The sequence below is a fragment of the Danio rerio genome, chromosome 15 (genome assembly GCF_049306965.1).
Source record: "Danio rerio strain Tuebingen ecotype United States chromosome 15, GRCz12tu, whole genome shotgun sequence".
In the NCBI taxonomy this organism is placed as follows: Eukaryota; Metazoa; Chordata; class Actinopteri; order Cypriniformes; family Danionidae; genus Danio; species Danio rerio.
In genome coordinates, this window is record NC_133190.1 from 19,365,824 (window position 1) to 19,504,083 (window position 138,260).

General features: G+C 34.8%; 3 protein-coding genes across 17 annotated transcripts; 1 reads left to right on the plus strand and 2 right to left on the minus strand.

The window, feature by feature from the left end:
* Positions 1-418: 418 nt before the first annotated feature.
* hip1 (huntingtin interacting protein 1) lies at positions 419-89,999 on the minus strand. 5 transcript variants are annotated; one of them, XM_005157432.6, is made up of 31 exons: positions 89,617-89,973; positions 48,992-49,055; positions 46,941-47,083; positions 45,459-45,515; positions 43,225-43,305; positions 38,476-38,552; positions 38,285-38,346; positions 33,546-33,686; positions 33,087-33,144; positions 32,896-32,971; positions 31,842-31,985; positions 31,655-31,752; positions 31,475-31,547; positions 30,404-30,587; positions 29,260-29,348; positions 27,697-27,813; positions 27,484-27,585; positions 22,431-22,625; positions 19,605-19,752; positions 19,418-19,504; positions 16,263-16,370; positions 13,489-13,625; positions 11,529-11,639; positions 11,376-11,434; positions 11,091-11,184; positions 10,907-11,007; positions 9,367-9,472; positions 9,156-9,279; positions 6,164-6,225; positions 4,548-4,665; positions 419-4,334 (listed from the first exon to the last, which is right to left on the minus strand). In XM_005157432.6, exons 1-31 carry the CDS (start codon positions 89,734-89,736, stop codon positions 4,324-4,326), a joined length of 3,147 nt encoding a protein of 1,048 aa, XP_005157489.1. In that variant the 5' UTR covers positions 89,737-89,973; the 3' UTR covers positions 419-4,323.
* On the plus strand, positions 75,084-115,413 carry plin2 (perilipin 2). 10 transcript variants are annotated; one of them, XM_073923346.1, is made up of 9 exons: positions 75,084-75,233; positions 77,507-77,619; positions 96,474-96,516; positions 97,977-98,172; positions 98,263-98,345; positions 105,762-106,047; positions 108,824-109,008; positions 109,095-109,223; positions 113,556-115,413. In XM_073923346.1, the coding sequence occupies exons 3-9, from the start codon at positions 96,487-96,489 to the stop codon at positions 113,931-113,933; spliced, it is 1,287 nt and encodes a 428-aa protein (XP_073779447.1). In that variant the 5' UTR covers positions 75,084-75,233; positions 77,507-77,619; positions 96,474-96,486; the 3' UTR covers positions 113,934-115,413.
* Positions 115,414-124,727: 9,314 nt separating this feature from the next.
* Positions 124,728-136,882, minus strand: igldcp (Ig-like domain-containing protein). 2 transcript variants are annotated; one of them, NM_001386214.1, is made up of 6 exons: positions 136,775-136,882; positions 130,886-130,926; positions 128,367-128,720; positions 126,926-127,195; positions 125,645-125,695; positions 124,981-125,268 (listed from the first exon to the last, which is right to left on the minus strand). In NM_001386214.1, exons 1-6 carry the CDS (start codon positions 136,789-136,791, stop codon positions 125,186-125,188), a joined length of 816 nt encoding a protein of 271 aa, NP_001373143.1. In that variant the 5' UTR covers positions 136,792-136,882; the 3' UTR covers positions 124,981-125,185. The 2 variants fall into 2 exon arrangements, with proteins under 2 accessions (XP_073779446.1, NP_001373143.1); XM_073923345.1 differs by lacking the exons at positions 130,886-130,926; positions 136,775-136,882 and adding an exon at positions 129,824-130,134 and having other exon boundaries at positions 124,728-125,268; positions 128,367-128,748.
* Between the last annotated feature and the right edge of the window lie 1,378 nt (positions 136,883-138,260).

Genomic DNA, 138,260 nt, shown 5'->3' on the forward strand with positions numbered 1-138,260 from the left:
GAAAGTTATAAAAGCTATTTTCCGAACACACTGTATAACCAATTTCTTTATATACTGTGTGGTTTTAACGCAAGCTATTTTTACATTTTATTTACACTTGTGATTTGGTAAAGTTAACCATCCAAGTCCTATAATGTCTCTTTCTTCAGTCTTAACAGCGCGATTAGCTTCTCTGACCTGTGTGAATGAACTCTGCTGTAGTATTTAGTGACACCTGGTGGGGTATCTGCAACATGTCAACAGATTCGGGCTCGAACGAATCATTTTACATAATTGAATAACTCACCGGCTGTTTACTCTAGATAACTGCACAAGCTTGCATCGACAACTTTTCCCCTCAGGCCTCAAAATCCTCAACGCCTGTAATTTCAAGCATAATGACACAACACACAAGCACCACACTGACAAAACAACCGGCTATTATATCAATGAGTGAAATATTTATTTAAAAACTGAAAAATAAAACAAACCCACACATAGTTTTAGTGTATATATATATATATATATATCATACAAAGATATTCTCCAAAATGTTATTGAGCGGTTTTGTTTTGTTTTCATTAACAAAAGTGAGAGGCAGTTTAGAGGCTGGCTGAGCTGGTAAGACTAGACAACCGAGTCTAAATGGTGAAATAAACCAAAACTTGAAGTGATGATCAAACTCCAACAAAACGGAAATTAAATACCCAGTGTAGCAACTTAGCATAACAGCTGAAGCAGTGCAACGAGTGAAACAATATGATGGTATTAAGACACAACATAAGGGATATACAGTATATATCATATCGCAATCACACGGCATCCACCCAAACATTATATTAGAATTAAACAACACATGCACACACACACACACACGCACTCACACACACACTCACTCATGGTTTACTCAACTGTTCAACTTGAGTCTACAGGAGGACTCTAAACTCAGTCATGTCCTAGTGTGTAGTTTCTGACTGGTAGTTTGTGGAGAAGTTGAGGTAACCATGGTTTGTAGATGATGTCCCTGTGTCCGGCTGAGCCCTGCTGAGAGAGAGCTGTGCTGCTGGCAGACAGTGATGGTCTAAAGGCTGTGTGGTCTACATTGCTTTGACGGAGGTGGCCTCTTGAACCCAACATACTTCATCATTTTCATGTATCTTCATTCTGGGTGAATCTCATGAAAACAGTCAAAAGTGTCTTATTTATAACACACAGAAAAAAATTATTATATTTTGCATAATGAAAATTAAGCCTGCATTTAGATGCTTACAAAAATGAACATTTCACCCATAATTTATGACTATAAATGAAATAACACTTCATAATTGTAAGGTACACTGATACATTTATATTCTGGTAGTAGTTGCACTGTAATAAGAAATAATGACTTTTTTATGCAAAATAAATAAAAGTTAAACAGAGACCCTCAAGGGAATGCAAATGAGGAAAAAACTATTGAAGGAAAATAAATTAAGCACTCAAGAAAATGTTCTCTCATACTAACGACGACTGCACTTGTTAAACTTTGACTTTTAGGGCAGGGAATTTGGCATTTGTTTGTAAAGCATTTTTTTTGCATTCACTCACAAAATGGGTGCAAAACGTCTGCAATAACTCGCAAAACGTTTTATGCAGACTGAAATAAAAGTCTGCCAACAAACTCACAAATACTCTCACTTTTTCTCTCAAATATTCTCAAATATTTCTCCTTTTTTTTTAAGGAGAAATGTCTTTGATAGGAAAACTTCTGCAAGTTCAAACTCTGCATTCATCAAAAAAATGCTTCCTTCCCGGAGAAACTTCCAAGATTTGTGCTAAAAAATGACAAAAAAAAAAGTGAAAAAGTTTGCGTTTCCTTGATAAACTGGATTTCACTCGATTTCACACACAAAAACATCACATTCTTTGCCAAAAATTCAGCTTATCCTAGAGAAAACAGCATTCTGCAAATGTTTGCATTTCCTAGAGAAACTTTTCATACATTCACAAAATCTCTCAGCAAACTTTTACTTTTCCCTCAAGTTAGCATTTCCCCACAAAATCAGTTTCCCTAGAGAACCCCTGCATTCATTCACAGAATGATGGACCTATTGCTTCAAGATAGTCTAAATGCACACACAACCTTTGTATTCTCCAGAGAGAAAACCCTTTTTGTATCTAGAAAAGAGAAACACATTTTCTCACAAACCTCCTACATATCCTACAGCAGTGTATCTCAACCACGTTCCTAGAAGACCACCAGCACTGCATGTTTTGGATGTCTCCTTTGTCTGTCTCACCCATTACAACTTTTTCAGTCTCTGCTTATGAACTGATGATGTAAATCAGGTGTGTTTGATTAAGGAGACATGGAAATTATGCAGAGCTGGTGGTCCTCTAGCAACATGGTTGAGAAACACTGTCCTAAAGCACAGGTCTCAAACTTAATTCCTGGAGGGCCGCAGCTCTACACGGTTTTGCTCCAAGCCTAATCAAACACAGCTGATCCAAATAATTGAGGTGTTCAAATGAGTCTTAAACACAGCTGATGACACTAATCAAGGGGTTTAATTAGGGTTGGAGCAAAACTGTGCAGAGCTGCGGCCATCCAGGAATTGAGTTTGAGACCCATGTCCTAGAGAATACGTCTCAAATTCAATTCCTGAAGGGCCCAAGCCCTGCACAGTTTTGCTCAGACCCTAATCAAACACAGCTGATCAAACTAATCAAGCTGTTCAAGACTCTTTGAACACCTCAATTATTTGGATCAGCTGTGTTTAATTAGGGTTGGAGCAGCAGCCCTCCAGGAATTGAGTTGGAGACCTATGTCCAAGAGTGAACGCACTTGCTCGCAATACTTTTGCATTCCTGCAAGAATCGCATTGAGTCGCAACATTTTTTGGGATGAAAACAATGTGGAGAGAAAATGCTGTGAATGCAGTTCCTTAGGTGAGCATAATACTTCTGTGAGACAACCCTGAAAATCTGAGAGCAAAGTTTCCCAGAGGAATGCAGCTTTTTGCTAGAAAACACTGCAACTTTACCTCCAATCATACATTTTTCCACATCACCGTATTCCCTTAAGGGCTCTGTACAGCTTCTTCTTTCTTTAGATATCCACCAAGCTGGAAAAGGGAAGCTCACGATACCAAACGAACACAGCAGACTTGAACAAACACAGGGATAGGCTACATCTGTTCTCACACCACACACGCTTCTACTGATTTCATGATCTCACTTCTCAATACCAAACGACAACTGTAAAACACGGTCCTAACGCTACTCAGATCACAATTTTAAAGGTCTTTTTGAGGGAATGTGATCCTTGACCCTTTTCCCTTTTGGAAGGCACGGATGTCTCTCCTCGCCTCGGTGTGAAGGGGTGCGCTGATGAGGAGCTGGAAGAAGACAACAGGAATTAACAGATATTGTCCTATTAACAGCGTGTAAACCGTACGAGACCATTGTATAGACCCTTACTAATACAATATGGTGCCTCATCTACCTGTGCTGAAGAAACTATTACCATAGAAAACCATCAGCTCTAGCCCGATGTGAGGTCTCACATAAACAGTCAGTTCATATTCAGTCATGGACTTGAAGTTGGTGAAACGCGTCGTTAGATGAGCTATTGAGGAGTTTTGTCCCTAAAAGTGAAAACAGTGAAACAGTTCAAAGCCTGTGGATTAAGTCTATGTAGGGTTTCTTATAAAATTAATGCCTAATCAAGGGAAAAGTGAACATAAAAAAATACTGAATCCAGAAAAACTCTGTTGAGTTTGCTAGTGTTTTCAGGTTAGTCCATAGTGGGTCATCAAATACTCCATCCAGCGCTCGCTTTTTAGTCCAAAAACCCAGACGAGGATGATCCTACATGGCATTAAGGAATGCGTTTGAGAGCTGGAAGTCGCACACCGCTGCTGTTTGTGAAAGGGTGACAGCGCAGTGTCACTTCCTGCAAAATGGGGTGACTCACCCTTGTGCAGTGCATCATGGGATGTTTCATGATGAGACAGGATTGTTCTAAACAGTCACGGATGGGGAAGATACTCCATTTCCATAAAAGGCGGAAGAGGAAATGAAACACTCGGACAGTTCAGCGAGCCTGTACTTCCCTCTTTGTCCACTAGATGGTGCCATCCACTTCCTTCTTCATTTGTGGCACACTATCCTCACACTCCTCGCGTCTCCACAAGCAGGGGAGGGAGCAGGTTAGAAAAAAAGCACCTTTTATTTGGCTTTAATGTACAATAAAGTAAATCAAAAGAGTTAAAAAGTACAATAAAAAGGGAGAAGGGAAAGAGTGTGTATATAAAGACTTCAAGCGCCCAATCTGCAGGGCCGCGGTTCAGAACGGGACGAGTCTCAACCCGTTCCTGCAGACAAACAAAAAAGAGAAACAATTACCTAAAAGCAAACTACCATACACCCTTCAGCTTAACCCATTAGCCAACAAAACCAGTTAACTTAACCCTTTAGCATTAGGCCTGAAATCTCCACCCACCCTCCCTGTATATCCCAGGATGTTTTTTTTATTTGTTTGTTTGAGGATTAAGCAGATTTGTTGACAGAGAGCTCGGGCGTCTAACCTTCCTCCTCGCCTCCCCATCCTTCCGCGACGCCCGCAAGCTCGTAATGCTTCTTCCTCAGTTCACCCAGTCGCTCTCTCTCTTTCTGCAGCCGCGTCTCTAGCTCCAACACCAACACCTGACACACATGAAATGGTCAAAATATGTTCACAGAGACACCATTTACACTTAAGATGCATTTCATCGACTAACAGATAAATGGACAGCAGATCCTCTGATAGACACAGATTTCAAACACTCCAGGGTCCATGTATCAGTGTTCACACTTAGTGTTCACGATTAGTGGTGCAGTCTAATAGTGGAAGATGAGGAAGTTTTGACATCCCCGCAGGAAACACATTTGATCATTTTACTTTTCTAGTGTAAACACTCATGCCATCGACTCTCCATTTTTCTGGATGTGTTGTGGGAGAACACATTTAAATAAGGTATTTTTAGTTTGCTGACTGTGTTGTACCAAAATAACTGGATTATCATTCAAATCCCAATTACATTCCAACAACTCACCTACTGTATGAGCCACAACAAGGGTTCATTCATTTAACAGTACTTGTGCACTTAACCGAGCACTCGTGTGATGTAGAGTGTGATTAAATAAGCGGGAAGGGTCCTGACAATATCACATAAAAGACCCATCTGTACATCCATGCCTTCAACGCATAGTGAGAACAGTTGAGAAGATCATTGGTGTCTCTCTCCCCTCCCTTCAGGACATTTACAGCACACGTCTTACCCGTAAAGCCCTCTGCATAACAGCAGATGCCACCCACCCAATGCACAGCTTCTTCAGTCTGCTGCCATCAGGGAGGAGACTGCGCAGTCTCCAGGCCAGGACCAACAGACTGAAAGACTCCTCCCCTCGCACCTCTGGACTGACTGACTGACTGACTGACTGACTGACTGACTGACTGTGTGTGTGTGACTGACTGACTGACTGACTGAGTGTGTGACTGACTGACTGACTGACTGACTGACTGACTGACTGACTGACTGACTGACAGACAGACTGACTGACTGACTGACTGACTGACAGACTGACACACACACACACACACACACACACACACACACACACACACACACACACACACACACACACTCAACTACACTACACTAGTCACTTTATGCAGACACACCATACTACCTCCCAATATGTCACTGTCACTTTATCACAATTATCATGTTTACAAGTTCTTTTTGCACTATACTGTTCTTTATCTGCACAACTCTGGTTTACTTTGCATTCATTAGCTATATGCCCTTAATGTCACTGTATTGTTTACAATTTTTATTACCTATGTGTATCTTTCAGACCACATTTATGTGCACTGTATACACTGTAAATTTTCTTTTTCTTAAACTCTACTTTTTTTATATATATATATTTTATATTAATGTTAAGCACCTGGGGTCTGAGAGTAACGCAAGTTCGATTCTCTGTATGTCTGGTACATGTGGCTGAATTGACAATAAAGCTGACTTTGACTTTTGACTTTGACTATGTAGACCAGGTGGAAACAGTGATGCATTTTGGCTGACAACTTGTAGTCACATAACATAAAATGCATTTGAATGACATATAAGCACAAACATAGAAATCAAGTCATCACACTCACCTGTGCATCCATCTCTTGCCTCTTGATCTGGGTGAGCGTCATTGCAGAAAAGTCCATTGTTTCTGAAAAACAAGACAGAGCTCTGCATTAAGTACCTACAGTATGTGAACAGATTTTTGTGCTTTTAACGCATGTCTAAACATTTTCTTGTATAAATGTAGTTTTGGTTCAGTAAAATTATCTATTGATTAAGAGTATGAATAATACCCTAATCCTGTTTTGTTGTGATGTGAATTAGGCTACTGGCTTTTTGAAAAGCATAATAAATAATATTTATTATAGAGGTAATGTAGACAAAAATGACATTTTTTTCCCCAAAATGAAGTAGTCGCAACTTTTTTAAATTCACTATTCTTTATATTAACTGTAATGAATATTTACAGATATATTATAATATTACCTACAATAACTGAATTTAATTGTCATTTAAATCAAAATTTAATAAAAATAAAATAAAAAAAATATACACCAACATTTTCATAACATTGAACATAGGTTAAATAACATATCGCCAACATGTTCAGTAAAATATAGTAAAGTATAACCAATGTGCATGCTATTATAATATAAAAAATATATATTTTTCTTTTCTTGTAAATAAACTATGCAGAATGACGTGCCTGAAGTAAATAAACGCAATGCAACATTTTATTATGTGCCGTTTATTATTTTTCTCTACAGCAGCTATGGTGGAATCTACATTGTATAAAATCACTACAGGGAAAAAAAAGAGTTCCTAGACTTTTTTTTTTACAAGCTGTTTTATTGATGTGTTTGTTTGTTCAAACACTGATTGAGCAATTTCATTAAATCTTTATTAGGTTTGTTTAAGTTCTATATGTAGTACTAAGTCACGTTACTGCACACAAATGAAAGAGCAGCATATTCAAAACAGTATTTGAATTTAATAAACTTTAATTTGAAAGATGATACTTTGTTTCTCATCAAAAGGAACCAAACTACAGGTGCACTATGTTGCAATAATGTCAAGTGAAGTTTTATTGACACATTAAAAGAATCAACAGAGATTAAAATATTGATTTGGAGGTTTAAGAACTGATTTTAATTTGTTAAAATAATAATAATAGATGATTCTAAAGTTTCTTATTATAAAGATTATAAAGAAGTGTTTATAAAAAGTGTTATAAAAATATAAGAAATAGAGTGCATTATAAAATATTATATATATATATATATATATATATATATATATATATATATATATATATATATATATATATATATATATATATATATATATATATAATTGAAAAAAAATAATAATAATATATATTATACACATTTTGAACAAAAATACCTATCCAGAATGCGATACAAGTACCATAATAATTTAGTAAATATGAATATTTAATTCTATGATATTTTCATTTTATAAATCCTGTAAAAATGTTGGGTTCCACACAATCATGGAATTTGTGTTGGGAAAACATGAAGGAATTAAGATAACTTGTTATTCATTCATTCATTTTCTTGCGGCTTAGTCCCTTTATTAATCCGGGGTTGCCACAGCGGAATGAACCACCAACTTATAAAGCAAGTTTTTACACAGCGGATGCCATTCCTGCCGCAACCCATCTCTGGGACACATCTACACAAACATTCACACACACACTCATGCACTACGGACAATTTAGCCTACCCAATTCACCTGTACCGCATGTCTTTGGACTGTGGGGGAAACCGGAGCACCCGGAGGAAACCCACGCGAAGGCAGGGAGAACATGCAAACTCAACACAGAAACGCCAACTGAGCCGAGGTTCGAATCAGCGAACACCTTCTTGCTGTGAGGTGACAGCACTACTTACTGCGCCACTGCCTCGCCCTGATAACTTGTTAGTTTTTACAAATTTAAGTTGATTGAGCATAAAACAATTAAGTTGTCCCAAAAACCTCAAGAAAATTATTGTTTCAGGTTAACTGAAATAAGTAGTTTGAATTTGGGCTGCACAATATATAGTTCATACATGCAATGTTGAGCAAAATTTCATTTGACTATATTTTAGTGGTATACTTATCTTGTTTCTAGTCCAAATATCTACATTTCAAAGCGAAAAAGGAGATTATTTTACTCCCCCCATGGTAGATAATTTTACTTGTTTTAATAAAAAAAAAACTCTTATTTTTCAAATTAAATTTTTTTTTACTTGATCTAAGAATTTTTTGATATTTGGGCTAGAAATAAGACAAAATAGTAGTAAGAACAGTATTGTGATTAATTAATTTCTGTACCAGAATACTGTTAGACAAAAAACATCAAACAGTGCTACTACAGTTCAAACTATCTTGTAAAACTGAATTAATATTGCAAAATCATCACAGAAAAATAAAATGTTTACAAAATCAATTTTTTTCAATATCGTGCAGCCCTAGTTTGAATAAACAGCAAACATAATTTTATTGAGTGTACATTACATTTGAATTAATTCCTGTGTTGCCACAGCAAAATCTTTAGACAGTTGCATACAGCACATTTAAGCAAATACATTAGATCATTAATGTAATTCATGCAAACTGACTATTCGCATACCGTCCATTGATCGGTTTGCCATTTTGAACATCAAGATCAAAGAATCTAAATATTTACTAGCTGAGTCTAAAACATCAACAAATCGACTACTGATTTGCATATGAAAGGACACACACAATGTCACTGAATCTATGTGACTGGTCAATGTTGTTTAAATCAGAGAAGAGCCAGTGCGGAGGAGGAGAGCCTGACTGTGCGCAGCTTTTTCCTGCATCTCTGGAGGGCACCATAAACCAGTTTCCTTGGCTATAGTTAAATATGAAATAGGGCAATGTGACTGTGGAGGTCATTGAGAGCAAAATGAGGCTGCTTTTACTTTTACTATATTCATTTAGCCCTTATTTATTTATCTTCAGGATATTCTGCGAGCCATAATCGAATCTAAATTTCCCACATGAGCAGCATAACTCAATGTGTCTGGGAATGAGGATGGATGTGCTCACCTGTATCCTCGATCTGAGACTTGCCGGACTTGGTTGATGCTACGACTCCCGCGGTGGCCTGGGTGACCCCTTTAGAGGCCTGCTGGAGACGAGAAAGGTTTGAACTGCCCTTTTCCGCTTTAACCTGAAGGAATGCAATAGATCATATATCATTATTAGCATCATGTGGTGTCATTACTTTGCTTTAATGTTAATTAAATCTGTGCTGTACCTTAGATGCTGCTACCAGTTGAGCTGTGCTGGCGGCTATTTCATGCGAACACACCATTAGCTCTTCAAACTTGCCCTTTCCTTGCACCACCTGATCAGCAGCATCACTGCAGGAAAACATAACGTCATTATGGTGATGGTTCATAGATCAGTCGGTGTAGGGTTTAAACCTCTTTTATGTCCACAATGCAGAAAACGAGAAAAGAATCCCAAAAACCAATCCTTTAATATTCAGACAATAACTGGATGGATGAATAAATGAAATGTGGAGTGGTAAAATAATCAAATTTTGAATTGAAAAAAGCAAAAAATATATATAAAGTCAACATTTTCTGCAAATATGAAAGAATATTTGTGAGGTTGATGTTATTAATTATGTATAGGCTGCACGATATTGAAAAACACGTACAGTTGAGGTCAGAATTATTAGCCCCCCTGTTTATTTTTTTCCCTAATTTCTGTTTAACAGAGAGAAGATTTTTTTCAGCACATTTCTAAACATAATAGTTTTAATAATTCTAATTCTAATTTCTAATAACCTTCTGATTTTATCTGTCATGATGACAGTAAATAATATTTTACTAGATATTTTTCAGCTTAAAGTGACATTTAAAGGTTTAACTAGCTTAATTAGGTTAACTAGGCAGGTTAGGGTAATTAGGCAAGTTATTGTATAATGATGTTTTGTTCTGCAGACTATTGAAAAAATATAGCTTAAAGGGGCTAATAATTTTGACCTTAAAATGGTGTTTAAAAAAATAATAACTGCTTTTATTCTATCTGAAACAAGTAAGACTTTCTTCAGAAGAAAAAATATTTTTATACATACTGTAAAAATTTCCTTGCTCTGTTAAACATCATTTGGAAAATATTTTAAAAAGAAAAAAAAAATGAAAGGTGGCTAATAATTCTGACTTCAACTGTATTAATAAATAATCGCAACAAAACAAAATATCGCAATGTAAGATTTTTTCAATATCATGCAGCCCTACTTTGAATGTCAAAGCACTCTGTGTTGCAAGCATTAGCATCCAGGAACCTGGCTTCCACTTGTACGGTGGCTCTGTATTGTCAAAATACCACTCAAAATGTTTGCTACGAATGGAAATTAACGAATCAAAAAAAAAAAAAAATCAAACCTATTGTACAATTTTTTATGACACAAAAGTTTTAGAGGCAGTGTGTAAATATACAGTAATTGACACAAGGTGAAGTGAAATGCATCTTTTAATTTGCAAAAATTTTAATAAATTTGATTCATGTTTATTCATTAATTTCCTTTTATGAGCCTAAACTCCTAAATGAAATGTACTCTGCACAGTTATTGTCATCTCATACAATTGTGATTATATGAAATATCTACAATTAAATGTTGTTGTTTTTGTTAAATTGTTACAGATTGGCGTATCGTAACATTTCTCAAAAACAATTTTCAGTTTGTTTGTTTGTTTGTTTGTTTGTTTGTTTATTGCCACATCAGTACCTTGTGGCTATTCCATGTCAAGCTCAACATACATCCCCTCAATTTCTGAAATACTCACACCAACATGGTTGCGCCCCAGCCCACAGCTTTCGAGGCAGAAATGAGACCCTCGGTCCATCTGGAATTTTTGGCGTAAAACTCCTTCATAGATGCAGCTCCCTGTAAGCACGCAAGAAACTTCAGAAACATGTTTTAAACTCAACACTAGCATGTGTTTTGCTCAAAGTGTTCGGTTTCCTCACCCTGCCGCTCTCCACAATGTCCCTCTGCAGGTCTTTGGAGGACAGAACTAATACTCTGATGGCCTGCATAAGATCTGTACAGGACGCCAAAATCCTGCAGGGGGCGACAGAAAGCAACAAATAAAGCCTGTTTAGCATGCGTCAGGGTGGGTCGGCTAATGCGTCTGGGGTGACAGTAAACACGCAGCACTATCCAAGTGAAAAAAAAGTGACATTTTCACAAATCCACTGAGAATTAACACTGTATTTGTATTCATAACACACATGTGGCTCGGTCAGTCTGACCTTTCATTGACTTCCATTTTGATTCCAGTGTCAACCGCCCTGGACTTATTGAGCATTTCCTGTGAGAGAGCAAAGGGGAAAAGCATTAGATGAGTGGACCGGAGCGCTTCATGTTTTATTAAGCGTCGGTCTGAATGGGAGCCGTCTGATTACCTCAATCCTGGCGGCAGCAGACTCTACAGCTGCAGATGTGGCTGCCATCTCCTGCTCCACCAGATCTCCCAGCTCCCCCTGCTGCAGCTCCAAACCCCGAGGACGCAACTTCTGCTCACACAAAACACAAGAGGATACGAGCAAGAAATGGTTAGCATGTTTTGTTTACTGTCTACTATATATGCTAAAATTATAAATATTTAGCCAGAGCAAACTGTGTGGAGTACAGTAATGCAATATGCTTGTTCCCACATTTACAGTTAGTGACTTCTAGCTTTTTCTTGTTTTTTATTTATCGGAGCATACTAATGATTAATGACTTACAAATTATTATTAAAATAATTATTCAATTTAAAATCTTATATTTAAACATTTGAATTTGCAAATAATATATTTTGAAATTCAGTATTACGGAAAGATTGCCCCAAAAGATATGACTTCACAGGAGTTTATTTTTCATTTTCACTTTAAGCATATCATGGTCTTCATGATGTGTAATACTATATACAGATAATACCGTTTCACAATATAAAATCAATTACTGGTATTAATAGTGTTGTTTTCATTCACTAAAATAGTACAAATTATTTACATTAAGTAAATGTGACATCAATTTAAATGGAAATATCAGATGTAAAACTAAAGCGAAAATGAATTTAGATGACACCTTTGCACCTGAGTGAACAATTAAATTATAAAAACAATTAAAAACAGTTTATTAACAAGTAGAAATCAAATTTAATTGAAAAATTAGATGTGAAACAGTCTTAGAAAAAATAATGTTTAAGCTAAAATGACAATCGAAATTTAAACATACATTTTAAAAAATTAAAATGACAATTTAAAAAAACCTTCAAATTATGAAAATCAACAGTAAATTGAATGAAGAGGAGGAAAAGTATTACAATATTTTTATTTTCAATTTAGAGCTTAATTAACCTATTAATTATCTAATTTGATGCAACTACAACATAACACAAAGTAACTTGATGTACAATTGCATCTGCTGAAAATTCATTATGATGGTAATAACTGTATGAATATATATTTTTTTATCTTGATATATTTATTACTATTGTTTGCTTGTTGTTGTTTTTTTTTTGTTTGTTTGTTTTTTTACAATTCCCTCATCTGTAAAGAGCTCATTTGTTGGGGAATAAGTAGGCCCACATGGAATCTGCATTCGCAGATTTCCGCAGATTCATTTATTTGGGTAAATGTGTGTAAATTTTAATTTATTCAATTTTTATTAATTTTAGTAATATTATTGACTATTAGTAGTATTTACTGTCTTTTAGTAGATGTATTATATGAGAGACTTGTTTAGTTTATCAATTTAGTGGATCTAATTGGATTTGCATTTTAAATATTAAAGATAAAAAAGTATAAATTTTTATTACATATATTAAGTTTTTAGCAACAACACTCCAAAAACATCATTCAACATAAATCCAAAGTTTGTTTTTACAAAATTCTCAGCAGAAATAACTAAGAATGTAGGTAAGATTTTGTCTGAACCTAGAAATCCTGAATAAAATGTTACGAAAAAAAGTAGTTAAAACCCGAAATATACAAATAAAAAGCCATTCAAAATATTAAAAGAAAAAAACACTGGACGATATACAGTATATGCTGTATAATATGCAGTAAAAAAAACAGTAATACTTTATACCGGTTTTGGCAGATTATAAATCATTCAGGAAAAGTGTGCTAAAATGGTTCTTTCTGCTAATTACATTCTAACATTTCTTTTTAATCTATCGAAGATTTATTTTCATTACTTTGTGCCTTTATTTAGACTGAGCAAGACAGACTGGCAAAAAGTGAGCGGAAAAAAATGGGGCTGAAATGAGGAAAGACCCCCAAGCAGATACTCAAATGCCCAAAACATATCAGAGCCCTGCCAACATTGCTGTTCAATCAACTGTTTTCTTAAACTAAAACCCAGACTGACTCTCACCTCGCCCAAGGCCTTGACAGAATCTAGTGCCGTCCTCAGCCGACTACAGTCTGCCGCCCCCATAGACTCCTGCTCCTTGAGCTGGCAGAGCAGCGTCAGGGCCTCTGCGCCACACGCCTTCACGCTGTCTGCCAATGCTGCCCACAGACAAAAAGCAGAAAGCAGTCAGACTAGCCATCTGTCACCTGCAGACACTCCACATACGCTCCAACAGACACATTTGCTGCAATGAATGACATGATTGCATTGTGCACGTGGGCACAGCACATTAGTCGCTTTGAGTTATGCCATGCTCTTTAAAAGCAACTTGAAACCAAACCCCCAGACCCCCGGCGGCCAGTTATTAACAGAACCACAATGATTGGAATGACCCTTGTGATGTATGGAGAGCAACTTAAACAAAGTCAGTTTCTTGGACGTCTCTACGTGATAATACAGTGCGGTTTTAAAATATTTAGCATTTTAATTTTAGTGAGTGCAATTATGCTACTTATATCAAAAGGGTAGTTGACATAGCTCAAATGTGCTACAAGTATCATTTTGATAATAGACCTACACAAATTCTCACAACACATGCAAATACAGAAACATGCTGCAAATAGTACAGACCACAATAGAAATGTGTTGGGAGACCCCAAAAACTGACAAACTCAGCAGTTTTGTCATGAGTGTTGTCTTTAGATCTGAGAGGTGAGTTAATTCGTCAGATTACTAGAGCAAGCCAATAGACCTTTTTCTTAGAACGCAAAATTTCCCATTATGCTTTGCGTGTATGCGTAAGGAGGATGCTTGATGCGTAATGATCGCTTTGAAACGATAGTTTTAATCTACTTTACTTGCTTTGAACACTTTTGAACTGATACTGCTGTTGATCGGCGCCACCTCCTGGACTGATTATTTAAAAAATGAGATCCAATGGGATGGAAAACTGCTGCTAATCATTTACCCTTACCGCCAGATGGCATCTTGAGCTATTGAAATGGAGCCTTGTCATCGCAAAAGTGATCATTTTCAAATTTATAACAAACTCAAACAAATGTAATTCACCAAAATGTTGGACACACACACACACATACTTTCCCATTAACATATTGATTAAAAGACTATCACAAAGTAAAAATAAATTTTGAAATGACAGAAAAATACATACCATGGTAAATACTTGGGGTGTCAAAATAATTGTGTCTTTGGTGTGATGCAGATAAGGACAATTTGGTATGGTTCAGTAATGATCATAACTGGTTATTATGTACATCATTTATGAACATCATTTATCTCATATGCGCCATGTCGCCGTAGCTTACTATGGCGAGGGAGGCAAGCGCGAGTATTTAAAATGCTCCAACTTCTTAAAAACGCAGAAACTGTGCACAATTTCACTGCATGTGTGTTTGCTGGACATTCTTCCACTGACACTTACAGCAGAAGCCCCTATTTCACTGTGAATGAGAGAATGAAAGTAAACTCCATTTTACCTAGGTAACCTAACAAACCTACTTAAGCCTTTAAATGTTCCTTTAAGCTGTATCGAAGTGTCTTGAAAAATATATAGTAAAATAATATGTACAGTCAGTCATCATGGTAAAGATAAAATAAATCAGTTATTAGTAATGTTATAATAAAATAAATCAGTTATTAGAAAGATAAAATAAATCAGTTATTAGAGATAGTTATTAAAACTATTATGTGTTTAGAAAAGTGTTGACGACACTTTTCAGTACTTTAGACACTTAACAGCAAATTACACAGTTTTTCTAGCTTGAATGGATTCTGAGCTTATTTTTTAATAGCAGATGCTGCTGTATGCTTTACGAACAACCATACTCAGCTTGCATTCAGTTCCTTACAAATACCACTTAAACCTTTGCTAACTTAATGAATAATTATTTTTGGTTCAAGTGAATTACAAGTGTGTTTGAAGTTAGCTGTTTACGTTAACACCTGACATAAAAAAACAACTTTCTGAGAGCTTTTCATGAGAATTTCAGTGTATGATTAATGTTATAATTAAAAAACTAGCCTAGAAAGCCATCTGCTGTTAAAAACTAAGTACAGGTCCAAAAAAAAAATCGCTAAGTTTTTACCATTACTATGATATAGAATAGGGGAGATTTCAGACAGGAAAGCATTGGGAGCAGAGAGGGGAAGGATCGGCAAAGGACCTTGAGCTGGGAATCAAACTAGGGTCACCGGCATGAGCACTCTGCTATATACTGTATGTCAGAACACAGTACCTCTAAGCTATTGGCGCCAACCCAAATTCGATTTCTCAAAACTATTTTTCACCACAGCTTTATAAACAACACAAACATACTGTAAAGTTGACCAAACGTTACTCAGGCATAATCCCACGATGTGTGTTTAAATATTTTTGTTTAGCTGACCACCAAATGTTTACTACTTAAATTGACATTGCACTGGACTACCCACATGTAGATGTTTTACAATGGACAAATGCAGAAAAATATACGATGACATCATGAAAGGAGACTTCGTCGTTTACGACCAAGCAAATGATTACAGTAAATCCCACATAGACATGTGATGCTGTAATTTTTGCAAATATTGCTCAATGAAAGACTCGTCAAAGATATGAATGATGCAGTTCTACTCTATAGGTACTCGAGATTAACATGAGCTAGGCAGATACTGCCCTTTATATATTTTCGATAAAGCATTTGCATATAAATATGCATTCGTTTTGCATTTTGATGTGATTACATGATGTAAACCTGAATAGGAAGGTGTTGAAATGATAAATGTGTCATGCTCACCGTCAGCTTGCTCCACTGGCACCATGTGGGAGGTGGCGCTGCCCTGCACGATGACATCGCCCACCAGGTGAGCAAACTGAGTCACTGCCCGCACCAGTCCAGACACATCTGTTACACACAGACAGGAAAATCAGTGTTACAACAGGATCATATGAGCGTTTCTCATCTCAATTGAGGAATTAAGTGTCAACAAAAGTGATGAAACGAAGTCTGAATGCATTCATGGTGCTCAGGGCTTTACTGGTAAAGGATTTAGTTGTATATTTTTGAGCTAAATACAAAGCAAAAACAGGGAGTAGGAAAGTTTTCAGTAGTTGATGATAGCATGGCTGTTTTCAAAACTGTGTGGATTGTTCAATTTTTCAGATGTGTTAACTATTTTTCCCAACAGTCAGTGGCGTAACATTGCAAAATAACACATCATATATGTGTCACTATATGTATTGCACACCCTTACCAGCATAGGAGCTCAGACAACAGCCAGACTGTTTAGGACCACTTACTGATTCAGAACGTTTGTTTCATGATACACTTTGCTCAGACTGAGTGTAAAATTATCATTTAAACAATACTAAGGCCTAAAATGCTTTGGTTAGCAGTTTACAGCTTTTTTCTTTTTTTACAAAAATTGTCTGTGTTTTGGTAAAGTGTCTTTTACTGGGAAAAAAAAGCTTTTAAGCTATTATTAAATGACACCACCTTAAATTAGATTACTTTTTGTGCCATATCCTTTATATTTAAATCATTACCATGGTATGTATGAGTATGTTTATGTGTATATATATATATATATATATATATATATATATATATATACACATATATACATATATACATATATATATATATATATATTTATATACACACACACACACACACACACACACACACACACACACACACACACACACACACACACACACACACACATTATTTATATATATATTATATATACATATATTACTTATATTATATTATTAATATTATTTATATATATATATATATATCTACTTATAAACTAATTATTATTATTATTATTATTATTATTATTAATTTATTATTTATTCTGACATGGTGGTGCTTGATATATTCACAAATAACAAGAATGACACACTTAACACAAAACACCAACACTTAACATCAAGTACACAAACAACAAAAAAATAATAATAATAACAATAAAGAAAAAATCATTAACAATAATAATGCAAATAAAAAAAATAGAATTAATATTAAGAAATTATAATCCAAGATTAACTGCATTTACTACATAATCGAATTACTTCAGGTTATAAAAAAAGTACATTTATAACGGTTTGTGGAACATCTTATTGTACTTAGATGTCACCATAGGGGCATCCACTCAAAATATTTGTTTAATGGGTGTGTGCTGTCTCCTAGTATTTTATGTGCCATCCTCCACACCTGCTGTTCATGATAGGATGCAAGACTTAGCAGAGCAAGTCATAAACTTTTTGAGCACAAATTAAGAAAGCCTTGAAGACGTTTCTTGTTTTTTATAGACAGTGAGGAAAACAAACAAAAAGGAAAAGGACAAAACACTTTCAATAAATGAATTTTAAAGAACAGGGTTTTTGCAGATTTCATCAAGTTAAATATAAGACATTTTAAGACCATTTTAAGACCATTAAAAATTAAATTTTAGACTTATACAGGGTTAAACACGAATTTTTTCCTAATGGCTCTGTATTATCATCAGAAATCGTGCAATTGTTTTTAGTTTTCCTACCCTGACTAGGGAAATTAATGGGGAATTTGCTGTACAAATGTCTAACAGCTGTTGTGAATTGCATCTCTTTGCAATAAAAAACTTAAAAAAAAACTTTAAAAATAAGGCTTTATTGAGATGCATTGATGGTCATTGGATGGATGTTGGCCCAACTGAGAAGATTTACTCGGACAAAGTAAAAATTTAGACCAGTTTAAAATTATTTAGGACCCACAACCATTTATACTTTAAAGCCTAAAATTTCGTTTTTGAAATTTAAGACATTTAAAGATTTACTTTTTAAGACGCAGCGGACACCCTGTAAGAAAAACTCTCTCTACATTAAAAGAGTTATATTATTCTTTCTACAGTTCAAATATTCATGTATTTAAAAAATAATAATAATAATAATTTTTGACAAAAAAAAAAAGTTGATAAAAAGTGAATGTAAAAACATTTATGCCATCTAAGATTTGTACTTATTTGTACTATTTTTTTCTCTGATCTTTACGTGTTTCTTTTTGACAAAAAATTGTCAACATGTTTGTATTGGTAAAGTGTCCTTCTACTTAAAAAAAAAAAAAGTTATTAAGCTATTATTAAATGCTACTGTCTTAGATTAGACGATTAGATCAGATTAGCTTTCCTGCCATATTATTTTTGTTTAAATCATTATACTTTCTAAAATGTAAAGATTATAGAACTTTAAATGTATTTATTTGCTAAAAAGGTAAAGTATAAACATTTATGCCATATAAGATTTATACTTAAGTGCTCTTCTTTTTAATTTCACTGTATGTTAATCTAAGATTCTGCTACAAAATATAGCACAGTTTCCATTGAATTATTAAAGAGCTAGAAAAAAAATAAGTTTGGTCATCAATTACACACTCTCCACACTTTATTTCTTCTGTTGAACACAAAAGAGGATATTCACAAAAGTCCATTTCCATGATATGTTTTGGTTTCTACTATGGATGTTGATGGCTGCTTTTCCCACAACATTCTTCAGAATATCTTGTTTTTTGTTTAAATGAAAATTGAAACTTGCACCTCAGAAAAATACACTTCAGTATGAGTAGTTCAGTATGAGTGAACAGGTGTGTCTAATTAGGTTTGGAACTAAACTTTGCAGGACACCGGCCCTCCAGGACCAAGTATAAGCACCTCTGCTTTAAGCAGTACAACTGTCAATAACTAAAATACATTTGTCTCCTTCCGCATCTTCAACATAGTTAATTACTCTACAAAGTTTTTAATTACCTAGTAAATTTACAGTTCTTTAACTACTTTAAATGATGTGCAAGTTGTGTAATCTTGGCAGGCTCCAGTTTCAGTTTAACTTTCCCGGTACTGCTGAAGTGAACGCTGCATTAATGAATGTTAACTGAGAAGGGAAATGAGAGTGTGTGTTCATGTAATTCACCTGTGTTATCTGATACAAAGCCGTCTCTGGACGAACGCAGCCTCTCCACGCAGTCCAGAGCCACCTGGCACCTGGACACCAGGTAATCTACACACACAAGAAGCTCTTTTAATATTTATTACACTCTCTTAGGGCAGTTCCTGCAGTATGGTGTAAGAAGCGTGGTGCATCTGAGCTGGGTTCTGACCGGCTGAACTGGTGCAGCTGATGTGTGCAGGGTCCTCCAGCTGATTCAAGCTGTCCTGAACGATCTTTCCCGCCTCCTCCAGAGCCGCTCGCAGAGACGCCCAGCGCAGAGAGACCAACTCGCTTTCCAGAGCCTGCTCACGACTTTCCTGCAAACACAAAGACAATGAAGACTTTGTATGAGCTTTGAGGTGAACAGTCCACATGCTAATAAAGCTAACCTTTAGCTAGATGTGCGCCGACTGACTGGACAGAAATTAGAATCAGACGAGAAATTAGAATTCAGCCGATCTCTTTTCTGGACTTACATTAAAGGAAAACTTCACTTTTTTGGAAATAGGCTATTTGTACAAGTGACCTAGAGTTAAACAGCGGAGTTTTACAATTTTAGCCATGATACGGCAGCAAAGTTCCTTGACTATGACGCTGAAATGAAATATAGTTCTTAGCCATATCAACCTACAAAAATAGCAACTTTTAGTCAGTCTTTGTACCCAATGTAACTACAGAAAACTATATCTTGAAGTAGAAAATAATTGAAAAAAGTTTTTTGAAATATTTTTTTCAAGCAAAATGCTAATGGTCTAATGTCTGAATCACTGATCTATGCTAAGCTAAGCTAAAAGTGCTCCTGCCAGACTTGGAGATTGACTGAATGGATTAAAAAATAGTTAAACTCAACTGTTAGAAAAATGGGCTTGTATACAGGGTGTGACTTACACATTGATGATCAGGGGGTCAACTTTTTGGTAATGTTAGTCTTTGCAATACATGTTTCAGTGAATGAAATTTACTGTATGCATTTATTTTAATGACATCCAATTCATTAATAAAATATATTTATGTTTTTGATATTTTATGTTTTCTGACCTAATGTATCCGATTAGCTACTACACTATACATGCTACTAAACGATGCATCTAATTTGACTTGACTTTTAGGCTATATGTAGAAAAAAAACAGCTATTTATGAGAAAACAGTCTTGTGAACAGTTACGTTGTCTATTAGTGCTCAATATATGCCTTTCTGAATGAGTTTTTTCTAGCATAGTCTGATTGACGCGATTATGCATTACGGTGGTATGAACCCTAATAAGGATGGTCAAATGGATGTTTATGTTGTTGATTTGATTATCTTTTAATTATTAGTATTACTATTTAAAACACAAAGCAGAGAAAATTATTTCTTAGCATTATAGAGCTGACCCCCTATAAATGTTGTTTTGATGTCCTTCAAGGGGATCAAGCATTAATTAGAAGTAATTCACAAAAAGGTGGAGTGTTCTTTTAAAACTCCATAGCAAAGATTTTGTATTTTTGAGTATGTAAATAGAGACTAAATATTGTATCAGCAGTACAGACACCATACAGAAATGACAAAACATGAACATAAAACATCAGATATTAAGCATTAACAAATACTGTCCTCTGATCATTTCATACTTCGGCAATTATATGATGTTTTCAGCATTAAATTAAAAAAAGGACAAATAAGTATTCTGTGATTGGGCAGTTTTCATCATAAATCATATTTAGGTGATGACTTTTAGGTTTTAAAAAGCTGCAAACTAATATTCATTTAAATTTCATCTGTAAAAACTCTTATCTAAAGATTAAGTAAATATGTATACTTAATGTACTATACATAGGCTACATTCAATATATTTGTGCATCTGCTGGTTTGATCTTATTTGTGAATTATGGTTGTTTTTGGAAAACCGCTTTTGGCATATGCTCACTGTTGCTGATGCTGGAAATATTAACATTAATAAAATCATATTTTATTAATGTTAAAATGCATGTTAAAAATTAAAAAAAAAAATAATAATAATAATATATATATATATATATATATATATATATATATATATATATATATATATATAAATCACCCCTAAAAATGAATAAACATTTTTCTAACATACAAACTAGACTATTCAAATACTGTTTTAATTATTTTTCTTCTTTTTTTCCATTAAATTTTTAATTTAATTTTATATCTTTTAAAAAAGTATATGTTACACACAGACAGGAAAATCAGTGTTACAACAGGATCCCATGAGCGTTTCTCATCTCAATTGAGGAATTAAGTGTCAACAAAAGTGATGAAACGAAGTCTGAATGCATTCATGGTGCTCAGGGCTTTACTGGTAAAAGATTTAGTTATAGCTTTCTTCTTTTTGACAGAAATTGTCTGTCAATTGTCTATGTTTTGGTAAAATGTCATTTTACTGGGAAAAAAAGCTATTAAGCTATTATTAAATGACACCACCTTAAATTAGATTACTTTTTGTGCCATATCATTTATATTTAAATCATTACTAATATATATATACATATATATATATACACACACACATATATATATATATATATATATATATATATATACACACACACACACACACACACACACACACACACATATACACATATACATATATACATACACACACACAAGAAAAATAATAATAATTAAGAAAAAAATCTATGACAATAATAATGCAAATTTAAAAAATTATAATAATAAGAAATTATAATCCATCGATGCAGGGGAACTCATAAACTTTTTGAGTACAAATTACCAATGTCTTGAAGACAATTCTTGCTTTTTAAAGACAGTAAGTAAACCAACAAATGGAAAAAGGAAAAGGACAAAACACTATATTATTTCAAAATATACATATGAATCAAATGGGCTAGCTAATCAAAACCGGGTCCATAATTACTTTTAGCCAATATAAAGCCTTTTTCCTGTGGTAAAATGCTGAATAATGCATACAACACTACTAGTCAAATAATACAGAGCAAATGTATAACATCCCACCTTCTCATTGAGCTGGTTTTGCAGAGCCTCAGCAGCTTTCACACCGCTCTCCCTCTCATTGGTCAGACTGCTCTGCAAACGCTCTAACTCCGCCCCCAAACCAGACAGCTCCACCTCTTTTCGAGAAACGGTCTCCACAAGCCCCGCCTTCTCAGCCACTAAAGCAGACAGCTGAGTGCCGAGCTGCTCATTTGACTATATGAACAGAGAATCATGTTGAGTTAGCACTGTCTCCCACTATCTAGAATACAAGACCTGAAGAGACTTTACAGAGAGAACAAGAAACAGAGTTAATTAAAACTTCTCTGTTAAAAGAAACCTGTTACTATTTATTCTCTTTTTAACGAAAACCGTCATTAATTGAAAAGGCTGAAATGAAAAGATGAAAAACTTAAAAATTAGAAACAAAGGAAAAAAAGGAGAAACATTTCAATTTAATTTCTTTAAAAAAAATCTAAATAGCTAATATAAATATTAAAAAAAAATTTTTTTCTTTTTTCTATTTGCAGTACTATGTATTTTTTTCTTTTTTTTCTTTTGGTCTACGTTACAAAATGAAAAGGTACAAATGGAATCAAACATATTATTTGTCATTTGTTATAAGATACCAAAAGGATCAAAAATGTTTCATGTAAAAAGAAGAGATAGGTAAAAGAATAAATAAGTTTAAGTGATAAACGAATTATATATGTGGTAATGGGATGGGAGAATAATAGGCTTATGCTTCATCCCGCTCCATTTTCGATCATGTTGAAATGTATTTCTTTTTGTTAATTATATTTCAAGTATGATTTTTTTGTTCAAAAATAATTAAATCAAATTAAAATCAAATCAAAATACTATAATACTGAAATAAGACTGATGAGAGAGAATGAAGGTTAGAAATGGAGAAAATAAACTGAAACATTGTATACAGAAGAAACAAAGCATTATTTCCTTAATTTCTAACTATGCTTTGTTATTAATATTATTATTTATTCCAGCAAAGAAAAAGCCAGCTGTCAGATGGCATGTCGCATAACTTCTCTTCGCTGTCAAATCAAAACGTACTCTAAAAACTACACTTATCACTGATTATTAATGTAATTGTAAACAGTGAAGGAATAAATTGCATGTGTATCAGTATATTAGATCTGTGAAACAGCATCTCTTTTGACTTAGTGACAGAACTACTAATACAACTCCTGTCCCCTTGGATGTAAAAAGGATTTCAATTTAAGATATTAGTGCGCGTGTGCGCTACTAAAAAAAACAGTAAGGAGTATGAGTGAGTTCAGAAACAGCACTTACAGATATGGATAATAGGAACAGAATAATTATAGTATATTGGTGTGATTAAAGTCTGAGGATCACAATTAGTATAGTCATTCATTTCACACTAAACATTAATCTCTTACGGCCCAAGGAGTTTTTTTACATGCATTTTTTATTTCTCTTTGCTATTTGGGCTTATTGCAACCTAATTAGAACAAAACCTAAGTATCATCTTTTGATATAATGTACTTTTAGAGAATAATGATGTCCATATATGGGAAATCGTGTTTCGAATTTCTATAAAACACTTTTTCCTGACTGTTTTTTAATGCATTAATAACACACACATATTCTTTGAACATGATTTGACTTTTAGAGTAAAAACAACATTTTTTGCCCATTCTGGACAGTTAAAAATAGTTTTTGAGACATTTCATATGCTGCAAAACAGTTTCTGGATGACACTGTATGTCTGTAACAAAATATACAAATTTTAAAGTATTTTAAATAGCCACTTAAGAGCCAAAATGTGCTGTCCATGTATGTGGCCACTAAGCCCTAAGAAAGAGGTTTTCAAACCTTTGTCATCAAGTACCACCTCAGAAACTAATTGTCTCTATAAGTATCACCATAATAAGCAGTACTGAAATACAGTAGCATAGTGTAGTAGGCCGACAAAGCTGCAACAGCACTGCACAGTTCACAAACAATGCAGACTAATTCCTATTAATAAAAATATTAATTATTGTCAGCCACTTTAAACATTATAAATAGTTTGAACATTAACACTATACTGTGCTTATTTGCAAAAAAACAAACAAACAAACAAAAAAAAAATGTATCGTCAATGTTTAAATTAAAATATGCTTTTAAAAGTTAAAAATAAAATGGCACTGTTCTTAAAAAGTAAAAAAAACTGCTGTACCTAAATGTAAAGTATTAACATTAAGTAGCTAATTTATCAACACCTGTAAATGTTGCCTGGGCCTCATAAATATAGGCTATATGTCATTATATTCATATACAAATCATTTTTGATACATTTTGAAATATATGTAGCATGTACATATGACATTTGATTCCTCTGGAAGCCCACGTACCACTAGTGGTACATGTACCACAGTTTGACAACCACTGCCCTAGGACGTTAATTTAACACTATTAGCTTTTACATTCACATGAAACCTCCTTATATTATACAAGGGTTATTTATTCCTGCTCGGTAAACAAATAATATAGCCCTAAATAATAATAAAAACAAATAAAAGTCAAATTTTCTCTTTGGAATTAAAGGAAAGTAAATGAAAGTAATACTTTACCAATAAAACTAAATTTAATCAAAAATACTCTTAGTCTATTTACACCGCTGGCTTAACTTTTCTTGACATAGTTTTCATTTTGCACATATTGCAATAGTTCCGTTCCATGCAACAGAAACAAAGTGTTAGAGGGACTTTACGATTGATCAACCGAGACAAATTAAAGCACGGTGGACTTTACGCTTTATTACTTAGCAGGTCTTTTTCATGCTCAAACAGCAGTTTAACTCAAATAAGCACAAATACTTCAATTGTAATAGTGCCCCTTTAAAATGTTTTCTGTCAAACGGTTTAATATTTAAATGAAGCATTCGACCACCTTTAAGCTATTTGCCAAGCCATTAAAGCATTAAACTGCAGCGAAGGTGTAGTTGTTGACTCAGTGTTTTGAGCACAGGTGTGTTCAGCTGCTTCAGGCAGTGAGGCAGCAGGTGCGCAGGTTTCAGTAGGAAGTAAGATGGAGGAGGAAGCAGGGTGACGCATTAGATCCTACAAGCAATCTGGACACATCGACCCCACGCACTAACACAGAATCAACGTGTCCACCTGCTCTGGACTCTAACCTCAGAAACAGAGACACGTGGATCCTGTGGTGGGTCGAGAGCTGAAGAGGGATGGAGGGAAAAGCATTGTCAAGTACTGACCTTATGACAATGGCTAATTAACCATGCACACTATGCTCCATCTATATCTGTCAATCAAAACGATGACTGGAGTCATCTTACTGATAAAATAAAGATTTAGGAATTAATGATTTTAGATGCAGTTTAGTGTAGTTAATCAATGGCACAATCTGAAAGAACAAGATTTTGTACCTGGTTGTATTACACACTAGGTTTGGGCGACATGACAAATGTCAATACAATTATAGAATTATAGTATTTAATATATAATATTAGTATATATTATTATATATATTACGCGCGCGCACACACACACAGAATTTTTTTTCTGTATGTGTGATTATTTTTCTCCTTTTATATAATCAAGGCAAATGTTTTTTTTAACAGTATAGAAATATAAAAAAATAATAATAAAAAATATAACTTAAAAAAAAAAAAGTTAAAATGTACACATAGTACTTTCAAACTTGCAATTTTCCTACTATGCGCTGCATTCTGCATGCTCATGGTGGCATAAAAGATTGTGGTTATCCAAATTATGAAATGCTATAACTGTAAAACAGACCTGGGTGTTTTACGGCCCCCGGGCCACATGCCGGACTTCTTTAAAAAAGCCCGCGTGAAGTATTTATTTAATTTAAATTAAGCCACAATGCAGCCTTGCAACGCGCAAGTCTGATATTAAAGTCAACAAAAGGGGACTTTCACATTTAGCATTTTTGCACACTCCATTTCATTATTTCAAATGGAGAATCAGTGCACAAATAGGAAGAGATGCACATGTAGTACTGTATGTCATGCTCACGTTTTTCAGGCGCAGCGAGTTGATAAAATTTAAACATTTAAGAGTGTTGAGAACGAACCACGAGTCATGTGGCAGGAACCAACCAGGCAGCTTCATACTTTGTATGGAATTACACCGTAACAAAGGTAGACTAATTACATCAGAGCAATGATTAAACAAATGCAGATACAGATAATCTGTCATTGATAATCATTACATCACACATGTAACATATGTCTTCAGTGCACTTGTTCAGCCCAACACAGGATAGAATTCCCTCACTCAACATAAAAAAATAATGAATGAATGAATGAATGACTAAATAAATAAAAACTAACTAAGGTGAAGCGATCAAACATACACACCTGTGGTATTTATATTATAGTGATATAGTTGATATTGTGATGCTGGTCTTTAAATACTTTAAAATACTTTTTTTTGTGTAAAACTGATCCTTCTAAACTTGAGTTTTTATGGATGTTTATTGAATAGTTTCACTTTTTTTCCCAAAACAAATCAACTGTATTAATCTGGCCCTCTAAAACCGCCCTAAGAGTCTAATGTGGCCCTTTGCTACTCCTGTCGTAAAAGGTGTATTTTGCAACACCACAAATTAAACGATAGAGAATAAAATAAAACTATAAACTTTTAAAAGTAAATTATTTCTTCCATAGGATATACAGTATATATATTCCACGTCATATTCGTCAAATTACACATCCCTACAGCAGATGAGCAAATCATGGAAAAAAGTTCGAACAGCTCCATCTATCCAATTCAGGCATGATATATTCGAAATAGGATGCTTTGATATTTTTAAATCAACAACAATGAGTGTAATAATAATTTTACCCTGAATAGTTTGCCATTATGGACACCAACCAAAGCCAAATCTGGTATTATCATTGTGATTTTTGCAATCTGATTGGCTGACTTGGCTGTTATTGGTCAGTTATTTATCTATCATAAGGTCAGTTGCTTGACATTGTATAGATTCTTTCTATTGGGACAAAGAATGAAGATGGAATTGAGATAGAGTTAGAGAGGGTGATGGATAGAGGGTGAGGTCCCACCTGTTGGGAGGAGGTGACGGTGCTCTTCAGGGTCTCTAGTTCTGTTCTGCTGGACATGAGCTCGGCTTGTAGAGCTTGAAGCTGCTCTAACTGAGCCTTTTCCTACTCGTGCACATACATGAGGATAGGGAAGTGTAAGACAGGCATACTACGGATACAACAGGCAGAGGGAGTGTGTGTGTGATTGTAAAGTGTGTGTGGTTTGTGTCCAACCTGCTGACTGGCAGAGTCCTGGGCGACTTTTAATCTGTCCTGCATCTCTTTCTTCACATTCTCCACCTCATCCTGTGCGGCACGAGCTACTGTCATTTGGCGCGTCACCTCTGCGTTCTGTGAAACACACAGACATGTACAGTTTAGCACAGAGCCAAGACTCTTGGCTGACCCCATTCCCTTCCCAAGGACATGGCACGAACTGGCAGATGCCTCTGTGGCGGGATTGGATTATGTTGCAGTATGACAGCGAGTGTGATGACAGACTTGAAGCGTGGCAGAGCAACACGGTGCCAGGTTTCATCTGTGTAAGAAATGGAGCAGAGTCTGCTGGGGGAAAAATGAGGTAGAAAATGAGGGAAAAATGATAGAAGCTAAACCACCCGCAGGTTTACTGAAAGGCCTGAGAATGGAGCTCAAGTATGCAGTGTGCGTCAGCATCCACATAAAAAAAATTACATTTGCAAAAAGAAGAAAGCGCAGTTAGATACTGTATCCCACAGCACAATGTGGGTTGACCTTCCATTTTCAGTGATGAATGTGGTGGAAGTCGTCATTATTTAATAGAGAATTCCTTTTGCAAATATCTAAAATTATTTTTTTTTAAGTATATCATGGCAATAATCGTTAGTACAGACCTTTCAAAACATGTGTACTGAACAAATTGTGCGTGTAAAGTTTTATCTAAAACTTCTAGCTATAATTTATGTAAATATACTTTAAATAAATCTATATTGATTCCTAAATGCCTTTTATTAGCCTAACCCGTTTCCATCAATACATGAATAAATCTTCACTAGACGTTATCCAATAATAACAAATAGGTTTGGTTGGCGCTTGGTTCATTTTGAAAAGGAATTTAGCCTGATGTGTAAAATTCCTAGCATTTGTTTAGGAAATTCAAAGATGAATTGCTGTATACTTGTATGCTATAAACTCTTTACATTTTATTATAGCACCAAATGTACATAAACGACCATCTAACAACTTATTTAATTACTCAGTGTTTTAACTGCAGATAATCATCAGCAAGCTTGTAAAAAAAAATTACTTTTGCCTTAAATCATATTGTACACAGCTCAGTTCTCTACATATATGCTCTAAGTTGACCTATATATTCATTATATTTTACTTAAAGACATTTCATTTGTCATCACTGGAATAAACAATACTTTAAAATACTTTCAAATAGAAAAAACACATATCAAAGTAAAAGTTTTTGAAGTTATTTATGAAAAACCCATAGAGAACAAACTTCTGAACAGAAGTTTATATATATTAAACAGCAATAAGCATTAGTAAATGTGTTAATTGCAAGTATTAATGTGAACAATGTGCTAAAAAGGTGTGTATACATCTTTATTCAGTCCCTCCAGAATATTGCAGACTTTATATTTGAGACCTAAAATGACCGAATTTGTGGCAACTTCTCTCAAAACTTTAGACTTTATTTTTCTTGTATTTTGCTGTAAAAAAAATAAATAATTTTTTTTTTTTCACAAATTCCTGGAAGGACTGATTATACTGTGTGTCCAGAATGAAGATGTAAGGATGTCAATTCACCTTTCTAAGTAGGTCAGCATGGCTCTGGACCAGCTCTGTGTATTTCTCCTTTAGTTTGGTGTAGCGTTGTTCATTTGCTTGTGCTTTTCCTAGAATAAAAAACAAAATACATATTTAGCATCTAAAACACAAGCCATCTAAGACACACATCTCAGACATTGCTCTCTGTATCACTGAACAGTCAGCACTACTAAGGCCTGATGTGTGTTTGTCTGCTGGTGAATTGCACTGTGGACTATAATGTTTATTAGTGTTTGATTGGTGGCTGCCGTGACTGGGGTCCCTTCTGGCTGGTTTCCTCAGCTCCAGAAAGAGTAAACAGACTGTCTAATCCACATCCATCTCCGTCCTGCATTGGTACTGGCTGTCTGCTGTCTTTAATATCTTGTAATAGAGTGCTCAGTAGTGCTGCGGGGTTTAGGTCCATAAAATTGTGTGCTGCTTTTGCAACTGACCATAAAACAACAACTGACATTCCGAAATACTTAAGAAACAGGTTAAGAAATACCTTGAGGTGCAAGTCTTGAAAAAGCTTAAGAGTTCTCAAATTTGTTTTAAGATGTTTTTTTTTTTTTCTTAAAAAGATTTCTCAGGAAGACAAAATATTCTTCTTTGACTTTTTCAAAAGTTGGTAAATAAGAAGAAAATGGCAGAAAATTTGCAATTTCTTAAGAATGTTTTGTGAATCTGGCTTCAGGGATTTGAGGTAAATAAGTGAGCATAAATAAACCAAAAAGGAAGAAATAATGGTTTTTGCTTTTATGAAAGAGGAACATAAATGTTTTGTGCTGAAGAACTTAATTAAATTATAATGACCTTTGAAAAAAAGACAAACACTACAATTTAATTTTATAGTAAAAATAAAATTATAATACATATTTATTATGCTATTATTTATTCATTTATTATTTACAATGCAATAGTGTGTTGGTATTGCAGAAAATTTTTAAACTATTCACAATAAAATCATAATTACCTTTTTTAAATTAATTAATTAATTAATTAATAAATAAGTTTGACTCATAAACTGCTAGCAATATTAACAAATAGCACTTGACACATTAGATGATAATTGATATTCTGAAGTAGATGACTAAATTTGTATTTTATAATAAAACTATACACACAATATAAAAGAACATACTCTCGATTTCGCTCAGACTGCGCTGCTCTTTTTCGGTGTCCTCTTTGACCCTCCGCAGGTCGTCGAGCTCCGCCCTCAGGAACTCACTCTCACCCAATGCCTGCTGCTTTAGGTGCGTCTGTTCTGCAAGTTCCGCCTCCAGCTCATTGACCCGCCCCCGTAGTGCTTGACAAAGACGACCACTCTGAGAAAGAATGATTAGTGATTGCTTTTATTTTCACTTCTCATCCACTGTACACTACATACAGTTAAATATTTTTGCTTTTAGTGTCACATAATCTTTCCAAAATAATAGATTTATCATTGATAATCAATTTTGTGGCCAAAACGTTTTTTTATTCATTTTGATTAATGTAATGGACTTTTGGTAGTTTAATAAATTTAGGACTGCGATATTGACAAAGCACACAATGTTTTGCTGAGTGTGTCTTTATGTTGGACATTGACTAATAAACTTATTAGTAAACAGAGGCAAGTTGCCGTCTGGATGATTGATTTAGTGAATTATTAATTCAACTGATTCATTCAAAATGGCTAATTCCTTAAGAAACGAAAAAAGTCACAGTCAGTTATGAATGAATCATTGAATCAGATCATTTCGTTAAAAACAGATTTATTTAGAAACAACACACAGCAGTGTTCCGCACAAAATATTCTGCTCTGGCTTTGTTTGGAACTATTTGGGATGGTGAAAATAGAAAAACAAAATCACTGGTAAATATAAAACGAAGCACACTCAACATTAACTTTTCTTGTTAAATTGCTTTAAATAATCAGTTTTAGATTTTCAATCAGACTTTATATATTCAAATATTTAAGAAAATTCCACTTAATGTGTGTGATTTTACTTTAACTATATCAGGTTTGACTAATATGATTTTTGCTTTGCTTTTTTAACTTGAATTACAGGGTAATTCTTACTCATAATAACTTTGAGCTGAAATGTCTTTGAACACTGAAAATATCAATTTTGATAGATTTCACATAAAAAAAGAAATTAGCATAGATGGCAAATATCACATATTCGATTATAACATTTGACCTGTTCTCCTCCACCATCTTTTAATTTACCTCCAATCTAAAGGACTCCAGCTCCTCTTTCAGGGCCTGTAGCTCTGCTGTGAGCTGCTCAATCAAACGATCTCTGAAATGACAGATAAATACATATTAAGATTCACGTCGTCATCATCATTTGCATTCTTAAACTCAAAGACCTTCTTATAATGCATTAATTATATCCCAGAGTCTTACTTGTCATCTTTGCGCATTCCATTCTGGCTGTTGAAGTTGAACGGGTCTGTGGCGGCTGAGGTGCCGAAGAGGTCATCAAACTTGCTGTCCCCGGTGCCCTAATGGTGATCAATGCCTGATTTTAGATACTCAAGCTTAATGAAAGAACCCAGCAGAGTTGTGGATAGCGAGAGAGTGTGTGTAGTACTGTTAAAGGTGGGATGTCTGTGTCCACCAGGTCCTCTGTCTCTACTACGTGTTCACTCTCAGGGGATGAAGCCTCCGCTGGAATCACCACCACCGGACTGATGTGCTCAGAGAGGGCTGATGCCCGCAGGAAGTTTGGCGGATTCTGAAGAGAAACCAAGAGATTTTAAGAAAAGTCATGCAAACGTACAAATATTTTTCTTGTTCCGCTTTGGCCAAAAACCGAAAACCAAAAAAATTGTGTAATTATTATTTTTTTTATTTAATACATAAACATTTTAAATTTAAAGGCTCCATGAAATTAAAATAATATTGTTTTTTGTTTGTTTTTGGGTATATAAAAGCTAATGAGTACCAAAACAATGACAAAATTCCCATTTAGAAGATATAAAACCGATATTAGCATGTACTTTGTCATTTTTGCTAAATTAACATTTTTTACATCACCTCATACTTCAGTTTCTCATTAAATCATGACCAATCAAATGCTTTCAAGTTTCTTACATGCCCCGCCCCCTTCATGGCCCTTTACATTTGATTATAAAACTTAAAAATTATAAATTTTTTAAAGGGAAGGAGCTACACTATGTCCCACCCTCTCTTAGTGTTTAAGTTGAGATTACGGCAAACATCAAATAAAACTGCCCATTTCAAAGGACTTCACAGGACCTTTAACTCAATAGGTGTATCCCAAATCACATACTTATGCACTATTCTACGCCATTTTGTAGTATAAATAGTGTAAGTAGTGCGTTTACACTGAAAACTCTAAAAATAGTAAGCCCACATGCTGGATAACATCATTTTTGTTTATGTTGACACAGCTACATTACACATCAACTAAAGTTTCAAATATGATATTGTAGTGGACCATCCCTTTAAATTAACAGATAACCCTCTATTTTAGTTTGACAGTAAAGCCTGCAGTATTTTCCTAATGCTACAAAACCAAGCAGGCAGATATGTAAATGAGTTACATAATTTTTTTTCTTTCCACTAGCTGTATTTTTGGACTCCGGTCAGGCAGGAATCTGTTTGGTATGCAGGAGTCTCACCTCAGGAAGTTGTGGGATCTGAATCAGTCTCTTGAAATACTGCAGGTTACTGGAGCGATAGAACAGACTCTTCAGTCTGGAGAGAGAAAGAGTTGGAGTGAAAGATGGTGAGAAATGACAAAAGAATAAAACAGTAGCTTCAGTGTGGGTCATGGCAGCTGTTGTGTCTGAATGGTGACTGACAGACTCACTTCTTAAACTGCTCCTGGAAGCGATCCCGATGGCCCTGCAGAGTATCTGCTGGCAGACCTGGAGGACACAAGAATAAGACCAGTGAGGATGCCTGAATTCAAGCTAGCGTTCTTTCTTCAGTATATATTTTTCATTATTTTTACAATTCATATATTTAATTTGCTTTAATATTCAAAATATATACACAAAATTAGAGAAAACAAGAGTTAAAATAGATTAAATTAGTGAGAAAACTACAGCAATTAAAATAATTAATGCAAAAATACACAATAAAATACAAATTTATCAATACAAATCAATAAAATCCATTCGTTTTTTGTAGTAAACAAATATCAAAACAGCTATCAATACTGATAAATACTAATTGTTTCATGAATAATATAAATATATACTGTTTCTCCTCAGCTAAGTGCATAAGTAGCAGGTCAGTTTGGTACAGGTTTGATTTGTAGACTCACAGGAGTGGAGTTTGAAGAGCAGTTTGACGGTGTAGTCGTATAGATGACTCGAGTCCAGTATGACCTGAATAAGAGGAGCCAGACGACACTGACCTGCTGCAGTCACAGACACTGAACGAGACATATCCAATGAGCTGAACACTGGGAAAAACGAGAAAACAAAAAATAAATATATATATATATATATATATATATATATATATATATATATATATATATATATATATATATATATTTATTTATTTTTTTTTTTTTTAAATGCCATGATTTTATAAATACTACATAGAATAAATATTTTTAACTCTAACATAAAAATTCTAAAATGTTACTATAGACCATTTCAATGTGGTGATGTCATTTGCCCATGATTATTACCTGCTTGTTATCAAATAATTTAATAACTGTGATAAGAGGCAATTCAATCATAACCTAATGTTAAAACGGATATTGTAACATTATCAATATGTGGCTCTTTCTGGCTTCTCGGAAGCTATAGAAAGTAAAAATATAAAACAGAAAAAGCACTGGGACCATTGTTTTTGTTTGCATCCCTCAAATGGTCAATATATTATTATAATTAATTGTTAGAATGTATATTAACAATGTAAGTTAGATACTGTCACTTTAGATCAACTAAATGTGTGCTTGATTAACAAAAGTACTCCGAAAAGTTTCTTAATCCTTAAATCAACATATTAGATCGATTTCTGAAGTATCATATGACAAAACTAGTGTAATGATGCTGGAAATTCACCTTTGGATCCCAGGAATAAACAATATTTTAAAATATATATGTAATATATACAGACACATATATACTCACACCTGCATATGTACACATTTATACATATTATACACACACACTGACATATATTCACATACTCTCTGGGGCAGCACAATATATATTATTTCAGCATGGATATCGCAAATGTGTACATTCACAATAAAAATATTGCAGGATCTGCAGTCTGGATTAAAGTCTTAGGTCACACTACAAAAAAATATTTTCTTATTTAGAAATTTTGTCTGGTTTCCAGTCCAAATATCTAAAAATTCTTAAATCAAGAAGCATTTTCTAGACAAGTAAAAAATATTGTCTTGATTTCAGATAAAATAAATCAAAATTAAGGGATGTTGTCCTTAAAACAAGCTAAATTATCTGCCAGTGAGATAGGTAAAATTTTCTTATTTTAAGCTTAAAATAAGTTTATTTATTTATTATTACTATCACTATTTTACTTAAAAAAAAATTTTTAGAAGAGAAAAAAAATTAAAACAAAGAACTAAGTGGTTGTCATATGAGTTACAAAATCAAGTCATAATACATTTGACATTATTACAAATTGTTTACAATGACATACTCAGACCATTTTTGCGAGTACTCTACTTACACATTTATCAAATCTTAGTTAAAGTCAGTCTCTCCATACAGTGCATACCCTTTACAATTCCTATCCATTGAGCCCTTGTTGGAGGATCAGCCTGAAAACATTTTCAAGTTATGGCTTTTCTGCTAATTACAAAAAAGATTTGAATTAAGAATTTGTCAATAGTTGGAAAACCAAAAACAGGTTTATTTTGTTTATCTTACTATTTTTAGCTTGTTTTAAGAAACAAAAACTTAATTTTGACACATTTCTGAAAATGAAGCAATATATTTTACTTGTCCTGATAATAAACACACCTTGATTTAAGAAGTTTTACACATTTGAACTACAAACCAGACAAAAACTACAAGTATTTTTCAATAGATTTGTAGATATTTATAGATTTATAAAAAGTGAAAGTTCATCATTTGCATGTGTTTATAAGCCCTCTTACTATGTATGCATTTAAAATTATCCGGGCAATACAAAGTACAAATAAACTGCTTTTAATTATTTATACAATGAAGACCGTATAGTGTTTTTTTTTTTATTTGATTATTGAATTTCGGTCCCTGAATACTGTTGGAAAAACATAAAGCAGAGCTATTCAAGCCATTTGGTGAAATTATATTCAGTGTTTCCTCTAGGATTTTTTCCAGCTGTGGCGGCAGGCCTCTTTTTTTATACCGATCTACAAATTACCTATGGTGTTATAATTTCAATGATAAATGTCCTGAGCACAGTATTACAAGTCGGGATCGCATTTATGTAATAGCTTACGAGCATGCGAATCTCTTTGCTTGCGTGCCGATTTTCTCTGCTCGTGCACAAAACTTCTTCCACGCCCCTTCAAATATAAGCCGTTTCAAGAGTGCACAGATCTTCTTGTGCGCTCTTAAATAAACCCTGCTGGGTGCAATTTAGTGCGTATATGTAACGTGTATGTCTTCAGCATTTATCAAATTTGCTACGAAAAATAATGAATGTCTCCAATAGACCTACGGAGTAGCATTAATGCGTCCTGAAGTAAAGTGAAACGGGTATACGTCGTGTTTGCTGGCCTCCCGCATCACGCACCTGTCAGTCAGCCAGTCATTACGTCACCTTAAAGGTTAAACATATGACGCACAGCACTACTACGGTTACAAAAAGGTTTGCGCTATTATAATTCACTTACCCTTTAATATGTTTTGGTGCAATTATTACCTGCTATTAAAAAACTAAATGTTTTGAAAGAGAAGCTGTAATGTAGCCGTGGCGGGATGAATTTTGCGTGGCGCTCCGCCATGGAAGAATGAATGTAGCGGAAACCATGGTATTAATATCGCATTATTCATTCACTTTCTTTTTGGCTTAGTCCCTTTATTCACCAGGGGTCACCACAGCGAAATGAAACCGATACTTTATCCAGCATATGCTTTACATAGTGGATGCCCTTCCAGCTGCAGCCCATAACTGGGAAACACCCGCACAATCTCAAGATTCACACACATACATTAAGGCCAATTGATTTTAGTCAAATCACATATAGCGCATGTGTTTGGACTGTGGGGGAAACCGGAGCACCCGGAGGAAACCCATGCCAACACCAGCAGAATATGCAAACTCCACACAAAAATACCAACTGACCTGACTCAAACCAGTAATGTTCTTGCTGTGAGGCAACAGTACTAACCACTGAGCCACCATGGCGCCAATATTGCAATATATATTGCAGAAAAACTAAATATCCCAATATCAGAATTTTCCAATATGGTGCAGACCTAATACACACTCACATTTTTTATTCTGCAAAATATCCTCCTTTTTTGCTTTACAGAAATGGCCATCTTAACCAATGCAGTGTGTTAGCACACCATAATGCTGCATCAAAGCTCTGAAACTAATCTCACCCTTTTTCATTCATCTGCTTTGCAACACTCCATCGCAATTTCATAAGGCATATACCATACTACCCTAAAAAACAGCTTCAATTCTTGATCATGAAGTTGTACTCGTTGATTTCACAAATTTCCCTTTTGCTCCGTTCCCTTCAAAATGCTGTTTTCCTCCATCTCCATGTCCCGTTTCCTCATTGACATTCATGTCCATGTCTCTGTGGTGATCAGTGATGCAGGCTCCTGTGAGACTCAGTCTTCTCAGCACACAGAGGTGTGGTTTCCTGTGCCAGCGAGCTGTGCTCCAGCCAACAATACTCGCATTAACTTCTTCCTAATGCTTCCAGCACAAGCACAGCCAAATCTAGCAGTGTTCTAACAACATTTTTACAGCATTTCAGCGGACATATCCATCTCGACAGAGATTTGACCTCATTTTTTCACTTTAAGACAGACATTAAATCAATTTAAAATATAAAAAGACAACACATTTAATGGCTGATATGACATTTTAATATGTAATCTTGACAGAGATTCTAGTCTTCTTCTATTCAAGTAGATTGACACTAATTCTCTGTGTACTACTTTCTGGAAGGTCCTCTGAAATGTGCAGCTTTGTTTTATTTTGTGATGTAGTTTGAACATACTCAGACAGGGTGCAACATATTAATCATTGTTGTTGAGCTTACAACTTGCAGACAAGGGAGATCTGGAACAGCATAGTAAATCATGTGGCATACAAACCTTGCACACAGAATTATTGTTGGTTAGACACGCTAGTTTGCGAAGTGCACTAATTTGTATTTTTTAGTTGTACTGAAGACTATCTTTTCACATTGTTATTTTCTTATTTAGAGGATTGGGAGGAGATTAAGGGGATGTTTTTGTTATATTTCTTTCTTTGATCTTCTAGTGCAAGTTTCAGTTCCCTCTGCTGTTTGTCTTGATTTTTCAAATGTATTGTTTTATTAATATTGTTTGTACGTATTGTAAATATGTGGTTTGTGGAAGTGATGACTCTGTGTTTCTCTTGCCACCTTTACCATTAATTTATTCTTATGGTCATCTCAATGTTACTCCTTTGAATTTCCTAAATATATTTCCATCAAAGGTCGTAACACCCCCTTAGGGGTTGGTTTTTTTTGGTTGTCTACAGAACAAACCATTGATAAACAATGACTTGTCTAATTACCCCAACTTGCCTAACTAACATAGTTAAGCCTTTAAACTGCTCTTTAGGCTGAATACTAACATCTTTAAAAATATCAGGTAAAATATTGTGTACTGACATCATGGCAAAGATAAAATAAATCAATTATTAAAATTTTTTAATATTTTTATTTAACAGAAAATAGGGAAAATAAGTATACAGGAGACTAATAATTCAGGAGGGCTAATAATTCTGACTTGAGCTGTACATAACCAAATATGGCCACCAAATTATGCAACTTCAAGGGAATTTACTGATGCTAAAATAGCCGGATATTAAACTTACCTCCTAAGAAAAGGTTCAGCTCACACTCCAGATAATCAAACATCTCCACCGTCAACTGGAAGCTAAATGTGTTAAAAGGAGTGAAAATGTGCTTAAGGTTCATCTCACAAACACACTCCAGAGCACTTGAGAAGCTTTTAGCACACAGGCAGAGAAACACAATGCCTGTTGAAAAACAAAACAATACTCACAAATTATTGACGTCGTTCTCACCCGCTTCATCAAGCTGTCTGTTTGACATCTGAAGGTTGCCAGGGAAACGAGGATTCTGGGAAAAGCAAGTGGAGTAAATGTAATATTTGTGAGCTTCTGACAGCATTAGCCTTTTTAAAATGCTTGACGAGTGCAATTTTCTCTGCTTTATTGACATGTTTTATATTGACAGAAAGCGGAGGCAAAAATTTTCAAAAAACATGTCTGGTCTTTAAATACTGAATTTTAACAAATAACAATATGATATGTAGTTATTATTTTAAAATGTGTTACCAATAACATATAAAGTATATGCAATCATACATTAATAATTCATTATTTTGTGAATAGAATGCATGAATATATTTTTTAAAATTTCATATACACAAATATATGTTCAAAAAGAATTATGATCTAATTTATATGAATAAATGATTATATTGAATATTGTATATGCAGATATTATTAAAATTATTAGCACCTTTGTGAAATTCTTTATCTTTTTCAAATATTTCCCAAGTGATGTTTAACAGCAAGAAAGGAAATTATTAATGTTACTCCTGATATTTTTTTTCTCCTGGAGAAATTCTTATTTCTTTCAAATTGGCTGGAATAAACACACTTTTAAAAGTCAACACTGTTAGAATCCTTTTCAATTGGCTACAGAACAAATCACTGTTGTTCCGTGACTTGCCTAATTAACCTAATGTGCCCAGTTAATCTAACTAGCCCAGTTAAGCCCTTAAACGGCACTTCAAGCTCAATACTGGTACAGTATCTTGCAAATATCTAGTAAAGGATCATGTACTGTCACTATGACAAAGACAAAAGTAATTAGAAATTAGTTATTAAACAAATTATGTTTAAAAATGTGTAAAAAAGATATTCTCTCCATTACACATAAATTTGGAAATATTTGAGAAAGATAAAAATTGATGTGAACACTGATGTGGTCGTGTGGTGAAGCCAAAGACAAATTTCAACATATGGAAGATAAAGAAAGTAAAGTAAATTTCATATGAGAGCTAATAATTTGTATATGTTTGCTATTTAATAATAAAAAACATTTTCAAATTTAAATATTCAATTCATTATTAACAAACATTTTTCTTATTTGATTAATTTAATAGCTAGAAATAGAACGATAGATGAAACAAATGACACAATCGACTACATGTAGGGCTGGGCGATTTAGCAAAAAAAAATATCTAGGTTTTTTTATAAAGTTTTTATTGTGTTACTAGTCTTATCAAAACATTACAACAGCATGACTGAAGTAACGTTGTCTTTAAAAGTAACTTGAAAAACCATCTTGTTAAGGAACATTGTATTTTTAATGCCATTTTTAATTGGTAAGTTTTGCTGAGCCTATGAAAGATTGGCTGTCAGCTCGGCTTTAACTTTGTCTTCTGATTAAATGACAGGTTGTAATGCTGCTGCCTTTTTCTTAAAAAGATACAGTGTAAGAAAAGGACTGAACATGGAAACTGTAAAGCCTAATTTAACCCAATGTGTGAAGTTGTGAACGTATAGCAGGAGCAAATACAAGTACCAGATGTGTGTCTGATATAAAATAATATATTAAATCTATTTTTCTTTTCCCCTTTTAAATATCGATCATTTTATGTGCTTTGCTCCACTCTCTGTATTATGCTGGCTGATCTGTCTGGTTTTCAACTAGGTCCGCTAAATGACGTCATGGGGGCAGGTACTTTCATTTTCACTGCTACAGTCCCTCACCTCGTGTTCAAACCAAAAGATCGGCACGGTTTTTCAAATGGCAGGCTTTTACGTCCTTCATACATGTTGAAATCGAGTTTATCGACTTGATGAGGGAATGTCTTGACAATCCACACAGACGTGCAACAAGTAAAATCCTATATGACTTAACGCTTAACAGGCAGTCAAGCAGGTCGCACACCAGAACCGCCGCAACACAGCGCGGACATGACAGTTTAAACTATCACACACCAAACGCACACATTCGCATGATATTTAACATGAAACTAATCAGATGGCGCTCTGTGGGCCGGCTGAAATATAAACTGCTTCGTGAATTGTGGCTGGGCGGTGCCGGTGTGTGTATAGAAACCTGTTTAGAATTCTAAAATCCATACCGCTGCATGGTGCTGCGCATCGCCAAGAGGCACTTCTGGTGTGCTTCTTGCTTCATATAGAGAGTGAACCAAACCGCATTGATGCCATTATAATGAATTAAATATAGATATTTTTTTAAAAATCGCGATTTCTTGATTTGATTCAAAATTAAATAGTCTAAAAACGTAAATTCAAATTAATCGAAAAAAAATCGCCCAGCCCTAAATACATGCAATAATTAATCCATAATAAAAATAAATGTAGGCTATTCTTTTATTGATACTAATTTATTTATTATTCAAATACAGATTTACAGATTCAAAACCAGAAGTTTAAACAAAAATTGCAACCAATAATGTCAAATGTTTTCAAAATGATATGCAATTACACTTATGTAAAAAAAAAACTGCCAAAATGTTGTATTACAAATGCAGGGCCAGTATACGATGCGGTCACATTCTTAGTAAAGCAGTACCTGTGGCGAAGTGATGACATGCAATGTCTTTGTATCATTTGCTGTGTGTGCAAAACTGATTTATACTTCTGCGTCGAGTGATTGCCGTGACCTACAGTGTCTGCCTTGTGCGTAGCTGTGCAATTATACTTCTGCGCGATTTTTGTGTTGCTCTGCAATAACACCTCTGAAACGCTAGCTGGCAGTAGGTGTTTATGTTCCTCTGTGTCGAGTTTCCTCACAGGTGTTTTGTTTTTTCTGAACGCTACCTTTATGTACAAGTAGCCAAAATTCACTCATTCAGAGGTGATAACCAGGCAGACATGCAACAACTTTAATTATAAGGTAAACACAAAGCAAAAATTTACATCTGGAGCTTCTTAATGGCATTCGACACCTGTAACAGTGTTTCCACAGGTTTAATTTAAGACTTTTTAAGACCCTTCTGAATTAAATTTTAGACTCAAAGGAAAAAAGGCTAATGAATTTTTAAAATGGCCTAGATGAAAAAGATTTTTATTTGACCTATCAAAAAAATATTATTATTTAATACATTTAATAATACAATAATACTTTAATAATAAACAATTCAAATATTTTAGATTCTATATCTTAGCTAAATATTTTAAATATTGTGTAAAAACAAGCAAGCTCTACTTTTATCCATTCACTTTTTTCCAACATAAACTTTCTTTAAAATAAAAAAATGAACAAATGTTTAAAGCTTTAAAAACTATAATAAACTAAATCTATGCACAACAATCTGTCCAGGTCAGTGTCCTCATCAGTGTTCTCATTGAGATCTTTTAATCAAATGTTACTGTAAGGAAAATAATTAAACCATTATGATAAATAGAGTTAAAAATGACCTTTTTAATAAAAAGTTGAAAGTTTTATAGAGATGGATTGTTGGTGATTGTATGGGTTTGGGCCAGATTCAATAACAATACATGAACAAAGGAAAATTAAGACCTTACAAAAATTTCAAAATTACATTTTTTGAAAGGTACATGTCAGTGTCGGTAATAATTTATTAAATATTATTAAATCATTTATGAAATATGAATCACCCTTTATTAAAATTGTGTTTCTACTGTTGGTTGTAATGTAAAGTAAATCCACACTTCACTGTAAAAAAAAATGCTGGGTTTCACACAATTCCTTCATGTTGTCCCAGCACAAATCTAATAAGTTAGCTTAATCGTTTTTACAAATTTAAGTGGTTTGAACATATAATAATTAAGTTGCCCCCACAAAAAAATTACAACCGTGTTGTTTAACTCATTTTAAATAACTGGTTTGAACAAGCAGCAAAAGTTATTTTTTGAGAGTTGACATATAGGGACAGAAAATAGTGGCACTACCATGTATTCCACTGTTGTTGTGTGTTTGTTTGAGCTCGTCTTTAAACACGGACTATGCACATGCATGACATCTTTTTCAAAGACTTCTGTTTTCAAGTGTTTACATAAACTCAACAAAAGCAGTGTTTTAAATAACCTCTAAGTTTTAACATGTTTGCAGAATTATGCTGTTTTTGGTTGCAAAAACGTTGCTGTCGTGCTTTAAAACACTGTGCACCCTTAAAGGCTTAGTACACCCAAAAATGTAAAATCTGCTGTCACTCACCCCTCATTTTTTCAAAATCCATTTGGATTTCCTTCTATTAAACACTAAAGTAGTAGTGCTTGGCTAAGATTAATCGTGATTAATCACATCCAAAATAAAAGTTTGTTTTGACATCATAATACATATGTATATTTATTTGTGTGTATTGTATACATTTATTTATTGAGTATATGTGATAGAAACAAAAAAAAATTTTTTGCATAGATATTTAAATGTTGGTCTAATTTGTATCCTATACAATACCTATATTATGTTGTGTCTAAATATAAATATTTTCTTAAATATAAGCATCTATGTGTGTGTTTATATATACATAATTAATATACACATTACAAATGCCAATATTATGTCAAAATATACAACAAGTGGCAGAAAGCAATCTTCAAAAGATCTCCTTTTGGGTTCAACAGAAGAAAGAAACTCACTAAAGTTCAGAACCACGGGGAGGAGAATAAATGAGGTCATTTTTATTTTTTGGGTGAACTATGCCTTTAAGAGCTCAGATCAGAGGAGAACAGTAATAAGACTGATGTTCTGCTGAATCTCCTTCAAGGCCTCCGTCACTCACTTTGATGTGAAACTCCATTTTGGTGATGAGCAGTTTGAGGTAGATGCTGCACAGCTTCCCATAGCCTTCACTCAGATGACCCTAAAATAGGTTATACAAAAAACACTGATTACTTCAAAAGGAAATGATGTCGCAGGAGCAGCTAATGAGTCTCCGCTCATCAGCTCACTTCAGCATTCAGAGTGTGAGTCAGTCGGGCCAGATTAAGGTCAGCTTTGGTGTTTGTTAACTTGTTTGGTTTAAAAACACACACACACACACACAATACAACCAGCTGCGAGTCAACTTAATGAGCTCATTCTTTCACTTCCTGTTCTCAGAAAAGTGTTCACAGGAAATGTTTCTTATGAGTCCTGCAGTGTGTTATCAGCAAATAAGCTGAAGAGGTTTCCAGTAAGCAAAAGATGAAACTCAGCGAGTTCCTTCAGACTCTTCCTGTTGGCTAGTGATGCACAACTGATCATAAATTGACATTAGAATTGCTTTTACATTGTTGACAATGATGAGTCGATATGAAACCATGTTAATATAGTAAAAAGTCATTCATTCATTTTTTTTTTTTTTGGCTTAGTCTCTTTATTCATCAGCTGTCACACCACAGTGGAATGAACCACCAACTTATCCAACATGTTTTACACAGCGGATGCCCTTCCAGCTGCAACCCAGTACTGGGAAACACACATTCACTCTCTCTCTATCTCTCTCTCTCACACACACACACACACACACACACACACACACACACACATTCATACACTACAGCCAATTTAGTTTATTCAATTCACTTTTAGTGCATGTCTTTGGACTGTGGGGGAAACCGGAGCACCCGGTGGAAACCCACATAAACATGGGGAAAACATGCTAACTCCACATACAAATGCCCACAGACCCGCCCAGGGACTCGAACCAGTGACCTTCTTGCTGTGAGGCGACAGTGCTAACCACTGAGCCACAGTGTCGTCATAGTAATAAATATTGTATTACTTTGAAAATATGCTTTTAACCTTATTTTTTTACCCATCAGCATGATAACACATTTGTAAATAATTATCTTTTAGGATTATTTAATTCATATTATTAACACATAAGTTACGTTTTTTTTTTTTATTAATTTGTATTTATTTATTTTAAAAATTCATTTATAAATGTATAGATATTAAATCACTAGTAGTGCATTATTAAATGCTTATGATATATCATTTATAACATAAATAAATAAACAAATATACATTAGGATAAATCATTGACTAGCCTGCATTTTAATCAGATTTTTTTTCAATCTGAAAGGAAAACAAAGATTTATCAGATTCATTATCATATTCGCTGTAATTATAAAAAGTTTCTTATGTTTGTCTTTTCTATTTTACAGTGAGACATTAAATTACCAGTGCAGTATGAAATGCTTATGATATATAATTTATAAATATAAATAAATGAACAAATAAACAAATCAATGACTATAAAAATTAGAGACAATTTGTGCATTCATTATCATATTTACTGTAATTATATATATTTTTCTTTTCAACTTTACTGTGAATTATTATAATAAAAGTACACTATAAAATACTTATATATAGAAATCAATCAATCAATGTCTATCTATTTATCAGTATAAATCTGCTTTTCAATCAGATTTCTTTTTTTAATCAGGTAGAAAAACAACGTTTTATCTAATTCATGATCATATTTTCTGTCATTGTGATGTTTCTCATTTTCTTTTCTTTTTTTTCAGGTGAAATCCTACATATGTCATAATATAAATAAAAACAAACATAAATCAGCATAAACCACTATGAATTAGGATTATCTGTATATCAGTAAGATACACAATTGCACATATTCAGTCCCTTCTATGCAATGGCAAAAGAATAATCTATAAAAATGTAATACTGTATGCATAAACATGAATAGCACTCCTCAGAATATGAGGGCTGTTTGACTGATATACTCATAACAAGCAAAGCCTCGAGAGTGACAAACACACACACACACACTCACGTCATCGTTGGCTAATTACAGATCATCTCTAGCGAGTCTGACTCATACTCGCAACGCCAAGCTATTCAGCCGTCAATCAGTAGGAGCTAAATGCCTCACTGACTGACACACTGACAGCTTCCATGATCAATGGAAACTCAGGGAAACTCGACAAGGCCATATTCAATAACCAGATATATTGATCTAGTCCTCGTTTAAGTGGTAAATCGTTAAAACCACCAACCACTACTTACCCACATCCTGCTCATGTCATTTAGGTCCGCCTTGTGCCGCATAGAGTCCTTAATGACCTGAAGTGACAGAGAGGGAGACTTTTTTGACTCTTAAAACACGTTTTACTCAAACATATAACAATTCCTAAAATTGCCACTTCATAGCCATTACCACTTAAAACATAATTCTCCAGACTCTCTCGCCACAAGAGCATTTTATTCACACCACTTCATATCAAAGAAAAACAAGTTGTTTGTTAGTTTACAAAATACATATTCTAAAGTAACCCGGTACTTCACTAAAGATTTAAACATTCCCGGTAAATCCTCGTTTTCTCCATCATTTTGACAGTGATGAGATTTTAAAATGGCCAATTTTGCTTGTCCTACAAGAAATTGCTAAGTGTACATTGTGCTTTCCATTTCCGTTTTTTTTTTTTTTTTTGTACTTTACTCCCATAATAAAGGTGTTTTTTGTAAACATAAAACCTAATTTGGCAAATAGTTGCATTAATAACTCAAATAAGGGAGCTCAACGAAAACAATCACAGTGAGAGAGAGAGAGAGAGAGAGAGAGAGAGAGAGAGAGTGCATTATTAAATTCAATTCTAAAATACCTTGCATTGCCTTTAGATTAGATCACTTCCAAATATATAAAAGTGAATAAATTTAATAAATAAATAAATTTAAATAATATATAATAATATTTTTAATACTAATATATAATAATAATTTAAATAATAAAATAATAAAAGATCACCATAACACTGTAGTATGAGGCATCAAATTTTTTTTATTGTAACCCACCAGTCCTACTGCACCCAAACCGGTCTGAGCTGTGATCGAACTGGCGATTCTTTAAATGGGAGTTGGTTGCTTTAACAAGAGAGCTAAAAACCATGGTCTCTAGCGTCTGTCACTAGAGCACGTTTTAGAGGTCAGTGGAGTGAGGTTTACCTGCACTTCACTAGCTGGCTTCTGTTACACTATTGATTTTTAAATAAATAAAATTTTAACATTTTAAAAACAGTAATAAAAAGGATATCATAAAGGAATTAAGTCAATTATGGAAACAATTGGATTGGAAAGTAAAAATGAGGCATTTTAATACTCCTTTTGTAATTTCTACATATGTAAAAGGAACAACTGTTGCTTTGTGTAGGAGAAAATATGGTAAAATTGGAGATCATACCCACATTTTTTGGGACTGGCCAAAGATTCAAGAACTTTGGAATAAATGTTTAAAATGAAATAGATGTGTGCTTATTAGGAGCCATACTGAACTAAAAGTGCAGTACTGTACAGTGGAAAAGTGCATTATGTATTCAGCCAATCAGATTTTTGGTACTAGTCTGTTTAAAACTGCTCAATATAGACTAAATGCAAAACACTGATGCACGCTGCGTTCACTATAATCATTTGAGGAAAATAAATCAGGGAGATATCAGGGTACTAAGAGATATGGAGTGTACTGTCAGAGATGATATGGCTGTATATACTCACGTTGGGATGGCCGTCTCGCAGCAGCTTATGGAAGACGTGGCAAAACTTCCAGCAGAGCACGGCATTGCTGGACAGGGGCAGACGGTTGACGGCCAGCCAGAATGTGTGAGCCCCTTTCTCATGATGAGTGCCCAATATACATGGTAAAGACAACCGTCAAGGACAACATGCTGAAGAAGCTTAATCAAGATACTACAGTAACCTGAACCAGGACTTGGGGAAATGAACTAACGAAAACAGTTCAAAGAATAAAAGAGCAGCCAGAGTTACACAATATAATTCATGAACCATCTGATAAACTAATGTGATAGCCAGTATACAGTAAACGTTATGCAAGCATGGATATTATATGATGATGGTAACCCCCCAAAATGACAAATGGGTCAGTTTGGTATAAAGTTCAAAGTATCTGAATCATCTGAAAATTTGGGGTATATTGGCAATATGGGGTATAATTTCAGCCAGCCAACCTCAGTCTTTGCATCATAAAATTTCTTTAAAAATCTGTGATTTTCACTACCTGATAGATATACGATATGAAGTGGGTCTCAGACAGGACAAGAATCACTGTGCTAAATTTCATTTTCCCCCACCATGTCTTTGAAATATGACAGTTTATTTTACCCCTGAGTTTCTGCACTCGCCTGCTGATCCTGACGGCTCAAGCGCTTACTGTCTTTCATCTCGTTTTACGCTTGAACAACTATGAATGCTTAAGTCTGTTTTACTGAATGTATTATAATTTCATTACAACATCGATGCTGTAAAAGCAACCTTATGAAATTGAAAAGAGTCACATTAATTTTTCACAGGAAGTGTATCATTTGCTGAAAAACACTAGCTGCGCATATACCCAATTCAATGGACAAAAAAAAAACAAATATAAAATAAAAAATTAAATAGAATTAAAAATTTAAAATATTGGAAAACTATAACACTTTTCTATAATTTAACTAACTTAACTATAATGCTTTTCATGTTAATAAAATTAAATATCGGCAGAAAAACTGTAACAAAGAATCTTAGCATTAAGTATATGAAAAAAATATAAAATTAAAAATATATATATTTAATTAAATTAAAAAATAAATTATAGAAAAAAAATTAAAACAAAACAACAAAAACACAACAATAAAAACTTACAATTACACACAATTTCAGTGTTAAATATTAGCAGAAAAACTTAGTATAGTTTAGTATACTGAAACAAAGTATCTTAGCATTAAGTAAATAAAAAACATAAAAAATATTTTAAAAAAATAAAAATGAATTAAAATTATATAAAAATATGAATATTAAAAATTAAAATTAAATAAAATAAAAACACAAAACAATAAAAACATACAATTACATTTAATTTTAGTGTTAAATATTGGCAAAAATCTGACAGTTCAGTATACTGAAACAAAGTAAAAAAAATAATAAATCTAATCAAATAAAAAAATTATTATAATTTAATAAAAAATAAAATAAGACAAAATAAAATTAATCAATTGGCCCGTCTGAGTGTCTTAACTTAAGGTGTAAAAAATGTCCAAGAAAAGGGAAATGGTCACATTTTACAATAAGGTTCATTAGTAAATGTTAATTAATCCATTTACTAATGGGAACAAACAATGAACAATACATTTACTACTGTATTTGTTCATGTTCGTTAACGTTAGTTAACGAAAATACAGTAGTTCATGTTAACTCATGGTGCATTAACTAATGTTGACAAGCACGGACTTAGATGTTAATAATGCATTAGTTATTGTTCAATTATGATTAATAAAATCTGTACATGTGTTGTTCATGATTAGTTCATGTTAGTAAATACATTAACTAATGAACCGTATTGTAAAGTGTTACCAGTGAAATTAACTCTTGTGTCTGTTATATTGATCTTTATTTACTTTTCTTAATGCATTTAAAAAAGGCCAAAAGAAAACAAATCTATGATCATGACTTGAACTGATTTGACTTGAATTTTCCTCATAAAAAGTCCTAATTCTCTTCCTCATCCATTCCTTCATATTTCTCTTTCAGATTTTCACAAACAAGAAGGATATTCCTGGCATGCTTCTCTTTGACAGCAACCTCCTGTGTGTTGATGGCTTTATTGATGCTCACCGCCTGTGGAAGAAGAAAGAAAAGAGAAAGAAAATGAATATTTGAACCCTTGGTTCAGCCTTTCTAGCGAGAGTAAAAGATTAAAACCCAGCTCATGGCAGAAGAGTCTTCCTGTGTGATGAGGGAAACACTGAGTTTTAGTGTTTCACTGCAGCCTTATTGAGCAACACTAACCACCGCCACACAGCCGCCAATGAATACTAATGCAGCTCTGACCGACTGCGTTACATCCTACAAATCATTTATGACCCATCTCTCCACTAAATACACTACTAGTGGTGATTGAGTGCCAAATACAAATATTTAGTGACCGTTACAGACCAGCTAATTAGCATATTAGTATGATTTCTATAGGTGTAACAACGTACCAATGCCTCAGTTAGGTTCAGTTCACAGTATTAGGCCCATGGTATGGTTTGGTACAGTTTGCAGCAGATCAGTGGCCTTTGCACAGACCATCCTATCTCTGTCTATTCTATCTAGTTACCTATCTATATATAAAGGCACGCAGTCTTCCTCCCATACGGTTTGCTTAACCTGCAAGTCTTTACCTTACAAATTATATAGATCCTTAAGAAATGTATGCTTATTAAATTTTGTTTTTGGTTGTCAGCAAAATGTAGGCTATATAGTTATAGTAATATTTATACAATTTAGTTCTAATGATATTTATGCATGATCAAACTAGAGTACAACATAAGCAAGACTATTACTAAAATTGTTTTAAATTTGGTTTCGTAGTGCGGGCTCAAATAAATATCTGTTGCATTTCTTAATAGTTTGAGCTCATTTGATTGACTATAGCCCCTTTCACACAGTGGAAATATTTCAAAACCGGTAAATATCCGAAAAACGTCCAGAACGACTTGACCAGTAAATGCATAAAAAAGGTGTTCACACAGGCACAGACATTACACATTTTTCCAGAAAAGATCGTTCACACATGCGTTCCAAAATACCAGTAAATTCTGACCAAAATGACCTATAAAAGGCAGTGCTTGTTTTAGTAAACTTAGTAGAGGTCAGCCTTTTTTTTTTGATAGTTTAACTTTTATTTAAAGGGCCACGAAACCCCCGTTTCAAAAGGGTGTTTTTTTACACCACTAGATTGGAAAAAGTAAAAAAAAATGGGTATGTCTAGCTCTGTTTAGCTGGGAGTGTCGGGGGAGGGAAAGAGGGAAGGTTTTGGATAAAAATGGGAGCTTCCATTTGGGCACGCGCTGATTTACACAGAGGCAAAACAAACACACAGACGCAGGGGAGAAAGACAGTGACTGTGCTTACATGGACATCAGTAATTGAATTGAAAAGTTGAATTAATCGAACTATTTTCCAAATCATTACTTTGTCGACTTTAACTGCAGTCTGGCACTTTCACTTTCATTCAGGAACATTTTATGCTTGCCCCCCATAACAATCCAGATATTGAATGTTTGATACCACACGTATAAGAGAAAAAAAAACCCTCTGCATTTCTCTGTAACTTAGATGCACTCGATAGGTAGCGTCAGAAAGCTGTGCGTGTATAGACTATCTTATCACAAAATGCGGCGAAAAATCTACACAACGGTAATAGTTTGATTGTGGTGTTTACATGTTTACACTCGAAGAACAGAATTTACAGCAGATCTTTCAGTCCACAATGTTGTAGTGATATTAACGTACTGTAAACTTAGTAACTCAGAAATCATTTTGACTAAAGTATGTCTTCCTGAAAGAGTACTGCTGATGATACGAACTAACTTTGCCATCTGAATAAACAAAGACCACTGATCGCTTACTTACCAAATCGAATTAGCTTGAACGCAAAAACAACTAATTTTCACCTTTATGTGTCCTAACAGTATTTTAAGCAGCGTGGGACAAGTATATGACTGTCAACAGCTCAAAAAATGTGTTTTATTGTTTCGTGACCCTTTAAGGCTTTAGCGTTCATGCAGCTGCTTTGTGAGACATCCAAAGGAAGAAACGCGAACCACAGCTAAATGTTTACACATTTAACTACATTACAAATTATGTGGATGGAGAAGTATTGTGAACAACGTGTATGAAAACATATGGAGGAACACTTTCACATGTCCAAATGTTCATAATATGTTTGTCCTGGCGCTTACCGGCTCCTTCACGTGCACACGCGTCAAGCATCTGAAGCACAGCTTGAAGGTAAACAAACAGCAGTTTATCATAAGCATTTTATCTGTATTTTTTGACACCGCGTTGGCATTAAGAAGGAATATAGAAACGTTTTCGGACTAACATCTAGCAATAAATGTGTCTGGGAAATTATTCAAAGGCTTTTAATTTCAAAAACTGTGTGGATGTGAATGTGTCTGAGTGTTCTGATTGGCTAAAGTAGATCTCACATCAGCGCATTCTTCTGCATTCACACAGAGCAGCTTTCCAGCAAATTACCGGTAATGTTACAACTTCTCTTTCCGGAAAATTGCCTGAACGAATTTGCTGGTATTTTCAAAAAGGGCCTCTTCACACATACTAAAGGTCTGTATGTGTGAAAGGGGCTTATATAAAAATCTGTGTTTACTACAGATGCGTTTACTGTGTAAAACTCCTACTTTTTACTGTCATTCAATGTCTTTTTGGTCATTATAACTGCACTGTCACTTTAATTAAGCATTAGCAGCGCAGCAAAAATAGACCCAGTGCCGAAACTATCGTGGCACTGCTGCTTCAGCGCCGCTCACGCTCCATGCTAACGTGCTGCTTCTGCGTGCAGTATGAAAACTCTAATCTGTTAACATGTATGCTGAAAAAACGCTCTGCTTGTGCTCTGGCAGCAGGAATATTACAGAACACTACATTTATTTTGACTTAACAGGAATAATTCAACTTAAAACCTTAATTATCTTTATATTCTGGCTTCACATGTTTCGGTTTAGTACAGTCAGCTGATATGAGTAAACTAAAATGAAATATAGGTCTGTCACAACAACGAATATATTGACTTAATCCCACAACACATGGGCATTACCTCAATTGTTTTTGGTGATGCAATATACATCACCCATACATAAAAAAACAATTCTAGCCACATTTTAGCCGATTGTGCGACATCTCTATCTCTGTTGGAGGTGTCAGTGTCAGTATGGTTAAAAAAACACTAGCATTTACAATAAATTACCATAGTATATTTTCATATGGGTGTCTGACAACTGAAAATAGATCTGGTAGTAGATAGTCCCAGTCTCTGTTACTTTTTACCTTGCACTTTTTGGTTAATATTTATTATTATTTACTTGTTTAGGATATATGTTTTCACATTGCAATTCCAATGCATGATTATTATAATGTTAAATTGACTATAATTAAATAAATTATTCTTAAATATAAAATATTATGTGTTCTTCGGTAGAGTGTACTTACATTATGATGCTATTATATTTTCATATGGTGTTAAATAATGAGTGGCATAAAAATGACAATAATTTTGTTTATCGCAATATATTTTGGGGCAAAATATCGAACAACAAAAAGGTCGATATCGTGACAGGCCTAATCTACACAGCAGAATACTCACGCTCTATCTATCCATCCCTTCATCCATCCATAAATCTATCCATCCAGATTTTTTCAGTTTGGTTAGAATATCATTACACCCCTAATGGTTTAACGAAGAAGTTTGTAACACTAAAATTCTGGATTCAAGATGATACTGAAAATTCAGCTTTAAATGACAGGATTAGATATATTTTTAAACTACATTCAACAAAAAAAAGCGTTATATTAAATTGTAATATTTTTGTACAGTTTTAACTGTTTTCAACTATTGAAAAAAATTATGTAGTCATGGGAAGCAAAAGAGACTGCTTTTAAAAACATTTTACAAATCAATGATGCTCAACTTTGGACCTGTAATGTATATGCAAACAATATTGGGAGCTCTGAAGCAGAACAAACTTGAAAAAGCATTAGCCACATGTTTTCTTTCCAGTTTCTGCCATGGATGACAAACCAGCATCAATTCTGGGTATAAAATCGCTGCCTTGTAAATGTAAACAGTGTTCCTGTTTAAACAAGCATCACATATTCGGCATGGTCAGCTGAATGTAATGAACCCTTATCAGCCCATCAGATACTGTACATGGGCTGCATGAGCCAATTAAGGTGTGGCTGCGCAGTCGAGTCTCTCAGTCTCACTTCCTCTGAATAATCTTTTTTTGTGTGTTTAGAGAAACACAACGTTTCCAAAATGCCTGCAGTATGTTAGCAGTATTATTTGTATGCATATTATTTATGTGCCAATACCCAGACGACCTACTACTTGTGAGAAGACTTTGAAGTATGCATTTGATGGAGATTTTACTATCCCATAAGGCACTGATCCGGAACGTGAGAATATTCAATCGAACCGACTCCATTTCGTATTGCAAGACCACGTGTAAAGGATTTATATTAAGAGTTACCTTCATTGATAAATGAATAAACATTGTAAATCAACAGTTTTGTATGACACTCGTATGGCGAGGCAGTGGCGCAGTAGGTAGTGCTGCGCCTCACAGCAAGGTCACTGGGTCGCTGGTTCGAACCTCGCTCAGTTGGCGTTTCTGTGTGGAGTTGCATGTTCTCCCTGCCTTCGAATTATAATAATCCCCTGCCTCCCTTCCCATGCCTCCGGGTGCTCCGGTTTCCCCCACAGTCCAAAGACATGCGGTACAAGTGAATTGGGTAGGCTAAATTGTCCATAGTGTAAGAGTGTGTGTGAATTTGTGGGGGGGTTATGTGGTTGTCGCGAACTGAAGAGCGAGGGGGTGGGGTGGTGTTGGGGGGGTTTGGGGTCGTTGGAGCAGGGGCACTTCAGATCATTTTTAGGGCATTTTCTACAGACCTTTTTCTTAGCTGCTGCATAAAGGGCGCCATAGCGACCAGCGTAGAATGCTAAGTATTTACATTTACGGCGATCACTGGTACGACTGGTAATTTGCTCTCCAAAAATTAATTTCAGTGGTGTTTTGAGTGGATTACGGAGTGTTTTTGTGACACACAACTTAGAAAAAGGTGTGTTAAAGCCATTAATCTATCAGATGTGGTTCACGCGCGAGTGAAAAACGTTCTCCTAATTCACATGTCTGCCGCCAGAACTACAGTGTGTGTGTGTGTGTGTGTGTGTGTGTGTGTGTGTGTGTGTGCTCACACACACACACACACACACACACACACACACACACACACACACACACACACACACACACACACACACACACACACACACACACACACACACTGCATTAAAGAGCACACCAAACTGGCATGAAACTTAACAGGTATTTAAGTCATGTACTTTACAAAAAGGACCAATAAAAGTGCATTATTAATACTCTTCTGGCTGATATGTTGTTCATTATAATGGAGAGCCGTTTATGTTTCATTTCATGTGTTGTATTTGCCATGGTTTGTGTTTTTCTGTCATTTCAAAATGACACTAGCCTATATTTTCACTGTCACAGTTATTAAATCAGTGTGTTTGTGGGACAGAACAGTAGGCTACGTGTGTGTCAAACATTTTTGGTGAGTTACATTTGTTTGGGTTGGTTATATATTTAACAGAAAGAGAAAAACTGTTGACTTTAGCGATGACGAGGCTTCATTTAAATGGCACAAGATGCCGTCTGACAACAAGGGGAAAATGCCTCACAGCAGTTGTTTTTCATCCTTTTAGATTACATTTTTTAAAATGATTAGTCCAGCAGGTGGAGCTGATCGACAATAGTATTAGTTCAAAGATGATAAAAGCAGGTAAAATAGATTAAAACTCGCTTCAAAGCTGTCCAAATGTGACTGTTTACACGCATCAGCTGCTGAACGGAAGTTCTTGTTTCTCCTTGCGCATACACGCAACATAAGGGGTAATTTTGTGTTCTAAGAAAAAGGTCTATCCAAGATTAAAAAGGGCATGTGCACTGCACAGGTTGAGCCTTATGTGTGCACGTGCTGACGATACTCTGGGGGATGGACTCTTTTGTGTGTTTTGGATGTTTAGAAATAAAACTAAAGGAACAGTTGTTGTTTAATTTTATTGATGATTCCTAATATGAAATTCAATTATAAGCTTGGCAAGCAGTTCAAACAGAATGCCTGAGCATACAATGCTTTACACACCACAGAAAAGTGATCATTTGAATAGATGATGATGATGTCGGCCTCACAGAAAAGAAAACTTGATGAGGAGAATAGACAGCTCAAAGTTGAATGGACAGATAATTGTGTTTATTTTGCCACAAGCAGCACAAAACCATTCTGCTTGATTTATAAAGAGACAATTGGTGTTGAAAAAAAGTGGAGTGGAAATTTGAAACGCTACTAAAAACAAAACACTTTTTAACAGCAGTATGTACAAAACACAGATATAAGGAAAGCAAAACTATAATACCTGAAGTTTTCGTTACACACCTTTTCTATTTTTCAAATTTTTTTAGAGAGAGGTCTGGATGCAGACCTGGTGCTATTGCAATCTGAACTGAATACAAATGCTTTTTAATGCCTGTAGGGCATTTGCATCTGAGATTGTTGAAACTCAGCTTCATCCCCCTAACTCACGCATATGGTCATTTCAATGTTTTAGATTAACCAAACTGACTTTTACTATCATGTTTGATATCATTTGAAATGTCTCAGTGCGATTGGTACAATGGTCTCATTCTCTCAGAAATAGATATAATCAACACAATAAATATATAACTTCAGGCATCTTTTGAACCACTGTGAAGGGTGTGACTTTTTACACACACCCCCTTCCTTGAGGGAATTCTTGGATTATTTAAGGCAAGGTTTGAGAAAAACTCAGCGCGATTCTGCCTACCCAGATCAGCCCATAACATGGAGCTTAGGCTCCACGTTATGTAAAATTTACACATTATGTATATTTCAAAGTCAGGAATGCATCTTTTTCATCTTGGATTTATCTTTGATAATTTGATGTTTTGTATTGATCGTTTATGAATTGACTGATTGAATTGGCATAATACATTTACCTGACTAATAAATTGTTATGTTTTGAATTATTCAAAGATATCAGAATATTTGCAATATTTCAATTCTTACAATGCCCACACCTAACCCTACCCCTCAGAGTGACGTTGCTTGCTCCATTGAGTGCATTGTTTCTGACATTGCATCTTTGAGATATGCAATCTCAGTTTGCATCATCATGGCTGCATCCAGATACAATTGGGCTACTTTTTGTTGTGTTTTGTTAAAAAATGCACTTATAGTAGTGGTTTTGTCACATTTGTATTGTATTTAATGCGTTTTGAATGCAAATGCCACTTTATTCAAGGAAAAATAAAGGGTGTTGACTTGTTTTTTATAGATATACATGACATGCATCACAAGTTATTTGATATCAATTATTCCGGACCTTTGACCTTAATAAAATTCAGCTTTGGACCTTTTAATGTAGACATTGACAAAGTAGACAACCCCTGCAATAAGGTCATGGATATCATAGGACACATCACAGTGACATAAGTGGTTAAAAAGCTAGGGGTTGTTGCGTCAACATATGACATTCAGAGGCTCGTGGTGACCAGAGTTTGATTCTCAGCTCAAGGTCCTCTCCCGTCTTCTTGATTAAAGGTGAAAAACCCACAAAAAATATTAGAATTATTATATTTTGTTTATTAAATAAAATAACAATCCGGAAAGGACATCGAACTGGAAACTGAACTGTGCTGTGCCGACGCACATATATTCATATAACCACTATTGATGCTGACTGTAATTATTGTTTAATAAAAGCTGATGTTATCAAGTTTTTCACTTTGCAAAAAAACAAACAAAGTCAAATCTCGGGACATAAATCAGTGCGCTCTAACCAATGAGACAAAACTTTACTAGCATGGACTGTAAAACCCAAAAAGTTAAGGTAACTCATACCATTTGAGGAAACTGATTACAACACACCTTTTAGTACAAAAACTTTTTTAATGAGTACTGTGAACCTAATCCATTTAAATGAATAAAGCAATTTGAGCATACTAAAACCCAATAAATGAAAAGAACTCAATTATTGTAAAACCCAATAAGTTAAGACAACTTAAACCTTGAGGAAACCTATATGAGTACTGTAAAATTACTCCATTTAGGAGGAAGTAATGAGGTATTTAATTAACTCATTACCTTCAACATGGAGTTCAAAACTCTTTTCAAATGAGTAGAATTAACTTTCAGTCAATTTTGAGTTACACTCATTTCATTTGATAAAGTTGACTGTTGGGTTTTACAGTGCATGACAAACTTAGTTTTTTGGGGGGGGAATCATAAATTATAGAATCATAAACTGGAACATTGTAACAATTTTCTTTTTTAAACAAAACTCCTATTTCAATAAAGGCAAACAAACTACTGATCTGAAGGCCCCTTAGGTGCTGTTTACATAAATGTGTTTTCATTTCATAAGCATCTTTGATGTGTGAAAACATATCAACAAGCATTTTGAAAAGCTTAAAGATCTCAATTTAGTTTGGAAACACTTGTGTTCCATTTCACTGTAAACCGACTGAAATGCAAACTTTTAAAATTAGAGTCGCATCATTTCCTTTTTCGTCAGGATGTTCTCATAAGACTATTACACAAGATGTAGCCTGCAAGTATAGATGCAAGCAAAATATATGCATAAATGTGCTGAATAGTTTGGATGGAGATTGTTTTTCTAAAAAAGTAATGAAATCTCTAGTCTGGACAAGCAGCAGTTTCATTCTAAAACTTCGTTTAGTACAAAAACACCTGTGTAAATGACACCTTATTGTAGTACCTACTACAGAGTACGCTATTTCTGAAGAAATTACTCACTTTAGCTCTAGAACAAGTTTTAAAACCTACTAAGACAACACCAGGGCCTATAGTAAAAGTATTTTTTAGACGAATTCAAAATAGCCCCATGCAGTGAAGTGAAAATCAACAGTTAAGCTAATTATCTGTTATATATACATATTTTATTAGGTATAATCAGGTATTGATTACATAGTCAAATGTAGTGTTAAAAAATAATCAAATATTTGCGTGTGGTATGTATTTTTATGCACTGAGCATTGCATTAGCTTAACAACATCATTTAAAAGTACGGGTGTAGTAAGACTTTTTTCTATTAAAGCAACGAAAGCTTATTAAAAGCAAGAACACATTAAATTAAACACAATTAAGACATTTCTAATGTTTATTAAGACATGTTTTTAAGCAGTAAATCAGGATATCAGATTGATTCATGAAGGGACGTATGACTGAAGGCTGAAGGAAAATAGATGAAAATTCAGCTTTGGATTACAAAACTAAATGGTATTTTCAAATCTATTTAAATACAAAACAAATTTAAGTTTAACTTGTATTGATAGTTCATAACCCTGCTTTTGTTACGGTTAAAAAAAATCTCAAAACTTTCATATGGAAGTGCAGATTTTGAAAGAGAATTACACTGCTGCAAATTTTGTTCCGGCCCAAAAATAAAATAAAAAAAACTTCTTTTTTGCTGAGGTGGCCAGAGATCATCCTGACAGGAAGTTCTGGCAAGGATGCAGAGAGAATGCAGCAGTGATGTGTATAAAGGTGCTGTGGTACACATGCAGTGTTCAGCTTTCACCCCTGCACTGATTTCTACTGCCAGACTAGGGCTGCACGATATTGGAAAAATCTAACACTGCAATATTTTTTTTATATTTTATATTTTATTTTTATAAATACTTCCCAAACTATGTTTAACAGAGCAAGGACAATTTCACAGTATGCCTGATAATATTTTTTTCTTCTAGAGAAAGTCTTATTTGTTTTACATTGACTAGAATAAAAGCAGCTTTTTTTTTTTTATCCATTTTGAGGTTAAAAATTATTAGCCCCTTTAAGCTATATTTTTTTATCAATTGTCTACAGAACAAACCATCATTATACAATAACTTGCCAAATCACCCTAGCCTGCCTATAACCTAATTAACCTAGTTAAGCCTTTAAATGTCACCATCTTGAAAAACAGTCGAACTGTAATTGAATTATCAAACGTAAAACAGTACTGCACAGTCTTAATTTTGTAAACAGTTCAACAAAATTAATTATTATTAATTTTTCAAAGTTACAAATGGTACAATTTCTTATTCCTGAATGTTTTAAGACCCTTATACAGTCACAGGCCTCAGAAAACACTTGCAAAATGATCAATAATAATCCAGACTCAACACTGACTACTGCGAATGATCACATTGCGGTATCGATGCTGAAACAATATATTGTGCAGCCCTATGCCAGACGCACTGTTAAACGTGACGAGGCATGGCTTTGTGCGTGTATTTGTTATGAATGTCTTATTATGTCCCAACTGAGGATGAAGATAATACAGAAATTCTTCCAGGTTTGTCATGGACCAACCCAACAGAACGTTTTAGCCAAATCTTAAACTTGAAGAAATAAAGTCATATCTCATTAAGAAGCAGGTTTATTTTAAGTATCTCTAGCAGTCTCCAACAGCCAATGATGCATTCAGAGATAAATATATGACTTAAGCAATCCATGAGCCATAACGATTTAAATAGGAGATGGCTGGAAATGACGTCAACGAAATTCCATTAACACAGTGCAAATGACAACATTTCAAAGTAAAGGAAAAACAAAGGAGTGGATAAACATACTGTAGCAGCTAAAGAGTCAGAGAGAACCGAGAGGTGTGACCTAATTTGTTCACACTGAGACTCTGTGGTGTGTGTGAATGAGTTGTGCCAGCTGCCCGGGCCTGTTGGCATTGGAGAGCCAATTTGCTGGCACCCCAGACACATTATCTCCCTCACAGGCATAAGATGAAGAGAGAACTACTTAATAAAGTAAGAAAAGAGAAAGAAGTTTGGGATAGATTACAAGCAGAGATGAGTGTCGTGTCATCTCGGCACGCTTAACCCTGTAATGCCAGATACAATGCAAAAAAATATTGGTCTTTAATGAAATAAAATGTACAATGTTTATGTGCTAGCACACATTGTTGGTATTAAAATGAACAATTAATTGGTTCATTCTAAGTTCATCTAATAAAAAAAAAGTTTTTGTAATCTTTAATCAAAAACTGCCCATATGCTTACACATTTCAATGACTGTCTTTCATTGATGACATCGGTTTGATGGTTTGGGTGTATTATGCTTAGCCACACCCCTCAGCTGTCAGTTTGCTACAAGTTAAAGATGAGTTAAAACCCCCTTCTCAATATCCTATCAAGTTGGAAACACATTATCATTATACTGTAATAAAAGTCTGCAGGTTCATGCAGACTTTAAAGTGGACCTATCATGTCATTTTTACAAGATGTAAAATGAGTCTCTGAAGTCCCCGAAGCATGTATGGGAAATTTCAGCTCAAAATATCACACAAATAATGTTTCATAACTCTTTGAAGCTGCCCCTTTTAGGCTTTAATCCAATCTGTGCCATTTTGGTGAATGTGGTTTTAAATTCACATAAGATTATGTACTTTTTCCTGTTTTTTTTTCCTAAAATGAGTTAAAATACTCGGAAATCATGGCGACGAGAGTGAATGAACAAGTGAACAAAGACAGAGCACGGAGATGGCCTAAGCATTACATTTCTTCAGTTAAATGGATATAGCTGTAAAGATATGGTGAGTGTAAATCCCACTCTCTCTCTCATTGAGGGATCTGCTGTCAATAGTTGTAAATGAGCAAAATGTTTAAATGTATTTAGGCCTTTTTACATACATAACAACTGAAAGTTCTGTTTTGACAATATTGCAAATTCACTAAATGCTGGCTGGAATTATTAGATAAATAAAACTTTATTTTTTAACATGAATATTTAATAATATACACTCTTGTAATACACTCATTGCTATAAACATTAGTTTATGCCTGTTTCCTTTTGGTAAAGAAGTTTTAGATTTATAGGTGTGCATTTTAACTTCTTATGCATCAAATGTGAGCTCCAAACTTTTTCTTGATTGAATCATGTTGAATTCTTCTTTCATCATTTGCACTGTTTCCGAATTGCATTGCGATTTTTTATTACAATTATTATAACTGTGTTTTATTATTTTCTGTGGCGGTTCATTCCGCTGTGGCAACCCCTGATAAATAAGGGACAAATAAGTTACAGATTCAAAAAAGGACAAACGTTATCTCTGTGTAAAACTTAAAATGTCAAAAGAAGTATTTCAGAAGGCAGTATAGAGACTAGTATTTATGTGTGCATCACCAATAAAGACTTATAAAGAGATCAAGTGTGCTTTGTTCAAATGTAATATAAAAATTAGGAAAAATTATTTTTACCATTTAAGGCTGGCTATATCCACACACCGTTGCCACAAAACTTAAATGTTTTTCCCATAATAGGTTCCCCTTAAATGGAAGTATATTAAGTAAACAAAAGGTTGTTTTGGGGACCAGAAACTGACAACTTTTAAAAACTGCATATATATTGTCTTTGTAAAAAAAAAAAAAGCACAAAAAAACATGTAATAATATGCTTACGCAAGATTTTAGACTATAGTAAATCAAGTTAACTTGAATATTAGTAATATAGTATTTATGGTCGGGCTGTGTATCAAGAAAACCACAATACTAAAGCCACGATATGATTCGTATCAAATTTATTTTGAGCAGTATTGAGGTAGTATTGGTTTATTGTACAATGAATACGCAGTTGTTATGATAACTGAAAACCTTTTTTGCTTTGTCATTAACAACCAACAATACAAATAAATTAAAATAAACATTTGCACACAAAAAAAATGACTTTCCTTCTGCTTTAAGTCTCTGGTTCAATAACTTGAATAAGTCAAGTTTTGAAGCATGTCAACAAGGCTCAACTACTAAACAAAACTTGAAACATTCCATAAAAGCAAAAACTGATCTGTAGCGTGGTTCACTTATGAAGCAACTGCCTGAAACCAACATTCTGAACAATGCTTTATAGCTGTAACATTTGCTTTGTTGTTCTTCGATATGACATGACTCTAAAGTCTCAATCACTGTTTTAGTGTAAACCCCAAAATTGTCCCATACTTTTGATTTGACTTTTTCAGTTTCTTTCTTTTGTTGAACACAAAATAATATACTTTGGAAAATTATGGCTTACTAACATCCAGATTTATTCTACTAATATGTAAATCAATAGGTCCAAGCAACCAGCACTCTAAAAAATATCTCAAACTCAAAAGGTTTTAACCCACATGATGAGGCAGTTGAAATTTTTGGGTGAACTAACCCTTTAAGAAACTAGCATATCAAACTGGACACAGCAGGAGTAAGGGTAAAAGTACACCTAAAAACAGAATTCCCTCAATTTACTCAACCTCATCTTATTAAGTAGCCTGACATGGGCTTGGCTGAGCTTTTATCGTCTTTATACGACACTAAGATTTGCATTCAGAAGTGCATCGTCATCTTACACACGACGATTTAATTGCCTTTATTATTTCTTCCCTAGACGCCGGAGAGAGTAACTAAACTTCCTGCGTTTGCATTTCAAAGAAAGCTCTCCACACGGCCTGTTATGCTACATGTAGTTTATTCAATCTCTCGCCTACAGCAACATCAACCTATTAAACACTTTATTACTGTGCCACTCTTTCTATATGGAGCTGATGCAAGCTTGTTAGGCAAAGCATATGTAACTGATGATCTGCAGACATCTGCGTCGTGAACCATTCTGACAGTCATGTTGTACAGAACTGCCAAATGCACAATATCAATCAAATCAATAGGATCTCAGACAGGAGTAATGCACTGGTGGGATATTAAGGCCAGCTGTCCTCATGTGACCCATCTGCCTGAAGAGGAGACTGTAAGGAAATAGCTCTCCTCATGTTGAGGTTATGCATTAACCCATGCTGCTCAACAATTAGGATGGCTGGGACGATGCTTCAAATTGTGCTGCAACCCGAAGAATGGATGATGTCATGCTTGAATGTTGATAAATAAATCATATCTAAATGATTTCTGCTGTCTCATGTGATGCTAAAGACTGACATAATCGCCACAGAAAATTCAGTTTACGGTAACAGGAACAAATTACAATTTAAAATGCATTCAAATAGAACACATATTAGATTTCAATATTTCTAATCAAACAAATGCAGCTAATATAGACTTTTTGAAAACATTTAAGAGAAGACTACGTATATTAAACATCTGAACTTTTTTCACAATTTATAACGTAAAAAAAAATATTTTTCATAAACATTTTAAGTGTCGTATATTTCAAAATAGTAACTCATAAATATCACTTGGAATTTCACTTAAATTTCCCATTACAGATTCTTGTACAATAAAATCAAACTTTGCCTTACTTTTTAGTAAGTTATTATATATAGTAATTTTTTCATATTTAGACATTATGTGTAGTTAATGCTACTTTATTGAAAATCAAACTCACTATACATTAAACAAAGTTGAACTTTTATTAACAGAACTAATAAAATGGCTTAAACACGTCAATATACTGTGCTGTAACATAGCACAAATCAAATAACACTTTTAATTAATTTGTTCATTTTCTTTTTGGATTAATCAGGGGTTGCCACAGCGAAATGAACCGCCAACTTATCCAGCATATGTTTTACGTAGCGGATGCTCTTCCAGCTGCAACCTATCACTGGGAAACATTTATACACACTCATTCACACACACACACACACACACACACACACACACACACACACACACACACACACACACACACACACACACACACAATACGGACAATTTAGCTTACCCAATTCACCTATAGCCCATGTCTTTGGACTTGACAACTGACTCAGCCACTTTAATGTGGAGGCTGAAGTATGAGAATGAGCGCTATCCTGCTGAAGAATTTGTCCACTCCTGTGGTTTGTAATGTAATGGGCAGCACAAATGTCTTGATACCTCAGGCTGTTGAGGTTGCCATCCTCTCTGCAGATCTCTCACACACAACTTTACTAAATGTAACTCCAAACCATGATTTTTACTTCACCAAACTTGACTGATTTGTGTCAGAATCTTGGGTCTATGTGGGTTCAAATAGGTATTCTGCCGTTTTTGTGATAATTATGATGCAGTTCACTAGATGATTCACAGAAAAAAAAATCTTACTTCGGCCACTTTTCCTAATTACCAACTAGAAGTCAAGTTATTATTAGCTGTTTTTACAACTGGGATCAACGACAAGACTTTCGTCCGGTAGTGTATAAAGATTGTATAATCTTTAGCATAATACGCAAACAGCCATAAACACTTTAAAATATGTATCATTCCTAAGGCTATTTAGATTATATAATTTAATGTTAAAAAGGTAAATGTCCTATAGACACTATTAAATGTCCTATTAGGTAAATGTTTAAAATAAAATTTGACACAGATAAGGTACAATGTAAATTTTATTTTAAATGGCTAAAACATTATTTGTGAATTTGTAAATAAATATTGCAACGCCGAAAATTGAGGTCATCTCCATGTACTGCACAATAGGTCGACATACTGGTTATTGTGACAGGTCTAGCTGTATGGTGATGCTTTCAGCTTAGAATTTCAGTGCCTGCAGTTCAACTGAACTAAATAGCTTTGATTTATACGTCTAAAAACAAAGCAAAACAATTAGATATTGATTCAGTAACGATATTACCGGCATTAGAATCTGGTATCATACCAAACCCAAAAATATCGAGCCAACAATAGCACTTACTGTAAACTTCCCTGACAGAGCTTTATGATCATTGGAACAAAGCAGACATCCTACAGTACCACACAGCACAATCTGCCCTCATACAGGCAATCATTTTCTTTACTCACACAGAGCAGGATACCAGTAATTTGCAAGAAAGCTTCAACTTCTTATTCTGGAATTTTGCCAGAATGAATTTACCAACATTTTTAATTAAAAAAGTCCCCACTAGGTTCCCAATTATCTGACATTTCCCTGATGTTCACTGACTAAAGGGCTGAATTTCCATGACCTATAATCAATAAACAAACATGCAGCTGTTGTGTAACAGAATGATCAGAATCAGAATTATTTTTGTTTGAAATCACTGAATTTATTGCAAAATTGACCAAAGTAAGATTTTAAGTCTAGGAGAAACTTGTTAAAGAACTGAGCACACACAAAAAAAACAGCCACAGACAGAATTTTAACAGTGCAAAACCCAACAGTCAACTGTATCAAATGAAATGTGTTGTTAACTCAAAAAATATACTGAAAGTTAATTCTACTTATTTGAAAAGAGTTTTGAACTCAGTGTTGAAGGTAATGGGTTAATTAAATACCTCATTACTTCAACCTAAATGGAGTAAGTTCACAGTACTCAAAAAGATTAGTTTAACTCAAACCGTTTGAGGAAACCAATTACTGCAAAGCATTTAAGTTGCCTTAACTTATTGAGTTTTACAGTACTCAGTTGGTTTGAGTTCTCTTCATTTATTGGGTTTTACGGAGCTCAAATTGCTTTGTTTACTTAAAAGGATTAGGTTCACAGTACTCATTAGGGTTAGTTTTTGAATTTAAATGATGTGTTGCAATCGGTTTCCTCAAATGGTTTAAGTTTCCATAACTTTTTGGGTTTTACAGTGCAGGAACAGTCTGGTGATTGTGTATGCATTTGATTGCAGTGTCGACAAGTAGGAAAACAATACAATGGAACTGAAAAATAGCCTAATCACAAAGGTAGACCAGCTTTGTGCACTGAAAAAAAAAGATTCATTGAATTTACTTTTCTTTTTTTAAGATAACTTGTTGAAAAAACAAACAAACTAAATTTAGTAATGTTTAACATAATTTGTTTGTTTAAATTCAACCCATATCAAATGTTTGCAACCATTTACCTTAAAAACATTTAGTAAATCCCAATGAATAATTTTTATCAGTGTGGAAAAATGTAACATTTTTCTTCCCATTTAGTTTTGTATTTTTTACCATAAAAACGTGATTGAAAAAAATGTGAGAAAAAAAACAGAAAAAAAATATAGACATCAACAAAGATAATTGGGAAGAAAAAATTCACATGACAAACAAAAATCCCAGATAGTCCATAACTTGGACAAAAAATATATTTTAAAAAATCCCTGACATTCAATGTCTGGAAGAGATCCTTCAAAATTCCATGATATTCCAGAAATTCCATGACCTCTAGAAAATCTGCACTTAGAACCAAATCCTGAAATTCTTTTACAAGAGTCTTCTGATGTTTGTTCTGATGTTTCTCTGAGCTTCCTATCTTGGATCACCCCATCTTTCCCATATCCGGTTGACAGAAGAATGCAGACTCTACCCACAGTCCTCTATGGGGCATTGTGGCCAACCCAAACAACTTTCCTAACTTCCCATTTTGGGTAATCGTTCTACTTTGAGGTGGTTCCGAGATTGGCCACCAGTATAAAGAGAACAATCATTGAAGCAGCACTGCTGATAGTGAGCAATGATCAAGCTATGGGTCTGCGGTTTCCCTTCCCCTTCTGAGGTGTGGGTGTACAAGTAAAATTACAAGTAAGAACTAAAAATACCTCTCAACTTCCTGAGGTTGCCCTCTGTTCTGTGTGAAAATACCAAGTCTTCAATGGCCGGCAGGAACATACGCACACTTCTCCATTCTTGCCATGTTATTGAGTGGGGAGGGGGATTGACTCTGGTACTTAGCCACTAGTGTCTTGTGCTTTTTCAGCTAACGCAGTCTCCTGCAAACCACTCCACCCTTTTTAAATGTCACCACAGTGAAAGGCAACAGTGTTATGAAATTGGTTTTTCTTCCTTTTAAAGGCAATTTCTAAATTTCACTCACATATGACACAAACTTCCTTTCAGACGCAACACCTAGTTAAAGACTCTGGAGTGGAAAAAACACACTAAACAAGCCTCAATTAAAGAGGTAGTTCCTCCGAAAAATGAAAATTACCTCATCATTTACTCTGCCTCATATTGATTTAAACCTTTATGTTGAATACAAAATAGGATGTTTTGAAAAATACTACTTGCGAGCACACATTGACTTTGACCATAGTAAAAAAATACTATCGAAGTCAATGAGTGCTACCAGTATTTTTCAAAACCCCTCATTTTTTTGTTCAACAGAAGTAAGAAACTAATAAAGGTTAGAGAAAAGACTAGAGATGCTCCGATTGATCAGCCAGAGATCGGTATTGGCTAATAATCAAATTTCACTACTCGATCAGTACTCGCTTATCTGGTCGATCTCAAAAAACGATCCTAAGTGTTCGTTTAAGAGTTCACAAACAGAGAAAGATGCATGTGCATGCTCCGAGTTATGCATCCAGAGCGCATTCAGTCATTCATTCGTTTTCTTTTCGGTTTAGTCCGTTTATTAATCTGGGGTCGCCACAGTGGAATAAACAGCCAATTGATCCAGCATATGTTTTACACAGCGGATGCCCTTCCCATCACTGGGAAACATACATACACTCTCATTTACACACATACACTACAGACATTTTAGCTTATCCAATTCCCCTATCCCACTTGTTTATGGACTTGTGGGGGAAACCAGAGCATCCGGAGGAAACCCACGCCAACACAAAAGCAATGTTTCCAAATTGCATTGTTAGTCATTTTTTTCCCCCAATTTTTCTTATCATCTATTTTATCTATTATTTTTTGTAAAGCTCCTTCTGACCACTACATGTATGCAGCATCCCTAATTTATTATCTTATGTAAGGCGAGATCTCGTACAGAGAGGGAAAATATGCCTATGCAATGGCAAAGTTATGTAAAACTTGAAACATCAGATTTGGTACTTGGTATCAGCTGATCATCATGACAAGAAATTGGTACTGCGAAAAAAAAAATCCTGATCGGAGCATCCACAGTTTTGACCAAGTGAAGGGTGAGTAAACGATGACAGAATTTTCAATTTTGGGTTAACCTAAATAGTAAACACCAGTAGCTCTGGTGGACTGATGAGGAGTGTAAATAATTATCCACTCCTGATTTCAGAAATCGATCCACGTTTGAACTTTACTTGAACAAAATGTTCTTCAAGGATTGCATCCACACAGTTCTAAGTTTCAGTTCTTTGGGATAAAAAAAAACAATGCCACGCTGATTTCTACAGTAATCACAACTGCAGAAAGACATAACCAGAAGTGTAAATGCTTCACTAGAATTTAAGCTAACAAAAAATGGCACATTTGAGTGATGGTATGATGCGAATAAAGATTACATTCACTGTAAAAAAAAATGCAAGGTTCCACACAATCCCTTTATCTCATTTTAAGTTGATTGAAGAATTAAGCTGGGCCTAGCGCTGGGCGATTTTTCAAAAAAAAAAAAAAATTTCTAGGTTTTTTATAAAGTTTGACCGATTCACGATTTCGATTTTTTTATTGTGTAACTAGTCAACTTCAAACATTACAACATGACTGAAGTAACATTCTCTTTATAAGTAACTTGAAAAACCATCTGGTTAAGGAACATTGTATTTTCAATGGCCATGCCATACATAAATTGGTCAACAAGGTGTAAATAAATGTAAAACAAATTCACGAGTTAAATATCGTTGCAGACTATTTTATATATATATAAATATATATATGTGTGTGTATGTGTGTAAATATTGCAATTGCAGGAATACAGAGGTATTTTTTGCAAGTTTTGCTGAGCCTAGGAAAGATTGGCTGTCAGCTCGGCTTTAACTTTGTCTTCTTCTGATTGAATAACAGGTTGTAATGCTGCTGCCATTTTCTTAAAAAGATTCAGTGGAAGAAAAGGACTGAACATGGAAACTGTAAAGCCTAATTTAACCCAATGTGTGAAGTTGTGGACGTATAGCAGGAGCAAATACAAGCACCAGATGTGTGGGTCCCACTTTATATTAAGTGTCCTTAACTACTATGTACTTACATAAAAAAAATAAATACAATGTACTTACTGTGTTTATAATGTATTTGAGAACACTTGTGGTGCTTTTGAGTTGGGATAGAGGTTGGGTTATGGACAGGTTTGGTGGCATGGGTAGGTTTAAGGGTGGGTTAAGGTGTAAGGGATGGTCAAAAGTGTATTTACAAATGTAATTACAAAAGTTAATTACAGATGTAATTACATTCATTTATTTAATCAAGCATAAGTACACGGTAAATGCATGCATTTACACAACAAGTACATTGTAACAAACTATTAATTTCTATGTAAGTACATATTAGTTAAGGCCACTTAATATAAAGTGGGACTGATGTGTGTCTAACATAAAATAATATATTTGTTCTATTTTTATCCCCCCCATCCCCCATCATCATGACATCATGGGGGTGGGTACTTTCACTTTTCATTGCTACAGCTGCTCACCTCTGCTGGTGTTCAAACCAAACTAAGATCAGCGCAGTTCAAACTAAGATTGGTGCGGTTTTTCACATGACAGGTTTTTATGTCCTTCATACATGTTGAGTTTATCGACTTGATAAGGGAATATGTCTTGACAATCCACACAGACGTGACTTAGTAAAGCGTGAAGTCATGTAGGATTTTACTTGTTGCATTATTCTGAATGTAAATCCCCTCGTCAGGCAGTCAACAACCATTAACAACAACTATCAACAACCACCACTGAGCTATATTCTAGCGATCGTTCCCGCTCCTTGATTGATTTTGGCATAGTCCATTTCACATGAGATGGTGGGGGTGAGTGGAAGAAACCAAGTCGAGGGGAGAATATTTTCTACATAAATAATTTATGATTTCTTACGTGGCTCGGTACTAATTGTTCCACGGACCGGTACCGGTGGTTGGGTACCACTGGTATAGACCACATGAAGGCTGCACTAGGCCATACGCTTGCGTTTGACGAAGAAGTATAAACAGAGCGGGGTCGCATGACTCCACACTTGGTAGAGAAAGTAATTAAAATAATTTACTTGGAAAAATTATGAATTACATGCTCTCAATGTCGATTCCGATTAATTGCCCAGCCCTATTGACACTCTAAAATCAATTTAACTCAAATTAAATGTAATTAAACTTTTATAAATGAATCGTATTTATAGTTTCTTTAGCGCATCTTCATGTCTCAAAGAACATCAGATAATAGCTGAAATATTGATACGAATCAATGCATCAACCAGTAAAAATGAATGCTTGAAATGCAAAGGTTGTACGTTTGATTCCCAGAAAATGCAAAAATTCACTTTGGATTTAAATGTCACTCATGAAATCATAACAACATATGACCAAAACATAAATACCGATACAATCAAGTGAAATAGTAATGTAAAAACCAAAATAGATAGCACATAAATAAACACTTCCCTTGTTCACTTTAAATAAACAGAAAGCAATTCACAGCGAGAAAAATACACACTTCCTTTATACTCATCTCAACCAAATCTTGTGTCCATCTTATTAGTCACCTACTAAACAACCAAAATGAAGAAGTGGAGCAGCTTTCTAAAGGGCCTCACAGGCCTTTTGGTTTAAGCAAAAAGATCTGACTAGCTGCAACAATAGCACACCCGAAAGAAAGCTTGAGTTTTATGAGCTTACCAACAAGAGGCTTTCTGAGCCCACATCAAACCTCTCAGTAAACCCAGAAGACACCGATCAAATCTAAACGCTGCTCCTGCTCCAGTGCAATTTACATCAATCATTGACTTTTCCATAAAGCTTGATTTAGCCTCATGGCCTGCGCAAACACACTCTCTGAAAATCTCCAGTGGGGATCCCAGGACCCCACTCAAGTAAAGACATGTTTTCATACCATTGTCAAGCAGGGCATGACGTGACTGAGGGACTTGAAAAAAAACAGATAACAAGCATACAATGTTGATATCAAGCTGGGAGTCATAGCAGAGAGAAGGATGAGGTGATTCAAGTCAAAACAGTGTGTCGGGAGTCCAAAAAAGGTACTGACCCTGTCCCAGATCCCACACTGGAATCCAAGGAGCCACTCAGGAGAAAGAATCCAACATAAGTTCATCCAATGTCAAATGGTTTGTTCACTCCAAACATCTAAATTCATTTACTCAACTTCAAATGTCATTAAAAAAGTATCATTTAAACATAAATGAAATTATTTTCATGTCCAAAATCATTTAAGGTCCTGTGAAATTAAAAAGTTTTTTAGATGTTAGTATCTGTATTGTTAGTTTTAAGGATATCTATAAGCTAGTGCACACTAAACATTTGCTTTTATAAGATATAAAACTGATATAAACATGTAAAGCACGTAGTTTGATACATCCGTCTAAATGGAGCAATAGTTTTGGTTACAATTACCTCATACTACAGTTTCTTAACAAATTTTGACCAATCAAATGCTCTCTAGTATTTGATATGCCCCGCCCCCTTCAAGATGCTTCTCATTTGATGCACTGGCATAGAGGTGTTAAAACAAAACGCTATTGTCCGTTTTATAAAAATTTCAGTACCGACTGATACTGAATTCCAGTATCGTGACAACACTGTCAGTGAGATTTGCTTCACTGATCATCATTGTTTACATGTAAATAAAATCCTGAACTCAATCTGTTCAGAGCACTCCTCCTGTCTGCTTGGAAGACCTGGGTGAGTCTGTTCAGTTACTAGCACAGATCAAAAGTTTTACTTCACAAGAACTTAGTTTACCATGAGAAGCAACAGGAAATAATATTATTTTGTCTGTATGTGTTTTTATGACTCTCAAATTGCTGGTGGCATGTTTGTGCCAATACCCTAGTGGTTAGTGCGTCGACACACATAGCACATAGCGACTCGAGTTCAATTCCCAGCTCAAGGTCCTTTGCCGGTGTTTTACCCACACTATCCCATCTGTAAAATCTCTACTGTCCTATATCAAGAAGGGTGAAAGTATCTAAAAACAATAATAATAATAATAATAATGGTGGCATTTTACAAGACAAGGATCAGTTTCAGCAAAAAATATATGACTAAATAAGTTATCTCTGACTCCCTAAGGGTGAATTATGCCGAGTTCAGCTTGCATGATTTTCAAATAGGGTTGTAACGGTATGAATTTTTCACGGTATGATAATAGTCTAAAACAATACCACGGTTTGACGGTTTCGCGGTATACGGTATGTTACAAATGTTACAAAATAATAGAACAGTGAAGCAAATTTGACTTTTTCCAAATAATATATTTTTAGTTACTATAAACAACACCACTTACAATGAACAAATAAAAATAAGAAAATAATAAATAATGTGTCAAAGTCCAAATAAAGTCCAAATAAACATGGTGCAAATCCTCAGTAAAAAATAGATATAAATATTTACTATACTATAAATAGTTACATAACGAAACTAGACTCAATATGGAACATCCTTAGGTTTTATGTGCCAGCATGGATATGGTTGTCTATCGATATGGATTTGGATATGGTTGTATGCAATGCAGACAAACAGCTGCATCTTCATTTGCGTCTTTTGAAAACAGCAAGAGCAGCAGTTCGTCTTTGCTGTGTCACTGTTTTGTCATGTTTCTGTGCTGCTGTGCATGCAAAAGTACTTAGTATGAGAATTATTTCATGCAAAACTTTTTTTTTTTGCGTTTTATTTAGCCGCGCATAAATGTATGCCTATCTCTCATTCCGTGTTGTTCAAAAAGCTTGGTCCACAAACAAAAGCAAAACCTATGCTTATTGGTTGTGATATAGCGAGTTTGAACCAATCTGGGCATGGAGGAGGGATAATGCATCAATGTATCATGTCTGATTTGTCCGGAGACACAGTGACGAGCGTTTCTTTGTCAAATCAGCGTTGTCAAATGTTGATGACGTAACCGCACTGATTCCGGAGCCTCTGAAAGTCCGCAAATGTTATGTGATACAGCACTGGAAAGCTGAGATTCTCTTCTTTATGCCAATCTTTGAATTGTATGAATCGGATCAGCGGATCAAAAGTTATTAAACATTTAAGAGCAATACTTATTTTTAGCCGCGGGCGGCTGTCTCGGTCTTTAAGGGTTAAAACCGTTGATATGCAATTGTTCATGATATGATAATCGTGCACGTTCAAATCGTGGTAAACCGTCATACCGGTATATTGTTACAACCCTATTTTCAAAGTATGTCATGGATGTTTTCACACTGCATGACTATCTGGGTTAGCGTTCTGTCGGTGCTGTGTTTTTACTGTAAGATGGATGGGCGACCACACTGCATGACTTTAAAATAGGAAAAATTACAGAAAACTTTGTCTAAACTACGTCTCACAAGCAAACAAATGCGAGAAGTGAAATGAAAACAACGCAAGGTCATATAATATATCTTTCGTAATTAACAAAAAATGGAAAAAGAAGGCGTTGGCTTTAGAAACTTGTGTTGCTCACCTAGCCTTTGGAGAAAATTAGCAACCTCTCATTTTTAACTTCTCCCCCAGCTTCCCGCTGGCCTGCAGGTACCCGTACTAGTGGATGCTGCTCTCTCATTGGCTGTAGGTGATCGCGGATGTTATTTTTAATAAGAGCACATTTCACACGGCATGATTTGAATTGCTGACAGCTCTAGATATTTAGCATGCTAATATATATTTAGCATGCTAAATATCTCACGGGTGTCGGCAACTCATCGCCGATTCTCTCAAATCACTTCAGTGATAGTTCACACTGTGTGATTGTCACTAGCGGGAACAAGCACCAATTTGCCTGTAAGTTCAGGTATTTGTCAGTGATTTCTTAAAACCTGTCGGCGAGTCAAAATCAGGGCTAAAATCATGCAGTCTGAACTCAGCATTAAACATAGTTTAACGCATATTATGACATTTTCACCACTAGAGGGAGTGCATTCACCACAAACAATGGTGTAGTTTGATGACTCCATGACTGAGTGTGAAATCAAAGTTGTTGTCTTCTTTATATTCTACAGAGCTCCTTCAGAAATCTTTTTTTAATGGATGGATTTTAACTGATTGCTGAAGCATGATGAGAAATTAATGTGAAATCACCAGACCTATTACTAAGCCACAGTCGACTGCTTCTGGTCTAAATCATGTGGGGAAGAAGCAAAGTGATGCATTTATGTGTTTATGCTAAACACATTTCATGGTTCTGTTATAATGCAACTGTTTACAGTCTAATAAAATGCACAACCTATTAAAGCATATTTAATGTTTTCATGTTTTTTTATTAATTAAAACTGGAAATCTATTATGTATGATGTCATTAGCATAATGATGATACAAGAAATGCTTGTTTTACTAATTAAAATTGCTTATTTCTCTGGATCTGGTCTTCAAAATATTTGGGATATTGTAAGTATGTACGTCAGTAAATATATATATATATATATATATATATATATATATATATATATATATATATATATATATAATTTAACGTTAATACAAAAATCTTACATATTGTGCCTTTAATTAACAGCAAATTTTTGTTTAAGCCAAACTATTCCTCAAGTTTTGCCCAAGCTTGCATTAGCCGCACATTTAAATGTATATTTCACAGACAAAATAATAATAACAGAAATCCTGCCATTAAATGCAAAGTGATAAACCTGCACGACTTTCCTCCTCCACAAAAAACACAAAAGTGTGTTGTTAACAAGACCATAAAGAACTGACACTCTCACAGCCTCAGTCACCATTCACATTCATTAAGCATTTTTGCATACAATGAAAGTGAATGGAGACTCACTCATTCTGGTTAGCATCTGCTTTTGTATTGCAAAGCAGCAGGTTTATAAGGGTGAATGTTTTATATATATTTACTGTGCATTCAAGTAACGTTAGATTCAGATGAATCGTGCATATTGGTTGACTAAAACAATGTTGAGACATCAGCGGTGCATTTAAACGCTATTTAAAACGCATGCATGCTTATATTAGCACACTCACTGGGACTTCCTAAAATCCGGGAATGTTTTGGGAAATACTTGAGGAGCCCAAACAACACTGAGCTAAACACATACTAACGTTAGCTAGGTCGCTACAACTAACGGTCTGTAAAGTCAACGGTTTAATCTGAGGTAAATAAACAACACTCTTATCCTGAAAATCGCGCAATCCTCGATATACAAGACAACCCCGCGAAGAGGCAAGCCCCAGTTCCTCCCCACCCCCCAAAAAACGTGTAGAGATGCGTTAAAACGTCAACATTTCGTCGACTGCTTACCATTTTATTCGAGTCCATGGTTCAAGCGGGGTTATGGAAGTGAAGGTGAACACCGGCTCCCTGCTCGGGGATCAAAAACAGACTGTGAATCCGCCGAAGGAGGCGGAGGAGAGAGCTGGAGCGGCCCGTTAACTCAACATGTGTCCGGGTCAGTATCGAATAGTCTCTCTCTCTCCCTTTCTCCTTTTCTTTCCCGTTCCGTTCTCTTATTTCCCCCGCGCGCGCCCGAGATCCGATTGGCAGATGGCGAGACTCACAAGAAGCCTCTAGAAAAGCAGAGCGTGTCATAAACGTTTTATAAAGTGTTCAGACGCCAGACTAAATGCTCTCTGACAGGTACCGAGCACAAAACACAGATTGTAACGCTTAGAGGAGGAGTTCTTCTTGGGTTGATGTCATTTGCCAAGCTTTTGACTTAAAAGGAGAACGATTCTGTCAAAGGTTGCACCAGTAAAAACAAACGCAAGTAGAAATGTTTGGGTGATGCAATGTTTTTAGCACACAGTGAGACTAAAATAAGGTTTAAATGCTTGTAATGCTCTAAAACTTTACTGTAGTTATGCAAAAGCAAAACACACTCATAATGCATGACAATCTGATTTATAGATGTATAGAGTCATATATATCTGTAAATTAACCATTTTTCATACTATTATTTTTAAATGCATGCCTTTGAATTGCATTATAAAGTCTTGATCTTTCTTTTAAAACTTGTGATGTTGATAAGTTAAAAAAAGACTTCTAAAAAGATTTTTAATTATTTAAAGTCATATACTGCCTGGGTTGGTGTTGTAAATTGTACACAAACCTGGTAATAAATAACCAGAACTTTGTTATTTTAAGGACTTTATTTTCTATATATTATTTGTAATCGAATGTGTTGTTTAAAGCTACTAAAATGTCTATAAAAGTCACTGTGTTAAACTGCAGACTTGATTTTCAACATCATAAAGTAAACAGAGCAGATTAAAGTTTAATTATGCAATTTCATAAAGAAATAAATGAATTATTGTATATTTGTTTTACAATGCATTTATGTAGGTGGATTATAAATATGCAGAATGCAAGAGCTGATTGATTTTTTTATTTTATTTTATTTTAATTGAATTAACGTTTATAGAAAAGAAGAAATGTACAATATAAATCAGGAAGTAATCTGTAAGAAACTGAAATACAAGTACCTACAATTACAAAGTGATGAGAACAACAAGTTACAAATAAGAAATAGAAAAATATTTAAAACAAAATAAAGAAAAGGGAAGTACAAAATTAAATAAGCACAGAAAGCATCTAGCAACTACTCACTGGAAGCATGATATTTTCATACGTTTCTATTAACTTGCTGAATTTTTTGTTCTTAGATAAACGTATAGCTTTAAGCAAGAAATCGATTTCAATTTAACAAATGGGCAAATGAGGGGGGATTTAAGAAATTTTTGCTTGAGGACAAAGATTTTCGCATATAATAAAAAAAAAAGTTATATATTCTTAATTTTTTTTTTTTATTAAAATAAAAACAAATATTATCTTTCAATTTAAAGTTTTGCTTTGTTAATTGTAATTTATTAAAATATTTATATAAATCTGACCAAAACTTTTGTGAGATTTTACATGTAAAAAGTCAAAGTTTCCTCACTTTCCTGACAGAAAGAACAAATCTATGCAATATCAGTAAATTTTGACACAAATGCATTGACCCGGTATATTTTGTGTAGAATTGTAAAATGAATTTCCTTTGCTTTAAGAGCTGATTGATTACATTCCAGTTTGAATACTTTCTTGCACGAGATCACGTGTGTGATGTTGGTCAATAGCGCCCTCGCCTGGTTGTTTTAAAAGCTCAGGAGAATGAGCTGCTATGTTGTATTTAATCCAACAGCTGCTCATGTGTAACAGCAGAGCTAAATAAAGATTATTTTAATGATGGATATAAAAATGTGAGAGTATATGGAACATTTTACCAGAAACCTACATTATCTGTCCTTGAATAAAAATATAAATACACTGAATAAAAAGTATTTAATGCCGAAAAATGTCTAAAATGGACTGATGGTTTATTTCTGTGAGCTGTCCTGTAAAGGAATATGTCATTCATTTGGTTCACAGATTTTTTTTCTTTATTAAAACACTTTACAGATGTACAAACCCTCTTATTGTCCTCAGCCTAATTGGACCTACAACTTTAATCGTTTTGTTATGCTAAAAACTGTTATTTAGGGGGAAAAAACTTTAGAAATAGCACGTTTTAAATGTTATCATTCACATCAATTGATCAAAAATCTAAAATTATAAATAAATTCTACAAATAAATACTATTTTACAATTGTCCCCATGTTTCTGTCAGGCCTGTCACATTTGCATTAATTTTAACAAAAAATGTGTGCAATAGATCTTTTTATTTATTTTTATTTTTTATTCAAGAATGAAAACCGCAACCACAGTCAGGAGATCAATATAAGCGAGATACACAAGAAGGTTACAAGCTACATTAGCTGCAGAAAGAAAAAAAAAAGACTAACAAAACAACGAAAGGGGTAAGTAAATTACAATTGTACAAAAGTGTATGAAAATAAATTAATTATGAGCCTTACAGGAAAGCTATCTAGCTAAAAATAGAAACAATAGACAAGTTCTTCATGCAGTACCAATAATCTGACATTTTTTGTTGTTACATATACAGAAAGATTTGTGCAGTGAGTCCACTTCAATTAGAAAATGTCTAAAAGTAGAGATTGAAGACATGCATTTTGTTTCTATATAAAAAATTCCAACCAAGATAAAAAATGTTGAAGATAAATTCTTTACATTTAAGTGCAGAATCTGAGTAAAAACAAATAATTTAATTTAAACTAAACGATGCAAAGGAAGAAGGAGTGTTTAAATAATGATACAGGTCGAACCAAAATTTCGGAACAAATTGCATGCAATAGACCTTTAAGGTCTATTGCATGCAATTTCTCAGAGGAAGTGATATCATTTGATGGAGGAGAAGCTGACAGTGATCAACAATGCGTTCTATCGCAAGGATGCTTATGATTTTTTTTTGAAGAGGACATGCTTAAAAGTCAGGCCCTGTCACATTTTTATAAGTGAAAATGTGGTAGAATGTCCAATATAAATAATAAATCTCAACATTGCTAAATGACATGGACAGATGCCAAATGGCAGCGCAGGTGTGCCCACAATCATAGAAAATAATGTTTAGAGTTCTTAAAGACGTGACTTGATGATTCTCTTCTGGTTTGCTATGGGCTTTAAGGAGCAGTTCTCAGAACACAATACAAAATGCAGGATATACAGATTTTACATTTATTCAGCACCACCACAAACTGTGTGTTTCACTTCCACCATAATTTCTCTTGAGTGAAAAGATGCTAACCTAAACTTTAAAACTCAATTTGTTTATATGGAGGCTGATTTTAATTTCTGTCTGTGCCTTCACAAAATTCAAGTGCACACCAAATGCAGCCTTCGCAAATAAATCACACTATTCGTGAGTAAATAGATGCTGGAACATTTCAAGTTTACTCAATTTTTTCGTGCAAATTCACCTCACATTATATGTGGATTCATGTCATGGGTATGCTTCTGTTTGCCCAGTGACTCAAGTTACGTTGCTAAATGGCTAACATGGACTTTACTTAGAGCGTAGCTGTGCTTTATCTGCTTCAGGAAGGCTGAAAAACAGAGTAGATTCATACACGGCAGTGTCTGGTGTGAATGCACCATTAGAGTGCATTTTGATGGTGCAGACATCCCAAGTCTCCCAGAAGTTCCAGGGAGCATCCCGCATATACATAGAGACTCCCGGATGCCTGCAAACGAATGATAATCTCCTGGAAATTGCGTGTCACTCCCCCCACCCCCCGGTCCTCAAATAACACCCCCACCCCAACCCCTAAACTTTCGCAAATCATCTATGTCACACCGGGAAAATCACTTTCCCAACTTAGATTTTTGGAGGATGTTACATATTGTCAAAGATATATCTGTATTTAGTTTTGTTGTTGTTGTTGTTGTTTTAAATAATTTAAAAATGTCCTTTTGATACTGTTGACCTAAATGACCACCAACAAACTGCATATTCAGGGCAATAGCCATTTGGGTAATTCAGTACTTATGAAAAAAGCAATAAGACTTGGTCCTGTATCAATAGAACAACCCAACACTTACCTAAATATTCAAAGAAAACAAAGTTATTTGAAAGATTAGACACTTTACTTTGATTTAATACAGTGGTTCTCAAACTTTGGTACGTTTACCACTAGTGGTACGCAGGCTTCCTTCTAGTGGTACGCGGAGAAATTAAATATGTCATGTACATGCTACACACATTTAAAAATTTATTAAAAATTATGTATATAATATGTCATATAGCCTATATTTCTGAGGTAAACACGTTTTTTTTTAACTGTGCAGAGTTGTAGCTGCTTTACTGGGCCTACTACGCTACTGTATTTCAATACTGCTCATTTTGGTGGTACTTGGAGAGACAATTTTTTTCTGAGGTGGTACATGATGAAAAAAAGTTTGAGAACCGCTGATTTAATACATTAGTCATGCATATAAAGCCGCTTTTCCACTATTGTGCTGAACTGTTCTTTATATTGAACCGTTCCATTCAGTGCCAAACTGGGCCAAACAGCACGGATGCGGTATCATTTTCCACTCTTGTGCTCAGGGATGCACTGATCCCGATACTTGGATTGGATATCAATTCGACACTGCATATTTTTGCTTGATTGTATATCGCCAGCTGGTACCAATCCAAATCTGTGTAATTTGTAAGCCAACAAAAGCCACAAAGGTAGCCTATTAAAAGGCACTAGAAAGTTGTCATGTAGGCCTACTATATCCTAAATGTTCTGAAGCCATTTTAAAGTTTATTGTGAAGTACAGATGAATATTCATATGGTTAAATTCATGTTCAGCGCTTTCCGCCGCTGTACCTGTCAATCATTCTACATTCATTCACAATTCAAATTGCATGTCACATTCATGACAACACGAAACACTCTCCAAGACTAATTGTTCCTGTTAATATAAGTAATTGGTGGAGAAATGCATTAAGTTTTGCATTAATTGGGTTCATTTTGACCTGCAACACGGAGATAATTTCTGTTTTAAGATCATGTTGCGCTCTGTCGGTGCATCCCTATAGTTGTGCTGCAACAGAGCTCTTTGGAACGTTACACAAAGCATGCAATAAACTCACGCTCAGTCAGGCGAAATATAGGTCTCATTGCCTAGGATGTCAAATTAATCAAGCTCTAGCCACGAATAAAACAATAGGCTATTTTGTTATTTTAAGAATTTAGATGACGAGTTAGTAATTATATCATACATGGTTCATTCATTCATTCAATTTCTTGACGGCTTAGTCCCTTTATTAATTCGGGGTTGCCACAGTGGAATGAACCGCCAACTTATCCAGCAAGTTTTTACACAGTGGATGCCCTTCCAACCGCAACCCATCTCTGAGAAAATCATACATGGTTAATTATATTAAAATCAATGAAATAATAACTTTAATAAATAAAATAGGTTAGTAAGAATGTGGTGTGAATGTGATTTTCTTCTCTGCCAGAGACTGTTCTATGGTTTTAAAACCCTTTTCAAGTTTAGAGGATGTCTAATGACTAGCGCGCTTATGATGAGCCAGCTGTGGTAGCTTGGCAACAGGGCCGCAATGTCAAATCACAGAATTTGTTGGCAAAGGTTAGCACGGTTTTGTAACCGTGCCGAGAATTCCAGGCCGAGATTGGTTTGTAATCGTGCCGCGCCGTTCCAGGCTCAGTGGAGAAACAACTGTAGCGTACCGAAGTGTTCTTAGAACAGTTTTGCACGATAGCGTTAAAGCGGCTTAAGTTATTGATTTAGTCCAGTAATATATTAATATCAATTATTATATTTATCTTTTTCTGCTTAAGTCTGTTCTACAGCAAGATGAGTTTTAAAAGTTCAGAGAATCATCCAAAAACGCGCACGAAATGTGGACAGGATACCAGTCAATGTTTACATAAACTATGCCACCCAAATCACTCATGGAGGAAAAATGTGCCAGCAGGGAGGAGGAGTGAGGGGGGGAAAGGAGGGGGTACCAAACAAAGCAAGCTTTTTAAAGGCCAATCACTTCCTGGTACCGTGTGGTAGGACCATCAGGACACTTTACACTACTGTGCTTCAGTGGTCAAGCAGATTCCACTCGGAGAGAGCATTCGCCTGCAGTGAAATGAAACTTTTAGAGAGTCACTGCCCACACACTGTCTGTGTTTGACTGTCTCACACTGACCACAGGGCTGGACAACTACAGACTCCTCAGCTAATGACACACACTTTAGATAATGAAAAAATGATAATGTTAGCGTGGATCAGAGCACATTGGATCAACCATTACTGTATGACTGTGACCTTTGCTGCTACCCACAGGATTCCCACATATGTTGACAAAGGAATTTTCTCAAATGCCTCTTAAGAGGCAGTTTTTAGCTGCTGAATTGGTGTAATGATGAGAGCGAGTGCTTTGATTTTGATGATGCATTAAGGGTGAAACTCGATCTTAAAATTGGAATTACAGAACTAAATTATGCAGGGAAAATCATTTGAAAGAAGAAAAATAATAATAAACAGCTCTTTAAATAAATTAATAGAAAATAAATTCCATGACGTTGGTTTTCCAAGAAAATAAACATTTAAACAATTTAAACATTACTAACTAAAGAAGAAAAAAGTGTGAGATTTTTGTAAATAAATAAGTAAACAAAATTATTTCCACTTTTAAGTTGTTTAAATAATAAATATATTATAGGGCTGCACAATATATTGTTCGATATATCATCGATATCGCAATGCTCAAGTCCGAAATAGTCACATCGCAGGCATCTGCAATGTAGTTGGGATAATAGTTGACCAGACATTACATTTAATAAAAAACTAGAGTCATTTCTACATTTAACCTTAAAGTAAATGTTTATTATTTGCATGTCTTTTTAAGAACTGGGCCTTGTAATCATTTCAAGCAAAATGAAGCCATTTGGGCAAAGCAAATTAAACGTTTGTTGTCTAAAGATCACAAGATCGTACATTATATAATTATTTACTCATTGAAAATGATACAGTGTTAATATTATTTTTATGCGGTGGTTATTTACTTTGTGTTGCTAAATACTGTTTAACTCCTCAGTAAATCCTGAACCATTGTTTATTTTGTTTGTAAAGTTTGTTTGTTATTTTTAAATGATATTTTATGCAGATATACTCCCCTACATAATCATCCAAATCAATCTAAAAAGTTATTAATTCTTTACAAGCAATTCAACTCATCTGGTAAAAATGCATTAATATCACGATCTAAATCGCAGTAAATGAAAATATTGCAATGTTAGTTTTTTTCCAATATAGTGCAGCCCTTATATATATATATACACACTCACACACACACACACACACACACACACACATATACACATACACACACACACACACACACATATATATATATATATATATATGTGTGTGTGTGTGTGTGTGTGTGTGTGTGTGTGTGTGTGTGTGTGTGTGTGTGTGTGTGTGTATTAAATTTGTCTATTTTATTCATTTACAATAACTAATCACAATTTTTAGTTCAATTACTATATAATTAAATAAATATTGTTATTATTTTTAATATTATTTTAAACATTTTAATGATAAATAATATTTTACATCAAAACAAAGTAAACTAATTAATAGTAGCAAACCATCCTCTTGCAAATAAAGTTTTTATGGATTTTTTTGGTAAATGGTCTTTTAAAATTTTTCTAAAAGAAATTAAGACTTTCCCAGAAGAAAAAATATAGGAAATACTATATGTATATTACTATAATATATACTATAATAGGAAATTTCCTGGTTAAACATCTGGTAAACATCACTTGGAAAACACCAGAAGACTTTAACTGTACATGCAAATAAATATATATATATATATATATATATATATATATATATATATATATATATATATATATATATATATATATATATTATACACAGTAGCCCGTATCTGGCTCATTTGGCATGAATAATTCTAAATAATAATTCTTAAATAATTACAAAATGTATAGTTACCACCTTCATAACGGGTTCATACATTCATTTATTTATTCATTCATTTTTTTTTCGGCTCAGTCCCTTTATTAATCAAGGGTCACCACAGCGGAATGAACTTATCCAGCACGTTTTATGCAGCGGATTCCCTTCCAGCCACAACCCAACCCTGGGAAACACCCACACACTCTTTCACACACTCACATACACTACGGCCAATTTAACTTATTCAGTTCACCCATAGCATATGCCTTTGGGCTGTGGGGGAAACCAGAGAACCTGCAGAAAACCCACGCGAACACAGGGAGAATATGCTACAGAAATGCCAACTGACACAACTGAATCATCTCTTTTAATAATCATAATTGCCATTAAAATATTCACTTTACAAAAAGAATATGGTTCACATATTTGTCATAAACCTAATACAATAAGCAACAAACTGCCTCTACACAAACACATTCCCTGAATCAGAAGCATTAATGGCCTGTTTGATAGCAGTGTGACCCGAACACTGTTTCTGGCACAGGCATCTGGCGGCCTGCCAAACTGCATAGGATTTTTAATCCACAGCGAGTGAACGAAGGCCACAGGCCAGCGGCTGCATGTTCTGCTGTCTCAGGCCTTTCCATACATGCCTTTCCTTACATGCCCTCCTGCTGTCCATGACCCCAACAAACTCCCTACACACACGTTTTACTCAACACACACCAGTTACTCAACTTTAACCTTATTACAGCAGACAAATACAGAAAAAACTTTTAGAAAGAAAGATACTAAAAGATACTGTAGGATTTGCAAACAACTGTAGACAGAGAAAGTGACAGACTGAAAGCAGGGATTGGCTGTTTAGAGGGAGGTGAGATTATGAGTGGTTGGCTCTGTGTGGGTTGAGTCCTGGAAAAGCAGCGGAGGGCGAGATCAGACTCCTCCTGAGAATTCCTGAACGGGCACCAGACCAACACGAGATGCAGGCTCATAAACATCACTGCTTTAAAAAGAGGATAGTTTGAGGGAAGTCCTAATCATAATTCATTACTAAAAATATTGAACGAAGTTTGAATTGTTGTCACACTTGGAGTAAGGCAAATTATGAAATTGAAAGATTGTGAAACTAAAAGAGTGTGAACATATTTTCTTTACTGTTTCCATTTCCACATTGTTACACATTGTTATATATATATATATATATATATATATATATATATATATATATATATATATATATATATATATATATATATATATATATATATATATATATATATATATATATATATATATCAATTCCGTGCAAATGTCAACCTTGCCATGAAAAAATAAGTTTTTACCAAAATACGGAAACCATTTCTGGATTATTTGTGTGAGCAAGTATTTTACAGTACTTTAGAAATACTTAAAAATGCATCTGTCAATGGTTTCTAACTATTCTATTTGATTTACCAAAGTCCCACAAGTGGCAATATTACATCTCTCACATCCATAACTAAGAGATGTCACATCCATAATGACACTTTTTCCTCATAAATATGAAAATATGAAATTAAATAAAACCAATATTTTTTGTTATATAGAGAGCCAACTCTTATCCTTTTGATTACCGTTGTTTCTTTTGGGTTGTGCAGTTTAATTCACAGAATTTCTACAAAGTATGTTGTATACTGTAAACCTGCAGACTTCTTTTGTCACATCTATGACGCATTTTTATTTCCCTCATTTAAAGTATAACATTTGTTTACAGATAAATATTTTTCTGATCTCAAAATTCTGTGGTCAGTTTTTCTGGAAAATATAAACAAAAGATTCAATAAAGTTACTTTTTGACTGAATTTATGTTTTGAGTTTTTACTGCATTTTTTTCTTCTTTTTTTAAATATTTCCCAAATGGTTTTTAACAGAGCAAGGAAATTTTCACAGTATGTCTGATAATATTTTTTCTTCAGGAGAAAGTCTTATATTTTTTATTTCGGCTAGAATAAAAGCAGTTTTTAATTAAAAAAAAAAAACATTTTTGGGGCAAAATTATTAGCCCCTTTAAGCTATTTTTTTTCAATAGTCTACAGAATAAACCATCGTTATACAATAACTTGCCTAATTACCCTAACCTGCCTAGTTCACCTTATTAACCTAGTTAAGCCTTTAAATGTCACTTTAAGCTGTATAAATGTGTCCTGAAAAATATCAAGTAAAATATTATTTACTGTCATCATAGCAAAGATAAAATAAATCAGTTATTAGAAATAGGTTTTTAACTAATATGATTAGAAATGTGCTAAAACAATCTTCCCTCCATTAAACAGAAATTAGGGGGGAAAAAAACAGGGATGATATTAATTCAGGGGGGCTAATAATTCTGACTTCAACTGTATATATATATATATATATATATATATATATATATATATATATATATATATATATATATATACACATATATATATATATATATATATATATATATATATATATATATATATATATATATATATATATATATATATATATAAAGAAAGTTATTTATTTGTACAAAAAAATGTGGGTTTCAGAAATTCAGACCTGAATGCACAGCACATTAACAGCTCTTTGCCTATAAATGAACAATATCCAATATTAGCGCTGGGCAATAAGACAAAAATGAAATCTGGATTAATTACTTTCCATATTGAACATTAACGAGATACATTTCGATACAATTTGTTAATGCTTCCAGGTTTAAAAGAGTACTCCAACAATGACTGAAGCCACAAAAAATAGAGGGTCCATTAAATGGCATAACATAAACTTGACTGATAAATTGTTTGTGGCCAAGAATTCAATACATCTCTCATATCAACACAATTTTAGATTCCTATTGTTGCACGATTTTGCAGTGTGATTGGCTCTTACTCATTACTCAATATAAGTAAAAAAAAAAAGTCCAGAGCTTATTGTTATTGACATAAATGTTATCACGATTCGATATAATATCGTTTATCCGGCAGCCCTATCTAATAGCATGCATGGCCTATAGTGAGATCACCAAAAATGCAATGTTGCTTTGGAGGAAATCAATTCAAGTTAGCTAGAACAACAGATAAACAACCCTCTGGCTGTAGGTTAACAACATCCAATAGCATGCATGCGTAGAGTAAGTGACATCACAATGTCATTTCGGAGGAAATCAGACTCTGACTATTAACTTTACTTTGAAAAACATCAACCAGAGAACAAAAGTCAAACTGTAATTTCATCCGGACTTAATCTTGAACTTTGCCCGGTTTCAAACGTCCTGCAGGATGTTTACCACTACGCCTTATTTTCGACAAACGCTCTCTTAACTTGTTATTTCAACCACGTGGAATTCGAGGCTGGCCGGATGTTCCTCAGCGAGACTCTGACCACAACAAAGGTTTCCCTGCATAGATTTCCTCCATATAAAACCCAAGTCAAGTAGACGCTAGTCTTCTAACACCCAGCCACAAAGCAAACCATGCTCATGTCATTATAGAGCACCACACGAACATCCTCCCATTTAAAACAGCCTGAACTCACACCACAGAAGGCCCATTAATCTAAACATAGCCCTCCAGGGGCAGAAAAGCGACGGGATATTATGGGATCAGACTTCCTTCAGGCAAACTAACTGATAAGGACCGCTCACAATAGCATTTCCTTCTGCGACCTGATCAGTGTGTGCAGTCTGAATGGTGTTTTTGGTTCTTTCAGATGTTATGGGTAAAGCCTCTTTTGGCTAAATGACATGAAATCAATTCTAAAAACAGGAAATGTGCAACTAAACCCTCTCAGATATCTGAGTCTGACCCAGTGATGGGTCCTAAAGGAATTCAAGAGCGCATGCGCCACACGAGCCTCGCTAATCCATGTCACTGTCCTACTTGTAAACAACAGGACTGAATTGTGCAGATCGAGCCGAACATGACACTGCAGATTGCACGCATTTGCTCGCTGCAAAAAAAAACAAAAAAACGTCTGAAGAAATGTGGGCAAGAAGGAGGTCGTGCTGTTTTCAAACACTCCCAAACCCAGCAGTAGGGCAGTCGGCGGCAGCTTCATTCATCTGACCTACTTTTCCTGATGCCTGTGTCTGGATGGGAGAGGGGGGGGGGGGGTTGAGACCCCCGTAGAGGAGAGAAGAAGAGTGCGCAAACAATGAGAACGCATTTCTTTATACTTCACAACACACTTTCAGGTTCCAGCACCCAGAACCTGACTGCATAATTCAATGGCTGTGCATTACGGTCAACAAGATCTAAAAGACTGAAGATGCACGGAGATACATTATAGGCTGATGGCACGGACCAGAATGCATGACCATCAGGGCTCTGCCCACTGCATCTCTGAGTCACTAAAAGCTTTTAGGCTTGCTCGATTCATGGGCATCAGCTTGGAAACACAAGACGCTGTCACAGAGGATGTTCCTATATTAAGGAGTCAGTTGCACTCTTATAATGCATAGAAATTCCATAACGTAAGGCATTACGGAGCGAATATTAACCTATAATAAAGAGAGAGCAGCAGGAAGAACTTTGTTCTCGTTCTTAATCAATGACACTGATAAAATTGAAGGTGCGACGTGATCAAAAGTGCACTGAACTTTAGCTGAATTTAAAAGGTCATCAGTTATCATTATGACGCTTGTATATTGCAAATAAACATTCATTTTATGGTTTGGACAAACCACACGCTAACTAGTAAGCCCTATAATACACTATACAACAGCATGTCACATCAGACAGAATGATAATGAAGGCTAGATTGATTTTAATGATGGGTTAAATACAAAATATTGCAATTTCTGACCGTTTGATTTGTATCATCATGCACTTTGTTTTAGCTCACAGCCATGTCTTATTGCTGTCAGATATGGCAAGCTGTTTAACATGTATTTCTTTAATACGTCCTTTTATATTACAATACTTGCTTTTGATTAATAGTAATTCAACAGTGAAAATTTAGAGGCTTTTCTATTTCCAGTAGTATTTATTTGAAAGCAATTCATGCATGTGTTTGCAAAGCTTCATGATTAGACAACAATGCTGTCAAAAGGATCCCTGTTCACACTGAACTGTGAAACATACTCCAGGCCAGTAGGTGGTGATGTCACTTTCTAAAGACACCCATGCACCTGCACTTTTATGGCCCTGTTTTCAGACATTGTTGTTTTTATAGGGTATATGCACAGCTAGTGTTTCTTCCCACATCGATAAACTTTCGGTGAGCAGTTATTGTGTCTTTTTTAAAATTTTTATACGGTTCCTTTTACAGCATTAATGTTGTAATGCAATTAAAATCTAATCAGTTAAATATACTACTGTCAAGTTTAGCTTCATTGAAAAAGTAATAATGTGGAATGTATTTTCATATTTTAAAGACATTACAGGGGAAAACATCATTTAATGCAGTGCGTCTTGTAAATTTGGACACCCACTTTATATTGTATATCAATCAGGCAGTGAAAATCGTTGATTTTTAAAGAAAATAGACCTTAAATATGCTGATTTTATATCTGCATACAGTTCACCGGAAGTGGTTCATCCAGGTTACTGAAAACTCTATTGTCAATTAATCACACATGATTTTAGAGTGAACAATGTGCATATGTGTGTTATCACCATTTTTCCACAAATCATGTTTTTGTAGTTGATGACGTTCTTTTTAATACATTTTTTTATTCTCAGGCCCACAAATCACAGCTGTCGTGTTAATGAACCAAAAAAAACTTAAGGTTATCAATTTTCAGCTGAAAATGGCGTAGTGTAAAAGGTTCTTTAACTTAATAACTATTTTCACTGAGAAATTGCACAAGCAACTACAAAGTAACTGCAAATGCATTGAATGAAATGAAACACTTCTCATGTTTCTTAAATTATTTTTGTTTTTACTGTTTTGACAGTGTGTTCAATCCAGTTAGCATTGACTACACTACCTGTATAGTTAATAGTTATATATATATATATATATATATATATATATATATATATATATATATATATATATATAATAATAATAAATAGCACATGTAAAATAAACAAATAAAAACATTTTAATTAATAATTAATTCTCTTTCGACTAGCAGTTTCTGGAAGACAATTCATTACTTAGCATTACTTGAACTGCTAGCAATAAAATAACATTACAATAGCTTTATTTTAGTTTATTAGTAAAAACAAAAAGAACAAAAAAAAAACACTAACAATAATAATATTTTAATTGAAGAATAAAGCTCTGACCAGTTCAAACCAAGACGGTAACGGATGCAGAGAAGGAACACATGGTAGTATCTAAAAGCTGTCAGAATGGATGCTTTACTACTTGCTAAAGCTAAAACTGATAGTGGTTATTTTAAATGAATATATGTTAATTTGGCTTGCCATATAAACAGCTCGCTGGCGATGCACTGACTACATGAAAAAACTTGTCCGGTTGTGTTTACTGTTCCTCACCTGATTGCGCTCGAAGTTTTCCTTTTCAACTTCCAAACTGTTGGCACCGCCAGCGCGACGGCTGAGCACTTTGGGGATCGGGTTTGGGACTTGCTGCATTGAACTCTTGACGCGGTCCATTTCTGGAAAGAAAAGTCCAAGCTGCGCGAGCGACCAAGACTTCCTAAATCAACATAAATAGTGTGTTGACTCTAGCGTTGAGCACGAAAACCTCAAGTCCTCGTCGTTATCACAAAAGGTCATTTTCCTCGTCCACCGCCCATAGATATCATTCCAGCGCTATTCCGCTGTCCGCTCGCGAGCGCGCAAAACACGCGTCTGTGCGCGCAATCACAGATCTGCAAGAGAAAACAGCGCGTCAGTGCGCGCGAGCGACGGTATACACATCCACTCCAGCAGACTATAGCGGCGGCGGCTGTCACAGGCTCCGCCCAGCGCTGACACACACCGACTGGAGAAAAATCATCAGCTCCCGCCCTGAAAAACAGTTATCTTGACGCTTAAACAAAGTCTGTATTTTCCGGGTTCTATGTTTTTCCCCGTGATTTTCTACAACGAAAAATAAAAGAATAAACAGTTAGATATAGGGTTTTTTGTACAACATTTTTGTTCATAGTGAAACAACCAAACATAGGCCTATATACAAATAATTACAGTAACTGTATAGATAACATATAAAAAGCATCTACAATAACAATTTAATTCGCATTTACAGTTTCTATTTCCACAATGTTACGTAGTTCCATAATTGATCAATTAGTAGATGTGTTTTCCACACATATTTGCCAGTTTGATTTTTAATAGGCCTGCTTTCATTATCAATTTTTCTATTGAAACAGCAAAAAACAAAAACCACATACACATACACATTGCAACAATATGTAGGCCTAAGTGTAATAATATGTAATATAAAATAATATTAATTAAGATTTTTTACAAAATTGTTGAGTCTGAGATCATATTGAAACAACACCAACTTTAAAAAATGTAAATACATGACGAATATGCAAATAATAATATGTGTGTGTGTATAAATAGGCTGAAGAATTTGCCCTCTCCTGTGGTTTGAAATGTAATGGGCAGCACAAATGTCTTGATAACTCAGGCTGCTGATGTTGCCATCCACTCTGCAGATCTCTCGTATGCGGCTATGTAACCTCAAACCATGATCTTTCCTTCACCAAACTTGACTGATTTCTTTGAGAATCTTGGATAGATGTGGGCTTAAACAGGTCTTATGCAGTATTTGTGATGATTGTGATGCAGTTGATGCAGATGATTCATCATAAAAATACGATTAATCTATATATATATATATATATATATATATATATATATATATATATATATATATATATATATATATATATATATATGTACATATATATACAATTAATCTATATATATTATTTTCTTATATATGTACAATATATATATATATATATATATATATATATATATATATATATATATATATATATATATATATATATATATATATATAGAAATATACACACACACAAATAAATTGTATATTTTTGAGCATTAACATTCGTAAAATTAATAAATCGTAACATTATTGAGCATGTCTGGGGTAAGTAAGATGAAGGAGAAGGCATTGAGGATGAATCCAAAGAATCTTGATGAACTCTGGGAGTCCTGCAAGAACGCTTTCTTTGCCATTCCAGATGACTTTATTAATAAGTTATTCGATTCATTGCAGAGATGTATGGGTGTAGTCCTCCAAGCTCATGGGAGTCATACACTATATTAATTATTTTTTCAAGGCACCATGACTTTATATTCTGTACTGTACATTATTTCTGTTGAGTTACAAGATTATAATGCGGAGCACCCATGCAAACGCAGGGAGAACATGCAAACTCCACACAGATGCCAACAATTTGTACTTGATTTCTCTCTTTTCTCATTTGTTCACTGCACCAGTAAATCTCATTATTACTTTATCAACACATGTGACTGTCAAACTTGTATTGTCTGCTGACTCCGCTTGCATAACTATATTAGATAGCGTAGGCATCTGCAGTCTCTATCTTTGTTCTCTCTCTGATGGGCAGAGGCCAGATTCAATTTCCCTGCAAAGCAAATTCTATCAGATGGCAGAGTCAGAGTTTTGTTTTAATGATTCAGTAGAATGACGGTGTGAAGTCATTTTGGTCTGTGCCCTGACTGATCATTATCTTCTCTGCTGTCAGCACAAGATGCAAACCACAGTCAACAACACCATAATGTCAGCCCCGTAACCCTCAATATCCTCACTGTGTGCTTGCTTTGATATATGAGTTAGAAAAAAAAAACAATTTTCTTTTGCAATGCTTCAATAAAGTTAACATATTGCTTTTTGAATTAATATTCAACAGGATGAATAAAGCACTAAGCCGCCAGAAGGCATGGTTTGCAGGGAATTTACAACATTTTAAATTCTAAATTCACCAACGACTTTACATGGTTTATTGCGTTTTTAATACAACATATTATAAAATAAAATAAATGTATTAATATTTATATTATTAATATGCAACTATAAAGTTAAATACAAATAATGGCATGGTGGATCAGTGGTTAGCACTGTCGCCTCAAAGCAAGAAGGGTGCTGATTTGAGTCCTAGCTGGGCCAGATGGCATTTCTGTGTGGAGTTTGCATGTTCTCCCCGTGTTCATGTGGGTTTTCTCTGAGTGCTCTGGTTTACCCCACAGACCAAATATAAGCTCTAAAGGTGAACATGTCTTGACACAATTTGACGTGTGGCACTTGCACGGTGCATGTGTTGCATGCAGCAAATACTTTGCCTGCATATACGTCTAACAAACACACTCTAACAGCTTAATAAAAAGGTCAGTATACTGCAGAATTTAGATATTTTATAAACAGAAATTTTTTTTCTAAATGTAATATAATCTCATAAATGTAAGAATGTAATACATAAATCATGATAATACTTTAATCATAACTTTATCTTAAAATATGAATAAAAACTTGGGTGGCTGTTAATTACAGGGCATAACTTTAGTCATGAATTTCAGTAAATTCAGAAAATGTTCTGTGGTTTTAAACTAAGTTTTCATCTGCATCTATTGATTCAACAATTCAAGTTATTGTTTGTTCAAAGTGGGATATTCGTAAAACAAAACAATGTAGCAAGCAGCGGACTTGTTTTACTGTAGCTACATCTAGTGGTTATACAACGTCACTACACTTACACGACAGACATTTAAACATTTCATCTGTTTTTTATGTGTTTGCACTTTGCAGCATTTATAAACTGTGCTGAAGTGTAAAAACAAAAATATAGCCCACAAAAGTAAGTCAACTGCACTCTAAAAATGTGGAAAAATAATAAAAAGCCTTTTTTGAAATTGCAAAAAATATTATAAAATATCCATGTCAATAAAGGCTTTTTAATAATATTTCTACATTTTTGAGTGCCTTTGACTTACTTTTGCTGTTTATTCTGATGAATACCCTTACTCAAAGAGCACAGACACATTAATTAAGCTACCCCTGAGCACTTTTTGTTTGATTTAAAAAGAAAAAAAAAGACCTTCTTATGCAAGCTATAGAAAAATAAAAGTTTCGAGGGTGTTTTTGGTTTACCTAAAGAACCTAAAAAGTTTTATAAAAGAAAAATTATTTTCTATGATGTGAAGCATAAAAAACCCATCAAGTTAAAATCAAAATCCCCGTTATTTTCTCACACTCAAGAAGTTCTAAATTTGTATGCATTTCTGTCTTGTGTTGCACACAAAACAAGATTTTTCAACATTCTTTAAAATCGTCACCTTGGAATTATAAGGTTTTATCTGACATTTTTGTCAAAATTGAGTTATTCACAAATTCTTTTTAAATGGCAACTTATTTACATTTTGGGATGTGTTTTTATAAGTTGTTTACATTTTAAGGCTTTTTATTTAAAAAACAAAAAAGGTGTATCTACAAAGTTGAACTCTAGCTTGGCTCTATAAGGTTCTATCTGTGAGCCAATCAGCATTTTTAATGCACGCATGAGGACCAATCAAGATCAGCTTTCTCATTTCACTGGACTGCGCCATTGACAGCGGGAAACACCAGAAGAACAAAATCACACAAAATTAGAGTCAATTAAAGAATGCCGCACCACACAAAATTAAAATGTGTGTAAATGTGATGATTTAGAAGCATTTCTTGACATTGAGATTAATTCATTCATTTTCTTTTCGACTTAGTCCCTTTATTAATCTGAGGTTGCCACAGCAGAATGAACCGCCAACTTATCCAGCATATGTTTTACACAGCGGATGCCCTTACAGCTGCAACCCAACACTGGGAAACACCCATATACACTCAATCACACACATACACTATGGCCAATTTTAGTTTATCCAATTCACCTGTACCGCATGTCTTTGGACTTGTGGGGGAAACCAAAGCACCCAAAGGAAGCCCACGCAAACACTGGGAGAACATGTAAACTCCACACAGAAACACCAACTGACCCAGCCAAGGCTCAAACCAGCAACCTTCTTGCTGTGAGACAATCGTGCTACCCACTGCGCCACTGCTAGGCAAATGTTGAGATGAATTGCTCAGTTTTACATTGTTGAAAAAGAAATTAATATTTAAAAATTTGTATATTAAAAGTGAAATATTTTTATTTTTGTATATAGTCAGTGAAAAACTTTTCAGTGTTTATTAAACTGATTTGCTCATTTTTTCTTTTAAAGTCTATAAGTTTAATATTAAGCCTTGAAGGGCAAATCCTTAATTTATTTAATGGAGCATATAATTCAATAAATATAATTCAATAATTTATTTAAAACATACAATTTAATAAATATGAACATATTAATTAGATAAAATTAACAGCTGCACTGGAAAAAAATATTTAGTACAGCCTGCTTAATTTTAAAAGAAAAAAATGTCATCCTAAAACATAAAATAAATGTTATAGAAAGCAAAATTTTAACTTTCTCAAGCATTAACATATTGTTACAACACTAAACTATATATTTTTTATTTTATTTCTTGATAAGTATTGCTTCAATGAATGATCTGGCAGATAGAACCTTATAACTCCAATTGGAAAATAACTTTTCAGAATGAGAAGGTACTATCTGCATTTACCGTGGTTTATTTACTCCAATTTGCAAATGTAAGAGAACTTTGATAATTTACATTTAGACCCTTAGGGTCTCTGTCATGTTAATGTATGAAAGAGATCTGTTACACACATGTTGTTTGCTATATGGAATGCAATAACTTTGAAGCTCAATATCTTAAAATCATTCAGAACGCAGATAGAACCTTATAATTCTAAGGTGACGAAATATCTCATTAGTTTTATATATATTACCAGTTTGGAAGAAATGGAGGAAGAATATAAGATGAAAGAATTTACATTTTTTGGGTGAACTATGCATTTATTTACTTAAATCACTTACTTTAATCACTAATTGTTGTTTTATAAATACTCTTCTGGGACACATTAATTAGATGACATGTCAGTGACAAAAGTGGCAGTAAAGACATTAATGTTACTAAATAAAATTAAAATCCATTACTTTGTACTTTGTATCCATCAAAGTACCCAAAAAAACAAACCATATCACAGTATTTACAAAATAAGAGAAGCAGATTATTTGTTAATAATAATAAGAACCATTATTAACCTAATGACTGAGCGTGAATAATAAATTATCATACATAGTAGAGCAGCAAATCAATTATTTCTGAAGGATCATACAAATGAACACTAAAAAATTCTAATGAAGTTTCAGCTATGAATTATAGGCACACATTAGGCCTACATATTCAGATATGGTTTATTTAAACTTTTATTTTACCGTACAAACTTACTGAGCACGGGACTTCTTTTAGTTATTTGCTCTCAGATTAGTTTTTTTATGTGTATTCTCATTTATGCATGTATTTTCGAGATGCTGAAGAAGAGTTTTTTTATTAAACAAAAAAAACATCACTGCATTGAAGAGAAAATACAATAACAAAGAAATAGGAAAGAAAAAAAACTTTACAAAGTCTCAATCATTAAGAAAAAATATAATATGATAAGCTTTAAGTAACGTATTCTTCATATTATTATTAATAAGCTTAAGAGATTCAACAGTGAAGTAAATTTCAACAAGTATTAAATCTAGGTATTAGGTGCTGAAGAAGAGTGATCTCATCCGTTAATGACAATGATGTCAGACAGATGACAACATTTTCAAAATGACAAAGTCCTTGTGACGATGGCCGATGACTTTTAACCTATATGTTATGCCCTGATACAACATATTCGCCTTAATTCACCTGTACAGACACTATGTGTGAACTTCAACCTAGATTACACAATAATTAGGTCAATAAAACCGGAAGTTGCTACAGTATGTCAGCTGCTAACGTTACGTAGTTTTTGTAAAACATGTTTCTGTTGTCAAACTGCACCTTAAACTCAAACCGTGTTATGTTTTTAATTGTGTATTATAAACGTTTGAGAACTAATGCTTAACCGTCAAATGAACCTCACAAACACCGGTTTATGCCATTTTCATGGTCTCAGCGTGAAATCCCCGACCTTTGGACTACATCGCTCGTCGTGACGTCATCTTTAGTCTATCGCCACAGCTCCTTCCTATAAAATCTAAAGCAGTCGATCAATCCTCATTACAGCAACTGAGAAGCACTTCATGAGCTTTCTTCTGTACTTGAAACTGCACAACAGGTAAAAAAGCGTTTTTGTTCGGTTTCTATCTTTTATCTGTAAGCTCTCTCAACATAGACCTATGTGTGTTGTTTTGTCTAATGCTTTAAATGAAAGAGATGTCAGTTTGCTTACGACTTGAACTATTTTCTTTTGCAGATTTTCTGCTAACATGGGTTCTATGGAGGATGTAAATAACCAGGTTTGCCACTTTAATCCTCATTAATGTCATGTAATATTGAAGATGTTTGTGTGGTTTTTGTTTATTTGGTAGGTTGACAAAGCAAGGATGACAGTACATATATTTATATTGGTATATTTGTATGACTGTATTTTAAAAGAAACACAACATACATTCAGGGACGGGTTCAGTGAATTGTGGGCCCTAAGCAATTCCAGCCATGGGGCCCAAAAGTTCTGAAATGCACCTTTCCTATTTTAATGTATTTTAATTAGGTTTATTTTACTGTTTTCTTATATCACTCAACCACTCCCTTTCTGCATTTGTCTTAATGCGAAATAATAATAACAATATGTAAAGCATCTTGTAAATCTTTTTAAGTCATTTGTTTTCTTAAAATTAATTCACAACTAAAAATCATATATAAAATATTTCGTTTTTAAAACTAAATCTTTAGCTAGTTTGACTGCTTGACTTCATAGTTGAGATGGGGATACATTTGCGCAGATGTATTAAACATTAAACATTTATTTTTAAAACCCTCATCATACAAAATATGACAGAAAATGATATTATATATAATTTATAGGTATAATTATAGGTATTTTTTGGGGCCCTCAGATTTCCTGGGGCCCTTAGTGGCGGAGTATGTTGCTTATTGGTTAAATCTGGCCCTGCATACAATTAACCAACGGCAGCAGGGTATTCACAAGGTCTTAAAAAGTCTCAGAATGTCTAAAATTCAAACAATCATTAAAAAAAATTCAAGATTTAAAACGACCTTAATTTCACTGAAATATTGTCTTGTTGGTCTTAATTAATTTTAAACAGGTCTTAATTTTCCTTTGTTTATGTAAAGCTACCCAATCAATCCAAAACACATCCAATCACCAACAACACATTTCAGTAAAACTTTGAGCAAAACTCCTGATGAATTTTATTATAACTGTAGTCTGATGTGCAAACATTTAGTTTTTAAAGAGTTTTTTTAAGTTATGTTGAATGAAAAATGTGTTTACAACCAAGGTCTGCTTGTTTTAAATATGTCACTAAGAAATTACTTTTTTTTTTAAAATTTTGCTGGGACATTAAAACAATTATTCGTGTTTAGCCCTATAAAAGTCTAAAATTTTATTCTTCATGGTGTTAAAAAGGTCTTTAAAAGTCATAAATTTGACGTGGTGAAACCTGCAGAAACCCTGGACATCTTCCATTTACAACAGTTTTTTAAAAGCTTGGGCTGTTTCACTACAATACATCACAGTATGTGTTCTAGCCCCTTCTAGTGATGCGATCAAAATAATGTTATGAAAAGAGGCAAGACAGAATCTTTTAAGATCCATGTCAGAAGTTAATAAAAAAAGCTGTAAAATAGTTTTGTTTAGATTTTTGCAGCAAAGATGTCTCATTTTAAATGTAAATATGATGTTTGTTAGATGAAATGTGACTGAATTTTTTCATCCCTGTTTGTTCCTTTCTAGAATGTGGTTGCCCGAATTGTTCACCTTCCCCTGGTTGTTTCCACCTATGACATGATGTCGAACGTGTACGTCAACACCAAGAACAACCACCCATACCTGAAGTCTGTGTGCGAGGTTGCTGAGAATGGTGTCAAATCCATAACCTCAGCTGCCTTTCACAGGTCTTTACCAATCATTGGCAAACTGGAGCCTCAGAGTAAGTCTATTGTTGTTTGCAGGGTGAGATCAGGGCAGATTACAGTGTGACTGCTTTTGACCAAGATTTTTTTTTTGTATTTTTTTGTAGTCTCTATGGCAAATGACCTGGCGTGCAAAGGACTGGATAAGATAGAAAAGACTCTGCCCATCCTACACAAGCCATCTGAACAGGTAAATAGTCATCATGGGAATAAAGTTAATAGTTTTTATTTTGTTTTTTATTATTATTATTAATGATAGTTCTCAAAATGAAAGTGTGCTCCTATTCGTTTATCAAAAATAATGATCACTTTCACTTTTGTCATGCAATATAACATCTGTTCAGCTCTTTTCGTGTTTACTGGCATGGGGACAAACTGTCTTTCACATGACATCACAGTAATAAAGAGGATGAGTAACCGGACATTTTTCCAGCGGCATTTTTCTTCTATAAGAATTTATCAGATGTTATAAAGCATTAATACAACCAACCAGATTTGATGTGCATCACAACATTGCAAACCTTTTAGTTAAAGTAAAAAAAAAAAAGATCATTAAACTAAAGCAATGGATTGGAAATTGGCACATTGACTATTAACTGGCTTGTTTTTGTGTTCTATACAGTGCAATAATTAAGTTTTAGTTAAATAATTTTCTCAGTTAGAAAAGACAGACCTTTTAATAAATGGCATATCATTTTGTCAAAACTATCAGTTTTCACTTTTTTAAACCTGTTTTAACCTTGTTGTTTAAAAAATAAGTTTGTTTAACAGCTAAATCTGAGGTAAAAAAAAAAAGTACATGACACAATAACTTTTAAAAATCAGCCAATCAGGGGGGGCGCTCGCGGACGCTGGAGAAGATGGCAGCCTAAACTGTAGCTCCGCTCCTTATTACTTAATAAATCGCTACCCTCCTCAATCTGAGTAAGAGAATTCCATAATTAAACTTCCAAAGAACATGCCCGAGACCCAGGATTTTCCACTTTTCTCTTCTTCGCGATCGCAGAAAAAGAAGAAACAAAATACGTCAGCAGAAACAACCTCGGCCTCGGCCTCGACCTCGGTAGAGCAAACGGACCCAGTTTTGAATGAAATACGATCACTAAGTACCCAATTGGGGAATATAGATGGACGTTTCGACACTATTGAAAGTCGTCTCGATGCTATATCGAATTCGGTATCTGTCGTTCACGAAACTTTATCTAATTTGTCACAAAGAGTGTCTTCAATTGACTCTCGTGTTACGGAAACCGAAAATAGGATCTCTACCACAGAAGACGCTCTGCAGACCCGCGAAAGGGAACTATCTACTTTGACGAAAACAGTGACTCGACTTCAAGCTAAAGTGGACGACTTAGAAAACCGAGGAAGACGTAAAAATCTGCGAGTCGTCGGTTTACCCGAGAAAGCGGAGGGCTCTACCCCGCTAGCTCAATTCCTGATGGAAATGATACCAAAATGGCTCGACCTTTCTTTTGATCCCAGGCTGGAGATTGAGAGAGCGCACCGATCACTTGGACCTGTTCCAGGAGGCAGTGACCCACCACGAAGCGTACTTGTCAGATTTCTACGCTACGCGGATAAAGAGCGCATTATACAAGCAGCGCTGAAAAAAAGGTATATTACTCACGAAGGCAAACAGGTGCGCTTCTTTCAAGATCTATCGGTGGAGGTGATGAGGAAAAGAAAAGAATTCGATACTGTGAGGAAGATTCTGATAGATCGCAAAATGTTCCGTGGATTTGCGTACCCGGCCAAGCTGCGCTGTCTTTTCGGCTCGGAACTTCGTACGTTTAACACTCCGGCCGCGGTGGAGGAGTTCATTGAGACTTTGCAAGATAAGTGAGGGAGACGGAATTCTTAATTATTCTTTCATCTGAGTTATATTTGGAGGAGTAGTGACTTTATTTCATCCGGATTCTCATACGCCATTTCTATTTTGAATGACAGATGTGACTGTTAATTCATATAACAGACTAATCATTTTTTCCTGTCATTTTTGTTTCAATGAAAACAAATGTTTCATTTTTTTTTTCAACTTTTTTTTTCTCTTCTCGCTGTATGGGTAGTCCGAGATTATATTTGTTTTATTGGAGCGGATTAATGTGAGGCAAGTGTCTCTCAAATATGATCCTGAACCTTATGTTGGTAGCAGGTATAATTTTTCTTTGCCTGAGCCCAGTGAGGTACAGAGACCTAGGTTTAGGGGGATTTAGATGGCACTGTCATTTGGGGACAGAGCCTGGGGTGGGGGAGAGGGAGTTGTTTTGTCGTTTTTTGCTGTTCTTTAAGGTTAAAAATTTGCCCATCATATACTGTTATTGTATTATTTTCATGAAGAAAACTACAGTCTACTTTTTATTTTCTTTTACACATTGTGGTAATGGAGAGTTCGACTAAATTTATAACATGGAATGTCAAAGGATTAGGACATGTGATTAAAAGGAAAAAAGTTTTAACTTTTTTAAAAAAGGAAAAAGTTAAAGTGGCTATGCTTCAGGAAACACACCTATCGGATAGTGAACATTTAAAATTGAAACGAGATTGGGTGGGTCAAGTGTATTATTCTTCATGCATAAATAATCCCAGGAAAAGAGGTACAACTATTTTAATTAATAAACACTTGCCATTTATTTTGAAAAACCAAATTAGAGATCCTGAGGGTAGATTCATTTTGGTCACTGGCCTTTTGCATGGGCAGCACATCACAATGATGAATGTCTATGCGCCAAATGAAGATTCTCCCAAATTTATGTCTAAAATCATTTTGTTATTTAATGAACACTGCACAGGACTGGGGATCTGTGCTGGAGATTTTAATTGTGTGATAGATGAAAGACTAGACAGATCTTCATCAGGAACTATAGTTAATCCTAAATCTTCTTTGGTACTTAAAAAATTATGTAAAGAAATTGGCCTAATTGATAGTTGGAGAGAATTAAACCCTACTACTAGAGACTATACATTTTATTCTAACCCACATTGTTCATACTCAAGAATTGATTATATTTTTATTCCAAACACCTATTTTAATCTTGCATCTTTTAGTCAAATCGGTTCAATTACCATTTCAGATCACGCTCCAGTTCAATTAGATATTAAATTAGAAATCCCCAAAACAAATAACAAGACCTGGAAATTAAACTCTTCTTTGTTATCGGACCCCAAATTTTGTAATATTGTACGGGAATCAATACAGAATTATTGGTCAGATAATAAAAATTCACCTGTCTCTCCCACAATAATGTGGGATGCAGCCAAGGCCACAATTCGGGGATATATTATTTCTTATACTGCTGCGCATAAGAAAGCTCTCATAGCTAAACGACAAGATTTGGAAAAAGAGGTCAAAAGACTTGAACATCTACATAGCAGTAACCCCACTCAATCAAACTGGTCTACTTTATGTCATGCTAGGGCTAAACTTAACCTTGATCACACTAATCATATAAAAAAACAAATTTTTCTTTCCAAACAGAATTATTATGAGAATGCAAACAAACCTGGCCGATTGTTAGCATATCAGATTAAAAAGGAACAATCAGAACGAACAATCAAGTCCCTAAAGATGTCAAATGGTACCTCTACATATGACTCTGCCATTATAAATAATACATTCCGATCCTACTATGAATCACTCTATAGCTCACAAGGCAGTGCTTCACAACTACAAATTCAAACTTTTTTCAATAATATTTCTCTTCCAATTATTTCAGATAAAGATAGAGATTATCTTAATTCGCCTATAACTCCAGAAGAGGTCCTAGCTGCGATACAATCAATGTCATCCAACAAATCGCCAGGACCTGACGGTTTCCCCTCAGAATTTTATAAATCATTCTGGCCCGAACTTTCTAACATTTTAGTTCCAGCATTACAAAATATCTTAGATCAAGGCACGATTCCTGAAACTTGGAAAACAGCAAACATCTGTGTAATAATTAAGAAAGATAAAGATCCCCAAGATTGTGCATCATATAGGCCAATTAGTCTACTTAATACAGATTCTAAAATACTAGCAAAGGTTTTGGCATGTAGATTAGAGAGTATGCTCCCCAAGTTAATAAAGCCAGACCAAACAGGCTTCATAAAATCACGTTATGGAACAGATAATATACGCAGACTCTTAAATGTTATTAATTTTGTCCAAGGTGAGGGACACCCAGCACTTGTTCTCTCCCTTGACGCCGATAAAGCTTTTGACAGAGTCGAGTGGGACTTCTTATTTGCGACTCTTAATAAATTTAATCTGGGAAATAATTTTATTAAGTGGATCCAGTTGCTTTACTCTGATCCTAAAGCAACAGTAGTTACAAATGGTCTCACTTCGACTCCATTTCGCATAGGAAGAGGGACGAGGCAGGGCTGTCCTCTTTCACCTTTGCTTTTTGCTTTAGTAATCGAACCCCTAGCAGAACTCATCAGACAAAACAGAAATTTCCACGGTATTTTAATAGGAGGGGAAGATCATCGTACCTCACTTTATGCAGATGATGTGCTCATATTTATGTCTAAACCAGAGCAGTCTATTCCAACATTGCTGGAATGCATCTCACACTACAGTAGTTTATCTGGTTACAGAATAAATCTTTCCAAATCCATAGCTTTACCCTTAAACACCCCTTCTTTGGAACATTTAAAATTAATCTCCCCATTCAAATTATCAGAAACTGGCTTTAGATATCTAGGAATCCATGTCACATCTTCACTTAAAGATCTTATTAAACATAATTATACACCTCTTATAGAAAAACTCAAACCTAATCTGAAAGCATGGTGTTCACTCCCAATCTCATTTCTAGGAAGAATAAATGTAATAAAAATGAATGTACTTCCTAAATTCTTATATTTATTCCAGTCCATACCTAGCTACTTAGCAAATTCATTTTTCAAAGATCTTAATAAAAACATCTCAAAGTTTATCTGGAACAATAAAAGACCGCGTATTAAAATTTCTAAATTAATGAAGCCTAAAGACAGGGGTGGAATAGGCTTACCAAATCTCCAGTTGTATTATTGGGCTGCCCAAATAAAAAACATGATTAGCTGGTGTAATGAGAGGACTAACTCTAGTTGGTTTAAAATGGAAGAAACAGCTTGCTCCCCTTTACCAATTAAATATTTACCATTTGTTAAGAATTATATAAAACTAAAAAAGATTTCTGAACATTTTATCATATCAAATACTCTTAGAACTTGGAAAGATGTAAAGACACATATGGGAATCTCCAGCCCTTTCTCCCTGTTCTCCCCACTTTCTTTTAATCCTGATATGCCTTTAACATTGCAAAACACTGTTTTTTCAGCATGGCGGGAACTGGGCATCTCTCAAATATCTTGCTTACTTTCAGAAGGCACCATAAAATCTTTCCAACAGATTGTAGATCAATATAACGTTCCAAAATCCAATTTTTATAAATATCTACAATTACGACATTTTTTAAAACCAAAGTTGGACAAAGGAGAGCTCAGATCCAAAACAACAGAGATCGAATACCTTTTACTGAATTCAGCTTGTTTAAAAGGATTGATAACAAGGATTTATGACACTTTGTCTAACAATTGCACTTCTGCCTGGTTAGGACTTAAAGATGTTTGGGAGAAGGATATTGGTCAAACTATTGAAGAAAATGACTGGGAAATTGTATGTGATAATATATACCCGAAGTGTACATCTCTTGGGATCCATGAGCTTAATTTTAAATTTTTTAACAGGATCTACTTAACTCCAATACGTATTAAGAAAATGTTTGCCAATGCCACAGACCTGTGTTTCAAATGTAAAAAAGATAAAGGTACATTCATTCATAGTTTTTGGGACTGTGGCAAAATTTTGCCATTTTGGAAGAAAATACATAAAGTACTGGAAAATATTCTTAAGCTAAATTTTGACATGACCCCAGCTTTGTACTTATTGAATCTTAATGCAAATAATCTGTTTGAAAAAGATGCATTCCAGTTATTTATTGTATTGGTATATTTAGCTAAAAAATGTATTTTGCTACTCTGGTCTGCATCACAAGCTCCATCTTTTAAAATGTGGATATCACAGATTGCTACATGGCTACCATTAGAAAAACTTACCTATGACAAACATAAAAAATCTGATAGATTTTGGTCAATTTGGTCTCCCCTTTGGGAGTACATAAAAGAGCTCTCTTAAATTAACACAACATCCTTGACATTCATTTACATTTTTTGTTATAACCTACTCTAAGATGATGTAATTGTACTTTTAATTATTTTTCACCTATATATTTTATTTTTTTATTTTTTACATTAATTTCTCTTTTACTTTCACTCTCAAGACTGTACATTCTCTTTATGCTACAACATTTTGATGTTAATGTTTTGTGAATATGGGCATACAATAAAAAAAAAAAAAAAAAAAAAAAAAAATCAGCCAATCTGAGAGTAATAGAGCAAATTAAACCAAAAATGATGACAAACATTACAAACATTATTACACTCAAACCACAGTGTAATAATCAAGTTTTAAAACCATAAATTTTCTCAATTAGGAAGCTGAAATTTATCAATAACCAATTAAATATTTTAAGACAGACCTGTTAATAAAGTTGCCAAAGCCATTATTCATTTAAATATATATATTTTTACCTTTTTAATAATCGTGTTTAACAGCTGAATTTAAGTTAAAAAAAAAGTACACAATACAATTATTTTTTTAAAATCCACCAATCAGAAAGTGAAATTGAGCAAACTGAACAAAAAATCTTTATCTTTAGCTCCGCTCATTCACTTGAACCACAATGAATAACATAAATGATTGATTCATGCTATGCTGTCTTAAAACGTATATATACTATAAATATATAAATAAAAATCTATAGAAAAAAATTATTGTAGTTGGAAGGGCATCCACTGCATGAAATCTATGCCCGAATAGTTGGCGGTTCATTCCACTGTGGCTACCCCTGATAAACAAGGGACTAAGTCGAAGTAAAATTAATGAATGAATGAGAAAAAATGTGGAATATATACAGTGAAAGTTAATATTATTAGCCCCCTTGTTTATTTTTCCCACCAATTTCTGTTTAACACATAATAGTTTTATTAACTCATTTCTAATAACTGATTTATTTTATCTTTGCCATGATGTTAGTAAATAATATTTGACTAGATATTTTTCAAGACACTTCTATACAACTTAAAGTGACATTTAAAGGCTTCACTAGGTTAATTAGGATAACTAGGCAGGTTAGAGTAATTAGGCAAGTTATTGTGTAATGATGGTTTGTTCTGTAGACTATCAGAAAAAAAAACTGAAAGAGGCTAAAAATTTTAACCTTAAAATGGGTTTTACAAAATTAAAAAGTGCTTTTATTCTAGCTAAAATAAAACAAATAAGACTAAAAAGACTAATAATACATATTATCAGACATACTGTGAAACTTTCCCTGCTCTGTTAAGCATAATTTTGGAAATATTTAAAAAAGAAAACAAAATGAATAGGGGGGCTAATAATTCTGACTTGAACTGTGTGTATATAAAAATACAGCTTCTATAGATAAAGTAGCCATTTATAATGATTTCTTCAGGAGAATCTAGTTCTGTTAAGAGTCTTATGTTTGTTCTTCTCTTTCAGATTATGGCCAATGCTAAAGATGCAGTGACAGGAGCCAAGGAGGCTGTCAGCGGGACTGTGAGCGGTGCCAAGGATTCTGTCTCCTTCACCCTAAATGATGTGATGGACCGAACACGCGGGGCAGTGCAGGGCAGCGTGGAGAAGACCAAGACTGTGGTCAGCGGTGGAGTCCAGACAGTGATGGACAGCAGGATGCTCAAACTGGTGTCCAGCAGAGTGGACAATGCACTGAGCACATCTGAGACGCTGCTGGAGCACTACTTGCCTGAAAATGAGGAGGAAAAAGGTGAGCACCTCATTTACTATTAGTTTCATATCAGTTTACTGTGTTCTATCTGATGTGTGGCTGCTTTCAATGCAAAAACTTTATACTTTGACTCACAAACACTGTAGCCGAAACCTAGAAGACTTTGGTTTATTGTTTAGTTTAGTTTTTGGCTTAATTTGCTGTTTACTGTTTAAGTTTATGTGTTTAAAGTAAATACACTGCAAAAAATGCTTGGTTCCACACAACTGATTTGTGGTGGGACAACATGAAGGAATTAATTTATTAGTTTTTACAAATTTAAGTGGATTAAACCTAAAAGTTGTAGTGTTTGAGCTCATTTTAAATAAGTAGTTTTTAACAAATAGCAAACATCATTTTTTGAGTGTTGGCGTTTTCTTTCTGACATGCTGTAAGCAGTAGAAAAGTCAGAGCAGGCTGGGAAACCTGAACAAATCAAATCAAAGCAAAGCAAAGCAGGTTGTTAGAAAGCAGCAGTGTTGTCAGATATAGCTGACTTTTTTCAGCCCAAAAGCTGTTCAAAACCCACCCAAACGCAAAAAAAAAACCACCCAAAATATTAGATTAATATTTTATTTACTCATTCATTTATTCATTTTCTTTGCGGCTTAATCCCTTTATTAATCCAGGGTTGCCACAGCGAAATGAACCACCAACTTATCCTGCACGTTTTTTACAAAGTGGATGCCTTTCCAGCCGCAACCTATCTCTGGGAAAATATTTTATTTAATTTTATTTAACTTAGTTACTTTAATTGTTATAACTTTTAACCAACTTGCAGTTAAAACCAGCAGTCACAGAACTACAACATAACTGGATCACGTCAAAACACAGCCCCCTCTTGCCCACACACTGCATTTAATGTTGTGTAGATTACACTACCTATTAGAGTATGTTTAACTTTCGAAATGGGGTATAAATTTGTCTTATTTGGCGTTTTAAATTCTTTTGAACATTGGTGCTGCTTGTCAATTAAACAATATTTCTATGATCATTCTTGCTGTCAATTTCAGAAAAAAATTCTCAATAAAAATGTCACAATAAACCGCAGTGAGTTTAACTGGAGGCGCTGAGTGATGCATGCGAAGGGGAGTCAGATTTGTCCAGGGAGTCGGATTTTGATACAAATTTCCTTCCCCTCCTCTTGCGGGTGCGCCCACGCGGTTTGTGCTATGCACTGGTCACTACTAAGTGAATGGAGTAGGAGCACACAGTTATGTTTTGTTAAATAAGTTGCATGTAAAATCTTGACCTCAGATGGATGTAATCACATGAGACCTTCAAAACTAATTTTGAAACCTTAAATACTGCATAAAAAGGCAGTTTAAATGGATAGTTCACCTAAAAAGGACAATTCTATCATCATTTACTCAGCTTTTACTTGTTGCAAATCTTTTTGAATTGGTTGAACACAAAAGTAGTAATTTTGAAGAATGTTGGAAACCTGTAGCCATTGTTTTTCCTACTATTGAAGTCAATAGTAAAAGGTTTCAGATTTTTTCAAAATATCGTCTTTTGTGTTCAAAACAACAAAGAAACCCTTTTTATTATGAATGAATCGTCATTTTTGGGTGAATTATTCATTTAGAATGCACTACTGTAAGTTTAAATAGCCTCATTTGTTTATTTTATATATTACAATTGTACAGTAAGTTAAAATTTTGAAAATAATTTTTTTTAAATAAATATTACTAAAGTACTAATTATTATTTATTACAAATTCTGAATTATTAAAGCTTAAAATCATTACACAATTATTGCAATTGTTGAGTTTGCATGTTTTTTTTTTTATTTTTTATTTTTTTATTGAATTTAACAGGGACAATGCTCATTAATAAACAGTAAAACTGTAAATAAGCCAGAGTCAACCACAAGGGCTAATTTTCATCTGTTGCCCCCTGCCAGATTTTAAAAGGCAACCTAAAATAAAAAAACACATCATCACACACATACAAAAACAGTTACATATGACAAAGGGATAAAACATGTAATAAGAATTTCTGCCTGCGTTCGCGTGGGTTTCCTCCGTGTGCTCCGGTTTCCCCCATAGTCCAAAGACATGTGGTACAGGTGAATTGGGTTGGCTAAATTGCCCGTAGTGTATGTATGTGTGCGAATGAGTGTGTGAGTTCCCAGTGATGGGTTGCAGCTGAAAGGGCATCCGCTGCGTAAAACACATGCTGGATAAGTTGGCGGTTCATTCCGCTGTGGTGACCCCTGATGAATAAAGGGACTTATCTGAAGGAATATAAATAAATAGCTGACCCCCCCCCCCCCCCCAAAAGCTACATCTCTGCCAACACAATGACATGTTTCTATGTTTTGAAAAATATATCTTGATGAATGACTTTCAGTATATGGAAATTTGTTTCAATTTTTTTTAAAGATTGACTAAATTTCAACACAATTAAAAAATAATAATAAATCATCCATAAATACCTCTTGCACTCCATGAACTGCATATGTACATTTCAGGTTCGTGTCTTGTGATAGTCTTGTGATATGCTTCTCAGGAGACATGGCTTTCTAACTAATTAACAAGAGCATCCATACTATATGCTCTGTTATGTGTGTCAAATAGTGCTGGGAATTACTTCATGTCCCTGGAAAAAGAAAATTAATCCCATTTATGTGCAGAACATCCGACTTGTTCACGTCTCAAAGAGATTGTTGACCAGAAATCTGAAATTACTCTCATTTCCTGAGCCTCACTAATCTCGCAAATGGAGATCTAACCAATCTCAACAAATGTTCCTTTGTCCCGTTTCTCTCTCAGAAGGTGAAGAGAGGAATACTGAAGGATTGGAAAATGACAGCGATTTGGCCAATTATTATGTCCGACTGGGCTCTCTGTCCATTAAAGTCAGAGACAGGACTTATCAGAGAGCCGTGGAGAAAGTTCGTCATGCCGTGCAGCGCGGACAGGAGTCCATTTCACAGCTTAACCACACAATGGATATAGTAGGTTGATCTTTAGATGAACTCACAGAGGTATACAGTAATGTAATCAAATTTCTAGCAAGTCATTTTATTGCTTTTGTTTTTAGATCGAATTTACCAGGAAGAATATTGATGGGTCTAACCAGAAGCTGCAGGAGAAACTGGGTTCACTAATGGGCTGGAAGAGCGTTTCTCAAAGCCAAGAAACAGAGAGCGAAACAGACAGTGAAGCTGAGGTATCAGAGATATTAATACTTTTTAGCAATATATTCAGCAAATTGATGATGATTTATTGCTTTTCACTTGAGACATTTTTGTCTTTTAATGTACACAGAGAAGGCTTTAACTTGGTATACATTATTGTGACAGAAATATATTAAAACTGCTGATGAAATTCTAAAGCGAAAAAAAAAGATTAATAATTAAAACTTAAAGTAATTACATTATTGGTTTCCTGCGTTTTAATTTTAATAGAAATAAAACTAATTTAATGAGAAAAAAGCAAAGAAATAAAATATAGGGAAGTGTTTCTCGACCACGTTCCTGGAGGACCACCATGTTTCATGTTTTGAATGTCTCATTTGTCTGTCACAGCCATTACAGCTCTTTCAGTCTCTGCTTATGAGCTGATGATCTGATTCTGGTGTGTTTGTTTAAGAAGAGACGGTAAATGTGTAGAGCAGGTGGTCCTTCAGAAACATGGTTGAGAACCACTGTTATATGGGAGATTCTACCAGAAAAGTAAATTTTCCCTAATAGAAAATGTGACAGGGCCTAATTTAAGCTTGTCCTCTGAAAAAAATCATACAAAAACAAGCATAAAATCATACAATTTAAAGATAGAACGCATCCTTGATCACTGTCAGCTTCTACTGTCATATAGCCTTAAAGGTTTATTGCATGCTTTTTATGTTGAATTTAATGCAAATGTGACAGGAGTGACCAAACACATAGAGACAGTTGTAAAATAGTCTTTCATTTGTAGAATTTATTTATAATTAAATTTTTTTAATCAATTGATGTAAATGATAACTACTTAAACTTGCTATTTCTGATGTATTTTTTTCTTTAAATAACAGTTTTTAGCATAACAAAACTATTAAAGATGTGGGTTTAATTGGACTGAGGATAAGAACAGAGTTTGTACATTTGTTAAGTGTTTTTATAAAAATAAAAAAAAATCTGAGAATCAGATAAATGACATATTCCTTTACAAATCAGCTCACAGAAATTAACCTTCAGTCCATTTTAGACATTTTCTAGCACGAAATACTTTTTATTCACTGTATTTATACTTTTATTTCGAGGACAGATAATGTTTGTTTCTGGTAGAATGTCCCATAGGGTACATTAAAGAGCCCATATTATACATGAAATAGGGTCATATCTTGGTTGTAAGGGTCTCCAACAACAGTCTAATATGCATGCAAGGTCAAAAAACACTTTCATGGTCTTATAATCTGCATTTATTTTTACCTAATTATCCCAGCGACTCCTGTATGAATCGTCCAGTGATTCATTTGTTCCCAAACCCCTCCTTAGCGCGGAGCTAATCTGCGCTGATTGGACCGATGACAGTCTGTCGCGATTGGTCGACTGCCTTCAGTCAGAGAATGAAATGGCCGATAGCTAATCAGCAATTTAAAAAGTAATCACAGTTCATACACGCTCCATAGTGTAGGCGTGGATTTTAGCTGCCACACACACACAAAAACACACACACACCTCCGGACGACAACGCTCCCGCTTCCGCCCACACCCGCCAGGTTTTAGCCTGAGAACCCGCTCCGTTTTCTGCCCGCCGCGCCCGATCCCGCTAGAGCGGAGGAGAACACAACCAAAAGTCACCCAGCTATACAGTCCAGACAGCCAAGATGTCTGTATAAAAACACAAAAAGCTCGCTCTCGCTCTCTCTCTCATACGCGCGCGTGCGCACTAACACACACACACAAGCAGACTCTCTCTTTCTCATTCGCATAGCAATATCCGTGATATTGCTAGACAGCCCGCTCCCGTCCCAAATTAAACCTGTTACCGACCGCTCCCGCGATTTATTCGGAAATTTATTCCCGCGCCGCAGAAATCTGGCGCGGGGACAGCCGCGGGAATGCAGAACTCTACCACGGAGCTCCGTCAACAAAGCAGCACGCGTCGCGTTTTTAACGTGACTTTGCACGCGATGAGAGAATATATCCAGTTAACCTGATACAGTACACGCGGTTACAAGTAACAAATCACAACTAAATACATTTGCAAGCTAGAGTCAACGAGGCAACAACTTTAACCGCACGTACTTACACTTGAGAAAGGTAGGAAGAAACCCATCCTGACGTCAATCAGTTACTCTTTACTGATCCTTCCTTTAACAAACTCAGATGAAGTATTCTTTGTAGCATGTAGCTTCCAGAAGTTTCCAACTGCTTGGTTATAATGCTGATGTTTCATCTTTGGGTAGAGACTCGATATAATATCCATCTGCAGTGTGACTTCAATCGACCGGCATGTTTGTGTGTATGTGTTTGTGGGTGTGTGTGTGTGTGTGTCTGGGTTTCTGCGTCAGAGGGCGGGGCCTCAGGTTTGAAATCTCCCGGGTTTGCGCGTGCACGTGAAAAACTTGGTTTCGTTCGTACGTCATGGCAAAACACCTAATGAGTCGGTATCAAGGCGACTCGTTTGAAGCACTATGAGTCGACTCTTTTATAGATGAATCAACCGTTTTAAACACTGTATTCTTACAGATTTAAGCCTTAGCTGAATACTTCACTACACTTAGAGCTGTGTTACACACTACATGGAGGGGAATTTTCAAAAACCCATAATATGGGCTCTTTAAATAATTTTTTAAAACTGATTTTGTAACATGATTTCAGTTAATAGGTGTAGCTTTCTGGTTATAATAATGAGTTTTAAGCATAATAATAATATCAAAAATAGAAGAACGTAGTTTGAGAGATTTGAAAAAAAAAATGTAGAGTTTGAAAAAAAAAAAAAAGTAAACTGTTTTGGAATTAAAAACAATTGTTACTCCAAAGACATTTTAAATCACAATATCCATTTTTGGGATTAAAATTTTAGAAAAGATTTACTATAATCATAATATTTATAAATATTATATGTAATAAAGGTAATATAATGCGCAAATTCACACTGTTGTTGACACATTAAATATTACAAAAGATTATACTGATTTTGGTCTTATTATTATTACTATAAATAATTTAAAACGTAAATAAAATGTAAAGTAACTCGTAATATACACTATTGTCAAATAAAATCTATTTATTTTACAGTTACTTTCCCTCATTTTAGAATCCGTCTTAATTTTGATGAGCTGCTGTCAAATAAAAATATGTTTGTGACTGTTCTGTACAATAGTGTACACCCATCTTTAATTTGAAAGGGGTAGGTCACTCAAAAAGGAAATATCGGTCATCAATTTCTCAACTTTTACTTGTTTCATCTTTTGTCGAACAGAAAAGAAGATATTTTGAAAAATGCTGAAAACCTGTAACCAATGACTTCTATAGTATTTGTTTTTCTTACCATTGAAGTCGATGTCTTCACATTTTTACCTTTTTTCATAATATACATATTTTTTGTTTAACCAAATAAGGATGTTTCCCAGTGATGGGTTGCAGCTGTAAGGGCATCCGCTATGTAAAACATATACCAGATCGGTTGATGGTTCATTCCGCTGTGGTGACCCCTGATTAATAAAGGGACTAAGTTAAAAAGAAAATGAGTCAATCAATCAAAAAAGAAAACTCACAAATGTTTAAAACTACTTAAAAGTCAGTGATTAAAGATATTTTATAATTTTTTTAAATTGTTTCTTATTTTAAAACTTCCACGGCTCTTAGAATGCCAGTCGAAGCACTCAAGCGAATTTTCATTGCCGACCTAATGGTTTGTTTTGGGTCAGTTTTGAATTTCCACATAACCAGCTAAAAGCCTTGTTTACCAGCGTGTAATGTGAAGCGGGGTACAGACAACGGAGTTCAGATCCAAACACAGGGTTTATTAGCAGGATGGTCACGCAAGCAATGGTCAACACAGGGGCAAACAGATGTACACAGGAAATCCAGAGTCATAATAACAGGCAGATGGTCAGTACAGGCAAGCAGCAAGCAACGTAAATGAACAAACAAGGCGAGGGTCAAAAACACAGCAAGACAAGGCAAGGAAAACCCGTCATAATGTTTACACTTCAGTATAACAAGACCCAGCCCAGATGTGTGTGTGAGGGCTCTCCTTATAGGACATGTAATCAATTCATGAGCAGCTTCAGCTGTGAGTGTTTGCAATCAGACAGGACCTAGGCCAGGTGTGCAAGTGGTGCGTGACTGGATCTTGTAGTTCTTTTGCTGGTAGATTTGTAGCGAACTGTGTGTTTACCAACGATCTGCACAGGCTGGATCACTGGTGAACATGACAGAGGGAGAGGCTGGTTCGACCCAGATCCTAAATATAATTTTTTGCATAATCTATCCCCTTAATAATTTCTACAGTAGTGAATCTATCACTCGAATGAATCAGTCAAATATGTTTCTTCGTTTTTTCCTCTCAGCAAATTGAGTCGCGCACACTGACCATCGCCCACAGCCTCAGCCAGCAGCTTCAGAGCACATGTGTGGTGCTGGTGTCCAGTCTCAGGGGTCTCCCTCAGCACGTCCAGCTCCAGGTGGGCTCCGTCAGCCGCTCCGCATTGGAGATCTACAGCAGCTTCAGTAAAGCGGCCGTGCTGGGGGATCTGTCCAGCACCGTCCTGTCCTCCAGCCGCTCACAGCTCAGCAGAATCACAGAGTCCATGGACAACGTGATGGACTACCTGCTCAACAACACTCCTCTCAACTGGCTGGTCGGACCGTTTTACCCACGTGTGGAGCGCGCCGTTGAAAACGAGGCCAAATGTAGCAAACAGAGGACCCTTCAAGTCACTGAATGAAGCTTAATCGAATATTAAAATCCTGTCATTATTGAGTCACCTGATTTGTTTTCTGAACACAAAAGACGTTATTTTAATAATGTTGTAAACCGGTAGACATTGACCTCCATTTTGTTTCCCTACACACAAAGTCATGACAGCAAATGTTTCTATGTTCCTTTAACTTATCTTAATACGTTAATCAAGTTGTGACACAGTGGCTCAGTGGTTAGCACTGTCGCCTTACAGCAAGAAGGTCACTGATTTGAGTCCAGGCTGGGTCAGTTGGCATTTCTGTGTGGGGTTTGCATATTCTCCCCATGTTGGCATGGGTTTCCTCCAGGTGTTCTGGTTTCACCCCACAGTTCAAAGACATGTGCTTATGGTGAATTGAATAAGCTAAATTAGTCGTAGTGTATGAGTAAATGTGAGAGTGTATGGGTGTTTCTCAGTGATGGGTTGCAGCTGGAAAGGTATTCGCTGCGCAAAACATATGCTGTAATAGTTAGCGGTTCGTTCCTCTGTGGTGACCTCTTATGAATAAAGGGACTAAGCCGAAGGAAAATGAATGAATAAGTGAATCAGGTTTCAACTCATTTTTTAAGTCATGCAAAGCTTAACTTAATATTTTTAGTCAGTCTGACTGATGTAAGTTGAAATGACGACACTGTAAAAAAAGGATTATTTACTTTACTTAGAAAAGTGAGTAAACCCATTGCTTTAAAAGCGACAAGTTGACTTCACTTAAAAAGTGAGTAAACCAGTTTCGACTTATAATTGATAAGTTCAACTAACTTAATTTTTTTAATTACGCACATAGTTCATTTACTTAAACATTTTAAGTCAACGTTTTTAAAGTAATGTCAACTAATTATTTTTAAATCAACAGGTTTACTCACTTATTTCATTGTTTACAGTGTTGAAAAGTTCATTTTATTCAACTCAATTTAAAACAACCTATTTTGCAGCGGCAAAAAAGGGACTTTAGCTGGTTGTCCATGCTACTTATTTAAAATGAGCTGAAAGAAAATGCAATTCTTGAGTTTTAGGAGGGCAACTTAACTTTTTATGTTTCCTCCACGTAAAATTGTAAAAACTAATAAGCTAACACTTTCATGTTGCCCTAACACAAAATCGATTGTGTGGAACGCAGCATTTATGACAGTGAGTGTACTATGGAAGTCAATGGTCACCTGTTTCCAGCATTATTCAAAATATCTTTTTTTGTGTTGAATAGAAAAATGGAGAGTAACTTAAGATGTTTTGGTGACCTGTGCCTTTAATCATTCCTTTCTTTTTACAATCACACATTCCTGTCAGTAAAAATATTCTTTACATTGAAAACATTGATATTTTCTGTGGCAAGAATCATGTTCTTTGCTGCAACATTTGGATATGCCTGACGCTTTTGGATGTACGTAATAGCTTGTGCACACTATATTCAATATGCTGTCTTTATATTGGTTTTGTACATTTCTAATAAAATAATATTATTACATTATTTATTTTTGTTGTGTGTGTTGCTTTCATGGGGCCACACGGTGGCTCAATGGTTAGCGCTGTCTTCTCACAGCAAAGTCATGTCCCAGCTGGGTCAGTTGGCATTCTTGTGTGGAGTTTGCATGTTCTCCCCATGTTCCTATTTCCTACAGGTGCTCTGGTTTCCCCCACAGTTTAAAGACATGCACGATAGGTGAATTGAATAAACTAAACTGGCCTTAGTGTGTAAATGAGAGTGTATGGGTGTTTCCCAGTGATGAGTTGCAGCTGGATGGGCATCTGACAAAAAAATATATATGCTGGAAAATTTGGCGGTTCATTCCACTCTGGTGATCCCTAATTAATAAAGGGACTAAGCCGAAAAGAAAATGAATGAATGAATGTTTTCACCTTGATAGCAGTATGTCCTTTTCATGTCTGATTGGTGTCCTTGGTTCTGATAATCTGGTAGTGGTGGAGAAAAAAATTGGCTGAATGAAAAAAAAAATGGGTGAAAGAAAAAAATGGGTGGGAGGAAAATATATATTTCTAAGTTTTTGCGTTCTCTCGCAAAGTTGTTTTGCGTTCCCTCGCAAAGATGTTTTGTGTTATCTCGCAAAGATGTTTTGCGTTATCTCGCAAATAAACACTTTCTGTTCAAAACAACACTTCCTCTTTCTTCATTTTAGGGTCCTTGCGTTTACGATGGACGGCTTCATAGAGCTTTATTTTGAACTTGGGCTTAAGAATAAAGAGATATGCTCAATGCTTAATTCAAGGCCCGGTTTTGATATAAGTGAAAGACACTTGAAAAGGATATTGCGTGAAAAAGGACTGTTTAGCCGGAAGCTTTAGCTGTTCTTGTTGATTTCATCCAAAATCAGCTGCAATTCTCTGGGCAACTTCATGGGTACCGATGGATGTACACGAAATGTAGAGAAAATGGTCTACGTGTGAGAAAAGAAGACGTGCGCTTAGTGCTGAAGGAACTGGACCTTGCAGGTGTTTCAATGAGGAGAGCAAGACGGCTCAGGAGGCGCAACTACTTTGCTATAGGGACCAAACTTTATATGGCATTTGGACTCATACGATAAACTGAAACCATATGGCGTTTGTATAAATGGCTGTATTGATGGGTTTTCGCGTAAGATTATTTGGCTGTGATCCAAAGCTTATTGGAGCATATTATATGGAAGCATGGAGCGTTTGGGAGGATGCTCTAGAGTTGTAAGGGGGGATCTTGGGACTGAAAATGGTCCCGTTAGAGACTTTCAACATTTTCTCTATGGGTGCTTTCACACCTACACTTTTGTTTCGGAAACTGTCTCGTTTGCCCAGTTAGCGCGGTTCGTTTGGCATATGTGAACAGGGCAATCGCGCTCTGTTCCAAGCCAAAGAAATCGCTCCGAGATCGCTTGAATGAGGTGGTCTCAGCTCGATTGAAATGAACCCTGGAGCGGTTCAATTGCAGTGAGAAAGCTATCCGATCCAAGCGCGGTTATATCACAGTGTTTTATGGATATGTAATAGGCATACGGCTATATGAAGAGAGAATTATGAGTAGGACTGGAAGTTTCGCAAGTCTCTGGATGCCCGCAAATGAGTGATGATCTCCCGGTAATCTCACGTCTCCCTCCCGGTCCTCAAATACGCATCGTCGCGCACCCTTCTCACCCCTTCCCACTGCATCTCTCCTCAGACATGTCGCGCGCGCTTACCCTGTCAATCACCACTAAACCACCACCTCTTCTGACAGCTTAGCGGGACGCTGCAAAATAAACCCTGACACTCTGACCAATGTAAGGAGAGTTTACTCGCACGTGACTTGTTTTAGCTCTTTTGGTCCGATTAGAAACTTTGCAGTGTGAAAGCGAACCGCTCCAAGAGCAACAATGTAACATTTGTAATCTCTGTTTCGGAACAACTGAATCGATTCACAGGTGTGAAAGCACCCTTAGATTAGATTGTACGTTAGATCAACAACCCAGACTGAATTTATAGCACCAGGTTAAACTTTCTGACCCCTTTATGGTAATCAAATTGAAAATAAACACAGGCCACAACTGACCATTGAGGATGATCTCCGAAATTAAACCAATAGACTTGTCCTGAAAACATGCTGTCCACCGGTCTCGTTGAGGTTGGGTTATTAATATTGAATTAAACAAATGAATAAATGATTATATAAACTATAGCCCATGATTGTTAAGACTGTTGCACTTTTTGTGTTGGCAATATGCTCATGCTTATATAGGCCTATTGTTATGTGTGCATGCAACATTTGTATATTTATAACCACCTCTGAGAAATGTCGGGGTCACAATGGTTTTAAGAGAAGACTTAAAAAGTCATACATTTGAAATAGTGACTGACACCTGCAGAAACCATGGTTGTGATGTTCCATTCCACTATAGATTCCATTCCACTATAGACATGGTTACATCAAAACGCGTATTAAATATTAAGCCAAAAATATACAACCGAATTATGTATACGCTACAACTAGTTTTATAAAATGATATGTGCAAATAAAAATACACACTTTTGTCTTTGCAGACCTTTCATCTTTGCATTAACTCGTGTTGTATTACAGTTTTTTCAGTCGCTTTGGTAAACTTGTCAGATTTAAAATTTGCTAAGCAGTAAGTGCATTTCTCAAAAAAGCACATACAAATAGCCAAACAGCATGGATTACCTGCAAAAGCCAGTCTCTTGCTTAAAGTCCTTGGTTCATCTCTCAATGAACATGTCAGTGCCGTCAGAATGACAAGTCCTTGTGTCATTGTGTACGGATAAGACAGTCAAATTACTTACTCATGTTGTCAATGTAACAGTGTACTCTGGATGGATGTTCTCATGTAAGCTACGGCTAATTTATTTCATTTTTTTGCGGTTTGTACTGTGATTTGTTGCCAGATCATGTCATCGTGATACAGAAAGGAAAAGACAGCACTCCATAGGACCAAAAAAAAAACCCAAAACAAAAGTGAAAATGTGAACATAGGACAATCTCCTTTCAGATACGCCTCACCTTCATTAGACAAAGTCCAGATTGACCTGGGAGCAATTTACCAATTATAGATTTAGAAAAAAAACGTCTAATGGAAATGTACAGAAAAATGCATTATGACTGAATATTATGACAACTTGTTCAACTTCTTTTATATATAATATATAACTTGACATTCACTTTTTTTCTCACACCCCACTGGTCATTTTTACGAGACAAAATTTTGTTGTTGAAAACTGTAAATTTGACTTTTGCATGCAATAAGTACTAGAGTAAGAGACATTTTACTCGATTTGGGTCATTAAAATAACTCTGACTAGTACCATTATTAGGATATAGGTAGCCTATATCTGCTGTAGTAACTTAAAACCTACAGTAGTTTGACATAAAACCAAAACAATAGCCAATCTTGTCTTAGGAAATTTTTATTAAGCAATTTTTTGAATAACAGTAAGTTCATGACATGTTAAATATATAGTATATTCTGCTGGTTTTAAACATACATAATAATAATAGTAAATACAGTCACGTAACAACCATAACATTACCATTATGTCTTAGGACATCTTTGATTAACTTTTTACTACCTTGACCAAATGTTGACTAATGAAGGTACATTTTTGACAACTAGTTAGACTACTTTATTGTCAAACCACGTTGCGTACAAATGCATTCAACGGACCCATGTGACAGTGTAGTGCTGTACATGACAAATGAAACACGAGACAGGTGTTTAGAGAAAGAAGTTTATTTTGAACTTACCTTGGTCAAGTACAAAGAGCAACACCGACACAACTGACAACACCGAGCGAGAACCGCCGAGCTTTATAGGAATGCATATGCAAATGTTTACATGGCGACGTCACTGCTGGGAGTCTCGTTGTCATGGTGAGCGCTGAAGAGAGCACACCTCTGATTGGAGCAAACAGCCTCGGGAATCTCCGTCACGGCGTGATGGCGAGTTGCGGACAAAAACATGGTAAATATACTGAATATATATTTTTTTACATTTTTGGGTGCTTTGTATCACTCTGGGATGCAGTAGAATAGGGAGACAGATGAATATAATTAAAGACCAATGACTCTGACAAACTCCTAGTGGTGGTAAGCTTCTTATTATCCAAGATCGCCATCTAGCGGTCACATGACCCAATAGCGTGTTACTTGCTACTCCACTACATCATGCCCGTAGCCGGGGGTGGGGGCATGCCTAACCCTAACCTAAACATAAACCCAATTTGTACCTTACTAATTATTAATAAACAGCTAGTTAGTTTATTAAGCTAGTAGTGTTAGTTTAATTGTTTGTTAATACTGTGAATTGTGACCCAAACTGAAAAAGTGTTGCCAAAAGGTCCAGCGTTTGTCCTTTTAATTATTTTATGTAATTTTATATTATATATTTATCAAATAATTAATACAATATATTTATATTCAATATATATATATATATTTTTTTTTTCTTTTTTTTTATTTTTTATTGAACAAACAGGGATGTACAGAGTTATACATAAAACAGTATACAATGGAATTAACAACAAAAATTAATCGTGTACATTAAGTATTTTTTCCAGTAGTTGAGATGTCTTAATAGCTTTGGTATTACTTTGTATAGCAGTGAGGGAATCATAAAAAAGTTTTAGATCAATGAAAAATAGTTTACAATTTGGTACAGTCAGCATACATTTTGTTTTGTGGATGTGATACTTTCCAAATAAAATAAGAATTTTTGCTATTTTGTCCATTTCCAGTAATCCAGAGTTGCAATCCGTAAAAAAAAACCATTTGCTCAGTTATACTGATTAATTTATAAAACACTTCAAAAAGTAGGTAGGGAATCTTGGGACCAAAACTGTTTTGTGTAACTGCAACTGAAAAATAAATGAAGAATTGTTTACGGTTCCTTTTTACAAAAACAACACAAGGGTGAAAAACCTTCCTTAAACTTACTTATAAAATCATTGCATGGATAATATCTATGTAATATTTTAAATTTTGTTTCTTTTACTTTATTAGGAATTATGTATTTTGTAATATCTGACCAGATTTTTGGGGAAAAGAAGAATAAAGGGAATGCTTGTTTCCATTTAACCATTGCAATTGGAGGAACACTTTTATCTGCAGTTAGGATATTCCTGATATAATTGTTATTACATTTTTTATCTTTGATAGAAAGGCCCTTAATAGTAAGCTCTGGGTGAGAGCCAGATACATGGTTATATATTTTTGCGGTTTTAAAAAGGTGAAGTAATTTTGGGGAAATACAATGAACAAATTTTTTGTATTCAATCAAAGTAATTTTTAAACCAAAATTATTAATAAATTCATTGTAATCATATAAATCCCCTACACGATTTAATAAGTCTGTAACAAAAATTACTCCTTTTTTAACATAATCATTCCGAAATATGGACTTGTTTTTAAATAAAATATACTGATTGTTCCAGATAATACATGAGTGGGGGGAAAAGTTATGCTTATAAATCAGTTTCCATGTATTCAAGGCTTGTTTATGAAAATTTGACATCTTAATAGGAATTTTAGAACACTTAAAATCACAAGTTAGCAAAAAGTGTAGGCCACCACATTTTTCAAAGATAAGATTTGGGATAGAGAACCATAAGGAATTATTGTTATGAAGACAATTTTTGATCCAATTGATTTATATTCAATATATATTCCTGTCACGTCTGTGTTTTTGAGGCTGTTTGCTCACTTCATTCGTTTTTTTGTTCTGATCAGATATCCATCCGATCGCTCAAACCACTTCAGAAGGTCATCTGGGATGCATTCCAGATGAAACTGGACAGGTCTAATCATAACCTGAAATGAGCTTAAGTGAGAATTGGTGTCTGTGCTGCGTTTCGTTGGCCTATGCTAAAGCACGTAGTTTAATAGGCCTAGATGTAGACGAAATGAGCGGTCAGTCTTGTTGAGGCTAGGTCAGTTGGCGTTTCTGTGTGGAGTTTGCATGTTCTCCCTGCATTCGCGTGGGTTTTCCAGACATGCTGTACAGGTGAATTGGGCAGGCTAAGTTTTCCGTAGTGTATGAGTGTGAATGAGTGTGTGTGGATGTGTCCCAGAGATGGGTTGCGGCCGGAAGGTCATCCGCTGCGTAAAATTGTGCTGGATAAGTTGGCAGGTTAATTCCGCCGTGGCGTTTAATAATAAAGGGACTAAGCCGAAAAGAAAATGAAGGAATAGTATTTTTTAGATATTTAAACTGTTATGGTCACCCTGAATGACCTTTTAGGGGATGTTTGGTGTCTTTTATTTAATGAGCCGTTTTGATGAGTGAAAACCTTCCCTTAAGTGTGTCTTTATGCCATTGACTCAGTACTTTTTCAAAGGTCAAAAAGGTACTTTCAAGAACATCATTGGCTTATTTTTTTTGAGCCCCTCCAAATCATACTAGCAAAAAATACTGAAAATACCACAATAAGTTCAACTTTATTACTGACCACATTTAAATGCCATAGTTTGACTTCTGACAGATTGGAGCTTTAGTGTGACATCAATTAAAGCTGCAGTGGGTGATCTGCCAAAATGCTAACTGGTTAGCATAATATTTCAAATACAATCCCTCCCCTGCTGTCCAAAGCCACGCCTCCTGGAATCACGAAAGCGCACATTAAAGATGACAGACCCACTAGATCATGTCATTCGCCCGTTAGAAAACTTTACAGTACATTATAATACTACAATTCCGAACGAAAAACTGCATTATATCCGGCACGTTTTCAGTTAGCAAGCAAAACTTGTCATGATGTGCAATATTTCATGCATGCAAGGATCGCATGCAAATAAAAAGCCATCGGCCTTTCAATTTTGTCATAGAATTGTGTATTAGATTAGATTGTACGTTAGATCAACAACCCAGACTGAATTTATAGCACCAGGTTAAACTTTCTGACCCCTTTATGGTAATCAAATTGAAAATAAACACAGGCCACAACTGACCATTGAGGATGATCTCCGAAATTAAACCAATAGACTTGTCCTGAAAACATGCTGTCCACCGGTCTCGTTGAGGTTGGGTTATTAATATTGAATTAAACAAATGAATAAATGATTATATAAACTATAGCTCATGATTGTTAAGACTGTTGCACTTTTTGTGTTGGCAATATGCTCATGCTTATATAGGCCTATTGTTATGTGTGCATGCAACATTTGTATATTTATAACCACCTCTGAGAAATGTCGGGGTCACAATGGTTTTAAGAGAAGACTTAAAAAGTCATACATTTGAAATAGTGACTGACACCTGCAGAAACCATGGTTGTGATGTTCCATTCCACTATAGATTCCATTCCACTATAGACATGGTTACATCAAAACGCGTATTAAATATTAAGCCAAAAATATACAACCGAATTATGTATACGCTACTACTATTTTTATAAAATGATATGTGCAAATAAAAATACACACTTTTGTCTTTGCAGACCTTTCATCTTTGCATTAACTCGTGTTGTATTACAGTTTTTTCAGTCGCTTTGGTAAACTTGTCAGATTTAAAATTTGCTAAGCAGTAAGTGCATTTCTCAAAAAAGCACATACAAATAGCCAAACAGCATGGATTTCCTGCAAAAGCCAGTCTCTTGCTTAAAGTCCTTGGTTCATCTCTCAATGAACATGTCAGTGCCGTCAGAATGACAAGTCCTTGTGTCATTGTGTACGGATAAGACAGTCAAATTACTTACTCATGTTGTTAATGTAACAGTGTACTCTGGATGGATGTTCTCATGTAAGCTTCGGCTAATTTATTTCATTTTTTTGCGGTTTGTACTGTGATTTGTTGCCAGATCATGTCATTGTGATACAGAAAGGAAAAGACAGCACTCCATAGGACCAAAAAAAAAAAACCCAAAACAAAAGTAAAAATGTGAACATAGGACAATCTCCTTTCAGATACGCCTCACCTTCATTAGACAAAGTCCAGATTGACCTGGGAGCAATTTACCAATTATAGATTTAGAAAAAAAACGTCTAATGGAAATGTACAGAAAAATGCATTATGACTGAATATTATGACAACTTGTTCAACTTCTTTTATATATAATATATAACTTGACATTCACTTTTTTTCTCACACCCCACTGGTCATTTTTACGAGACAAAATTTTGTTGTTGAAAACTGTAAATTTGACTTTTGCATGCAAAAAGTACTAGAGTAAGAGACGTTTTACTCGAATTTGGTCATTAAAATAACTCTGACTACCATTATTAGGATATAGGTAGCCTATATCTGCTGTAGTAACTTAAAACCTACAGTAGTTTGACATAAAACCAAAACAATAGCCAATCTTGTCTTAGGAAATTTTTATTAAGCAATTTTTTGAATAACAGTAAGTTCATGACATGTTAAATATATAGTATATTCTGCTGGTTTTAAACATACATAAAAATAAAAGTAAATACAGTCACGTAACAACCATAACATTACCATTATGTCTTAGGACATCTTTGACTAACTTTTTACTACCTTGACCAAATGTTGACTAATGAAGGTACATTTTTGACAACTATTTACTAGTTAGACTACTTTATTGTCAAACCACGTTGCGTACAAATGCATTCAACGGACCTATATGACAGTGTATTGCTGTACATGACAAATGAAACACGAGACAGGTGTTTAGAGAAAGAAGTTTATTTTGAACTTACCTTGGTCAAGTACAAAGAGCAACACCGTCACAACTGACAACACCGAGCGAGAACCGCCGAGCTTTATAGGAATGCATATGCAAATGTTTACATGGCGACGTCACTGCTGGGAGTCTCGTTGTCATGGTGAGCGCTGAAGAGAGCACACCTCTGATTGGAGCAAACAGCCTCGGGAATCTCCGTCACGGCGTGACGGCGAGTTGCGGACAAAAACATGGTAAATATACTGAATATATATATATTTTTTTTTTAAATTTTTTGGTGCTTTGTATTACTCTGGGATGCAGTCGAATAGGGAGCCAGATGAATATAATTAAAGACCAATGACTCTGACAAACTCCTAGTGGTGGTAAGCTTCTTATTATCCAAGATCGCCATCTAGCGGTCACATGACCTAATAGCATGTTACTTGCTACTCCACTACATCATGCCCGTAGCCGGGGGTGGGGGCATGCCTAACCCTAACCTAAACATAAACCCAATTTGTACCTTACTAATTATTATTAAACAGCTAATTAGTTTATTAAGCTAGTAGTGTTAGTTTAATTGTTTGTTAATACTGTGACCCAGAAATGTATATAGGACTATGTTTTCAAAATGAGCCTATGTTGTGTATACATTTGGTATCATTTATATTACAAATAAAAGGTGTTCACTTTTTTCCAGACTTCAAGATATTCAGATTTATTGTTGGTTAATTTATTGTTAGCATGTTTTCTGCATGAAACACAATACAGTAAGCTTACAAAACCCAGTAAGAACATGAAAATGGTCATGTTTCATCACAATCCTTCTCACTTCAATATCCACAAATAAATAATATATAATATACACTCGAAAACTGCGCAAAGATAAAATGACAATTTTGCACTAATGGTGACTTACTAATAATTCAAAGGAATGCACGTCTTTGTACTTATTTGATCCATGTGTTTCTGTTGTATATAATAATGATTTATTTTAAATAATTTGAACATTTCAGAGTGCAGTAAATTATCCACTATGAAAGAAATGGCAAAGAACACCCATTCATTTCAAAGACAGAAATTTCACACAGGGCTAAAATATTACAGAATGTTATTAAAATACAATTAAAACAAAATATCTGTTAATTTCAACCAGTGGAAAAACACAAGATTTCAAACACAAGGAAAAAAGTAATGAGGCTTAGAGGAGGCACAATCGTTGTAGCTTTACCTAAAGTGAAAAAAGAAAAAGAAAAACATAAATAAAGAAAGAAAGAAAGAACAAAGCTGTACATGTCGGTGATATCTTCCTGCACTGTCAATGTATGTTTATTTTAAAAGTAGGCTATAGTTCACCCCCCTCCCAACCTCCCTATAATACAATAATAATTTACTCACCATTTATTTAGCCATTGGCACCCATAGTAGGGAAAAATACTCAACATTCTTTAAAATATCTACTTTTTCTTCTTTTCAGTTGAAAAAAAAAAAACTCAAAGAGGTTTGAAGCGAGTAAATGGAGAGAACATTTCTCTTTTGGGGTGAACTGTCCTTTTAAAAAATGCTTTCCTGTCAGTTAATGCATGATATATTTGTGTCAGGCTTACCGTATGCTGACTGTATTTGCAAAACCTCTGATTCTTTTGGTAGCACAGGTTCTACAATTAAGAGAGAGAGAGAAAGAGGTTAACAGTCTGGTAACTGTAGTTTAAATGCATTCTTTTAATGCATCATGGTTAAAAGAGATGTAATAGCACAGTCTCCCATGGTTAGCATGCCTCTAGCATGTTTCTAACATGATTAACATGTTACTAGCATGTTTAATTTTTAATTAGCCTGTTAACATGTTGCTACCACGTTGCTTACATGTTTCTATTTTTATTAGCATGTTTCTACTATGCTTAGCATGTTACTAGCATGTTTCTTACACAATTAATATTTGTAGTGTTATTATATATATTATATAGTGTAACGTGAATGTTTCTTACATGTTTATCATGTTATTATGTTTCTAGCATCGTTAGCATGTTACTAGCATGTTTCTTATATGTTTATCATTTTATTAGCATGTTTAGAACATGGTTAGCATGTTATTGGCACATTGCTTTGTTTAATATTTCATTAGCTTGTTTCTAGCATGGTTAACGAGTTATTTGGATGTTTCTTATGTTTATCAATTTATTAGCATGTTTCTAGCATGGTTAACATGTAACTTGGATGTTTCTTACATGTTCATAATTTTATTAGCATGTTTCTAAAATGGTTAACATGTTATTAGCACATTGCTTACATGTTTATAATTTTATAAGCATGTTTCTAGCATGGATAATATGTTACTAGCACACTGCTTACGTTTTATTACCATGTTTCTAGCATGGTTAGCTTATTACTAGCATGTTTCTTACGTTTATCATTACATTAGCATGGTTAACATGTTACTAGCATATTTCTTACGTTTAACATTTTATTAGAGTGTTTTTAGCATAATCATCATGTCAGTAGCACATTACTTACGTGTTTATCATTTTATTTATATGTTTCTAGCATGGTTAGCATGTTAGTTGTATGTTGCTAGTATTGTTGTATGATTTTCATGTACTTTTACTGTAAAAAATTACAAAAAAAGTTTATCTTTTTAACCAACCTTTAACAAAAATATTAGTTTAAGTTAGCTATATTTGCTCTTCCAACATTTTATTAAGTGACATTTTACAGTGTATGGTTTGAGCAAAAATACAAACTATTCAAGTACGTCCAGTGAAGAGTTGTACCCAAACGTCAAGATTTTTCTACAATCAATAATCCCAATCAACTTTACCCAGCCAACTTTATATTTCTATAGCACATTTAAAATAATTATATATGTATATAATAATAAAGTTTCCAACCTGTTATTGTGACTTTGACTGTGCTGAGCGCCAAACCCTGTGAATCCAAAACTTTGTATGTTCCGGCGCTGCTGGCCGAAAGCCTTCTGAGGATCAGTTTGTTGTCTTTCTCTTTCAGATGACCGTTCTTTTTCACGTCTCCCTCTCTCTCCCACAGGACTGTCCAGTCTGTGTCATCACTGCTCTGGAAAATCACCTGCTCGGCTTGATGTGTGTGTAAATCCAGGATCAGATCTGAGCCCAACTGAACAGACCTGATGGCCTTGTGATCTATCATTGGAGAAAAGAAAGACTGTAGGTCTTTAGATGTTAAAGGGATAGCTCTCTCAAAACTGAAAATTCAGTCATCATTTACTCATCCTTCATTTGTTCAAAACTTTCTGTCTTCTGATATTTTGAAGAAAGCTGGAAACCTGTAGCCATTGACTTCTATAGTGTTTGTTTTTCCGACTACATGAGTCAATGGTTACCGGTTTTCAGCTATCAGCTTCAACAGTTTTGTGTCTAAAAGAATGATTAGCAGCTGTGGGCTAACTAACCTGAGCCATTTCACCTTTTCACTTAACTCGATTTTAAAAAATGAATAAATACTATATTAGTCTACATCAGGGGTGTCCAAACTCGGTCCTGGAGGGCTGGTGAACGGCATATTTTTGTTCCAATCCCAACTAAACACACCTGAACCAGCTGATCAAGCTCTTTTTAGGTATACTAAAACTTCCAGGCAAGTGTGTTGAAGGAAGTTAGAGCTAAGCTATGAAGTACGCCGGCCCTCCAGGACTGAGATTGGACACCCCTGGTGTTCACATACACATTTAAACAAAAACTAAAAGATATTCCAAAAAACAACAAAAGAATACTTTTAATAAGGTAAAAAAAATAGATTTTTTAAAAATTAGGTAAAACAAAACTAATTCAATCAAATAATGAAAACTAAAAACTTAAACTAAAGTAATTTTGCTAAACTTAACAACACAGTCCACCCCAAAATTTTGATTCTATCATCATTTATTTACCCTTATCTTTTTCATAAGGTATTTGACTTTCTTTTCTTTTGTTTAAAATAAGATATTTCGAAGAATGATGGTTGCTGGGACCCATTGAGTTCAATAGTATTTTATTTTCCTTCAGCATACAGCATTCTTCAAGAAACTTACATAAGTTTAAAGCAACATGAGGGAGAATAAATGGTTTATTTTTGGGTGAACTGTCCCTTTAAATTTGTAATAAAAACTGAGAATTATTTTGTATCCCATCCGCTTCGTAAAACATATGCTGGAATAGTTGTTAGTTCATTCTGCTGTGGTGACCGACTAAGCTGAAGGAAAATGAATGATTGAATGAATGAATTTTGTACCCCCTAAGTACAGTTTTGACGTTTGTTTGTTTTATTTTCCAAACATTGATAGACTTTGAGTAGTTTTTCAGAATTTGCCCTCACCGACAACCACAAGTTGGACGCTCTGAAGGAAAATCCGGCTCTTGACAGGCTTACTTGGTTCCCCAACCACCAGGTAACTCTCGTAAACGCCCGCATCGCTGAATCTGACATCTTGCAAGAAGAGAGAGCAGTTTCCCTTGACGAGCATATGTTCTGGGACGTCCGCTCGGTTTATGTAAGCCTCCCCCTGGAACTGCTCCTGTCCCATTCGCTCAAACACAGAGTCGCTCACGGTCTGCCACTGAATATGAGGAGCCCGTTCAGACTCCAGATGTGACTCCACTGTGCAGGGCAGAACCGCTGGCAGGCCCACCTTCGAGGAGGTATAGAACAGCACTGAGAGCGGAGAGGAGCCTAGAGGGACAAAATACAATTATTTCAACTACAAACACAGCAGCCAGACACCTTCATGTCATTCATTCATTCATATTCCTTTGGCGTAGTCCCTTTATTTATCAGGGGTTTCCACAGCAGAATGAACTGCTAACCTATCCAGCATATGTCTTACACAGCGGATGCCCTTCCAGCTGCAACCCAGTACTGGGAAACATCTATACACACTCATTCACACTCATACACTAAGGACAATTTTGTTTATTCAATTCACCTATAGCGCATGGAGAGAACATACAAACTCAACAGAAAAATGCCTCCTGGCCAGTGTTAATTTCGTTGATGACAAATTTTCATCATAGTTTTCATGACAAACAAGTTTCTACAGACGAAAACTAAATAAAAATCAGGTGATGATGACTACAACTATAATAAAAATATACTGGCATTTTCGTAGACCAATAAAAATGAGGCAAGAATGTGATTGGGGACGTTTTTTTGGAAAATATGCAATCAGAATTAATCTTGGTGTGTGATGCATGAGGCATGCAGTAGATGCGGGATGCGATTACATCATCATAAGAGTAGAGTAGATTTAGTCAACTGAAATCTTATGAAATTTAGTCGACTAAAACTAGGCTATAATTAAGATGATTGAGAAAACTAAATCAATTTTTGCAACTGACCCAGCTGAGACTCAAACCAGCAACCTTTTTGCTGTGAGGCAACAGTGCTAACCACAGAGCCACCGTGTCACCCCACCTTGATATCAGTGCTAATCAATTTAATATACTGTAAGGGGTTTCAGTGACATCTTTTTTCTTACTTGGCAACCTGTTTTAGATCACATAAAGAAGATCTTTTAAATATTATTATTTATTTGTATTTTATTTTAAATGTGTGCAATGGCTTTTGTTAGTTTGTTGTCTAAAAAAAAGAAAAAGGTCAAATCGTTGCATTATTTGTACTGCAAAACATAATTAAAAAATAATGAATGATGTCACAATCTTGACGTCTATTTGACATCCACACATCGATGCCTTTTTGACCACCAAAATAACGACACAAAATAATATTATAATACAAGTATTTTTAGGATGTCAAGGTAGCACAGTGGGTAGCACTGTCACCTCATAGCAAAAAGGGTGCTGGTTCGAGCCTTGGCTAGGTCAGTTGGCATTTCTGTGTGGAGTTTGCGTGTTCCCCCGTGTTCGCTTGGGTTTCCTCCAGGTGCTCCAGTTTCCTGCACAGTCCAAAGACATGCTGTACAGGTGAATTGGGTAAGCTATTGTCCGTAGTGTATGCGTATGTGTGTGAATGTGTATGGATGTTTCCCAGTGATGAATTGCAGCTGGAAGGGCATCTGCTGCTTAAACAATATGCTGGATAAGGTGGTGGTTCATTTTGCAGTGGTGACCCCAGATTAATAAAGGGACTAGGCCGAAAAGAAAATGAATGAAATATTTTCTACACCTGAAAGCCTCAATTCCAAATTTACACAGTATTTTATGGTGGCTGAGACAGCTTATCGCGCTGCAATTTAGGAAAACACATGCAAGAACAAAAACACCAGCTAATTGACACCAAAGATCTTCATCGGTTTGACAGCAAAGATATTGCAAATCCTCACAAGGCAAACACATCAAGAAAATGCGCTGCATTTTCTCACAACACACGCAAATAGAACACAATGGAAATGTTTCAAGGGGACCCAAAACTTTGACAGACCAACTATTTAGGTCATGGTTATTTTGGCTAATAATATACAAGAGATTAGGATGTTAAAATAAAGAAAAAAATCACCTTTCAAAGATCACCTACAACTTCACTGAGCACTATCCCAGGCGAGTCTGTCACGTTTTTGTACCCCTTAAAGCATTTCCGTTGTGTTCTGTGTGTGTTGTGAGAATTTGCAGCATGTCTGCTGTCAATCTGATGAAGATCTTTTCTTAATTTACTGATGTTTTTTGTAATTGCATGTGTTTTCTTAAATTGCAGCGCGTTGAGATCTCTCTGCCACCATAGGATTTTGTATCCCTACAATGCCAAACGACATCAAATTGACATCTAACATTGGCATTAAAAAACATGTCAAAAACCGATTACAGGATGATCACAGAAATTAAGAAACAAAACGAAACTAAATGAAAAGAAAAGTTGTCCTTCTTTTGTCATTGACTACTTACCGACACAAATGAGGAGCCTTAGCATCAGAAAAGCTGAATACCTGAGAAGAAATAATCATCATACTAAATTACAGAGAGCTAAGCCCAAAGTAGCCTACTTTCTGTGTGGATCTGTGTGTGTCCACCCACAAGAGTAAAGCCGGGGCCCCGCCCCTCACCACACACGCACGCACACACACACACACACACACACACACACACACACACACACACACACACACACACACACACACACACACACACACACACACACACACACACACACACACACACACACACACACACACACACACACACACACACACACACACACACACACACACACACACACACACACACACACACACACACACACACACACACACACACACACACACACACACACACACACACACACACACACACACACACACACACACACACACACACACACACACACACACACACACACACATATGTGTGTGTGTGTGTATGGTATATATTATGCCTCCAATTAACTCAAATGTTGTCAATTAGCCAATCAGAAAGCTTGACACCATCATCTGAGCTTTTTCAGAGGCATAATAATCTTAATGCATGTAAACTTGACTTTTAAGAAAAGTTATAACAATTTCTCAAAAAATATCTCTCTCATTATTCTGCTATTAAGCATAAAAGAAACAAATATGATAATCCCAACTTACCTAAAAAAGAAAAAGTTTAGTCACATTAACATCTGAGTTTTCTTAAATGGTTATCTGCCTTTTTATAGTGTTTGTAAACTTCCACTATCCACTAAGCATTTTAGCAATAAGCATTTTCCCATAAAAAATGTCCATGGCATCCCTTTCTTCAAGCATTTTTCTGAACAAATTTAACAATGTGAAATGCTCATCTGACGTGCGATTTCAGAGCTAAAAATATTACGTTTGGAAAGCCCGACTCATTGTGGTAAAACGGCTTGAATAAATGAGTCAAAATGAAACTGCACTGGCATAATGGATCATTTTGTCATTAACAGCTAAATATTTTAAAGTAGCCCAAGCTACTGTTTTGGTTATACAGTTAATAATAAGACATTACTCATAAATATTTTGTTTATTTAGGCTAACAGTTTGTGTTTTGCCTGTTTGTTTTGGCCGGTAAACAGAAGCAGCTTTGAACGCAATTCATTTTACCTAAAATGTACAGAATATTCAAATTAAGATAAAAATTACACTAAACGAAATTCATTCTAAAAAGACAAAACTGTTCAACAGAAATCTGAAATTATAAACACAGTTACCGCGCTCTTGTGATAAATGGGGAGTTAACTGATTGGAAAAACAAATGAAAAAACTTGCAAGAGAGCAAATACGTGTGCTTTGATGCTGTAACCACGACTGGGGTGAAGTGACAGGAGACCACAGGAGGTAAGGTCCACTATGCAGTTTATTCAAACGTCAGGCAAGCAATGGTCATCAGGTGCAAACAGGTATATACAGGCAGTCCAGAATCATAAACGTAAAACAGGCTAAAGGTCGAAAGGCAGGCGGCTAAACAGGAAAACAAGGGCACAAGGCTAAGATCGAAACACGGAGAAACAAGACAGGGAACCGCGTTGTAATGTTACTAGGAAAACAAGACTCGGCAAACTGGAAGTGTGAATGAGTGGCTTATGAAGGGAATCAAATCAGTCTGTGAACAAGGTTCAGCTGGTGCTTGTAATCAGGATACATGAGTGAGCAGGCGTGCGTGTTTGGGAGCAGTGCATGTATGAATGTGAAGTCCTGGGGAATGCGGAAATGTAGTCCTGAGAGTTCATGTGAGAACCAGCGATCCTCTGGAAAGCGATCGCTGGTTGTGACAGATTCATAGTCTGTCACACTCTTTTTGGGGTTTTGTTAACACTGGAACTACCAGAATTATAACATCATTGAACCCCTTCTCATATAAAACGTCATACTGTCACATCATATTTATATCCAAAGCTTCAATTCGGATATTAGAATTAAGCATTGAATGTCTGTCATCTTATTTTCTGAAGGCATTACCCTAAAAGTGTGATCTTTTTGGTAATACAGCCAGTAAATGTGCATGAGATACTTGACCACATGCACACCTTACTTTCACTTCACAGTCAGGAGAGCGAGGTTTTATTCACGAAACTTAATATGTTGTTTTGAAAGAGATATCTGAAGTAAAGTTTTTCTATCATAAAGTTATGCTTATTAGCAGGAAGTTTTTGGGTGACCGGCTCGCATATTCAAATGCACAAGGAAAGTATAGGACACTAAAATGCATGCAGTGATTTTGGCCGCGTTGTTCAAGGTAGAAATAATCAGAACTCTTTTGTGTTTTGTAATTTTTATAAAATAAAAATTCTTTCATTTATTTTCTTGTCAGCTTAGTCCCCTTATAAATCTGGGGTCGCCACAGCAGAATGAACGCCAACTTATCCAGAATGTTTTTTACGCAGCGGATGCCCTTCCAGCCACAACCCATCTCTGGGGAACATCCACAAACACTCAGTCCCACACACACTCATACACTACGGACAATTTAGCCCACCCAATTACCAATTCACCTATATCACATGTCTTTAGACTGTAGGGAAAATCAGAGCACCCGGAAGAAACCCACGCAAACGCAGGGAGAACATGCAAACTCCACACAGAAACGCCAACTGAGCCGAGGATCGAACCAGCGACCTTCTTGCTGTGAGGCAACAGCACTATGCATTATGTCTTGAGTATATTGTTAATGTATGAATTATTAAAGTGAAACATGTTTCGTGTATGAGATGTAATGGATTGTTAGTATTTTTATTGATTATTAAATCAAACTGAACAAAATATTTATTCTGTTAATGATCAATTGACACCAGCTTTTCTTTAAGAAAATTACAAAAATTAACAACCTAAATTTTTGGGGGGCTCCCCATGACACATGGTGCATGCTCGTACCCCGAGGGGTCGTGGGACAATGAAAGGGGGTCGCCTGGTGATTTCCAAAAATCTATTTATTTTTATTAAACCATAAGAATTACCATATTTTATCCATAACCTAGAAAAAAATAGTAATTTATACTGTAGTTACTATATACTACTTTATAAAGTTACTATAGTAGCTAATAGTTACTAGTTCTATTCAATTGCGATCGCTGGGGTAATTACATTATATTAAAGACACAGCATAGCTGCATCTGAAGCTATGCTTTCTGGGCCATTTACAGCACTAACATACATAAAAAAATCTACGAAGAATAGACTTTGGTCTATTGGTGTGTGTGCACCATTGCATGCAAAGTTTTTGTATTTATAACCACCTCAGAGGATATTGGGGGTCGCGAGCCACTGGCATTGTTATTTTGGGGGTCGCGAGCGCAAAAGTTTGAGAACCCCTGCGCTACGCCACTGTACGTGCGTGTGTTATATGCACCTGAACACACCTTTATTAGAATCCATTCCATAGTGTGCATGAACACATACACTCAAGACATGCAGGCTAAAATATTTATCATCTAGTACCTGTGCTTTTTCTGTCCAAAAGTTATAACTAAGCCCAAAAATGTGTTTGCAAATATTTACAGCAGATGATTTTGGCAACAGCTCACAAAACGTACACAAGGACAAATCTTTGTGTGTATTTGTTGAATGCCTGATTTCAGATAAAGGGAAAATTTTAAAAATACAATTTATATCTTGCATTCTGTTGATATGTCTGTCTTGTACCATTTCATTAAAGCGTGATCAGAGACTATTCTTGACTCAATGTGAAATATATTTTTATACTAAAATCTATAGTTATTGAAACAGCTGTCTTCATGACACATGACATTTAAAACAATTATAGCAATGCAACAAATATTAAGTTCATTAAAAGATAATAGAGCAGTAGTGATTAATATGAGGTAGGCGTTTATTTGAAAACCGGTGAATGACTAACTTCTCAGAAAGTTAATCGCCCCAAACACTTTTACAATTGTTTTTTTGGCTGCAGGACTTCGTACATTTAATTCAATAATATATTGTTTAAACTGAGTCAGCTGTATTATTAACACTTTAACTGCTAGTTTGTCCTCAATTGTGTAAAAGATAAACATTTTTTCGTCACTCCTGTACAATTTTCTACTTATGTTACATTTTTAATTTGAATGAGCAATATGTATAAATTAGTTGTTTTTTAAAGCTGCATTTACATTACTCTCACTCATTTATAATTTTTATACATTGGAGGAGAATAGGGTAAACATTTTAAGAAAGAGTGAGTTTTCTTAGAATGCCTATATATGTTCTATTGTTTTGCTATAAATAATAATAATAATAATTCCTTACATTTATATAGCACTTATCATAAAGACCTTTCTTACCCATTCATGCTGTCCATCTTGCATTTGTGCTGGCTCCTTCTTACATTTAATTTAATAATCTCTTGTTCTTAATTTTAAATTGATCCATTGTATTATTAACACGTTAACTGCTAGTTTGCCCTTAATAATACTGTATAAAATTATTATTTTTTCATCACTTCTGTATTATTTTCTCTATCTTACTTTTTACATTTAAACCTTTTTTTTTTTATCTAACACCAACACTTTTATTTATTCTCTATTTGGTTTTGTTTCTCTTTATATTAATACAAATGTGACCTAATGACAATCTGGGGATTTTCTTATATGATGCATTGGTCAGGCTACTTATATTGTTCTTATTCGTACTGTAAGTTGCTTTGGACATATAAAGGAACTGAGCCTATTTTTACATCAGCTTCATTTGGCTGATGCAGATTTCTATATTTAGATTTTTTTATAGGCTATATATATTTCAGTGTCACCATTTTGCTTAGGCTTGCATTGTTATTATTTTATATATCTGCTTAAAACCAAGTTGTGAATTACAGGGGGGTTTGTGGGGGATTGACCCCCATAATAAACACTTGATCACCCCTGAAGGACATCAAAACAAGATGCGTCAGCCCTTTAATAGTAAGAAATAGCTTTCTCTGATCTCTTATCTGTATCATAAATATTAATCAATTACATTTGTGATAAGTTCACAGTACTCATTAGGATTAGTTTTTGAACTTAAATGGTTTGTTGAATTCGGTTTCCTCAAATGGTTTGAGTTACCTTAACTATTTGGGTTTTACAGTGTAGGAAAAATCTCTGTGAAACTGGTAGATCTAAAGCACCGATAGGCAACTTCACAAGTCATGTATCATGTAAAATAGGTGTTTATATCTGCATAGTCTAAAAAAAATAGACACATTGGTATAGTTTGACCTACAGTATCCTCTAAAAAGTTACTATATATCCCTCACAACAATGAAAATGTATACATTTTACTAATAAATAAGATGTAATTGAAATAAATTATAAAATTTGATTTACTGTAGCATATGTGTTGCCAAACTTCACCGAAAAAGTGACCCCCCCCCCCCCCCTGATCGTTAATGTGTAATTCAGACACTGTTTAGAACCGATGTTTATTTGATGGATAATTAGCAAGTAAGCTACAATCTGCATTGGTCTGCATCCTGCCTTCGGCTTCGTCTTCATCTTCATCTATCTACGTGTTTGTACGTAGTAAGAAGCTGGCTGGCTCCTCTCAGTTTCATATTCCCGAATCATCTGCGGCATCTGCTTACGCACACACTCTCTGCTGAAACGAAACCTAAACTCAATCCGACTCCAGCAGTTCTGTCATACATTAGCAACACTTAAATCCATTTGATATCAAGCAATATTTATAAAATAGTTGTTTTTTAAAGATAGGCCTACATTTACATTACTCTCGCGCGTTTTAATGTCCATGCATATGTTGTATAGGTGAAGTATAAAGTAAATATGTTAAGAAAAACAGACTTTTCACAGAATGCCTAAAATCTCCTAACATTCTATTGATTTGCTGATATAAAGACGTTTCTTACCTGTTCACTCTGTCCATCTTGCATTTGTGCCGGCTCCTGTTGCTGCATGAGTGTGACTGCAAACAGCTCAGAAGCGGGTTATATAGCTTCACGGTCTCTCTTCATTTCTCAAAAACGAAACTTAGCTAGCATTATAGGTAATTGCTGAAACTAATTTGAACTTCACCTCATTTCTCCGATAACAGCCACACACACAGCGAGAGAGGAAAATAATTGTTATGCTGGTAATTTAGCTTTTTTAGACAGTTTTGAGGTTAGCTAACTGATTTGATTTTGTGCCTTTATAGTAATCTGTGACAGCTCTTTTGAAAAGAAAAAGGTAGTTTTAAACTGAGAAGTAGCCCACTTTCAGAATGCACTTTTTAAAAATTCACTTTAGAGTACTCGATTATAGGTATATTTTGACCCATATTAGATTTGATCAGGATGCAGCCCAAGCATTTTTTGTTTTAAAAAGATGTATAATAGATGTCTAATAGACATCCAAACAAAGTCGTCTTGGCTAAAGCAAGGCTAAATTTGGGCTGTCAGTGAAAACCTAATAGAAAAGGCCAAAACTAATCATAAAAATAAACAGAAATGAATGACTACACATAGAAAGTCTGTCTAATCTGTCTAATCTGTCTGACAGCCCAAGTTTAGCCCTGTTTTAACCAAACTGTACGTTTAGATGTCTATTAGACATCTATTAAACACAAAATTGTTTGCTGGGAGCCTACTCATCATTAATAGTAATAATATTACTTTTTTTTTATTTGCTGTCTTAAACTAACATTGTAAACTAAACTCTTCTTTGAACACATACTGAAAAAAGAGATTTACTTACAGTGAGCAAACCTGTTGCCTTAAAAGCGACAACTTGGCTTTAAAGTGAGTAAACCCATTGTATTTTGGAACTGTTAAGTTGACCTAAATTTTTTTTATAATTGTGAAAACAGTTCATTTACGTAATCATTTCAAAGGCATCTGCTTTACTCACTTTTCCATTAAATTAAACACGTTTTACAGTGCAATCATATAATAATAATAACAGAAAATTACATTGGCTGATTATATTGACAGTGTAAAAACTTAGTTTCTTAAAACGTATTGCTTTAAAAACAACAACTTGACTTTAATTTAAATATTATTAAACTCGTTGTAACTGAACTGTTAGGTTGACTTTACTTTAATAATTGCTAATTTTACTCACTTTTTAAAATAAAGTCAACTAATTGCTTGTTACAGTGTACAAAGTGTAAGATTACTATGACTATGATTACTTTCTGACTTCTTTAATAAGAAATATAATCCTTCATTACATGATTAAAAACTGATATGTTCCTAATTCTGAATATACAACTTTTCGGGTTGTGCAACTTCTGCTGAATTTAACATGTTAGTTTTGAAGTACAGTTTCTTTAATTATGTTGGCCTATACATGTTGACATTTAAGCTCGTTATTTTAATGATGGGCTGAGAAAGTATTGCATGCAGGTGTGCTCAC

Excerpts from the sequence above, each read along its gene's own strand:
- hip1 (XM_005157432.6), bottom strand. The coding sequence starts at position 89,736 with ATGGACCGCGTCAAGAGTTCAATGCAGCAAGTCCCAAACCCGATCCCC. Across the intron at positions 38,347-38,475 it reads GAGAACGACGTCAATAATTT|CTTCCAGTTGACGGTGGAGA; the intron begins GTGAGTATTGTT and ends TAACACATTTAG. Across the intron at positions 9,280-9,366 it reads AACTGGTAGCAGCATCTAAG|GTTAAAGCGGAAAAGGGCAG; the intron begins GTACAGCACAGA and ends GCATTCCTTCAG.
- plin2 (XM_073923346.1), top strand. The coding sequence starts at position 96,487 with ATGGGTTCTATGGAGGATGTAAATAACCAG. Across the intron at positions 106,048-108,823 it reads TGAAAATGAGGAGGAAAAAG|AAGGTGAAGAGAGGAATACT; the intron begins GTGAGCACCTCA and ends TTTCTCTCTCAG. Across the intron at positions 109,224-113,555 it reads AAACAGACAGTGAAGCTGAG|CAAATTGAGTCGCGCACACT; the intron begins GTATCAGAGATA and ends TTTTCCTCTCAG.
- igldcp (NM_001386214.1), bottom strand. Across the intron at positions 128,721-130,885 it reads AAGGCTCCTCATTTGTGTCG|GCTCCTCTCCGCTCTCAGTG; the intron begins GTAAGTAGTCAA and ends TTGTCCCTCTAG. Across the intron at positions 125,696-126,925 it reads AGTCAAAGTCACAATAACAG|AACCTGTGCTACCAAAAGAA; the intron begins GTTGGAAACTTT and ends TCTTAATTGTAG.